Source organism: Mus caroli, chromosome 1 (assembly GCF_900094665.2).
Source record: "Mus caroli chromosome 1, CAROLI_EIJ_v1.1, whole genome shotgun sequence".
NCBI lineage: Eukaryota > Metazoa > Chordata > Mammalia > Rodentia > Muridae > Mus > Mus caroli.
In genome coordinates this window covers 65,151,873-65,276,099 of record NC_034570.1, presented here as the reverse complement: position 1 = coordinate 65,276,099, position 124,227 = coordinate 65,151,873, and the positions used below count along the sequence as shown (strand labels likewise).

At 43.2% G+C, this 124,227-nt stretch overlaps 2 protein-coding genes and 1 long non-coding RNA gene across 13 annotated transcripts; 1 reads left to right on the top strand and 2 right to left on the bottom strand.

Moving 5' to 3' along the window:
• Window positions 1–9,993: 9,993 nt before the first annotated feature.
• LOC110310922 lies at window positions 9,994–19,050 on the bottom strand. Of its 2 annotated transcripts, XR_002379930.1 has the most exons (4): window positions 18,999–19,050; window positions 15,271–15,392; window positions 11,783–11,976; window positions 9,994–10,811 (listed from the first exon to the last, which is right to left on the bottom strand). It is a non-coding gene; the product is annotated as an uncharacterized LOC110310922 (long non-coding RNA). The 2 variants fall into 2 exon arrangements; XR_003837220.1 differs by lacking the exons at window positions 9,994–10,811; window positions 11,783–11,976 and adding an exon at window positions 17,911–18,093 and having other exon boundaries at window positions 14,955–15,392; window positions 18,999–19,046.
• A 105-nt stretch (window positions 19,051–19,155) lies between these two features.
• Window positions 19,156–86,714, top strand: Fn1 (fibronectin 1). 10 transcript variants are annotated; one of them, XM_029481502.1, is made up of 46 exons: window positions 19,191–19,563; window positions 20,716–20,844; window positions 21,662–21,799; window positions 23,094–23,225; window positions 24,276–24,413; window positions 26,724–26,879; window positions 29,088–29,279; window positions 29,950–30,129; window positions 30,770–30,946; window positions 31,640–31,792; window positions 33,457–33,585; window positions 34,706–34,849; window positions 39,855–39,976; window positions 42,358–42,535; window positions 42,725–42,901; window positions 43,672–43,800; window positions 44,048–44,137; window positions 44,847–45,041; window positions 45,875–46,147; window positions 47,582–47,848; window positions 51,116–51,210; window positions 52,386–52,554; window positions 53,274–53,360; window positions 56,347–56,538; window positions 57,858–58,130; window positions 59,248–59,430; window positions 60,888–60,977; window positions 62,219–62,488; window positions 63,813–63,929; window positions 65,046–65,210; window positions 65,934–66,089; window positions 66,896–67,009; window positions 68,061–68,330; window positions 69,488–69,675; window positions 70,720–70,807; window positions 71,746–71,922; window positions 72,524–72,613; window positions 72,826–73,005; window positions 73,764–73,853; window positions 74,480–74,946; window positions 76,441–76,579; window positions 79,072–79,236; window positions 81,258–81,383; window positions 81,984–82,090; window positions 85,291–85,404; window positions 85,940–86,714. In XM_029481502.1, exons 1-46 carry the CDS (start codon window positions 19,413–19,415, stop codon window positions 86,009–86,011), a joined length of 7,434 nt encoding a protein of 2,477 aa, XP_029337362.1. In that variant the 5' UTR covers window positions 19,191–19,412; the 3' UTR covers window positions 86,012–86,714. The 10 variants fall into 10 exon arrangements, with proteins under 10 accessions (XP_021006537.1, XP_021005795.1, XP_021005078.1 ...); XM_029481525.1 differs by lacking the exon at window positions 57,858–58,130 and having other exon boundaries at window positions 74,840–74,946; XM_029481513.1 differs by lacking the exon at window positions 57,858–58,130 and having other exon boundaries at window positions 74,555–74,946.
• Window positions 86,715–93,001: 6,287 nt separating this feature from the next.
• Window positions 93,002–114,715, bottom strand: Atic (5-aminoimidazole-4-carboxamide ribonucleotide formyltransferase/IMP cyclohydrolase). Its single transcript, XM_021158001.2, has 16 exons — window positions 114,566–114,715; window positions 114,217–114,343; window positions 112,467–112,543; window positions 111,046–111,112; window positions 107,992–108,080; window positions 107,280–107,431; window positions 106,866–107,022; window positions 103,923–104,048; window positions 102,807–102,914; window positions 101,943–102,028; window positions 101,105–101,194; window positions 98,982–99,110; window positions 95,950–96,042; window positions 95,261–95,443; window positions 94,114–94,269; window positions 93,002–93,501 (listed from the first exon to the last, which is right to left on the bottom strand). The coding sequence occupies exons 1-16, from the start codon at window positions 114,582–114,584 to the stop codon at window positions 93,382–93,384; spliced, it is 1,779 nt and encodes a 592-aa protein (XP_021013660.1). The 5' UTR covers window positions 114,585–114,715; the 3' UTR covers window positions 93,002–93,381.
• Between the last annotated feature and the right edge of the window lie 9,512 nt (window positions 114,716–124,227).

Here is a 124,227-nt window from a genome sequence, read left to right as displayed (position 1 = left end):
TTCTCTCTCTCTCTGTCTCTCTCTGTCTCTCTCTCTCTCTTTCCCTCTCTCTCATCCTCTTATCTTTACTCCCTTCCCAACTCCCCTCCCCATACTCTAAATAAACTCTATTTCATATTATATGCTATGTGTCTATGGCTGGTCCCTGTGTCTATGGCTGGTCCCTCAGGGGGAAGGGATGCCTCAGCTTGGGCCAGCAGAGGCACCCCCTTCCCCTGCACCATACTGCATCTCTACCAAACATATCCCTGGATTCTTTCTTTCTCTCTCTCTCTCTCTCTCTCTCTCTCTCTCTTTTTTTTTTTTTATAAACCACAACACTTACAACTACCTTTGCTTATTAATAGGAGAGTCTATTCTTGGAGCAACTTTTGTTCACAGATTTCCTTCAGTAAGTTTTAGAATCAGCCAAATCCTTTTCCCAATTAAATCTGAACCTTATATTGTACTGTTTAAAGAACAGCCAGCAAAGGAATGCTAGCATGATATTCATTCGGAATGCATGCAAAGAGCTTTTAGAACTATGTATAGAAAAGAGATGGTTGTCAAGTACTTAACTGTAATAACGTACTCCAAGTGTGGGCCTCTCCTTCCAATACATCCTATCACAAGCAGATCCACGCTGTGTCGTTAGCTTCGTCTACTAAGAAGAGAAACGAAACCTTTTCAAAGGTTTTCTTTATTAAGAGATCCAGTACCTCTTATAGAGTATTAGACTTGGAATAGACATGGACATCACTCAAGGTAACTCAAGCATGAATACGTTCCCCTGAGGCACCATCACCAAACACTTTTATAGCTTTTGTTTAGCCACAATAGTATACATCAACCTGAATAGCTCTTGTGGTTAGAACGTTCACCCTTAAGCTGAAATAAGATGCCCATTTGTATAATTGCTATCTACTGTCATGGAAGTCAAACTGCACTAGAGAGCATAGCTGCTTTACTCTCGTCTTGCCAGTTATTATTTAGTTATAGGTCTCTAGTCACTGAAAACTCTCATCCTATACAATTACATTCTGTATTGCTCATCGGTTTGGATGTCCAGAGAAGCAGTTCCTAGGAACCAGATTTTAATTCTCAGATGGCTCAGTAGACTCCGCAACTACAGTGAAGGTTAAATTAACATCGATGGTCAACTTGTCAGGATCTAGAATCCTCCAGGAGACAAGTTTCAGAACAAGCCTGTGAGAGATTACCTAAATTAAGTTATTTTAATGAGGTGGGAAGGCTCACAGGGAGCGCGAGTGCATACTTGCATATGTGTGTGTGTGTGTGTGTGTGTGTGAGAGAGAGAGAGAGAGAGAGAGAGAGAGAGAGAGAGAGAGAGTGTGCATGACAGTATTCTCTAGGCTGAGGTCCCACACTACATACAATGAAAGAGCAAGCATCCATCTCCCTCTGCTTCCTGACTGTATGTGCACTAAGACCAGCTGCTGCACACTCCTGTTGCCATGGCTTCTCTTCAAGACAGACTACACCCTGAAACTGGGAGACAAAAGGCATCCTTCCTTAAGTGGCTTTTGTCCGGGTATTTTCTCACAACAAGACAACTTGTTAAGTCTCAAACAAATGGCTGAGAAGCCTATTTAACATACCAAAGCTGACATAGCCCCCAGGTTCTCCAGGAATCCCTCAGCCTCTGCCTGGCATTCCCCACCCCCCCTACCCTTAAACCCAGGGTCTGGGCTGCCCTTCCTCCAGCTGCCCATCCCTATATTATCCAGCCACTCTCTGGGTCAGCGTCTTGGTCCAGGCTGCCCTTCTTGATTGGCAGCTCCTCTCCCCTCCTATGTGCCCTCCCCTCCCCCTTCTCAGGACCCAGCTTAGTCTGATCCTGTCTACTCTAGACTCTCCCAGATGTATCTGCCTCTGGCTCTGCTCTCCCTTTTAGCCACAATAAGCTTTCTCCTCCACCACACCTAGGAGTAGTCACGTCTTTTCCTTTTTTCTTTCTTTTTTTTTTTTTTTCATTCACAAATAACTAGTACAGTTGTTTCTAAAGTTTCTTCTCAAACAACTACCATGGATTCAGATTACAGCAATGAGTTATACTTTTTTGGAAGTGCTTTTTGTTTTAAATTCCTCCAGATATAAATGTTAAAACTAAAATGTCAAAGTATGCAACAGTAATAGTAACATAGCAATCCTGGAGGTAAATGTTAAACACATGTACACACGTCTTTGCAAAGAGCACCTGCAGATGTAAAACCAAGAGTGGCTTTTGTTATAGACAAACCTACTTGAAAAGTAACATAAAATCACTTTATATGACATATCTTGGTATTTTTCTTTTTTAATTTGCAAAAACAAAAAACAAACAAACAAAAATACCCACCACCACCACCACCAACAACAACAAAAACAACAACAAACCAATGTATTTCTGGAGAGCACGGCTAGTAGTTGTTATGTCTGTGGACTTTGAGTGATCATATTTCTCTTGCTTCTGGTGATTTTCTGTGAGCAGGTCCTATACATCTCCTGGCCCATTTTCTCACACTGTCTGTTCTCTGGGAAAGTGAAGAGATGTATCAGATTTATAGATTTGGAAAGCACTAGGGAACAAGCCTGCTCAGTTGCACTGTCTTTCTCTACCTAGGTTGGAGGTATTGCTCACTGGGATCTTCGTTACCTTTCTCTTCATTCACAGAATTGGCCTTGCTTGCAGGACTATGTGTTCTGTGGGGCCACGACTACCCAACAAGCTATGCAACAGGCAGGTGGGACACCCAAGGTCATGCCCTCTACTCAGACTTGTTTTATTCCCTCAGGGAGCCACTTTCCCTGCCTTGGGCCCCACCCTTCCTTCTCTTGGAACTCCTCCCAGAATGTGCTGTTTTAGGTGGTACATCCTTCAACTCCCTGGATGCCAAAGTGGGAAAACAATGAAAATACGTTTCATTTACAGAGGTATGTGGTAGGGAGGAACAATCAAACCTCTTTCTGCTTGCTAAAGATAAAGTTTCAGCTGGAAACTAAAACAAATCTAGGCTAAGAAGCACATTTCTTGCTAAGGAGTATGCTCCAACCTCCCAGTTATGTTCAAAATGTGTGCATAACTTGCTAAACACATGTTTAGCAAGAACAAATGTACTATTATTCTATTTTGAAGATTTAAACACACGCACACAAAGAAGTTATAATGGTCAAGAGTTGGGGTGGTTGTTTTTGATTCTGAACTTTCAGGTTTTTGAGAAAAGGTCTCTCTACATAGCCCTGGCTATCCTGGAATTCACTATGGAGACCAGGTTAGCCATGAACTCACAGAGATCAGCCTGCCTCTATCTCTTGAATAATACTGTCATTAAAGGTGTGCACTACCATGCTCAGCTCTCCTGAATCTTTTTTTTTTTTTTTTTTTTTTTAAGACAGGGTTTCTCTGTATAGCCCTGGCTGTCCTGGAACTCACTTTGTAAACCAGGCTGGCCTCGAACTCAGAAATCCACTTGCCTCTGCCTCCCGAGTGCTGGGATTAAAGGCGTGCGCCACCACGCCCGGCATCTTTTTTTTTTTTAATTGTGTGAATTTTGAGCCCAAGGAATAAAATAATCTCATTCAGTACAGTTGGATGACAGATATACAGATGGAGGAACAAAGATTTAGAAATAATCAAATAAACACTGACAAATCCCAGCAGAGCATGGAACCAGAGTGCCAATTATGTAGGAATGTCAATTGATGAACTGATATCATCTAACCCGAACCACAGAGCTACTTAGGATCTCTGCAGTGTCCTAATGGTGTAGGTAGACCAGATGGAGTTTCATCCAGCTTTGACCAAAGCAAGTCCCTTCCTTACAAGGGATTTTTACTACAATTATAAGGCAAAGAAGGCAATTAATATGCAAAGTGCTTCCTGCCATGTCTTCCTAAACCAGGTCACACATCCTCAGCATATGGTGGTCATTATGCCCAGAAATGTTCCCAAATGTTGAGTTAATTTTCAGCCCCCTAACATTTTCCTCTTAGATTAACAAGGTAACTTAGACTGAACTGTTGCAACTTTGGGGCCGCTAACAAATGAGAATAAAGTGAGAATCACACAAGTTATATACAACATTGGACTGCAGAAGACAGGTCCTTGCTTTGTCAGTATTTTACTAAGTTTGAGGTAATGCTGTGTATATCTGTGCATTGCACATTTTTAATGTTTTGTGTGTGTGTGTGTGTGTGTGTGTGTGTGTGTGTGTGTGTGAAAGCATGTGGAGTGGGGAGTGTGGGTGACATGTGCATGTAAGGTTCAGAGAACTACTTATGGCAGTCTATTGGGGAATGCTTGAGGGCAGGGGTACGTGCCAGGATGCTCATGTGGCAGCCAGAGGACTACTTCTGGACAGCTCTTGTCTTGTTCTACCGTGTGGGTCCCAGGGATTGAACTCAAGTCTTGACAGCTAAAGCACCTTTACCCATTGTCTTAGGGTTTTATTGTTGTGAAGAGACACCATGACCAAGGTAACTCTTATAAAAGAAAACACTTAATTAGGGCTGACATTTCCTGTCTTCCCAGATCTTCCTTTGTCATCCCAGGCCTTACCCTTATGACCCCATAACTCTTGTTCCTTTCCATACTTGCAAAATTAGCATCATAAGAATTATGTTAATGTTGGCCACCATTTTCAAGTGGTAGCCAAGATCCTTCTGGACTGCAGTGGCATTTGCCTCTGCATGCCTCATGGCTGAGTTTGATGAAAATATCTTGGAGAATTCATCCCCTAGACATTCCTGGGCAATCTAGACACCTCAGAGATGCTCCCTTCATAGAAGAAAGTCTTTCCCCAAAAAATGAGCTAAACCTTGAGATGCCCTTAAGGTGTCATTCCCGTGGTCCTACCTACCTGCATTCTTTAAACCACCTCCATCTCTTTGAAACCACCTTTTCCTGAGATCCAGCTTTAAACATGCGTCTTTTGTAGGGAAAAAAAAATCACTTCCCCCCAGAATCCTTCTCTTCTGTTTTATCACTTTAAATTCTCACTGTATACTTGGCTAAAAGCAGCCAGCAAGATCTGTGCCACAGTGTGAATGCTAGGCTGTCCTGAAATTTCCAAATGAGTATGTCATCTTGTGACTCAGCCCCTCCCAGAGTCTCAAAAAGCCATTTACCCCAGTGTAGCAGGAAGCCTCATGGACAGTCAGTGTTGCTGGTGACATACTCATCTGATGAGCTTTCCACCAAGATTACCTGTTATGAACCTCTGCTTATGTTCAGGCTTCTAGCCCACGTCATAAAAATACTTCAGATTCCTCCCTGCAAACCTGTTCAAATGCTTTTGAAGGACCCTACCCACCTGCAAACAATTTCCTGTTAGTCAGCACTTCTGGGTGCTGTGACCAAACACAGGAGAGAAACAACTTATTCCTTTGCCACATTTTCTTCCATGTAAGATCCCGATCTATTGGACGGTCCAGCTCACAGCCAGGATGAATTTTATCTTCTTACTGAATCTGCCTGAAAATATGTCCCCTCTCCCTGCAGCCAGACTTGTGCTATACTACTCCTGTCAATGCTTCTCAGTCCAGTTAAGTTGGCGATCAAGACTGGCTTCAGGAATCTCTCTCTCTCTCTCTCTCTCTCTCTCTCTCTCTCTCTCTCTCTCTCTCTCTCTCTCTCCAAAACTGAGGATCAGGCTTCAACGTATACCATTGAGAAGATGGCAGAACACATTCAGTCCATAACAAATAGCTATGTAAAGTTTTGAATGTGTTACTAGGTGTACCTTTATAACATGGACACCTTCAAGAGATAACCATTAGCTATCCCTTCTGATTTCTGAACTAGTACCTAGAATTGCTTTGCTCCTTAAATGTTCTGATTATCTGGGCACATCGAGATATTTGAGCATTGAGGAATCAGTTTTGGTTATTTTCAATTTTCCAAGAAAGGGAACAATTCTTGTTTGCATGACTGCTTGTTACATCTTGGTAGCACAAGTTTCTCATCTGTCCTGGCCTCATGTTGTCCTTTTAACTCAGAGACATAACAAAAAAGAGAAAAGAAAAAAATCTATCTAAGCCAAAGCATAGTTAAAAATATTTAGTTTAAACAAGTGTCTTGGTAATTCTTGTTTCTCATTATTTGGGTTCTTAGATTTGACTGTTATAAAAATGTATGCTTTATATTTAGAAGTGACGATTATAAAATTCCTTCCTTAACTTAGATAAGGCATATCTTTTAATTCAAGAACTATGTCTTCAAAATAACCAAGAGAAAGCAGTTGTAAGATAGAGAAATCATGTTTGCTTTCTAAAAACTGCTTTGAATCCTGATGCAATGGCTTTACTTTAGGATATTATAAAGGATGGAGAATTCAAAGGCAATTGGAAGACATTCATTTGACAAGGTGAGTGCTCAGTTGGTGAGTGTCCTGCTCCAGTTACCTGTCCACAGGACCTCTACAGAAAGGACTCCAATCTTCTTCACTATATACACATCAGCATAGCTGAAGACTCCTGCTTCACCTCTCATTCCTGGGGAAAGGAGAGAGGCTCTCTGACAGGCAGGGCTCAATCAGCTAATGGTAACGTGTTCCTTTTAACTTGAAAGTTTCTAGACTGTAGTATGGTCATCTTGCTTGCTGGGTTGCGCGTAGTCCTAGAGTATCTACCATGAAATAAAAAGCCAACTTACAAGATTCGGAAATTCACATCTACACAGTTCAGAAGTAACTAAAGATGAGAATTAAAATTCAACTGTGAAAGGAGTTTGCCATCACCAAGTGACTTGGTTGGCTATTCATGAGTAGGACTAACATGAAAAGCCAATTGTATACATAGCAATTGGCAGAAAACACAATAGAACAAAACACATTAATTATTTTCTTTTGAGGATATAGATAATGAAGGAGAGCCTGAGGTTAGACTTCTTCTTCCAGGGTCTTTACTACTCAGTCATCTGGAGCTTGAAGGTCTATCCATGAACAAGTGGCTATGAGTTGCTTATGAGAAGAAATGTCCACTACTTTGATTCTTATAACCAGACTCAGTCGTCAGTGGAGAGTAGCTTACATTGGTCTGTATTGTGGATATGCTATCATAGGCACTACTGAGTAAGCACTTTCTTGATAGGCTCAAACTGGGCACAAGTCACTGAATTCTAATGGGCAGAGATGGTCCAGGGGCAGCATCAAGATCAAAGGACTCATCCTTTGCTGACATTGCCACCTCTGCCGTTTTGCAATGTGGTAGTCATCAGGGGAGAGATTTACTCCACAGAGTTCCTTCAGGTGGCCCTCTAGGAACCTGCTACAACATCCTGTGTGCAGCCTCAAAACTCATCCAAATGAATCCAGGCAACGAGTCATCTTGATATAAGGCAATGTCATCTATACTCATGTCTGGCCTTCCTTTGGAGCTGCCAAATCTCTTAAGTGCCATGAATGAGCAGTCGTTACAGGTGGTGCCTAAGAACCATCCTGATGAATGCCACATCACTTGGATGTCACAAACTGTTTAGCCTTCATTATCTTCTACTAGTTCCCATTATCAATACTCAAAAGGTCACAGAACTATCAACAGCACAAGTGGCAAGGGTTAATATCATTTTGGTTTACTATAGCAGTAGATTTGGACAGCAGAAAGTTACTCCTACATTTGTGTTATGGCCTCAAAGACTGTGGAGAGGTTGTAATTGAAATAGAACCAAGAACGCAAGATCTATGCCATCAAATTCTGCTCAGCATTTTAGACTTGAGACTCCAGAGACAGCAGAATAGAGGCTCGTTATTGTCACTTTGGCTTTAGAAATTACTCAAAGACCAGAATAAATCTGCCCAGCTCTGGCATCTGAGAGATCCTAGATGTCACAGGGGTCTCCTTATGGATAAGGGCTTCTTCCAAGTGCTTCATTACTTTGTCCAGTGAATAATAATCAATCCATATCAAGCCACCTTCAAACTGGTTCTTCATTGTACCAGGCTTACAGATACTCTTCTTTGGATTTATTAGATTTCTTGTGATCTTATTCTTTTCTTTGTTTTGTTTTATGTTTTTTTTTTATTTTTTTGTTTTTTCTTTTAAGGCATCAGTACTCACCACTGATCCTTTTCCTCCTTGAGCAGGATCCCCTCTTAAAAATATTGTGGAAGCTGGGTCTGGCTGTGAATGCTTTTTAATCTCAACACTGAGGCAGAGGCAGAGGCAGAGGCAGAGGCAGAGGCAGAGGCAGAGGCAGAGGCAGAGGCAGAGGCAGAGGCAGAGGCAGAGGCAGAGGCAGAGGCNGGCAGAGGCAGAGGCAGAGGCAGAGGCAGAGGCAGAGGCAGAGGCAGAGGCAGAGGCAGAGGCAGAGGCAGAGGCAGAGGCAAGTGGGTCTCTTTCTGAATTCTAGGTAAGCCAGAACTACAAAGTGAGTTCCAGGACAGCCAAGACTAAATAGTGAGAGTCTGTATTAAAAAAGAAAGTATTATGGGCTCCTCCAAGGTTCTAAGCAAGCATTGATCTCTGAGTCATCCGTGGAAACACTGACCCTTTCTTCTAAAGTCTGCCTGGACTCTATGTTACTCACTGATCCCCTATTTAAGTTTAAATATGTCTTCAGAGCTTGTATTACCATTTCTAACTTTTAAATCCTTCTTTTCCCTCAAATTCCAGACCCCCTTTGGCCAGACACTCTTTCTCCTTCTCCCCAGGTGGCATGACTAAGTCTCCAGGTGCTTTGGTTGCAGCTGTTGTGGAGGTTTGTGTAGTAGCCATGCTGGAGTCTGGAGTCTGGAGTCATGAGGCAACATCAAGACCAAGCTGCAGAGTTCAGACAGCTCACTGACAATTCTGCCCTTTTCATAAGGACAACAGTCACAGGGCTTGCCTTAAGAAACTTGTAACTTAATTGCTTCTTTAAAGACTCTGCTTCCCATTAAGGTCCCAATGTGAGGTTATGGCTGATAAGGGTTTCAACAAGTAGATTTGAGGGGAGGAAAATCCTTTGACTGTACTAGTATTCTTAGCAGGGACTCGGAAATATTTATTGGGCAGTCTACATTTACCACTCAGCAGAAAATAGCAAAACATTAGAGGAGTTTGGCATAGAAACTATAATTCTAGTGTATGTGTATATGGAAAGGGAGAAAGAGAGGGCTGTAGTACAGAGGTGTCAATATCAAGACAAAGCTAGCAACTGCAGAAAAGGGAAGCTAAGGGAGGCAAAGCCTCCTGTAAAAGCATGGCTCTATAACAGATGTGCCTACAGGGACTTCATGAATAAAAAGTATATTTCTGTTTCAGACAACAGTCCCAAACTGAATGATCCAGGCCACTGGTCAAGTTCTGCTCACCAGGGTGTTTCAGAGCCAAAATAGTTTCCAAAACATTTTCATCGTCTTTACGGTAAATGCTGGATGTCAGCCATGTCTGCATTTCTGCTGGTGAGAATGAACTAGAGGAGGCACAGTGTGGAATGACTTCCCCAACCCAGATCTGAAACATGTCACTTCTCACATTCCACTGATGCGGATGATGTCTACTGTGTATCTAACTACCAGGGAGGCCATAAAGGAAGTCAACTGTGCGTGAGAAGACTTGCCCAGAAGAGACTGCTCTAGGTAGACATCTGGGAGTCACTGACATCCCCTTAAAAATATGTTATGTGGGCTGGAGAGATGGCTCAGTAGTTAAGAGCGCCAACTGCTCTTCTGAAGGTCCTGAGTTCAAATTCCAAAAACCACATGGTGGCTCACAACCATCTGTAACGAAATCTGATGCCCTCTTCTGGAGTATCTGAGGACAGCTACAGTGTGCTTACATATAAAAAATAAATAAATCTTTAAAAAATATATGTAATGTGAGGAACAAAAGATTTCCTGGAAAGAATGAAGTCAGTGCCCTCCATTAAACACATGACAGTACTGTTTGGGAGAAAAGCATCAGTGAAAATTTTGAGAGGTGCAATAAGATACAGGTCTATATTGAGAAATGCTAAAGTAGGACCATGATGAGGAGGGCAAACATTAGAATGGCCAGAATGCTCAGAGCCATGAGTAGCAACTTCACATAGAAACTAATTGGTATCACTTTATTTACATACTAATCACATTAGACAATAACAGACACTATCATTACCTGCCAATTAGCTTGATAATCATTAAATTGAACACCTAGTCAAGCCATGGTTATAGCATTTATTTCCTGTAGTGTCTTTTCCCTCATTGGCTTTCAACTAAGCTTTTTTTCCAATTTCAATGTTTGACATCATGCCTCAAGAGGAATAGAATTTGTTTTCAAACAGTGGGCTGATAGAAAATGATGTAATACTGGATAAGCAAAACAGGGAATATTAAAATAACTTTATGTACTGAAAAACTGCCGAAAGTAACACGTTTTACTGGACTCCAAATGAAAGGACCACAAAATAGACTTTCTGAAAATGTAGAATCCATGGGTTATCAAAAGAGATCAATGGGTAAACAGGTGCCTGTAGTTAATTAGATCTTACAACCTGAATCTGATCCTGGGACCCATTTCGTAGGAAAGAAGTAATTCCTAAGGGTTGTCCTCTGATCTCCATAGGTGTGCCATGGCGTTCATACTCCCACACAGATACGGATACACACAATAAATGGTAAATTTTTTTAAAAATACATAATACAATCCCAAATTATAGCTGAAGTATGGTGCCAAAAAGGATAATATTTTTTTTCCAGTTGTTGACTAGTAAATTTAAACTGCTGGTAACACAGGAGCCCCCTTAGTAACTGCTCACAATTTGTTCCCTCACATGAAGCAACCATTCCGTGCAACAAGATGTTAAGAGCCTGGTGCCGTGCACTGATGGTGACCACCAGAGGAATACAACAAAGTGAGGACAATGTCTCAAAATGCTAGGAAAAAAATTCACATAGTAAATGATTTGAACAATTTCATTACTAGATATTTATCCAAGAAAAAAAAATCCATCCATACAAAGAATGATTTATTCATACAATAAACAGAGATAAATCACAAAATATTCATCCTTAGGGAAAGAGCCAGATGCCATGGGTACATAAAACTAGAAAATACAAACTAGGGCTGGAGAGATGGCTCAGTGGTTAAGAGCATATTGACTGCTCTTCTAGAGGTCCTGAGTTCAATTCCCAGCAATCACATGGTGGCTCACAACCATCTGTAATGGGATCTGATGCCCTCCCTCTTCTGGTGTGTCTGAACACAGCTATAATTGTACTCATATACATAAAATAAATAAATAATTCTTTTTTATTAAAAAAGAAGGAAAGTGCAAACTAACTTAAAGTGGCAGAGTTGACTCATGGTTGTTGGGACAGGACAGGAGGGAATGGTCACACCAAGGACCAGAGCATTTTTGGTCACTCTTATCAGAGGTAACCCACTTTGTGATGTACACATGACAACCCTTATCAAAGTGTATGTCTCAAAATTTGCCGAACTGAGCCAGGTGTTTAAGTGATAACTTTATCTAAGCACTTATAATTAGTTCAAACAAACAAAGACAAACAAAACAAAAAACCCACCATACTTTAAGTAAGAACACTTAAAAGAGAAAGATTTTTGTTTTCTGAAGGAAAATAGCTTCCCATTTATGATGTTGCAGGCCTGAACTCAAAATCTTTTGTCATGCCGGGCAGTGGTGGTGCACTCCTTTAATCCCAGCACTTGGGAGGCAGAGGCAGGCAGATTTCTGAGTTCGTGGCCAGCCTGGTCTACAAAGTGAGTTCCAGGACAGCCAGGGCTATACGGAGAAACCCTGTCTGAACGCCCCCCCCATCCCCCCAAAAAAACCCAATTTTTGTCACTTAGGACAAAATAGGGACAGAATTGGTGTGCTACCTACCCAAAATTCCACACTGTGTTCACTTTGTATTGCTCTCCTAAACTGAAGTGGTTTTAATCATTAGGGTCTTCAACATTTGCATTATTTTAGTCAAAGCTTGACTGCAAGAAGAAAATAGGCAGACAGGCTGGCTGTGTTTATTGATGAAGTCTCAGGAATCTTGCAGAACATGGCATCAGCTGACAGAAACAAGCCTGCTTTGCAAGAAAGGACAAATTACCAAGTATCTTTGAGATGGAATGCAGAGAAATTATGGCTCACAAAAAATTAAATAAATAAATAACAAAGACATCATAGTTGAAAAGTCTCCAGGACACTGTGAGAAGTGTCAAAGTACTAAAGAAAAGCTGTCTTCCTAAACATCACCTTGTGTTGTAACCACTGCATGATGCAAGCAAAACCATCCTTCACTTTTATGTACAGGGCATCTGCAGATATATGAAGCACATTTATTTGTTTGTTTATTGTCAGAGTTTTTCTGTAGAGCTCCAGCTGTCCTAGAACTCACTCTGTAGACCAGGCTGGTCTCGAACTCACAGATCTGCCTGCCTCTGCCTCCTCAGCGCTAAGATGAAAGGGGTGCATCATCTCACTTGCCTGCTGATTCCAACCTCTTTGCATGACTCAAATGATTTGGTGGACACATCACGATTTACGTTCTGTAGCTGTATGATCGCTGTATTAAAGCATTGTACTCTGGGAAAGCTATAGTGTTAGAGGACACAGGATCAGCAGCAGACTGGAGAGCTACAAGGGGAAACCCATACCCAGATACTAACTATTCAGTTTGGAAAAGAATTATGTACCTTAGCTGTATTGTTACCACATAAAATTAAACCACGAATAACTGTCACGATTAGAAACTGCTAGTATTTGGATTGTGTTTCACCAGAAAACAGAATTCAAGTGGTTTTTCGTGGGGAGACTTTGGGGGAAGGTATGTTCCCAAAGTTGCAATGATGGATACATAAGTAATGCTTTAAGCTTTCAAGAATTAGCAACTAAGAAATATTGTCTCACTTGGGCTGGAGAAACAGTTCAGATACGAGAACATACTGCTTTCCGAGGGGATCTGAGCTCAGCTCCCAGTATCTAGGGCCCCAATTTGGGCAGTTCACAATCACCTGTAACTCCAGCTCCATGGAGTCTCTTCTTCATGCACATACCTATGTCTGTCTATCTATCTATCTATCTATCTATCTATCTATCTATCTATCTATCTATCTATCTATCTATCTGATTTAAAAATCTTCTAAAAAGAAATGAGATTAGAGAGTTGGCTCAGTGGTTAAAAGTACCAACTGCTCTTCTCCAGAGGTCCTGAGTTCAATTCCCAGAAACCACATTGTGGCTCAGAGCCATCTGTAATGGGATCCAATGCCTTCTTCCCGTGTGGCTGAAGAAAGTGGCAGTCTACTCACATACATTAAATAAATAAATAAATAATCTTTAAAGAAAAAAATGAAATAAAGAAAAATTTTGCCACTCTAGGCCACTATTGGTAGGACAGAGCTCCTGAGAGCTGGAGCCTCCTCCTGAAGGAGTACCACAGGTCTGTTTATTTTCTGATGCACTATCTCTGACCCACCCTATCCCTAGAGATAAATTACATTTGATTAGAATTCTAATAGAATAAATTAACAATTAAAGAAGTTTATTTTTATTTTATTTTATTTTTTACCTTAGAAGAACTCATTCTGTATTCCCTCACCCACTTGCCCTACCCCAAATGCTGACCAATCTTGATCTATATTGCCCCCACTTTGAAAAGGCAAGTTCTAGAAGCAGGAAGCTGCTCTCCGAAGGGCAGCGGGGAGTGGAGTGGGCGTGGGGAAGACGTTTCCTGTCCCCTTTCCTCCTGTATTCCTGCAAGAGGGCAGATGGCTTGAATAGTTCTGGAGGCCAGGCCCCAGGGCGCAGAGCAAAGCAAGAGGATCTGGAGGAAGAGCTAAGGCAAAGCCACAGAGTTTCCCACACTGCTTGTAACTTATGTGGGGCAAAAATCACTTCAGAAAAAGCCGTGAATGTCTTGGTTTAGGACATGAATTTTATGTCAGGGACCTTAATTTAAATTCCAGCTTAGTCACATCTTTAAACTCTGAGCCTCAGAGAATAAAACGAGGCTGTTAATATCTATTTCTGGCAGTTACTTTGAGGACAAAGTTAAATAACACATGCAAAGTACTGAGTACTGCTCCCCCAACCCCTCACTCGGCCGTGGTCTCCGTGTGGCCAGAAAAGCAGTCCTTAGACTTTTTCTTCATTTACCAAGTGCTCGATCCCAGGTAGCACGGAGGATAGCGCTGAGCCTCGAGAAGCCAACTCTAAGACAGACCATTCTCACCAAACTTTCAGGCTAGGAGAGAGTCCCTAGTCTTTCACATTTGATGCAACATGCCCAAACTAGGCACAAGGGACTTGGGGCTCAGCAGAGCATGCTTGATGTGGTCAAAACCCTGATTCAATCCCCCTCCCCGACCCCCTACTTGTCCACCAAAAAACTAGTCAGATTGCCACTCGACTGAACAGTCCTAATCAGCAAGCAGGAGTCAGTAGCACTGCCGTGCATAGCTTTATGTGTGACGTCTCTTAGACGATTAGTCTCATGTTGGCGATGACATCTTCCCATATCCTGTAGTCAAGTGATATACCATTTCTATAAGACTGGTGACTTAGAAAATGCCATTCTAGAGATTTTCTGAGCCATAGATTCTCGTTTGTCAGGACGATGGGATGTTCCTGCGAATTCTCTGTGGGGGCTGGGGCTGGTTCCATAGCTTGGTGCTGAGACCACATGATTAGCACGCTTCAGGCCCTGGGTTCCATTCCTAACTCTGCTGCGAAAGGAGACAGCTATTGATAGGCGAGTGAGGAACTGCATATGCAGGTTGTTAGCAAGTCACACAGCTTAGATCAGTGTTTAAGAAAATCTACTTATTTATTTTTTCCTATCTAGCTATTGAAATGGTATGATTCTTTGCCTGGGAACAATGTGTTCCTTTTTCATGTTTTAAACAGTGATTTTTAAATGTCCATGTAAGTAAAATTTTCATAGCTAATAAAACAATATATTGCATTAACCTAGTTTGTGATTTGAGAGAACTATATTTTTGTTGTCATTTTTACAATTCAGTTGGATGTGACCTTAATTTGTCACCACTAATTAGGCGCAAAGAATGACTACTGATACCTCTATCACAATAGTCTACTATTGGTATACATCTTTACTTAAAGCATAATATTCATGGTTATTTTTTTGCATCTTCATGACCAATTGCATACGAGAAATCTGTAATACGTGGTGATTAAAAAATGAAAGTAATTTAAATATGAAAAACATTTTTCAAGTTTTTTTTTCTCCTTTTACGTCAACCTTCCAAAACAAATTGCCAACAGAACAAAATTGGGCTTAAAATCTTGTCGCCAACATAAGATAAAGCCAAACTGGAAAAAGTATCAACAATTAATATAAATAAAGATTTCCCAACCACATGCTGCCTGTCTTGGGAAGTAGATGCAGCCTGGTGAAGTGGTCCAGTTGCACAGAAGTTCTTTCCGTTTTACTAGATGAAGTGGACTCCTTCGCAAAGCCTTCGGGAGTAACGTCATTCTGATGAGAAAAGAGTATTCCCGTTAAGGAGCAAAAGGCATGGATTAAGGCTTTTTAAAGTGCTGATTTTTTTAAAAAGCATCTTCAAATATAAATAAAATGCTTATTAAGTTAAAATTAGCCAGCTTTCACAGCATAATTTAAAACCGTTATCAAACCTTTGCTCCCTAGTTGCCAGCTTCTTCCTGTCAAGTCTGTACAAACTGCTCAGACTCCCTCCATGTGGCCTACCCACGGGGCAGCTAAGGCTTTCTCTACACCTGTGCTAAATGAGCAGCAGTTTTGCAAATGTGGCTGCTTTAAGGAGAAAAGGAAGGAAGGATTTCATGCAAAGACAAAAAACAAAACAACAACAAACTATGTCCCTCCCCAAACCCTAAAAACCAAAATAAAGAAAACAACTGCAATCTATCTCCATCCAACTCAACGATAGAAAAACCAGGACATTTATAAACACGCTACAAGGTCCGGAGGCTGAAAGTTTTAAGGTCACCCAGCCAAAGACTTCCCCTGGCAGGACTCAGAGATTAATAGGAGGATAAAGGCCAAAGATTTTCAGAAACAAACAAACAAACAAACAAAACCAGCCACTGTCACCCAATTGTATTCTTTGAAGCCCAGATGTTCTTATCAGGAGTTCCCCTCCCCCAGTAGGCAAGCAATTTGGTCAGTAGGGATGTTGCCTATAATGTTTATTAGTCTTAAAAACAAACACCACCAAATGCTTAGAACATAAAAATTAACCCTTAAAACTTATTCCGTGAGCTGTTTCTATTTTAGTCCTGAGTGAGTGGGTCTAATAAATTATCTTTGCTCTTCACCTAACTACGACTTTAACTCAAAAGAAGTCAAGCCAACTCAAGATCTATACCACACACACTTGATCATCTCCCTCCAACAGCCAACATCTGAAGAACGTACCCCAGAAATGTATGTGTTCTCTTTTTCCCAGTGAAATTTTCAGTTGTCAGAAACTCACTGGTAAAATCCTGCCATCATGGCAATTACCGGGGGAAGCAAGGCAAGGCATGGCCCTTCATGGTTAGATGTGTCTTGGTCACATTTATACCGCCACACACAGACAGCTAGTGTCCCCAAGGAGCTGATGGGGAAAGAGAAGCCACCAGTATACTGAATTCAGGCCAACTTCCTCCTAGAAAAACTAAGAAATGAGGATGCTCTGTTGTTGCAACTTAGGATTAGTTCTTTGAAATAAAACCAGAGAATGCTAAAAGTACTAAAAACAAAAGAATCAAACAAAACAAAACAAAACAAAACAATCCCTCCAAAACAAACCAACAACAGTAGCAACAACAAAAACACCCAAAACAAAACCCCAAGTTTGGTGAGGTATAATTTCAACTGATTCCCTAGAATTAGAGTTACAGATGGTTGTGAGTGGTCATGGTCATGTGGTTGCTGGGAACAGAACCTGGGTCCCCTGGAAGAGCAGCCTGTGCTCTAACCATTGAGCCATCTCTCCAGCTCCCTGACCCCCAACTGTAGTCTTTAAGATTTCATTATCTCTGAGTTAGAGATAATCGACTTGAATTGGAAGAGATCTGGATGGGGGAAGGCTACTGTAGCAGGGCCAGTTTACCTTAATTAAGAAAATATCTCCATGCCCCAAATCAAAAACAAAACACAACTTTCAAGTCAAAGCATTCCTATAAAATTCAGCCAAATATGTCTGCTTGTGGGCCACCAGAGACATTTTCTATGGGACTGAAAGAGAAAACTTTCTTCTGAAATGTAAAGTGGGTTCCCCGCAAACCTTTCCAATAAGTATATTATTTTAAAGTATTTTGAGTACGGTAAATACACCAAACTATCATATTTTTGTGACGAAATTCTTTTCTAACCGCTTATTTCCTTCCTCCAGAATCTACCATACTTGTGGAAAGCCTTCCCTTCAGGTTTATCTAGCAAGCATCCTGATTTCCAGGTATCCTTCTCCCGCCCTGGAGAGAGCACTTCCCAGAAGTTCCACTGTTTTACAAGGAGCCCTTTTATATCTGAAAGAGAAAACCGTTTTGTCAAGGGATGATGAGAAATTCCAAAAAAACTAACTCAGACGGGAGTCTAAATTTGGGGGAATGTATGGCACTGGTTCAACCCTGAGTGTTGGTCACAAAGATTCTTGACTTATTTTACACTGCTTGTAAGAAACTGGTATTCGCTGTGGGTTTTTTTGTTTGTTTGTTTTGTTTTTAGTTCTTTACATCAATAAAAATAAATGTTAATTTTGTGTCTTTAATGTGTTGAGGAGTTTATAAAGCACACAAATTCAAATTATCCAAGAACCTGGTACAAACAACATATTTTGCTAGCTAGTAGCTTTAATATGTTCTCAAAGCAAACGAGACCACGTGCCTAACCGAGGGAGAAAGCCAAGTTTGGGGTTCGGATCTGCTACTTTGAAAATAGTGGGCTTCTTGAAGGTCTTTTTGAAGCCCTACCAAAGCAACGGGGCTTGTGTGTGTCTGAAAGGTTTAAAAAAAAAAAAAAAAAGACCAACGTGTTAGAGCTGTTGGCTTCAGGGGGACGTCTCCTATCCCCTTTTCAACCTCAGTAGTGTAGGAAGTCCGGAGAATTTTCAGTGGAACTTTATACATTCTTGGAGCAGATAACAATTGAAATATAAAAAATCTGGCAAGCGGGGGAGGGGGTGGATAGTGGAATTCTGCCATGACTGCGAAGTCTGAAAATAAAATAAACGCCCAGACACATGCAAGGGGACTCGGGGGAAGGCAAGACATTAAATCTTTGTACCCATCCTCACCCCAACTCCCCCTTCAGAGGCCACCTAGGTGCTTGTTTTGAGTGCAGATGGCCCAGTGAACGTGGCATGGACGGGAAGGTCCCCCCTTTCATCAGCCAGTTCAACTTTTCCCCTTCTCAAGCTGTTCACTACTGCCCTTCTAAAAGAAACGGGCACCCCATTCCCAGGAAAGGAAAACTGTGCTTCACGACTTAGAAAAGAAACTTTCTATTGCTTCCTCTTAGCCGAGAAACTTGGTCTTGTGAGTTTGTCTGGAATCTGCAGAGCGCCGCGCGGAACCCCGGGCTGTGGAAGTTCAGGGAAGGGGGTCACCTCTGCCACGCGCTCACTCTCTCCCAGGCTCCTCTTTGAAACCTGGCAGGTACTGCGTGGAGAAACCGGGGTCTGAGCCTATCTAAAACCTAAAGGCAAAGAAAGGAGACCCTAGGCGGCGCCCAGAACCCAGGAAAAGCACCCAGAAGGAGCCGCCCCGCCCCGGGGCTGCAAAAGTGAAGTTTGGATTCCTACTGGGACAAGGTGGTGGCCACTTTATGACTTTTTCCCTTCCCACAAAATACACTCCGGTGAGCACAGACTTTTCTCAGAGGTGACGCAATGTTCTCAAACACCACCACAGCCACCAATTTAAAAAAAAAAAAAAGTTAAGAGATGAGGGGGTAAGCCTTACCACCCCAGGCTTCCTTAGGCTCCAGCCCCTCCCTCCCTTTCCTTCGAGTCTACTTCACTTTACAGCCGTTTCCCATCCCTACCCCCAATCCTCCTCCCAAAAGTTTGACGACCGCAAAGGAAACCAGAAAGGGGAAAAAAGTTCTCTAGTCCCAGACCTGGCGGGAGATCAGCATCTCTTTTGTTCGGGGCGAACCCACCGTACCCCGTGACGTCACCCGGACTCTGGGCCAATAGGCGCGCGGTCGGCGGCGGCTGCGGCGGCAGGAGGGGCGGGAGGAGTCGGACCGGACCCTCCTCCCCGGCGCGCAGGGCCTCGTGGGGGGCGGGAAGGGACTGTCCCATATAAGCCTCTGCTCTTGGGGCTCAGCCGCTCGCACCCGCTGCGCTGCACAGGGGGAGAAAAGGAGCCCAGGGTGTGAGCCCGGCCTGCGGCCACAACTTCTGGTCCTCTCCTTCCATCTCCTTACTGGCGTCCCCACCTCAGGACTTTTCCTGCAGGCTGCGAGGGGACCCACAGTTCGTGGTCACTTGCCTCCTGGGGAGGGCGACTCTCCTCGCATCCATTCAAGATGCTCAGGGGTCCGGGACCCGGGCGGCTGCTGCTGCTGGCAGTCCTGTGCCTGGGGACCTCGGTGCGCTGCACCGAAGCCGGGAAGAGCAAGAGGCAGGCTCAGCAAATCGTGCAGCCTCAATCCCCGGTGGCTGTCAGTCAGAGCAAGCGTGAGTACCGACCGTCTGGTTCAAACCGGCCGGCGGCAGGGATGGGTTGGTCCTCAAGCGCCCGCTCAAGTTGTGGCTAAAGTTTTTGCGCGCGTGCGTGGCTGTGCGAACGTGTGTGAGTGCGCGCTTTATTGAGGGAAACCAGCTGTGGACACAAAAGGCTTAGATCTGAACAGGCTGGTTGCGGGTAAAGTGGAGGTAGGGACCGTCTGTTCTTCCCCTCAAGTGCGCTAACAAATTCTACACCTTCAGCTCGCCCTTCCAGGAACCAAAACGTGTGAAAGAGAAAAGAGACACGAACTTACAAATTTTACATCAGAGATTATTGTGGTTCCCCTGATCCTTATTTTCTTTATCAGCAAATAGCTGGTTAAATATTTAACACGGGGAGGTGGTGAGACTATTTAAATAGATAGTTTCTTACCAACTTGAAAGAGATGTTAGTTGGCTCAGTGCTTTGGGGGGTGGGGGGGCAGCCTAGGATTCTTCTCCAAGAGCAAGGATAGCCATTTCTCTTGCAGTTTTTCAGAGATACACTCTTCCTTTATCTTGGGCTAGAGGAAAATTTAAAAGTTCTCCCTCCTTTTTTTGTTTTTCTTTTAAAAATTTTTTTTTGCCATGATCTCACACTGTAGCCTAAGCTAGCCTGGCATTCTCCTGTGTTGTCCAGGCTTGTGTGTTCAACTTGGGAGCAATTCTTCTGCCTCAGTTTCTACAGAGCTGGGGTTATTGGCATAGTCATCAAGACACCCAACTTAAGTTTTCTTTCTTGTCGTTTTGTTGTTGTTGTTGTTAAGAGTATTGAAGCCCTCAGGATTTAAAAGTAATTTCTATTTCTGGCCTCTCAGAATGTTTCAATTCTGCTGAGGTAGTTCCCCGGCCCATATGGACATGACGTCATTGTCTAACTTTTACCCAAGTTAAAAGATAAGAAGGAAAAAAAAAAAAACCCTAAACATCCACCTACATAAACAATGCTTAAATCTTTGATTAGCTAGCTTCCACATCTGAACTTTAGTGGAATATTGCTTTTAAGAGTTTTTGTGTTTGTTCAGGCTCACCAAGTCAGTTGGCAAAATTCAGTAGTTTTGTAGGGGAAAAAGGGGGGGAGGGATGGAACTGTTAATAACTTTCCCCATCAATTCTTTGTAGCTGGCTGTTTTGACAATGGGAAGCACTATCAGATAAATCAGCAGTGGGAACGGACCTACCTAGGCAACGCCCTGGTTTGTACCTGCTATGGAGGAAGCCGGGGTTTTAACTGCGAGAGCAAGCCTGAGCGTAAGTGGAAGACAGTCTGGTCCCTGGCAGAAATGATGCTTTAAGTAAAACCACATTTGCCTTTTCCTCCTCCTGCTCCAGTCGCTTGTAATTCCCTCTCATTAGACTTCTTGCACTGGCTTTTCACATGCTCTTACCTCTAAAACAAATGTAATCCACAAAAGTCTCCAAAGCCGCCTTTTTATTCTCTTGGAGCTTTTGATTAGAAAATGAGAGGTTTTGCGTGTCTCCTTTCAAAAAGAAAACTTATAAAAGTTTGCTTATAAAAGTTTAATTTATTAGAAAGTGATTTCGGATCTTTTGGCTCCCGATTATGGGCCAGAAGCTGCTTTGAGGCACTGGGTTGTAAAGTGAGTTGTTAGCTGCAGTTCCGTGAAAACCAAAAACAACAACCCACTACCACTTCGGAGACTCCTGAAGCTTCTTGATACGCTTCCGGTGAACTACAGCAGTCCCTTCAGAGAGGCTGCTGAGGGAGGGGTACAAGACAAATGTTTCAGTGGGGCTGACAAAGGCCAGCCACTGCTGGGAGGCCGGCAACCTTCAAACTGACTGTGTCCCTTGTGACCCTTGAATTGATTTCCCTGGTTTGAGACTGGAATTTGGAATCTTTCCTCTGCAACTCAGCTGGTCACAGGGTGTGGCTTTTTCCTGGGAACTCTTTACATTATAAATAAGGGAACCTCTGAGAGCTGGCCAAAGGTCAAGAGCTCTGGTTTTATGAAAGCCTAATTTAAAAACTTGTCTCTCTTAAGTTTCAAAGTTGCCATGTATGTGTGTGAGACTCACATGGACTTTTTTTTTTCCCTTTCCACAGCTGAAGAGACTTGCTTTGACAAATATACTGGGAACACTTACAAAGTGGGTGACACTTATGAGCGCCCTAAAGATTCCATGATCTGGGACTGTACCTGCATCGGGGCTGGGAGAGGCAGGATCAGCTGTACCATTGCAAGTAAGAGAGGCCTTCTGTGAAGCGATGGAGGTCACATATACACACTTCCCTCTGGCCTGTCCTGGCCTTTTCCTGTTATCCCTGACTGAATAGTGAATACTTTTTACTTCAATGACCAAACCCCATGTTGTCACCCACCTAGCTCCTGTACATCTGGAAGATGGATGGAAGCAGAGATGGAATCTCTCTCTGTCTGTCTCTGTCTCTCTCTGTCTCTCTGTCTCTCTCTGTCTCTCTCTCTCTCTCTGTGTATGTGTGTGTGTGTGTGTGTGTGGACAGTGGAAGATCTCTAGGTTCTTTTCAATAGGATATGCCCAAGGGACCTACCTATTTTAAATTATCTGGGCCTCTTTAAGGCAGATTGATCATTTTATCCTCCGCAGCTATGAGCCAGAAGGGTTTTTGTTCTTTGTCATGGACTCTGGTTCTTTGTGATGAGTAGATTAGATTTGGGGAGAAGACCTTGCTGTTCTCAAATGCAACACAGGCTGATGAGCACAGTGCATCTCCAAGGAACTTTAGGTCCTGGGCTTTCTCTCAGGAAGTCTACAGCTACAGGAGTCTTTCTCGTGTGACTCATTGGGTTGCTAGTACGTTCTATTAATAAGGCTTTCTCTCTAAAAACCAACTTTTAAATATAAGTCCTCTGTCCAAAAGAACCAATTAGTCCCTCCTGAATAGACCAAATCAATATTTCCAACATATAACATGAGGGTTTTTCCAAGTTTCCTGGCAAAACCCAAGAGTCGGTGGTACACAGTACTTGTGACCCTGAGTACAATTCAGCCATTGGATTTAACAGCCTAAGAAAGTATCAGGGTTTCCAACCCTCATGAGTGTGTATGCTTGCTTTCTGCCAGAGTGCTATTTCCACCCTGGAGTAGAATGCAGGCTCTTCCTCCTCCAGGAGATCGGAATGCTATGCCCATGTAGCTCACCTTGCTGTCTAGGAGGAGGACAGTTCCCCCAGCTCTTCTCTGTCTAGGGAACAGATTACCTGTGATGTCTTTGGGGAACCACAATTTATGACTTCTTGCCATTCAGAGTTCTCCATGGCTTTCCCTTTGTGCTTTAACGATTGACCCAAAGTGAGCAGATATGGTGCTAGCCTTCTGCTTTTTTTTTTTTTTTTTTTTTTTTTTTTTGGCAGGAAAGCTGCCTGCCAAAAAATCCCTCAGGATTAGGGATTGCATTTTGGCCAACATACATACTTATATTTATCTCAGGCAGAACATGAGATGAGCACCCCTTGAATTCTCTGAATCCCCTAATGCTTGCCTTTGATCTGTAACAGATCGCTGCCATGAAGGGGGTCAGTCCTACAAGATTGGCGACAAGTGGAGGAGGCCACATGAGACTGGTGGCTACATGTTAGAGTGTCTGTGTCTGGGAAATGGAAAAGGGGAATGGACCTGCAAACCTATAGGTAAGTGGCTCGTGTGGGTGATAGAGGGGAACGGAGGCACAAGCAGATAGCCTAACCAAACCATTGGCCGGGAAAGCTGAATCACAGCATAAAAACGACTGAAATGTGCTGCGAGTCACCAGCCTTAAGGAAATCAGACCTGAACTATGGAACATAAAGAAATCTTAATTTTGTTTGAAAAGCACAAGGCGGAGTTAAAATCTTTAGGAAGAAGTGATTTCTTTCGTTTATATACTATGCTGTCCCTTTGGTGAAGAAGACATGTAATTTAAAGGAGGAAAAATTACACTATTGACACATTTCTTGTTGGAACACAGTTAGTTAAAGCACAGAATGCCACGTGGCTCCGGTCACACCTTGGTAATTTCCTTAAAAACAAACATTAAAGGTTGTGGGGGTTTTTGTTTGTTTGTTTTATTTATTTTTTCTGTTTTATTTGTCTCAGCCTTGGTTGTACTCTGTGAAGCCCAAAGTTTTGGGTTCTCTTTCTTAGATCTCCAAATCAGACGTGTGGTTTTTCAAATTTGTTTTGTTTTTGTTTTTTACATTAGTCTAAAATTTAAAGAGCGCTCCTCTCATTCTTTGTAAGTCGTTCATATTTTATAGTGGTTTAGTTTAGGGACACACAGATCAGTGGTAGAGAGCACTTGCTGAGGCTAACGTAAGGTTCTGAGTTCAATTCCCAGGACTGAATTAATGAGTTAAAAGAAAAAGGTTGGGATTTTTGCATAGGGTCGTCTCCCACAGGGTAGAGACATGCATTTCTTTCCACTTGAAATGTTAGTGGGAAGCTTGGGACTGGCAGAAAATAACGGTCTGTGTACTCATTAGGACAACAGAATTTACTTGCAGCAAGGCAGGGGCTTCCTCTTGCTCCAGCTTCTTGCTCCGTGCTTAGCTGCAGGGCGTGCCTGCTCATCTGAACAGAGTGCCACTTTAAGAAATGTGGCTGGGGTTTTGATTCCATGCTACACTGTAAATTATAGGGAGACGCTATCATTTTAAAATCGCTTTTCCTCCTTTCTTTTTGCTTTCCCATTTCTTCTCCAGCTGAGAAGTGTTTTGATCATGCTGCTGGGACGTCCTACGTCGTGGGGGAGACCTGGGAAAAGCCCTACCAAGGCTGGATGATGGTGGACTGTACCTGTCTAGGCGAAGGCAATGGACGCATCACCTGTACCTCCAGAAGTAGGTTTTAGCTCTTTTCTGTTGACACTGCAGCCCGCTGTTGCTTCTGGATCCCTAGAGAGAGTTGTGATGCTGGGGAATGCTTTGGCGACTCTGTGGTGTCATAAGATGTCCAGAAAAACTGTGTAACCATCCCCTTCTGCTTCTTCAGAGGACACTCAATAACTAGAAAAGGCAGTTCTTACTTCAACACTTCCTTAGGCAGTCAGCTAGTAAAAAACGAAAGGAGCCTTAGTGGTTATTCACCTGCTGGATGGGTCTTCCTTGATCTGGGGATTATCTCAGAGATATCTTTCTGGTACTGGGGACAATTAAATCCCTAAAGTAGCATGTAAATGAATCCTTTGACCTGGGGGAGCTATTGACTCCCCATAAAAGGCTCTACCCCATGTTCGGATTTCCTTCTATGTTTGAAGTTTAAATAAGGTTTACTGACTCTAAACAAGAACCTAGTGGAAATGAGTCCGTGCCCAGTATTATCCTTCTAATAGGAAAGTGGAATGAATTTCTGTGTGTTGTTTGTTCATCGATTGGGCAGAGAGGCTGTTAAATTATAACCCATCCTTGCTCTTACGCTACAGTGTGGGCAGTAAGGGACTAACTTTGTGACTTAAATATTGCTGCATTTGCAGTGTCAGGAAAAAAAAAATCAACCATTGATTCAGGCAAATGCATAGACACACAAGAACAGAGGTCCAAGACCCCAGCTAACAGTGTTGTCAAAACTGAACCTGTTTTCAGTATCTTTGAATTAGTATCTCTTGAAACTCCTAATGCTGAGCTTTGTAAGTGATTAATACATGAGCCTTCCTAAGTGTTCTCTGAGGGCTGTTGCCCAGTTCGTATTTCCCTCCCCATATCGCCACATACCAAGTAAGTACTTATAAAATGTTGTTGATCACATGCTATTTGTTTGAGAAACTTTGCACGCTGTCAGAGGGTTTTAAGCGATAGGTAAGAGTCTGAATTAGATTTCTTTCTACATTTGTTTATTTTGTGTGTGGAGGTGGGAGGCACACACGCCACAGTGTGCATGTGGAGGGCAAAGGACAGTTTGGATCACGCAGGGTGCAGTGACCTCAGGTTGTCAGGTTTGGTGGCAAGGGTCTTGATCACTAAGCCAGCTCAGTGGCTCAGAATTAGATGTCTAATTTGTCTTCAACAAAAATACTGCCACAAACGACTTGGAAGACTAAAGCTCATCACAGTTTTAAATCAAAAGATCTAAGGAGCCTATAAGTTTGGGGGAAGCATTTGATCTTTTTCCATGACTTATTTTTATGTAGCAAAGAATTTGAACTTGGGTGGTATTTTTAATTACTAGTTTAAGCTGGATAAACAAAACACATTCAAGATATCTAGATTTGACTTTTTTTTTTTGCATGCGTTTTAAAATTCATGCTTCAGCAAATTCCAAGGCTGTTGTTAGTTTGAAATTCTACAGATGGGACTTTGAAGGCAGAAGCAACAATTAAGACTTCAAGACAATCTAGAAGGGGGAGAGAAGAAGGATGCCTGAGGCCAGCTTTTTACAAGGATAATAAGAGACAGCATCCTTAACTCCAGATGAGACCTTTTAACTGTGGGATAAGCCATTTTGTTGTTGCTATTGTTTATTGTTACTGTTATTGTTACAATTACTATTATACAGGGAGGATTCTCATAAGCCCAGGCTGGCCTAGCACTTACTGTGCTGCTGAGAGAGACCTTGGGCTCTGAACCCTCCAGCTCCTACCTCCCAGGTGCTGGGGTTACCTTGTGGGTGACTTTGTAATTGTAAAACAGGTGGTTTTGGGTGGGGCAAGAAAAGAGAACCTTCTAGCCAGAGAAGTTGTTTTTCCACAGGAATACTTTTACATAACAAGTGGAGAGATTGGTGCGGTTAACTTTTATAGCTTCCCTGGGGCAGTTGGAAGAGACCTGCCTCCTTATTGTTTATTGAAAGGAGGGCCATAGGCTGTAATTACCAGGAAAAGGTCTGGAAGACACTGAGGAGTAAAAAGTAGATTGCCAGATAATGAATTGAGTCAAAGAACCAATGTAGAAAATCTTAATTTTTTTTTTAATCAATAAAAGACACTGAACAATATTTTTTCTTTTTTTTTCTTTGGCAAATGGAGAGGTAGGGCTGTACTGTAACAAACCGGGTATCTGAATTTTAATATCTGCATCACCAGCACTGGGTAGGATGTACTAACACCAACAAGAGCCACTCAGAAGCATTCAACTGCAACATTCCTGTCTTAGTGTGGATGGCTGCGTGTCGGTTACTAGATAACAAATATATTCAATGCTTCTCTCCTGAAACAGACAGATGCAACGATCAGGACACCCGGACATCCTATAGAATTGGAGACACGTGGAGCAAGAAGGACAACCGAGGAAACCTGCTTCAGTGCGTCTGCACAGGCAATGGCAGAGGGGAGTGGAAGTGTGAGCGACATGCTCTACAAAGTGCTTCAGCCGGTGAGACGCTGGGACTGGGGGACAGCTCCATACCAGGGTGATTTATAGAGTTTCAGCTAAGAAGCTGGAATCGTTCACATAACTGTTTAGAAATATTCATTCTATATTGTGAGTGAACAAAACTGAGTGGAATGAAGTTGAGACATGTCTATAGCACAGAGGACTGGGTTGAAAGCATAGTGTACTCTGGTCACGGCTCTATTAGTACAGGCTTTGGCTTATGAGCATGAGGCTCAGAGTTCAGCCTAGAACCAAAGGAAATATCCAAGTGTGATGGTGTTATCCCAGCACCAAGAAGGTGGAGGCAGGAGGATACCTGGGATTACAGACCCAGCCAGCTTACCTACTTTGGAAGTGTGGGGGTGGTTCCAGGTTAGTAAAATGGTGTGTCTGGCCAGCCCACTTTTCTTGGGGGAGTTGGGGGAAGTCGTGTTCTAGGTTTGTGAGAGATGGTGTCTTAGAAAACAAGATACATGGCTCTGGGCGTAATCCCTGCCTTCTGCATGCACCAGCTCTCCACACACATGCGCACATAGATAATGTGCACACACCCTCCCTCACATGGACAAGCAATAGTGAGTCAGTGTGTGGTATGCACTTGGAATCCTCAAGCCCTGGGTTCAATTCCCAGCACCCTCCCAAAACACCCCAATAATTATTATATAAATTTAAAAGAATAACTAAAACAAATAAAGGAATTTGTATGTATCTTGGATGCTTTGTCGGAGTCTGAGGAAGGGGTCGGAGTACTTGCCAACCATACGCAAAGCCCTGGTTTTGGTTCCCCATCACTAAATAAAAGGAGGGTGTGTTGTGCCTGTGATTCCAGAGATCAGGAAGTAGAGGAATGGAGGATCAGAAGTTCAGAGTCAGCCTTGGCTACGTAGTGAGACCTAGTCAAACCTGCTCAATGTAAGATGCTGTCTCTCATGCACACACACATCTGAAGAAGGAAGCGCAGCTCTTGTGGGTGGTACCTTCCCGCTATTGCACTCTGGGTTTCCATCTAGCTTTTACTGTGTGATATTCCAGCCTTGCTACTTAGCCTCTTAGCAGTCAGTCATTCAGGCAATAGTAATTAGATTTTTTCCCCTTTTGATGAGTTTATCTTGACCTAAGTAGTCCTTGTGAAAGCAAACAAGGTTACATTTGATGATCTCTACATTATCCAATTATCATCGATAAAAGCAGCTATTGGCCATAAGGCAGAGGAAAAACAGTTACGAATGTCAGTCTACTGAACTACGTTAAGGATTACTGAGCTAACTGGGATTAAACAATACATGTTAACTATTTTTATGGCATCACTAATATACTGAGGTGTTTCACTATTAAAAGGTTTGAGAAACACCATTAAATGAAACAACCTCTTCTAGGAGGGCCTTGCAGTCCTTCTGTATGGTGGGCTTTGACACCATTGGCGTCCTTTGTCTGAGTTCTCTTTGGGTATTTATGCTCGCCAGCGCTGGGGGAGAGGCTAGATTCACTCTAGAAGCTCTTCTGCTGCCAGCTCTGCTGCTGCTACGGACTCTGACCTTCAAAAGCCAGATTTCTAAAAGAGAAGCTAGCACAATCTGTTGTGTTAACTATCAGAGGAAACCTGTGAGGATTGGTTGGTTCTAGGAAAACAAACAGACATCCTAAGGAATTTTGCTGAGCACTGACACCCAGGAAGAGGGCTAACTTAGGAAATCCGTAGCTCTCCAGGGTGTCCTCCTGAGAGCCAAGTTTTAGAGAGGGCAGGATATCTCCTGTGGGTCTTCAGGGGTCTCTCAGGAAGAGGAAAGGCCACACACAGAGCATATGAAAGCTATGAGGGAAGACAGGCAAGGCAGACCATTTCAGGTCAGTGGGGAGCCATAGGGAGAAGGCAGGAGCATGGTACCCAGGAATGATGACTGATGTTCTAAGCTCAGTGACTGAAGCTTAGAACAGGGCAGGGAAGGCTAGCAGCCAGGCAGGAGGGGAAACAGATGGGTTTCCTAGCATGACTGAAGGTTTGTGGAAGATAACCTGTTGTGTTGTGCGGCAGGATAATGTTTGTCACTTAGATGTGCTGTTCAGGTGTGGCTCCTATGAGATTATCTGAGGAGTCTTGTGAACAACTTCTTGGTCTGAATGTGGAAGTTCCGGGTCAAGCCGAGAAGACTCTGGACTCATTGACTTCTCGCTTCCAGTTTTATAACTTTTTCATTCTCCTGCCCTTAGGATCTGGCTCCTTCACTGATGTCCGAACAGCTATTTACCAACCGCAGACTCACCCCCAGCCCGCTCCCTACGGCCACTGTGTCACCGACAGTGGTGTGGTGTATTCTGTGGGAATGCAGTGGCTGAAGTCGCAAGGAAACAAGCAAATGCTGTGCACGTGCCTGGGCAATGGAGTCAGCTGCCAGGAGACAGGTAGGCACCATCTGAGCAGGGATACCAGAGGACCTACATTCAGTGTCTGCAGTATCTTAGCTGTTCGTAAAAAAAAAATGTAAAACCATAAACCCAGAAAAGTTTATAATGCTGTGATAAAAATAACAGTAGTTGACATTTTCTTCTCTAGTTTTATAACTTGTATATTTTCTTCCTATCATGAGGATCAAACTGCTTAGTAGTATCTGTATTTGCCGAAAGGGATGCTGCAAGAACACCATTTTTTTTTCTTGTTTGTTTTTTTAAATTTATTTTTATTTTTATTTTATTATTACTTTTTTCTCAACTAGCCAATAATCTGTACTCTGAGTTCAATTTGGAATTATAGATGTCTTTCAGCAGCACACAGCCTCTTCTGGGTCAAACATGCTCTCTTTTATAATTGTTTTTCTAGAGCAGCCATATATACTGTTTCTTCTTCTGAGAATGTAAGCAAGCATGTATCTCTGTGCCATCTTCGAATCATAATAACTTGTATTAATAAAGCTTTACAAGCTGAGTCACGGTAGCAGAAGTGTCTCCCAGAGACATTAACAGGAGGCCCTATAGTAGCACGGTTTCCATTTAAATTAGAAATTTGTCACCACTGGGGCCAGGGGTGAGGGTGGGAAACAACTGTACTGACTGAGACTTTTTGTTATGCTTGTAGCCGTGACCCAGACTTATGGTGGCAATTCAAATGGGGAGCCCTGTGTCCTCCCGTTCACCTACAACGGTAGGACCTTCTATTCCTGCACCACCGAAGGGCGGCAAGACGGACATCTGTGGTGTAGCACAACTTCTAATTACGAACAAGACCAGAAGTATTCCTTCTGCACAGACCATGCGGGTGAGTGTCCTGGGAGGACCAGAGAGGGCAGTCGTCTGTCTGTCCTTGCCGTGCACACCCTTCTGTGTGCCAGCAGTCAGTCAGTCAGTCAGTCAGTCATTCGGAGGCTGCACGGGAACTACAGCTTTGATCTATTTGGACCCAAGAGGCACAGCTAATCCCTCAGCAGAGGCAGGCAGTTTCCATGTCCCTTAGCGCCCCTGGGGAAATGTCACTGAGGGAAAAGCCCTATGGTTTGATTATTTCGACACATGGGGATTATGATGTGATTAAAGACACTCAAGTATTGAAATCAGTGGATGATCCCACAGAGCCGATGAACACACAGGATAAATGTCAAGGGTGCTGGTACTTATCTTCTGTGTAGAGTCGAATTTTACACAAAGCTATCACTTAATCTTTTTTTCCCCCCTTGGCTGGGGAAATGAGAAAACATGAGTTTTAAATCTATTTTGAAAGTGAAGATGAAAATCCACTAAGAAGCTTAGGGCTGTATTATCAGATATCTTTTTATTTGTGGATAGGCCCTTTGGGACTTAGCAGCCGGAACCTGGCTCTGTCTAAGCCTGCGGTAGTCTCTCCTTGTCGTACACAACACAGCTCAGCTGTAATCTTTGTGTTTGTGTGTTGTCTTGGGCAGTTTTGGTTCAGACTCGAGGCGGAAATTCCAATGGTGCTCTGTGCCACTTCCCCTTCCTGTACAACAACCGGAATTACACCGACTGTACTTCTGAGGGTCGCAGGGACAACATGAAATGGTGTGGCACAACCCAGAACTACGATGCCGATCAAAAGTTTGGATTCTGCCCAATGGCTGGTAAGAGGAAGCCCTGTGAGTTATGGGTGTGGACTCGCTAGCAGCCTGTTGATGATCTGGGGGAGTACAATGCACATCTACCTATTATATCTTACATTTGCAAATTGAGAAAACTGTCAATGGCAATGTATTCTGGCAAATACAGAGCTGTCCTCAGTTTACCTGGATACAGAAAGAGGAATCAGGGATTGCTTATTGTTTTTAAGTTTTGAGAGTCCGGTAGAAGACATCTTTTCCAGTTGTAGAACCAAGAGCCTAGGGTCATGGAGAGTCATATGCTCAGATGCAAGGAAACTACACTTTGTTTTTCTCATTTCAACAGAAGATGACATTGGGTTTAAGAGGGACAGTTGCTTTTACCTGGGATTTTATGCTCATAGTTTTCCTTTGAACTTGAGTGAACTAGGTGAAGTCACAAGGCTATAGTTAAATCTAGTCCTCTAGACAATGAGAATCAATGAGTATATGAGATTTTCCTAGTCAGCCCTTCTGGTATTTCTCTCCAATTTCCTCTGGACCGGTTCTTTCCTGGAGAGTTCAAAACTCCACCTTCATCCAGCTACATGCATGCAAGTCTTCTTCCCAAAGGAGAGAGAATTGTCAGGATTATCAAACAAGACTGCTATCTTCACATGCCTATCCATTTGTATTCCATGACCGTTTACCAAGTGTTTCTCCTCCATTTCCAACCAGCCCATGAGGAGATCTGCACAACCAATGAAGGGGTCATGTATCGCATTGGGGACCAGTGGGATAAGCAGCATGACCTGGGCCACATGATGAGGTGCACGTGTGTAGGGAACGGTCGTGGAGAATGGGCCTGCATCCCCTACTCCCAGCTCCGAGGTATGCTGGTGTGTTGATGAAGAGAGTTTGTGTGAAAGCCTGTAGTTGCAAAAGCAGAGAGGGAAGCATGCAGTGCGTAGCTATCTACTCACCCGCTGTGCTGAAGAGGTCTCTTGGTTCCAGGAGCCCGCTGAGAAAAGCTGGTGAGCGAGTTGAATAGTTCTAGGGCTCTGGAAATATTCTCAGGATGTAAGCATTTAGGTTGAGCCAAAAGGATGGCTTTCCCAAAGAGAGATCAATATTTGAAATCCTTTTAGCTCAAGGTTCTGCCCGTGTTTATGTCTAGAGAAGATAGTATCATTTCTCCAAGGGTGGGGGGAGGAATGTTTTCTATTTGTCAAATTTAAGGAGATGAATACATCACATCCTCAGACTAATTTCTTTTGTTCAAATAAGCTTTTTTTCCCCTTTGGACTCAGATGTGTGATAGGAGGAGCTGCTAGTGTATTAAAGCAATTTCAGTTTTCTTTGATTGGAAAAGTAAGTAACATTTAGGTGGAACTCAGTGGGTAAACAGTTCCCATAGCCAGTCCATAGACAGTGCGCCCTGCATTGATTCCTTTAATGGTGTCCAATGGATAGAGATATCTGGGAGTCCTCTTTGTTATTTAGAACATTCCAGAGCAGGAGGAAAATTAATAAGACATGCAAAACAACCCTTAGTTTGACAGATGAGAAAATGGGGTCCCAAAGATTGAATGTGACTTTTTTCGGGATTTCTCAATGAGTGAGGAACAGCATTGACGTACATTCTAAAACTTTCTGAACATCACAGATGGCATTGTATTTCCCAGATCCAATTATCTTCTGTCTTAGGCTTCCATTGCTGTGGAACACCATGAGCAAAACCAAACCAAACCATCTTGGGGAGGAAAAGGTTAATTTTAGCTTACACCTTTCAGGCCACAGTCCATCACTGGGGAAAGTCAGGGCAGGAAGTCAAGGCAGGCATCTGGAGGTAGGAACTGAAGCAGCAGAGGCCACACAGACCGAGGAGCCCAGCTTACTGGCTTGCTCTCCCGTGACTTGTTCAACCTCCGTTGTTATATAGCTCAGAACTACCTGCCCAGGGGTAGCACTACCTGCCCGCCATGGAATGGGTCCTCCTCCAGTTAATCACTCATCAAATCAGTTCCTCCCAGACTGGCCTGCAGGCCAGTCTTATGCAGACAGTTTTTGCAATTGAGATTCTCTCATCTCAGATCTGTGTAGATTATGTCAAGTTGGTAAAACCCAACCAGCTCACACTGCTCTTCATTCCAGAAATGAGACTACCACATGATGGTGTATGCTATGTAAATTTCTCTGTTCGTCTTAGGGTAACAACCAAAAATTTAACTAAAATCATCAACTAAATGAGGATGTTAGAGGAACTAAGGCATGCCTTTGTTGAGAAATTAGTTTCTTCACAGGAAACTATATTTTACCATGGCTTTTAGTTTAATGGACTGTAATCCCTGACAATTATAAGTCTATTAGTCAGAATAAGAGGGGAGTAAAAATTAATATTATTAAGCTTTGAAAAAAAAGATTATTCTGTGCCAGTAGAAAATGTATTTTAGCAGGTGTTAAATCCAGCAGTAGAACTGAATGCCTTGAAAAATACAGTTTCTTTTGATTTCATTAGTCAAAGCTTATCACTCACCCAACTGTTCCCTCGACAGATCAGTGCATTGTCGATGACATTACTTACAATGTGAACGACACGTTCCACAAGCGTCACGAGGAGGGACATATGCTGAACTGTACCTGCTTTGGTCAGGGCCGGGGCAGATGGAAGTGTGACCCCATTGGTAAGTGGCTGCCTCTGCTTGGTTGGTTTTCACTGAGGATGTTGGCTGGTTGGTTGGTTGGTTGGTTGGCCACTTGCAGATAAGGAAAGCTATTTGGTATTGCCAGACTTCCTTCTCTCCAAACCTGCCTCATCCATCAGTCTGCAGAGAGCCTTGCAAATGAGTTCTCCTCGTGGGGCAGTATACAACCTGACACTGTCACTCATGTTTTTTTGTTGTCGCTCAGTTTAGTAACAAGGGTGACTTTACTGCAGTGAGTGGGGTTAGCTTTTTTGGTTCTGAGTCATGACAAAGGAAGTTTCTGTTACTGACTGCAGAAAAGAAACATGGGTATAGGACTCAGCCAGTAGATGCCTGCCTCCCGCCAAAACACTTCAGCTTTTGCCTCTCTGTACAATAAGTAGATAAATAGATAGGGCTGGGCCATCACTGAGCGATCAACATTAAAAGGAGCCTATTCCCCAAATCCAAAGTTTAAGATAATCAGTTCATACTCCTTTACTGAAGGAGGCAGACTGCTTACTGAGACAGCAAATTGATCCCAGCAGTTTGTTCGGCCTGCGCTTGTAAAACCGAGAGATCCCGGGAGGCTTGCTTAGAAAGCTGTTCATGCTTCAAATTTAGCTCATTAATGTAAAGCTACCTACTGAATTCCGAAGAAGTATACAAAATGAAATCATTGCAAAGTTCTTTTCTTATTTTACAGATGGCAAGTTTTAAAACTTTTAATTGGCATCTAGTTTTCTAAAATTAATTTTCAGATTTTGGCTATATGCTGAAATTTTAATTTTTATATTTTTTTAAATTTAGCAATGTTTCCCCTGTAGGACACCAAATATCCTTCCCAAAAGGTACATTTTAGTTTTAACGACTAATTTTCCCATAAGGTAAATGACTTGAATAAAATATTACTTTAGGACTGGGGAAATGGTTTCGCACAACATATGCACGTATCTCACACACATGCACATATCACACCCACAAACACATACACTTACAACTTACTTTAACTATATTTGTAAGAACTGGAATTTTTATATTCATACTTTAAGAATACACTTCATCACACTACAGTGATGTGTTTGAGGCTGTTTTAATCTTTTCTTTGTGTATGTTCTAGACCAGTGCCAAGATTCAGAGACCCGGACTTTTTACCAGATTGGTGACTCCTGGGAGAAGTTTGTGCATGGTGTCCGATACCAGTGTTACTGCTACGGCCGTGGCATCGGGGAGTGGCACTGTCAACCTCTGCAGACCTACCCAGGTAAGTAGCTCTGAGACAGAAGCAGACCCATGGATGCCAGTCTATGCTACTATTTGGAATCCCAATAGTGGCCTTGCTCTGTCCCATCCCTTTTCATATTACTGTCCAATACTTAATTACATTTTCATCTTAAATTGTTTTATTTCACCCTTCATCAGGGAAAAAAATCACCAAAGACTATGAAAAAGTGCATGCTACAATTTTGTATTTTACACAGTTGAGGACTCCATTAGGTGAAAACATTTCAATTCATTTTATCTCAGTTGAGTGAGTGTGTGTGTGTATCTGTGCTTGTGCAAACACATGTGTGAATGTGTGTATGTATGTGCACATGCATGTGTGTGCATGTGTGTACATGTGTGAGTGTGCGTGCCTGTGTGTGTCTGTGTTTGTGCATGTATCTTCTGCCATCTTAAGCCCTTCTTTGTGTCAGATTTCATTTGTTTAGTGAGATGTATGTAATGTGGAACAAAATCTGGAGCCAAGAAACTTGGTCAACTCCACCCACACCGTTCGAATACCTTAAAATATTTATTGTGGCTTTGTTGTTGATATTTATTGCTAGGTTCTCATTGTTTTGTTTGGTTGTTGTTTGTTCTCCCATAGAGACATCATGCCTAGCTGTAGGCATTAATTCATTTTGGGGAAAACGTTTAAAATTCACATGTTGAATTATGAGTGCCATTTTAGCAGACTCCTAGATTTCCGTTAATGATTTATTTATTTATCTGTATGTGTGTGGAGAGGGCACTGGGTCACAGCACATACATGAAGGTCAGAGTGGACTTTGAAGTTCTTTCTTCACACACGATTCTTTATGTGGGGATCAGACTCAGGTCTACAGGCTTGTGGGAGGCGAGCACCTTACCCTGAGCCATCTTGCTGGCCCAAATTTTAGACATGAAACACCACCAGTTTTCAGAAACAAAAAGATTTGGGGTGGGGGGAGATAATCCACAAGAATACAAAATATTATAATAATAAATTAACTCCATAAGTGTTAAGATTAAATACTAAGATTAAACTAATGTGTCCCATAGTGAACGATGAGAGCCCAAGGCAGTGTGAGTCCTCGCTCTGACTGTGCTATGAGAAAGACACTAGTTAACTTCTCCTGTGTACAAAGGGAGACTTGCTAACCACCTTTAAAATTGCTTCCAGTCCTTCACTAACAGTCAGAGACCCAGAGCACCCGTCCACCACTCATGCAATCATGTTTTGTTTGTTTTTCTTTTTTTTTTTTCTTTTTTTTCGAGACAGGGTTTCTCTGTGTAGCCCTGGCTGTCCTGGCACTCACTTTGTAGACCAGGCTGGCCTCGAACTCAGAAATCCACCTGCCTCTGCCTCCCGAGTACTGGGATTAGAGTTGCATGCCTCCCATATCCAGAATACGCTCATTGTTTTTATGTGCTGGGGACATCCTCTTCCACTCAGCCCTTAGACATTGTCAGGGTAGGATAGGTGATTGCTTCTGCAAGTATGTATCTCAGAGCAGCCTGCATTTCTTGCTGGACTTTGGTTTAAGAGTGAGTTACTTGCCGGGCGTGGTGGCGCATGCCTTTAATTCCAGCACTTGGGAGGCAGAAGCAGGCGGATTTCTGAGTTCAAGCTATACAAAGGAACCCTGTCTTGAACACCCCCCACCAAAAAAACCCAAAAAAACCAAAAAAACCCCAAAAAACTAAAAAAAAAACAAAAAAAAAAACCAAGAGTGAGTTACTTAACATTTTTAAAAACTTAATCCAGTTGCTTCGTTTTGCTTTTTGAGTCTCATCTAGCCCTGGATGGCCTCAAACTTACTATGTAGCCAATGATGACCTTGAACTTCTGACCTGTCTCTTGTTTCCAAAAAGCTGGGGTCACAGGTGTGCACATTACACCTGGTCAACTTAATACAGTTAAAAAATCTGATTACAAATAAGCCATAAATTCAGAAAACACATATTTAGGAGGATTGGATTTTCCAATGATACAAGCCAAGAATAGAAGTTTATTTTTGTGTTCACAGTCAGTTTTTGCAGGGCAATTTTTGAAATTTATTTTCTTTTAAGACCTTTTCTTTTTCTTTTAAAAATAAGCCTATCCACATAGTCTTGCTGCAAGCATTGAGGGTAGATCTGCTGATGGACAGGAAGAGTCAGATAGTGGGAGTTTTACCTGTTGACTTTGTTCCCTGTTTCTAAAAAGGGCAATGTCAAAAACCCATTGAACACAGAAGAGATTTCAGGGCAATCGGATGAGTGCTTGACCCCAGATAGCGGGCTCGGTGTTTATCTCAATGGAGGCTTTGCTCAAGGGCTCATACCTAGCCTTTGAGGCTCCAATGGCTAAAAGACCGTGTCTGAGCCTTGCCCTGTTTGTTCTTCTTACTGAGTTGGTAGAGATGTTCAAACTAACAAAAGGTAACAGGAATTTGGTTTGTCAATAAGCAACCAGGAAAGCACAGCTCTCAGCAAATTAGGTAGAGAAAGAACTGTTCAGGTCAAAAAAAAAAAATCATGAATGTTTAACTTCTCCAGGGTCACTATTATCGGAAATCACTCGTTCTGACCTTATTGTCAACTGATTTTGAAAGTGTATAATGTGGCATCCTACAAGAGAAGATCTCACAGTGGGCATTGCTACTAGAAGTGTAAAGGGTCCAGGGAGGTGGGTGGTGGGGATCACACCAACTAGCCAGCATCAAAGGGGTTATAAAAACACTTCAATTTAAATAGTATAAATGATAGCTAGCCTTTTAACTTTCCCATCTTTAAATCATGTGTTGTAGTGTAGAGTATAGTGGAGAGCTGGAATTTAATTGACCTAGAAAACAGATGAGGGGTTTTTCTTTTTTCTTTCTTTCTTCCTTCCTTCCTTCCTTCCTTCCTTCCTTCCTTCCTTCCTTCCTTCCTTCCTTCCTCCCTCCCTCCCTCCCTCCCTCCCTCCCTCCCTCCCTTCCTTCCTTTCTTTCTTTTTTTCCATTCCTGCACAGAAATGCTCTAAATCCCCTTTGCCAGTTAGGGCAGTCACTTGAAGGTGGACCCTGTCATCATCTTAGGGGCCTGGAGAGCTGAGAGCTCAGAGGTTGTAGACCCTAAGCAGTTTAATTCCCATCCCTCCCATTAGACAGCACAATTGCTGAACCTTCAGCTCAGGGGACCCATGCCTCTGTCTCCTGCCGGCACCCGTACTCTCTCATATGTAGGCATTTTAAAAATTAAATTAAAAACAATGGAATTTCAGACCTGCGCTGAAAGGCTGAGAAAGGAAGTGAAGTTCTGATTCACTTGGGTTAACCATTGCGGCCATCTTTCCCTCCCTCCCTTTCCCACGTCTTCTGTCACCCTTGTGAACACAGGGTCTGATGACTGGACAGACAGTAAATGTCATTTGTATTCTCTTAATAGATTTATCAAGGAGATTTAGTCATCACAAGTTTTCCAGCCTCAAATTCAGTAAATAAGATGCGTGTGACATGTCTATCTGAGAGATTATACTAGGATTTTTCTAAAACAGCAATACTTAACAGCCTTATGCAGATTGTCACTAGTAACATAAGGTCTGTTTTTACTGATTCATATGAAACCTCTTTAAATAGTGTTTGAAAGGAATGTTTTTAATGTATTTGTATTTGTGAGACTCTTCATCTATGGAAGGAGCTATTCCAGAGGGCTGTGCAATGGACTTGAGTTAATTAATGGGACAACCAACCTGTGTGGTGTGTGGGTCCTATGCCCCTTAGGATGCAAAGATGAGAATTTGACATTTCAGCTTGTAGCATTAAGTGAAATCAAGACTCAATGAATAGGTGTTAGTCTTCAACAAGCTGAATTATTCCCAGTGTAGAAGTTGAGTTCAAAATCTTTTGAGGTCACATAAATATGTAAGTTACATATTTATTCTGCTAAAGAAGATTTTGTTTTCAAAGACTTTAGTAGCGTAAGACCATAATTAAATCTGAAAGTCAATATATTTTTTCCAAGAGCATTCAGAAAATCGCAGGTAGTGTAGAGTCCTCCTTTATCAGCATTCAGAATTTTGTTCTGTCTCACAGAGCATCAGTGAGAACTTTGTGTCTTAGGTTTTTATAAGGACTTTGTACAAATGAATTTTGACTGACAAAGAATTAGAGAGAAGATAAATTTCCATTCTGTAAACAGGTTTTTCGATAAATTTTCATTATTATCCTAAATGGAATCTACTATATTAAAAACTTGATTCCCTTCTCTTATTTTGCTTTTTTTTTCCCCAAGGAAAAAAACTGAATCTATCTTAAACTTTGTTAATAACAGTCATATCAAGATCTGAAAATACTGAATTTTAAATATATGCTTTGAAATGTCATTTCATTTGGTGATTGCTTAAAAAGATTTTTTTTTTGAACAATTCGACCCACAGTGGCTTTAAGAGTATACGTAAGTAAAAGTAAAATGAACAAACAAACAAACAAAAAAACACTAAAGGAGAGAAGGCTTAGACTGATGGGGAAATAAACCTTGGGCTTTAATTATTACCTTTGTCTGTTTGTCCGGATTCAGCCCCATTTAGAAATGTTTGTTTTATGTCATGACATAAGGCCTTGGGAGCGTTGCTTCTGAACAGAGTCCTCTGTCCCGAAAGCCTCCATGATTGGGAATTTGTCTTACAAGAGCCTTCCTGTAATTAGCACATGAGGTCTGTATTCTGAGCTACATTCTTCGTGTTAAGGAAATTTCACAGTTGTCCCACGTCTTACATTGCCAGAGAAGAAGGCAAGCTATGAGACACTGGAGTGGTTTCTGTCGTATTTATTAGAAAAAGAATTCTAATTGCATTTCTTATGGGAAAAGCAATGATTACCAGGTCAAATCAGACTGTGTTTTTTCTTCAGCTAATGTCACAATGTAGAAGGTTTAACTAGACTCAATCATTTTTATTTTGCCCATATTTCCTGAGAAGCGAAAAGCCTTTAAGGATGGACATCCATGTTTAGTAAAACTTTAAGAACACACAAGCTAAAGAGATGGCATGTTTTCATTTTCAGGCACAACTGGACCTGTCCAAGTAATTATCACGGAGACCCCCAGCCAGCCCAATTCCCACCCCATCCAGTGGAATGCCCCAGAGCCTTCACACATCACCAAGTACATTCTCAGATGGAGACCTGTGAGTATTAGCTCAGCAGCCTTGGACTCTGACCCCTGACCTTACGGGACTAGGATGTGTTGCCCTCTGGGTTTGTTACTGCTTTTGAATCGACAGATCTGATGCCATGTCGAATAGTGCTGATATTTATTTTCTTAGTGTTTAGCCAATATGTAGTTAGTCGAATCAACATGTAGATTTAGGGTTTTTTGATTGTTTGTTTGTTTTCTTTTTTGTTTGTTTTGATATGTAGAAGAAATTAAATTAGGCCTTTGGCTTAGGAAAATCTTAGGAGCCATAATGCTAACAACAATTCTCATCCAATGTGGAAAGAAAATTTGAAATTTTGGTATCCATTTGCAATGTCATTAAAATTAAAATCACATTTTCAAGTGATTTCCAGAGTTTAAAACCAGCTAAATGAACATCATTCGTTTGACTCAACTCAGTTGTTCTGTAGTCCTCTTGAGTTATGTAGACAGAAGGGAATGAGGTATTGAGAGAAGGAGGAGCGGGGAAGGGTTTATAGTTGGTTTCTAAAGGGACCCCCAAACCGTAGCATTTTCTAACCATCCAGATGCCAAAACCATAGCAAGGAGTCTCTCATATTAGTCTATTAACCCTTGATGTCTCTTCCCTTCTCAGACTTGCCCTCTTCTGTCTTCAAAGTTTATGACATAATTTAAAACCACTATTTCAGAAAGGAGAAATGCACTTTTAAAAATCAAATCTACTCAATTGAACTATTATTAATCCTAGACTACAACAACCTGTCTGACTCACTTGGTCGAATTTAAACTCTTGGGGAATTCCATTCTGCTGAGCTCACTCTTTTCCTTCAGCCGTCCCATGTTGTCCCAGTCCTGAGCAGTCAGTCACCAGCTTAATAACACCTGGTGATGTCAGCCATCAGTGACTGACACCTTTTCCGCTTCTGGAGCTTCTGTCTCTCCTCATCTTTTCACTTTATCCCATCTTTACTGACTTGGAACTTAACTGGGGAGTGTTTTGCAAAGCCACTACAAAGGAGGCATTTATAAGTAGGTACGAGATACACATTGAGTTGAGGCGTCTTCACATTCGATTAAACTCTCAACAAAGATTTTAGCTTCGGTTTTGCTGTGTTTCATTTTGAGATGATGACCCATTAGGCCAAGACTGACTTCATATTCTTACATAGCTCAGGTTGATCTCCCTGCTGAGGGCTTGATTACAGGTGTGTGGTTCAGCTCCCCCTTGGCATGTGATGCTAGGGACTGAGCTCATGACTTTGGCCACCTTTAGGCAAGTGCTCTGTCAACCGAGCTGCATACATGGCTCTGAAAATTTAAAAAGAATTTCTGTTGCTTTGTTTTTTTTAAATGTAGGCCATCTGAGAGTTTATATTCTCATATTTTCTTCTGATAGCCAATTGCTAATTTTTAAGCTAACAAAATGGCTAACTTCAATTTCTTTCAGCATATTTGAGCTAAAACTAAAGATGAAAGAGAACTTGCTTGGATCACTTTTATTTATCTCCAAAATAAAAAACTGGGCATTAGAACATTTGAAGTATGTATAAACTTGATTAGATAACATTAAAAAAAATCACTGGGCATTAACCATGTATTTGATATTTAAACCGCTTTAGAATATTTACACTTAAAAGGATTTCTTGTTTGAAGTCTGGGTGTTTCTTTTCCACACAATCTATTGCAATGAGTTCTGTGGTCCATGACATATTAATGAAGCTGGACAGGATATAAAAATGTAAACTGGAGGGGAAAGATTAAACAAACCGAACTATATTCTTCTGCAGTCTTTCCCAGAGTTGGCTAACCACTCTTGATGGGTCGTTCATTTCCAAGGATGAGTCACACCACCAGACACGTTGAACCTTGTTTGTGATGGCCCCAGGATCTGAGTCCAGGCAATGTTATTATACTTTCCAGTGTCTTGCGAGGCAAGAAGCTTGAAATGTATCCCACCAAGTTGAAAGATAGAGCGGGAGGCCTTTTCTCACTTCAGAAGAGAAACGTGTCTCTGTTTACCAGAAAAGTCTAGAGGCTGAATTGAGGATGCTGGTGTTAAATGATTCAAGGTTTGGCCATAGGGAAGGTATTCAGGGCCTCAACTGTGTAACTTTGAAGACCTCATTTCTCCACCTGTATAGTGCAGTGAGGCTCTTCACTTCCGGCAGGAAGGTGAAGATTAGGGGGAGAAACAAACAAGCAAAACAGCCCTGAGTACCTGGTAAACCACTTGGACAAATAATTAATTAACATCGACAAACTGTAGAGGCCCTGTTCCCTGTCAGGTTTTCCACCATTTTTCTTCCAAAACAGAGCCTCGAGAATCCTATCTATCCTCCATTCTTCTTTGAAGCTGACTAACCACCATGGTTTTTCCTTTTACATTTTCAGAAAACCTCTGGGGGTCGCTGGAAGGAAGCTACCATTCCTGGCCACCTTAACTCCTATACCATCAAAGGCCTGACCCCAGGTGTGATCTATGAGGGACAGCTCATCAGCATCCAGCAGTATGGGCACAGAGAAGTGACTCGCTTTGACTTCACCACCAGCGCCAGCACCCCTGTGACCAGTACGTACCCAGCATCTGTTGGGGCTGTGCCGGCACTGCTCAGACGTGGGTTTCCCAGAGAAGATTCTGTCCTTAGCTGCTTCTTTCCTCGGATGGCACCTGCATTCCCCTTTTAACATCCTCTGAACACAGAGAGCGTGGGTATTCCAGATAATCAAAGGCTCTCGTCCCCCGCTCCCATTCCTCTAGGCAACACGGTGACCGGAGAGACTGCGCCCTATTCTCCTGTTGTGGCCACTTCTGAATCTGTAACTGAAATCACAGCCAGCAGCTTTGTGGTCTCATGGGTCTCAGCCTCCGACACCGTGTCAGGATTCCGGGTGGAGTATGAGCTGAGCGAGGAGGGAGATGAACCACAGTACCTTGGTGAGTAGAATGTCTGGCTTCCTCGGCTTGCGTTTCTAGATACTTACTTGGCTCGCAGGAATTTTGGTTCTGGAACGCCTCCACAGTTCAAACGGAGGACGGTCCCTTTCATCAGAGCCAGGAGAGAGGTGAATCCTCTCTGGCCAGGCTGGGATTCCCTGGGCCCCTTTGTGGTCTCTGGTGCTGTGTATTTCTCATAGCCATGGAAGGGACCAGAATGAGGCCTGTGGCTGACAATGTTATCCTTTAGGGGTGCAGTTACCTTCTTGTTTACTTTTAAAATAGCCCAGTGATGAGGGGTCTTTAAAAATGTTCGCTGGTGCCAGTGAGGCGGCTCAGTTGAGTAAAGGCCCTCACCCCTAAGCCTTATGACCCAAGTTCAACCTCCAGTCTGACCTCCATCCCCACATGTGTACGCCGCCCCCAACAAATGTAATAATGGGAAGATACTGAACATACTTGTGAATAGAACCCAGATCATAAAAATGAATCTCCTTCCAACCCCTGCCCTGCCATCCTTCCTTCCACCATGGCTACTACTCTGATATCTAATGACAGCTCTGTTTTTTAAAAAAAACAAAAAAAACAGGGAGGTTATTAAAAATTATACATCTTGGGGGGGGGGTGGAAAATGAAAGAACTTACATTGGAAATTGCAGGTTATTCACTAGAACGTTCCTCGTGGACTTTCACCCTCTGAGTATAGCGCTCTTAGAAGCCGTGGAAGATTGGTTTGCTCCGGCCACTAACCTTTGCCCTGTATTTTAAAGATCTCCCAAGCACGGCCACTTCTGTGAACATTCCTGACCTGCTCCCGGGCAGAAAGTACATTGTCAATGTCTATCAGATATCTGAGGAGGGAAAACAGAGCTTGATCCTGTCTACCTCGCAGACTACAGGTATGTGGGCACCCAGCCATAATAAAAGAAACTTTAGGTATGGGGTATGGTGGGTGATATGATACACACATACATCGTAATCACACATACGTACACTCACAGCTTTGGGATGCTGAGGGTAGAGATCCAGGCTAGTGTGTATTAAGAACCACTGTTTTAAAAAACAAATTTTTAAAGACTCTTTTTGTTTTTCTGTAACGCATGGGCTTGTAGCAACACTGACTGATTTCCGTTCTTCTTCTTTCAGCACCTGACGCTCCTCCAGACCCTACCGTGGACCAGGTTGATGATACTTCCATTGTTGTTCGGTGGAGTAGACCCCAGGCACCTATCACAGGTCATCTTTGGCTTCTGTGTTTGTTTTGATATATAGATGTGGAAGGGGAATATTCTGACTCAACTGGTACCACCTTTTAAATCTCCCATTTTAAGTGGTTGGAGGTGTGTGTGTATGTGTGAGTGTGTGCGTGAAGTGGGTGTGTCCACTTCAAATCTTCCAGGGATTCTTTGTTTTTGATTTGCTTTCCTTCAAGTCTGTTTACACACCCCCATTCGTAATATATGCATCTGCAACCTATAAGGCCAGCCCCGCTGTTCACTGCAGTGGGCAGTTCCCGGGCTGTAGAGGTGGATGATTCCTGCAGAGCTGCTGCTCACTGCTGAAGAGGGAGCTGAGTTGCTGCTCTAGCTTCACCAGTGAAAGGTGCAGACAGTGCTCAGGCTGATTCGATTCCTCTGCTCCGAGAAGAGAAAGCGGCTAGTACTATGAATGTCTCACTTCATGGCTTCACTTACTGACATTCATTAAGGATCTCTGGGTTCAAGGATGCTATTTGATTATTAAAAGATTCTTATCAACTGTTCTTATTTCTGTGCTAGTCAGGCATTATCAGAGGAAGTGGTAACATTGAAAGACCCAGAAAGAATCTTGCTGATTCTTAACAGTCAAACAAGATGCCAAGGGCCATGAGAAAGGAGAGTTATAATTTGTCTAGCCTCCGCTTCTGAAGACCATGTGTCTAAACGCTGTTCTCCTAAACCTGCAGGGTATAGAATTGTCTATTCGCCTTCAGTAGAAGGCAGTAGCACAGAGCTCAACCTCCCTGAAACGGCCAACTCCGTCACCCTCAGCGACCTGCAGCCCGGTGTTCAGTACAACATCACTATCTATGCTGTGGAGGAGAATCAGGAGAGCACACCCGTTTTCATCCAACAGGAGACCACTGGCACCCCAAGATCTGGTAACTTAAAAACAACCCATTCCCTGATGTCTGATCTCTTAGGACTAGACCAGAGAGCCGCTCTAACCTTCCAGGGGAAGATAAAGCCCACGTGGATTATACTCATTCTTTAGCCTTCAGGGAGGACTGAGGTGCAGGTCCCGTGAGTGACAGATCCCTGAGAGGGAGCTGTTTTAGTCTTTGCCAGCTCTTTCTATGTCCCCATCACCCAAATCAATGGCTCTCACCCTTCCTAATGCCGTGGTGACCCCAACTGTAAAATTAGTGCCATGCTGCTCTATAGCTGAGCTGTTGTGAATCATAATGTAAGTATCTGTGTTTCTGATGGTCTTAGGTGACCCCTGTGAAAGGGGGTCTCAACTCACAGGTTGAGAACTACTGAGTTAAATGCTAAAATGTCAGCACTTGGAAGGAATTTATCCAAGGCAACTATTGGGTTTTCTGGTTAAAAACTCACAACATCTCCTCTTTCTTTTCCTGGGATGCTTAAGAATTACTTAATCTGTTCTCTTAACTACCATAAAATGAGTCAGTTAAACAAACACACCAGCTGTTTCTTGTAAAGTGAAAACATTTATTTTTGTATATTATTTTAACTTCTTGGTTTTATGTTATAACATGCCTATCTATAGATACTAAATAGAGATTCCAATATCAGTTTGACTAACCATGAGTACACACACACACATCTATCTTTTGATTAAGAGGCAAAGCCCAGTATTGGCCTAGAATGAGTGGGTCTAAGAGATGGCGGAACTGTTCAGGGAGCTAACTTCTAGCATCAACCTTCAGTGGGAATTGTGACTGACTGACTCATTGCTCTTGTCTGCTAGATAACGTTCCCCCTCCGACGGACCTACAGTTTGTGGAACTGACGGATGTGAAAGTCACCATCATGTGGACCCCTCCTGATAGTGTGGTGTCTGGATACCGTGTGGAGGTCCTGCCTGTCAGCCTGCCTGGGGAACATGGGCAGAGGCTGCCTGTCAACAGAAATACCTTTGCTGAAATCACTGGGCTGTCCCCTGGGGTCACGTACCTCTTCAAAGTCTTTGCTGTGCACCAGGGCAGGGAAAGCAATCCTCTGACAGCACAACAGACCACCAGTACGTCCCGGGCCTGCCTGCCTGTCTTGTTGTCCCTCCTTCTAGCTCTGTACCCTCAGCTCTACTTGTGATAACTCCATAGCATGCCGCTCACTCCCAGGTTCACAGCTCAGCAGTAAGGCAACATCGAGTTGAAGGGAATGTTGAAGGTGGAATGAAACTGGGGCTCTGAGAATGCTGACTCCAACATACATGCTTCCAACAACACGCATGTCATGTCCAACATGCTCACTGCTGGAGTTAGAGTTTTCTTTGCTAACGGAGATGCAATTTCGGTGCTTCTGTCTCTCTGTTTCCCCTCCCTTCTTCCCTCTTTCTCTCTCTCTTCTTCCTTCCTTTCCTCCCTTCCTCCCTTCCCTTTACCTTCCTTTCTTTAAGCTGTGAATCAAAAGTGCTCTACCACTATACAACATCCCCAGCCCTTAAGTGCATTTAAAAAAATATATGTAGTTAGATATGGTAGAATTCATTTGAGACTAGCAGTTGCCAGGCAGCAGGGTGTGTAAAATGTATGTCTGGGATGTGTGAGGCCCTGGGTTCTCTCTCTAGCACCACACAGTGAGTTAATACCTTAAGTAATTCATCCTAAACATTTAGTGGCACTGGGCAGCGAGGTATCATCTATTTAGCTCTTTATCAGCAGAACCTGCCTGGCTCTTAAGTCTTTCGCTGACATGTGCAAAGGGAAATGCTACTTCTGTTGGATGTGGGAAGAGACCTAAGGTCTTCCCTGAGGAAGTGACAGTGGTTTGGACTCCAAAGCTCATGGATGTTCTCAATTACACTCGACCACCTCTGGAAGGTTCTTTCTATCAAAGATGTTCTAACTTCCTATGGGAGGCCCAGTTATCATCCTTAGAAAGAAAAATGTGATTCTTTCTGATACTCCATGGAACTGGGGTCCTGCCTATCTGTTTTAGTTATTGTAATTAGATCCATGTGAGGCAGCTTTTATTTCTCCAGCAGAGGTTAGGTCAGCCAATGAACATACACGTTAGCATATTGCCTGCAGGACCCATGGAGCTTTTCTTGCCCTAACTCTGTTGGACTTAGCCCCCTCCCTTAACCTTTCTGGCCCAAAACAAATTGTGGGGTTTGCAAAATGTTTGTTTTGCTTTAGAAAAAAAAAAGTAACACTGTTATTATAATGTGACTATAATTTCCAAGGGTGGTGGGTAAATCTTTACTGGGAAAAGTAGCCTTTCCGAAGGATGATAGACAAGTGAAAAGGGTCAACGAATTTTCATAACTGATAAAGTTTCGGCAAAATTCTATACTGTCCCCAGTCTTCCAGAGCCTCACAGTATCCAGGGCTGTGGCTCTGACTTTAGTTCCAACCTCGAGGAAGGGAAGCTTAATCAAGCGGGAGGATTTCAACATGGCTGTTATTGATCTAAACGTTTCTTGACACATTTCATCTTATTTTTTTCCCAGAACTCGACGCTCCCACCAACCTCCAGTTTGTCAATGAAACTGACAGAACAGTTCTGGTAACGTGGACTCCACCTCGAGCCCGTATAGCAGGCTACCGACTGACCGCGGGCCTGACCCGAGGAGGCCAGCCTAAGCAGTACAATGTGGGACCCTTGGCCTCCAAGTATCCCCTGAGAAATCTGCAGCCTGGGTCTGAGTACACCGTGACCTTGGTGGCTGTGAAAGGGAACCAGCAGAGTCCCAAAGCCACCGGAGTCTTTACTACCCGTAAGCTAAAATTCAAATGCCTTTCTTTCGTGAAGCTACATGTTCTCAATTATCTATTGGCTTTTTCTGTCCTTTTGCTTTTCAAAAGTGAACCTAAAAAGCCCTGGTGCATCATTTAAAGCTGTCCCATTGAAGGTATGCCCCATGGACAGGCTGGTGTTCTCTGAATATTTCTTGCTGGTCTGCTGTAACATAGACAGCTTTGCCAGCGTGGGCAGCACAGTTCGTGGCCTTTGCCCGGGCTGATAAGTGCTTGATGAAGATAACGGTGTGTTAATTTGCAGGTATTTCCAGGTTCTTTCTATCCTTCTGGGCTAACACTATGAGTCAGGAGGACTTGGGAGGTAGCTCAGTGGCTAAAACAAGTGCGGCTAACACATGAGGGCCAGAGTTCAGATCCCTGGCACGGACATAAAAGGCCAAGTGCTTTGGTGGATAATTGTAATCCTAGCACTGGGAGACAGAGACAAGAGCATCTGGAGGCTCACAGCCAGGGTTGCTGGTCAGTAGCTCCAGGTTCTCCAAAAATCCACTGCCGAGGCTGGTGTGTCGGTGTACGCTTTCATTCATTCATCCCAGCAATTGGGAGGCAAAAGCAGGTGGATCTCAGAGTTTGAGACCAGCCTGGTCTACATAGCGAGCTCCAGAACAGTCAGGACTATATAGAAAGACCCTGTCTCAAACAAACAAACAAAAATACACAAACAAGAAACAAAAAAGAAAGAAAGAAGGAAAAGGAAATATGGTGGAGACTGGTTAAGGAAGTCACACGAATCCATGAGCGCATAGACCGTATACAAAGTAGAAAAGGCTGACTAAATACTAGTAGACAGAATCTAACCCATATGCATAGCTCCATCACATCACTCTCTAGACATCAACTGATAGTCATATATGTTAAAAAAAAAAATCCACCCATGGACTGAACAGACATCAGCAAATGGAAAGAGAGGTTAAGTATGTGACTTCCTTGAGAGCCTGGACCGCCCGCCGAAGGCTACAGTCCTTCACAGCAGAGCCTGGTTTCCTCTTCCCTTAACTTTCACTTTCACACAGAGGAAAAAGACAAGGGTTTTTGGCTATGACTAGCCTTTGACTCAATATTTTAGAGGAAATGGCCTTAACTCCCTTATTTATCCACATCTCCATAAAGTCCTGTATTCACAAGCTGCTTTCCTCCTAAGTATACTCCATTTACATGACAGAGAGCTATGAGATTTATTTCTTGCTGAGCACTTGTTATTTTTGAATTATAGGAGGACCTAACAATAAGCATGCTTTGGGCATTTATGGCCGTCTACCCCTGGTTCCCAGCTTTCCAGGAGCTTTCAGCAAGTCTTGTTTGCATTAAAAAGTAATCTAAGCCCTGCATGGTAGCACATACATGCCTTTACCCTGCATGGTAGCACATACCTGCCTTTAGTGCTATCACTTGGTAGGTAGACTCAGGTGGATCTCTCTGAGTTCAAGGCCACTCTGGTCATTAGTGAGGTCTAGAACAGCTAGGGCTAAGCAAAGAGGCCCTGTCTCAAAAACAAACAAACAAACAAACAAGCAACAATCTAGAAAAACTGTCAACTTCCCCACAGGAATCTATTGTTTACCACAAACGTCTTTGCATGCACATTTGGTAATGTGAGGTTGAACACCGAAGGCCTGCTTTTTCCTACGAAACTGTTCACCAGCAAATGAAGTCTGCTTTCTAGTGTGCAGACTTCTTTTTAAATGTTTGGTATTTGACATTGCCCAGTTTTGAGATAGTCTAAGATCCACTCTTATAGAATTAGTATCTTTGTTTTTCTTGCAAAACCCGTTTCTTGTAGCTGTCCCTTAAATTAATGAGCATGGAGTTTCTGTGCACACAGCCTCTTACTTGGCCTCGTACTTGAAGCTTCTGGGTGTAACACTAAAACTGTATTTGCTGACCGTTAATTAACATACCTCATTGCACGGAGTATCCTTTCCAAACACGGTAGGGTAGGTGACTGAAAGACAAATGGTGAACAAGAACAGCTCACTGTGGCTCAGATTTAAATAAACCAGTGGAACCAAGGAGTTACGCAAATCCATTTGGACCTCAGATAGTCTCCGTATAAACATCAGCAGGGCCTAGGAACTTTAGTTTCTGAAGCTTTACCAAAATTAAGTTTTGGAAACAGCCAGTTTTCTGACGTTTATATCTCATGCTAAATTCTTAAGAGCAGCTGTGAGAAAAGTGGGGGGAATAAGTTATTTATAGAGGAGGAACCCAGCCTGCTCCTGTTTGAGGGCATATGTCATTTCTCAACAGCCAGGTTGTTCCTTACCTAACAAGCCCTGCCAGAACCCATAATTCATGCTTACAGGCGCATCCTTTGTTTGACAACACTTTGTGGGTTTGTGGCTTGGTGATTTTCCTGTAATGGTCTTGTCTAGGCAAGAGAATATTGTCTCAAACATGGGGCAAGATTTAGCTGCTTGGCTGACGCAATAGAAAATGCCTAGGTGTGAAAATGGACAGTTCTGAATTGCAGGAGCAGTATTTGGTCCTAATTGCTGAACATTATCTCCAGGCTGTTAAAAAGTTAGAATTTTCAGCCGGGCATTGGTGGCGCATGCCTTTAATACCAGCACTCGGGAGGCAGAGGCAGAGGCAGGCGGATTTCTGAGTTCGAGGCCAGCCTGGTCTATAGAGTGAGTTCCAGGACAGCCAGGGCTACACAGAGAAACCCTGTCTCGAAAACAAACAAACAAACAAACAAAAAAAGTTAGAATTTTCAGTAAAAGAAATGATGGTGGTGTCAGGATACTAGAATACCAAGTATACTAGTTAATAATTTCTATGTCTAGTGGTTAGGTATTAAGTGTCTGCAGCATTTTTGTTCTGAATGATCAACCACATGTTTGAGGGATGGATCTGATGTTGATGATAAGATCCCCAAATCATGAAAAGATACAGATCATAAGGCCCAAGAAATTAAAAGGGACTTCCATTGAGGTAAGCTAGCCCCTCTTTCTACTACCTGTGAGTGACAGGTCTCTGCCAGAAATTCAAGTCCCAGCCCAAAGCTGGACCTACAGAATCACCACCCTCAGCCCCCTTCCCAGGTCTCACCAGGTCCTGGGTGACTTGAAGCAGTTCAACTTCTTAGCCGATGAATGCACCTTGGCTACATTCTCTGTCTACTTACTGGCTAGACCAAAACTCTGTTTAAAATGCTCGTTAATCTGCAGTCCTGGCCTACACCTATGCGCCTAACGTTGAACCTCATGTTGATTAATTTGCAGTGCAGCCTCTGCGCTCCATTCCCCCTTACAACACCGAGGTGACAGAGACCACAATTGTGATCACCTGGACCCCCGCTCCAAGGATTGGCTTCAAGGTGAGTCTCAGATGCACCTCTCATGATCCAGCCCAGGGGTGTCTTCCCATTCCCACCACACTTTACAGACCTGGGATTTTAAAGCTCTATGCTCATACTCCAGGACCTTCTGAGAGCAAAGCCTGCATTGAGGCTTCTCTGTGTTGCAAGGGAAGAAAACCATGAGCATGGAACTGTAGTGTTGTTCTGTTTTCTGTCCTTCTCCCCAGGGAACTCCATTTTAAAATAAAAGTATAGCCAAACCTCATTTGATGTGTTGCTCTAAATGGGTGTCGCGAAGCTTATGAAAACCAATTTGGGAAGACCAATTAAACTGCGAGTCACTTAAAAATCACATTTTTATCCAATCAGTTTCATCTCAACTTGTTCAAAGCCCTGTGGGTGAATTTCTTAATAGAAGTTAAAATTGAGGTCTTCGCTTTAGATATCTGCAGTCATGTTCTTTAAAGCAATGATACTAGGGACGTGATAGATGCAAATGAATATGTTTTTTAAAAAGAATCCCATCCTTAGGCATCCAGAGGATAAAAAAAAAAAAAAAGAGATACTTATTATGTCTGGAATCAAAGCCTGATTGTTTAAAAGAGAGAAAAAAGAAATAGACCCAGGGTCACTCTGCTTTTTAGTATGCAAATAGCCATCTTGATGAGTGGGCTGCTCAGGTACAGAGGGGACCTTTATGAAGGCCGCCAATGCACCTTTTTAGTTTCCCTTAATAATGTCGTTCAGAGTTGTAGAAGCCACAGAGAATCGGAAGGGTTTCTCTGGAGCTGAGTACCTTTTGATAATGTCACCTAAGCTTTTGTAGTTAGGAACACACGGATGTCTTCGTGGGAATGTGTTTTTCATTTCCGTGTGTCAAAGTGGCTGCAGATAACTTAGAGAGAGAGCCTAGAGCATTTCTTCCCTGTGTACTGCTGGTATGCACCAGAAGGGTCTATGTCAAACAGTTATACTGACATTTCTCTAGAAAGTTTCTATTATAAAGGACCCGAGTACCAAAGGAAGATACCTCCAGCTAATTGCAAAATCACTAAAGTGAGCCCTCAATGTGTTATCCACCCAGTAAATGCACAGTATGGAGTTGTAAAGGACATCCCCCTGTGTAAATCTACAACCTCTTGGGATCTCTGGAATATTCATCCTTCATGCTGATTTTGCTGTCTTCCTTCCAGCTGGGTGTACGACCGAGCCAGGGAGGTGAGGCACCCCGAGAAGTGACTTCAGACTCAGGGAGCATTGTTGTGTCTGGCTTGACTCCAGGCGTGGAATACACTTACACCATCCAAGTCCTGCGAGATGGCCAGGAGAGAGATGCACCGATTGTCAACAGAGTAGTGACACGTGAGGAGAGCCTTCCTTCTTCTTTTAACTTGTAAACTATTTTAAAAGATTGCCAAAGCCAGGTGTGGTAGGGTGTGCCTTTAATCCTGGTGCTTGGGAAGTTAAGAATGATGATGGGAGTTCAAGACCAGCCAAAAACTGGAGGCAGAGCTGGGTTTATAGCACACACCTCTAATCCCAGTACTTAGGAAGCAGAGAGAGGCAGATATTGGAGAATTTATGGCTAGCCTGGTCTACATAGTAAGTTCTAGGCCAACCAACAGTGAGAGCCCATCCTCCCCTCAAAAGAAACATATTCCTCTAATTATTCAAATGCTAGCATCCCAGCTTACTTTTGAGACAGAACAAGGGAAGAACCTCTCTCTTATTTATATTAGCAGAGTCTTCAGAACTGAATGTAGTTTAGCTGGTGTCATGCAGGCCACAGAATTAGAAGTGTTCCTTCCATGTCAAAAGTCTTCCAAACTGGCAAGATGAAACAATTTCAGTAGTGAATTATAATAGCGTTAATCCTAGAGATCACCTATCAGGGGTTACTGTCGCCTGTATTTTTATAGAATACTTTATTTTTCCAATCCTGGAGGGAAGGGATAAAGAAAGGCAAAAAAGGAGGGAGGTGAGAGGAAAGAAGGGTGGAGAGAGGGCATAGAAGGAACATTCATTTCACAGGCCAAGTGTTTTGTGTTCAGTTTAACTTTTAAGTTTTCTTTTCTGTGTAGCGCTGTCTCCACCAACCAACTTGCACCTGGAGGCAAACCCTGACACTGGAGTGCTTACTGTCTCCTGGGAGAGGAGCACTACCCCAGGTAAAAAAGGGGAACACCACCCTAGGGAAGCGTGGGGCGGATCTGAGAGCACGTACACATGAGGCTTTCCCAAGACAGATTTGGATTCCATTCAGAGAAAGAGAGAAAGCAAGTGCTCGGCTCTCCATGAGTGACAGAGGAGAATGAGAGAGTTCATGAACTGTGTGTAAACACGGCTGCATCTTTTCTTAACTCACAGGAAAGAGAACAATCAAATGCTAGGCTGTGGGGGACGGGGAGACTAACATTTATACTACAGGGAATTTTGAGAGGATTAGATGGAAAGAAGATTTTGTTCAGCTTATTAAAAATGCCCAAACTGGGGCTGGAGGGATAGCTCAGCAGTTCAGAGCCCCAGCTGCCTTTTTCAGAGAACCCGGGTTCAATTCCCAGCACCCACATGGCAGCTCACAACTGTCTGAACTCCAGTTTCCAGGGGATCTGAAAACCTCACACATGTAGGCACAATACCCATGCACATAATAAATAAACAAACAAGCAAGTAACAAATAAATAACAAGTAAATAAGTGACAAATGAATAAATAAATTTCAAGCCCAATTTTAAAGGCTGAAACCATAGTGTGTAGTCCATAAACCTTAAGCTCTGTTTACTGAAGTTTGACAAGTCGCTTGGTATCTGGGTGGGGCTGGCTTCAGGGTTCCCAGTGACTTCAAACTCTGTAGCTTGCTCAGCCCGCCGCATAAAATGATGCTGTGCTTTCTTGCGTATGACCTATTCAACTATCTCTAGGTTACTTAGAGCCTAATAGATTGCAAATGCTGTGGAAGTCATTGTCCCGCTGGATTGTTTTGGGGACAGTAACAAGAAAGAGTGCATGCATAGCATAGATCCAAATTATCTTCAATCAGTATCTTTTTTAATCCATGTTGGTTCAGTATGCACACCTGTAACCTATGAACATGTAATGAATTGAACGGTAAAATGTAAGAGAGACAGGGATGGGCGGAGGCTCACGTGGGGGAGAGCATTTGATGTGCATTGCAAAAGGACATAGTTCATCCCCAGCCACTAGGCAAAAAGCTGGGCGTGGCTACACGAGCAGCTATGATTCCCCTGGGAGACCCGCTGCCACACCTTGCTACTTGAGAACATGGTCAATGGGAGCCAACTAGTTGGAGCAGTATATTTAGTTCATTATTTGATTGTTGCTAATTTTACTCATTGATAATTTTTTTGTTGTTGTTTTGTTTTGTTTTTCGAGACAGGGTTTCTCTGTATAGCCCTGGCTATCCTGGAACTCACTTTGTAGACCAGGCTGGCCTCAAATTCAGAAATACACCTGCCTTTGCCTCCCAAGTGTTGGGATTAAAGGTGTGCGCCGCCATCGCCCGGCGATAATGGTTTTCTAAAAGTAACGTCACCCCAACACTAGAGCTGAGGCAGGAGGATTAGCCTGGTATATATAGTGAGTCTTAATGCTAGCCTGGGGTCATAGTGTGGGCTATGTCTTGACAAAACTATATAAACTATATCTGCATCTATCTCTATATATTATATACATACACATATATATCATCTTAAAGTACCTTTGTATGATGGATGCATGCCTACATGCATTTTTCATGTGTCCAAGTTCAGGTGGTACAGTGTGTGTATGGAGGTCAGAGGATAACCTTCAGTATACGTGACTGCCTTCCATCTTCTTTAAGACAGTGAGGCCAGTAGCTTCTGGGAACTCTCCTGTCTTCACTTCCCAATGCTCTCTAGCAACATTGGGGATTTCAGACACGCTCTGGTGTCTGGCTTTATGTGGATTCTGCAGATAGGAACTCAGTCAGGTCCTCATGAGTACGTGGCCAACAGCTTATCCACCGAGCCAAATCTTTAGTCTATAATTTGTAGCTATAATCTCTTACACCGTTCTTACCCTTGCTCGGGCGTAGGTGTCAGGCAGTTATCTATAAATGTGTGTGATTATAGTCACACAAAATAAAACTAGTTTAAAATACTCCTTTTAATCTCCTTTTGAAATAGGCAGACTGAGTGATGTTTCCTTCTCTGTGGCAATGTGTTGTATAATGTGACAGCTACAGTGTTTCCAGATAAGTTTCTCTGGGTTTGAAACTTGAAGCTGACAAGTTCTTGCTTCTGGGCAGCTGGATCATCAATCTTTGGTTTCAGTGGCCTGCCCATTCAATGGTCAGGCGTAAAGCAAATGACCGAAATGTTATTGACTTCCCATCCCACTGGGTTTCCTAGCACATAACACGTTAATGTTCACCTTCTCCCCACTGACAGGATATACCCTCATTCCCTGTTCTCAGTGGGTCAATATTGTTCTGTCTTCTTCCAGCCTGGCCCTGCAGAGCTCTGGCCACTACTAGATTTATTGATAGCTCCTTTCCTTTAATACCTTCACTGCCCAATTTTCATGATTCTGAAGTCTTCTATGATTAATATTCGTTTTCGAGAATGAGCATCTACACTTCTGGGTTCTGTGCCCTCCAGCCCCTCCCCACACCCCTGGTTCCCATAGTTCAAACTTTTACACTCTTCGGAGAATGTTTAAGTGGAAAGCAATCTCAGAGCATTAAAAAAAAAAAAAAAGTAGATTTCCTAGCTCTCCCACAGGTCACCCATTAAGGAAAAACAGGATAAAATAGTAAAAAGAGGATGGAATTTGTAGACAGGAAACTCTCAGGTCTTCTCTAAGATTTCCTTATCTTTGTTAACGGTCCCATGATTTTACTTTGTAGTTAACACATTTATATGGGTTGTAAGCTTGCCCAGTGGATGCAATGTAGAATGATCAAGTTAGCATTTCCATCTCAAACATTCATGTCTAAGTGCTGGAGACTCTCAGACTCTAGTTATTATGAAATTATCATAAGTTGCTATGGACTAGTCACCCGGCAGAGTAATTCCTACTTTCTGACTGTTGGTATATTACAGCCTTGTACAGTTTAATATACCCTGAGTTACATAGGTTCTGTATGGTAACTTCCTCTCTGCATTTACTCCAGATATCACTGGCTACAGAATAACGACGACCCCCACGAACGGGCAGCAGGGGACCTCTCTGGAAGAAGTGGTCCATGCTGATCAGAGTTCCTGCACTTTTGAGAACCTGAATCCTGGCCTGGAGTACAATGTCAGTGTTTACACTGTCAAAGATGACAAGGAAAGTGCCCCTATCTCTGATACCGTTGTCCCAGGTAATAGAAAAATAAGCTGTTATCCTTAGAGTGGCAGTTTTGAGTAGCAGTGGGGATTAGCATCTTAATCCGAGATAGCTGAGTGTGTCAGATACAGTTGGGATTTAATGCCAACCTCCCAGGGCGCTCTCCAAAACCACAAAGCCAAAAAGCAACTGTTTGGATGAAGGCTTTCCTGTTCCCTCTGCTTCACTATCTGTGCTTCCCTGGGATGCTGTCTGTTGCCATGGGTACCTGATGAGTGCAGCCACGGCATTAACTCTGTACTGTTTGCTCACACGGAAAGATTACTAAACAGTGTCGCGTGTCTGTATCCAGTGCTGATGGGCTAAAAGTAATGTGGTAAATGCATCCCATTGGGGCATTTGTGCCCGGGGTTTAACAATCCATCTCCACCTCCAACGGTTATCTAGAAAACAGTCTTTGTCTCCATATGTGAGCACTGAAACACACTTGGTTGACAATCCAAATCTTTATCTTGCAGCTTCAAATCCTTTTTAAAATTGCAAGTGGGATGAAAAACCACAGAAAGGAAAGAAGTAAAGGCCAGGCTCCCCATGGCTTGCTTTCTTCTGAATTGAAAGACAGCGTCACAAAGGCCTGTCTAGGGATAGGTTCATTGTGTGTCCCCAGTCTTCTGTAGATTGAAAGCGCTGGTCAGACTCTCTTACCCTCTGCAGTATTTTGTTATGCATTTATGAATACTAATTAAATTACACGAATTAAAATGTTGGCAGTGGAGTGGGCTCAGGGCTCAGTGCTGGCTGGCCTTGGCCTGACTGTGTATTTGAGTGGCACATTCACAACATAGATTAATACCATGGTCATGATGCCATCATGGCTTTTGAACATGGAAAATAAGTCAATTAGCCAGCCAATTTTTTTTTAAACCTTTGTAAGATTTTATTTTCTTACTAAAGGTTTTGTGTTCTACCCCCTCCCCTCCACCCCGCCAACATTGCTAGTGTATTTTATAAATCAGTTCAGGCTCTGAGAATGATTTTGACATTGTAAATGTGTTTATGATTAATTTTTTTTAGCACTTGAGAAGTTAAAACTGTACCATTCAGGGACATTTTCTAAATGGGAGAAAGCCCCTGAAAGAATGTGGTAACCTGCATTAGTCTCCCAGGGGAGCAAATTACTCATGATGCTTGGGACGTCTTTTCAGATAATTTGGGACACATTGCATATACCATCATTGCTTGAGCATTCCGTCAATTTCACTACCGGTCACCTGATGTACACTGCTTTATTTTTTCCCTTTTTTTTTTGCCTCTACTTTTCTTTTGCCTCCTCTTTGCTTCGTAACTCAATAGAGGTGCCCCAGCTCACTGACCTAAGCTTTGTTGATATAACTGATTCAAGCATCGGCCTGAGGTGGACCCCGCTAAACTCTTCCACCATTATCGGGTACCGAATCACAGTAGTTGCGGCAGGAGAAGGGATCCCTATTTTTGAAGATTTTGTGGACTCCTCAGTAGGATACTACACAGTTACAGGGCTGGAGCCTGGCATTGACTATGACATCAGCGTTATCACTCTCATTAATGGCGGAGAGAGTGCCCCTACTACACTGACACAGCAAACGGGTGAATCTTGAAGTCTTCTGTGTTTGAGACATGGATGGTGTTGCATGCTGCTCAGTCGCTGTGGTTAAATCTGGATGTTTCCAAGCCAGTGATTGGCTACGGAGATGAAGACGGGGCCCGCTCAGAGAAAAGGGATATATTAGTCTGGTTGCATGAAAGTATGCGTAAATAGTCTCATGCACTTTCAGTCAAAGCACAAACAGATGTGAAGGTGAAGAACTCTAGATCTCTGATTTATGAAATGCAAAGGAGGTTACATTTACAGATCTTGAGTATTTCTTTTTTTAAAGTATGACTATCAAACTGAATGACGAGCACCCATTTACACTAGGTCAGGCCTCCAAAGTGTGCTGCTGTGTGCTTCCTCTTACCTTTTGATAAGTTCCTACGCTCCTTTTGTAGCTAATAAAACACCCATCAAAAATGAGTGTGGAACAGAAGGGGAGATCTCAGGGTAGGATGATGACGAGCCGTAGGGCCTTCTGGATAGTGCTGCTCGACAGGGTAAAGAAACTCCTCTTTAACCACAGTCTAGAGACAAGCATGCAACATCTTAAAAGGTTCTCTGCCCTGCATGGTAAGAAACATTGCTGAGAACCACTGTGCATGAATCCCCTCACTTGTAAGTAGAGTTCACTGAATGGAATTATGGCAATGCAGTAGTGTGTAGATATCTCACTCCGGGGAAACTGAGGACCCCTTGTCTTTTTTGTCTGTGTGCATGTGTTTCTTCAGAAAGTACTGCTATGTGTCTTTGCTGTGTGGCAACTTAAGCCTCTTCAGCCTGGGAGAAACATCTTCCGTGGTATCGATGTACTAAAACGGCAATAACAGTCACAAAAAAAGCCTACCTATTTGAAAAGTAGACTAAAATTCTTTTAAAATGCATTGATCATGGCAGAAAGGTTAAAGGGGCCTAACAGTGTTCTCTATAGTGTTTTGTTTATTTTTTTAACAGTATCGTGTCATGATTTAGATTAGATTAGATTAGACTGTTTGCATGGTTGTAACTGTTTCTTTTCTGCATGAAATACTGGTTTTTACCTTTTCAGCTATTCGTTTTTTTTAGCTTTGACTTTAAATTCGCATTAACTCAATCCTCCTTATTTGATATCAGCTGTCCCTCCTCCCACGGATCTGCGATTCACCAATATTGGTCCAGACACTATGCGGGTCACTTGGGCCCCACCTCCGTCCATCGAGCTGACCAACCTCTTGGTGCGCTACTCACCCGTGAAGAATGAAGAGGACGTTGCAGAGTTATCCATTTCACCTTCAGACAATGCTGTGGTCCTAACAAGTAAGCCCTCATACATAGCTTTTCCGTAGATTCTTATCTGGAGCACAAGGAATGGATTCTGAATTTTTCTGGAGGACCACCTAAGAGAAAAGGGAACCATGACAGAGAGACACACTCTCCAAGTTCAATAGGCGGCTCTGTAAACTGTGAAAGATGTAATGATTCTGCTGGAGTGGCAAACCTTTGATTGCTACAAATCGTAGCGGAAGGCACGGTCTGTGAAGCGCCAAGGTGTCAAACATTCTCTAATAAGTGCACAAAAGATAAGTGACTCCCAAGTGAATTCCGTAACTAAGGAAAGAGTGAGAAACATGGAGATCAGCGCATCTAGTTTATTGTCCTTTCTTGTGTGAGACCTACCGCTACCAGGGGATCTATTTAGCACTAGAAAACTTAGAATGGGTTTTGCGTGGAGACAGGCAGACGTTTAGTTCATATTTCAGAAAGCATGTGTTTGCACCATTTCCCTGAAGCCTGAGAGTTTAGAAAGCAACTGACATGTATTAGACAAGTTATAGAAATTGTTTCTTCCCAAGTCCTACTGGAAGAGGATATTTTGAATTAAAGAGAACAAGAGGTTGCAACATTGTAGGAAATTGTATAAGTACAGGGGTTCTACAGGAGAGGACAGTAGTTACATTCAGGCCCATTTCCAAATAGGATCAGAAAACATCCTCTTCTCCTCAGATATGTCTCAGAAAGCGAACTACAAAGAGGCAGCAGCATGCCTGATCTCTGTCCTGTCCTCACTTGGTGGCTAAGGACCAGAATATCCAGATACTTAACCTGATTGTGGCCACAAGGAAATGTCTGTCCAGTCAGTAGGAACCACATTGTCCAATATACTAGACCCCGCCACCTGTTGGCACCAGTTTAGCCAAACCGTGTCACATGTTAATTATGTATCTTAAAGAGTCCTAATGCTATGACCCCAAAGAAACTCCCCCTTAGAGAAGTCATTATTACCCTATTTTAAAAATTAAGCAGTTTGAGGGCAGTGTAGTGAATCCAGGGGCACTAGATATGTTCATTGTCTTGAATACATTGATGGCCCCAACAAGGACACATGTCAAATTTTGTCCAACTGTACATCTTGACATTGCATAGCACGGAAGCTGCTGACCACCTCATATGGTTGTTGTGATGGGTAGATGGTAATGTAGACTCCCACAAAAGTTACATCAGTGGCCCTCACAGATGCCCTTTCAAATGGACGGGAGAGATAGTAACACCCTGTGTTTACACTTGACTGAGTTCCATTTATACCTGTGGAGCTGGGGCTTACAGACAGGACAGAGTGGCCCTTATTTACAGATTATGTCCAGACATACTCACTTAGCCACAGGTAGGCTATGGGACTGAACGCTTGGATGTTTTATCAGATGAAGGAGTCCCAGGGAGTGCTGTGTGCTTTCTCATACTCTCAAGTTTAAAGCAAATCCCACTTGCCTCTTCAGATCTCCTGCCTGGGACTGAATACTTAGTCAGTGTCTCCAGTGTCTACGAACAACACGAGAGCATCCCTCTCCGGGGAAGGCAGAAAACAGGTGAGCCACGATAGCTACCAACGTTAAGCAACAAAACTATAGGTTGAGTCTATAGTTGCATCTCCATCTTTCGTGGCATTAGTATATTACTTTTTATTAATTAATGACGACAATAATTACTACAATTAATTAATAATTATTTAGTTATTGTAGAGTAGTGGTTTTTGCCATGGTATTTTCACATGCTCTGTTGATCTTCCTCTTCCGTTCCTCTCCTTGCCCCCAGTCACTCTTCCTGGTCCCCTTCCTCCCTGTAGTAATGTACAGCCCCTTTTTCACTATCATGTCATCTTGTCACCTCTATCCTATGATCCTTTTCACTTTCCACCCTCTCTCCCTTAAAGCATCTTCTTTTTTCCCCACATTTCTTTTTCTAGTTTCAGGACCTTTGCTTTGCACATACATGTAGATGCTCTATACACACATATGAAAAATTAAAGCTAGGATCCAGGTACCAGAAAACTCCACTTTGTCTTTCTGAGACTGGATTGCTTTGTTTAACATAATAATGTTACTTTGTTTAACATAACAATAGAGTTCCCTGGTTTCCTTGTGAATTTCACTGGGTTCTTGTCTTAGTTAAGGTTGTTGTGATGTTTGTGAGGAAACACCATGATCAATAGCATGATCATGGGGAGGGAAGGGTTTATTCCGCTTACACTTCCACACTGTAGTCCATCACTGAGGGAAGCCAGGACAGGAACTCAAGCAGGGCAGGAACTTGGAGGCAGGAGCTCACACCCGGGGGCCATGGAGGAGTGCTGCTTACTGGCTGGCTTCTCCCATGACCTGCTCAGCCTGGTTTCTTATAGAATCCAGGACCATGAGCCCAGAGAAGGCACTGCCCTGCCCACAGTGGGCTGGGCCCTGCCCTGTCAATCACTAATAAAGAGAAAGCCCTACAAGCTTGCCTAGATCTTACAGAGGCATTTTCTTAATTAACGATTCCTTCCTCTTAGATGACTTTAGCTTGGGTCAAGTTGATGATATAAAGCTACCCAGAACAACGCTGAAGCCCTCGGAAGTATCAGTGTTTCGGTATAATGTAGAAATCGGCTATAATTTTACATATTGTTTCAATTACTTTTAAAAAGGAAAAAAAAGAAAGAAATGCTTGTGTAAGCTGATTGCGGTCAGCTCTCAGTCCCGTATAACAGGGTCAGTTGCGTTCCCCACATCGTCCTCGATGTCTAAGCTCGTGGTTGTTGTCTTTTGCTCCCCTCCTTGGGTGGGAAAAACAGGTCTCGATTCCCCAACTGGTTTTGATTCTTCTGATATCACCGCCAACTCATTCACTGTTCACTGGGTGGCTCCTCGGGCCCCCATCACCGGCTACATCATCCGCCATCACCCTGAGCATTCTGTGGGAAGACCCAGGCAGGATCGAGTGCCGCCCTCGCGGAATTCCATCACCCTCACCAACCTTAATCCGGGCACCGAGTACGTTGTCAGCATCATTGCTGTTAATGGCAGAGAGGAGAGCCCACCACTGATTGGCCAGCAAGCCACAGGTAATTTTGTTTTTTTAATCCGCAAAGAAATCCCTTGGTGTGGACTTTATAGGTTTGGTGTAGACTGTGAAAAAGCTTCATGCCATCCGAGTCAGCACCACTGGTGGCGGGAGACACAAAGAGCAGTGATGGAGCCAGGCGCAGCGGTGCACGCACGCACGCACGCACGCACGCATGCAGGCCTTTGATCCCAGCACTCGGAGGCAGGTGGATTTCTGGATAGGAGGTCAGCTTGGTCTACAGAGTGAGTTCCAGACTAGCCAGAGCTACACAACAAGACCTTATCTCAATAAAAAGGGAAAGAGGACAGTGATAGACTGTGTGGCAAACATTTCTCCCTCTAAAAACATATTTTTTTTCTCTGAGAGATTGTCACCTGGTTCAGCTATGTTCTGGTGTTTTTGCTGGTCAGTCTTATTTATAATGTTTTGAGAGAGCGTCATAGCCCAGACTGACCCAGAACTGGCTCTGTAGCCCAAGCTTATCTAAGATACTTCACCTTGACTTGTGAGATATTCATGGATATTTACTGGTTTTTAAGAAGGTTTCATACAAAACCATAATATGGTACCAAAGTTACTGTAAACCTATGATTTTTGTTTTGTTAGCTGGGCTTGGTAGCACAGATGTGTAATCCCAGTTACTTGGGAGGCTGGAGCAAGAAGGCCATCCTGGGCTACTGTGAGTTCAAAGTTAGCCTGTGCAATTCAGTGAGGCTCATCTGTTTCTTAAAGGGGTGCAGTGGATGTAGTGTAGTGGTGGAGTGCTTTGTGTGGCGTGAGTCAAGCCCTAGATTTTGACTTTAAGCACAGATAGATATATTTTCAGTGACAATGATTGGGAGACCTGTTATCAGAACAGTCTGTAGCTTAGCTGTGAATAGGGACGTGTGTGACCTCTATTTCCAAATAGCACACAGTTAAGGGTGCATGGGGTGGGATCTCTGTGAGTTCCAGGCCAGCCTGGTCTACAAAGCGAGTTCCAGGACAGACAGGGCTGTTAACACAGAGAAACCCTGTGTTCAAAAACCAAAAGAAAAAAGAAAAGTGCACGGGTGAGTGCTGCTGTAGTTTTTATAACTTCTGTGATTTAAATTATTTTCCAAAGAGAGTGTTGAGGAAAAAAGAATTCACAATTGGGATGGTCTCCATAGCCCCTTCCCTTGACCTCCCCATAAAATTTAACTCTGCTAATTCAGTGTTGCATTTAGATTTTTGTTTGAAGAGGATGTGTGTAATCGTTATCTGGGAAAGGACAAAGGGAACCTGAGCTTTCTTTGGAAGTTATAGATGTGAAATTTTCCTGTGATTTTTTTTTTTCCTAGTTTCTGATATTCCGAGAGATCTGGAGGTCATTGCCTCCACCCCCACCAGCCTGCTAATCAGTTGGGAACCCCCTGCCGTCTCTGTGCGCTATTACAGGATCACCTACGGAGAGACAGGTCTGTTCATTTTGGGCCATTTCACCCTTAGAGGATCAGGGTTCGGGTGGGTAACTTGGAAATCTGACAGTGGGAACAGGATTAAATGCAAACAGGCCCATTTAGAAAACCAACCACCCCCCCCCTCTCTCTCTCTTTCTTTCTTTCTTTCTTTCTTTCTTTCTTTCTTTCTCTCTCTCTCTCTCTCTCTTTCTTTCTTTCTTTCTTTCTTTCTTTCTTTCTTTCTTTNTCTCTCTCTCTCTCTCTCTCTTTCTTTCTTTCTTTCTTTCTTTCTTTCTTTCTTTCTTTCTTTCTTTCCTCTGTCCAAAAATGCATGGGAGCTACATTTAATTGATTGTAATGAAGTTCAAAGGTGGTTTATAGAATACAGCTAGGGTGGGAAGCAGCGCTGAGAGAAAAAAGTTTATATATTCACAAATATTACCATTGGTAATCCTTACTATTCTTTCTTTTCAGTGTTCTCTAAATTTAACAAATATTCTGTTAACGCTTTCGTAAAGACTTCATTCCATTTTAGGTTGAGTGAGCCACATTCTTGTCCCCCTTTTCTATTTAATTTAAACAATTAATTAAATATAATTACATGATTTCCTCCTTCCCTTTCCTCTTCCAAACCATCCCACACCCCTCTCGCTCCAGTCCCTCTCAGTTTTTTGGCTTCTTTGTCTTACTGTTACACACACACACACACACACACACACACACACACACACAGAGTGCATGTGCATCCAACAAATAAGTATAAATACAACCTACCGAGTCTGCTTACTGTTGCTTCTATGGACATGGTTTCAGAGCTGACTGCTTGGTATTTATTATCAGCCAGGGAGCTCATTTCTGGGGATTTCTTCACCTTTTGCCTGTTAATCTGCAACTCAGTGACATTTTAACCCAGGGATGTTAAAATGACATTAGCTTGAGAGTTCTCCTGGTTTTTATATACTTCTCAGGGCTTCCTACCCACGTAAATACACTTGTCTGTCAGGTTGGGTTAAAGCGGCCACTCCTTATGACGGAACCAGCAAGCTGCAGTGACTTACACACCGCTTTCGATGTGTTAATAATATTGGAGTAACTCCTAGCTCCTCAAATTCTATGCTAACTCCTTTCGTACAGGAGGAAATAGCCCTGTCCAGGAGTTCACTGTGCCCGGAAGCAAGTCCACAGCCACCATCAACAACATTAAACCAGGAGCAGACTACACCATCACCCTGTATGCTGTCACTGGCCGTGGGGACAGTCCAGCCAGCAGCAAGCCAGTTTCCATCAATTATAAAACAGGTACAAATTTCTCTTCTGGGGTAACACGGCGTTATTTATGACGATGGTTATCCCTGTATTCGTCCAAGGTATTGTCTTCACTGCACAGTTGATTTTCCTTTAGTTTTGTGTGGTGCTGGGGACCAAACCCAGCATCTCACACACACACACACACACACACACACACACACACACACACACACATATATATGCTGTACCACTGAACTACACCCTTGACCCTGATTTCTTTTTCTTTTTTTTTTGTTTTGTTTTTTTTTTTTGAGACAGGGTTTCTCTGTGTACAAAAGCCTGTAGCTAACAACACCTTCAAGTAATAGAGTCTTGAGAGACAAATGTACAAAGAAGACCCCAAGAGCAGACATTTTTATCTGTGTTTTTAACCGCTACAGCTATGTATCTACATTAGACATAAGGCAGAGAGTGTTTGTTCATAAATACCTGCAGAAAATGAATGGATGGGTTGACTATTAGGAGACAAAGGCCTGCCTGAGATGTAGGATTTTGTTTGTGGAATGAAAGAATCAGGTTGTAAATAGTTGTAATAGTGTCTGGATGCATGGCTTCCCTTCTTCAAGCTAACACCCTTTATTCTTGTCAAAAGAAACATTTGCAATACATTAATAGAAGCAAAAGATCATTTGCATACACACTAGAACTAAAGGCCAGGGCTTGTCCAGGCCTGCCCCCACACTGGGACATCACTGCTTTCCTTTGTACTTACAGAAATTGACAAGCCGTCCCAGATGCAGGTGACAGATGTCCAGGACAACAGCATCAGTGTCAGGTGGCTGCCTTCAACTTCTCCTGTGACGGGCTACAGAGTGACCACCACTCCCAAAAATGGCCTAGGACCATCAAAAACTAAAACTGCCAGTCCAGGTAAGGATAACCAGAAGTCCACACCTAGCAAGAGAAACACGGTAGGATCTCAGAAGTTGCCATTTGAAGTGAGTGTCCTATGTGATGTGTGTATGCTGCTCCCATTCATAGACTGGTGCCAGCTCAGTATTGGTATCCGTGTATCTCAGGTTTTATTTTTTTTATACTGTCTTGTGTAGTAATAGGGACTATTTAAATCCTTAGTCACTCACTAGGAAGAGAAGGATATACTGATGTTACAGATCCTTGTAGATCTGATGTTCTTATATGAAATGGCTTGTAAGATCTCAAGCCAGTTTCTTAAGACCAATTTTCATTTCTTTCTTTTTTTTTCAAGAATAAAAAGGGCATCATGTGAAGCTGTAAAGCTTATCCTTGAATATGATTTTACTGCAGTATGCTAAATTTTGTTTTGAGATGGGATCTCATGAAGTCTGTGCTGGCCTTGACGGCATTACATAGGCAAGGATGACGTTAAACTTCTGATCTTGTTGTCTGTATCTCCTGAGTGCTAGAACTATAGATAGGCACACAGTGTACTGTGCCGCTTGGCTATCTAAGCCTGGGTTTGTTCATGGGAACAGCATTCTACCAACTAAGCCGTGCTTCCCAGCCCCAGTTTTGTTACCAGTGAACAAGTTTTTCCGAGAGGAAACAGGCACCTGACTTTCCCAAGTGAAATGGGTGTTTGTTTCATGGTTATTCTGCAAATGAAAAGGGTAGGCTCAGCATCTGCTTCTCATTGCGCTCTTAGGAGTGGCTTGGGTGGCTCTATAGACCTGCAATTGCTTCTCCCTCCTTTTCAGATCAAACAGAGATGACCATTGAAGGTTTGCAACCCACCGTGGAGTACGTGGTTAGTGTTTATGCTCAGAACCGGAACGGAGAAAGCCAGCCCCTGGTTCAAACTGCAGTGACCAGTACGTAACCAATGCTTGGTTTTCTACTTCCAAAGTCATGTTGTCCTCAGGTGTCTCGATGCCCACCGCACATCTTGTGCCATTGTATACAGACAGGGAAAGGCGATGTGTCAGCTGGTTCATATCTTGAGATGAGCCCTTGGCCAACATTTTTTTCTTCTCGGCGCCAAAGCGAGCTTGCAGGAAAAATCACTGTAGTGTTGCCATCAATGGCTGCTGTGCTTTGAATCTCCTTCGCTTAAACAGCCTCAGCAAAATCTTATTTGCTTTTAGCAAATCTATGAAATATCTCTCCAGGACCTACTTTTTCTATGACTGGATGGTAATGTTGACTGTAGTATGCCCCAAGAAGTGATTATGGTTGAAGGACTGTGGCTGGGTCAGCCTTGTTTTTTTTTTTTTTTTTCTTTTTTAAAGATTTTATTTATTTCATCTATATGAGTACACTGTCACTGTCTTCAGACACACCAGAAGAGGGCATCGGATCCCATTACAGATGATTGTGAGCCACCATGTGGTTGCTAGGAATTGAACTGAGGACCTCTGGAAGAGCAGTCAGTGCTCGTAACCACTGAGCCATCTCTCCAGCCCAGGGTCAGCCTTTTTAAATATAAAGACTTAAGAGAGGGGGAAAAGAAGAACCTAAGACAAATTATGACTTGAGGAAAAAAAATCAACTTTACCATTTCCAAGATATAGAGAATCCAGGTCCTTGAGACTAACATCACATTGCAGAATCAAATCTAGAATATCTTTAAATTGATATAAATAAATTTCCTTGGTGGAGATTTTTTTCTTCAGGGTGTCTACATACCTCACACCCACTTGTGTCTTAATAAGCAACGTGACACTGCATACGCTAAACCTCAAAAAAAAAAAAAAAAGCCTTTTAAGCAGATGTCAAGTAACTTTCTGTTTTAATAGTGTGATAATTGGAACTTAATTCATCAAAGACAATGGTTATCAGCAGAACTGCTTTGCATGGTATGGAAATATGCTTGTTTCACAACTTGCTTTTCACATAACCTCTTACCATTAATTTGCCTAACAGACATTGATCGCCCTAAAGGACTGGCATTCACTGATGTGGATGTCGATTCCATCAAAATTGCTTGGGAAAGCCCACAGGGGCAAGTTTCCAGGTACAGGGTGACCTACTCGAGCCCTGAGGATGGAATCCGGGAGCTTTTCCCTGCACCTGATGGTGAAGACGACACTGCAGAGCTGCAGGGCCTCAGGCCGGGGTCTGAGTACACAGTCAGTGTGGTTGCCTTGCACGATGATATGGAGAGCCAGCCCCTGATTGGAATCCAGTCCACAGGTATATCGTTAACCGCACCCACCGCCCGGGTGCTTCTGGGAACAGTGGCTTTATGCCTTGCTGGCGTTATATTTTACTGGGCTATTGAATCCCATGTAAGGGAGAGTAGAAAAATGCCCTCAAACTCTTAGGAAAGAAAGGCCCTCTTCAACAAGGAATGGTAGTGAACAATGAAAGTCAGGTAATGCTTAGGTAACTAAGTCTAGGAAAGAGAAATTTAAAGTAGCTAAGCATAGATGTGCAAACATATTAAATATATAAATATTTAAAGATTATAAAGTAAGACATTTGAAGATACTAAATTATGGATTGTTTCCTAAGTAAGACACCTCTGTGGTGACCCTCCCTCTCCACACATGGAGGAAAGAAGTCTAGAATCATAGAGCTTACTCTGAGAATTGACCCTCTAAGCCAGGCATTTCCTTGCAACATGATCAAAGAACACATGGGTAAGACCTCCCCTGGCTAGCTCTCCTGTGCTGGGCCTTCATTTGCTTAAAGGATGACGATGCAGACGCACAGGACAGAGTCATTAGGACCAGTGCTTCTTACCATCCTCTTATGCTTTTACTTCTGGAGCAAGATTGGAATGCTCAAAGCATACAGAGGTGACAGTCTGTGGAACTGCTCTCTGCTTCTCTCTCCTGCCTCTGTTGTAAACCAATTTTCTTCTTATGCTGCGCCGCAGAGAATACTTCAAATTTAGCAGTGCTATCTGCCGTGGGGTCCAAATGAAAGAGACAAATAAAAACAATTCTATCTCTAGGATGGAATAGTCTGTGAAATTGTTTCCTGTGCAAAGATAATTTATATAGAAAAAGGGGCCATTGCTCATCTTTTTCATACAAATGAAAAAAAAATCAATTCTAATGACTAATAAGGGAATTCAACTCTTGGCTTCTAAAGGGGTAGGGTAGGGAGATAAGACCCAAAGTCTCTCGGAAGCCTGCCGTTTATGCAGATGTTTCCAGTGGTTCTGAGAGTTGCTGGTATAAAATACTCCTCTCGTTTTTATTACTTGTTTGCGCTGACTCTCCTGGGCCAGGGAGTCCACCAGTCCCTACGAGGACCATCCATCCTCCTTCTTAAAGTTTGCTTTCTTTCCCCGTTCCTCGTTCCCTATAAGATAACCTTTTAACCAATGACCATCCTGACAGCCATTCCTGCGCCCACCAACCTGAAGTTCAGTCAGGTGACACCCACCAGCTTTACTGCCCAGTGGATAGCACCCAATGTTCAGCTCACTGGCTACCGGGTGCGGGTGAACCCGAAAGAGAAGACAGGACCAATGAAAGAAATCAACCTTTCTCCAGACAGCTCATCGGTGATTGTGTCAGGACTCATGGTAAGAACTGCGCTTCCCTCTACAGAGTAAGGCAGTGAGTTATTTCATAGAGTTCATAGGTGCAATCTCATGATAAACCTAATGCTCTTTGCTTCTACCATCAAATAGGTTTGTCACAAACGTGTACAATAGAATTCTTTTATGTAGACCTAGGATTGTCTAGATACCCTAAGATGACTATTGAATTAGAATGGTGTAAATAGCTTTGGATTTTGTGCAGGTCTTTGACAGAAGTATTCCACTTATTTAAAAGAAGTAGTATTCTGTAGGGGAGCAATATATATATATATATATATATATATATATATATATATATATATATATATCTCCACTCTGGCTGAGTTTTTGGCTTTTATGAGTGATGCTTCCCTGGCAAGACGCATTCTCCAGTTACTACCAGCCTAACTTGACACTACCCCCATTAAAACATTTGACAATCAGCCAGCTGTGCTTTAATCTTGGGAGGCAGAATAAGCAGGCGGATTTCTGAGTTCGAGCCCAGCCTGGCCTACAGAATGAGTTCCAGGACAGCCAGAGATACACAAAGAGACCCTGCCTCAAACAAGCAAGCAAATAATATTTAAAACTTTTTCTAGCCATGCAGAAATTAGCTAGGATCCAATAAGGGCTTAATGCATATCTTAACACAGGACCAATTCCTAGGGAAGTAGCAGAAGATAGGTCATAGAATAGAAGCTTTCTCTTGCTTTTTTTGTGATCAGGAAAAAGCAAAACCTGATTTATACCTGTCAGATCATAAAGGCGAAAAAAAGGCTAATACTGATTTCTTTCTTATTCTTTTTTTGCTGCTACTTGTGGATTGTGGACTTAACCCCTGAGAACATTTTAAAATTCACTTAATTTAAATGTAAATGTATTACCTATCATAGGTAACAGTGAAGTTGCTCTGGGAACCTGGAGGATTGGGGTTTGCTGGGCTATGCAGATGGTCTTTTATAATCACCGCATTTCTCTAATGCTTTGGTAAGAACTCCAGGCATCACGCAACACTATTGCCAAAGTTTCTGGTACCTTTGTTTCCAGGTGGCCACCAAATACGAAGTCAGTGTCTATGCTCTCAAGGACACATTGACAAGCAGACCAGCTCAGGGTGTCATCACAACACTGGAGAGTGAGTAATCCGATGAGTAACATGTTTTAATACTGACCGACCCTGAGTGGAAGTCAAAAGAAAAGATCTTTACATTTAAACCACTGACTTAGCAATAGAATTTGGAAGTTGATAGAATAGCTTGTTGTTTCGGGAATCCATCCAGGAAATGACCTGCTGAAACAAAATGGAATCACTTCACTGTGTTGTGTTGGTGCTGTTGGGTTAAAACTCACAGCTGGCTTATGCGGTACTGGTGAGGGTCTGTATTCGTAGGGTTCAGTGTGGGGAAGATGAACTGTCTTCCACCATAGGGAATGTGGGGCTAAATTAGATCTGTGGTCTAGTCTGTGGATGTTTCATCACCTATGGAATGATTAACACATGAAGCCTTATAGAAATGACCGAAGATTAGTCCCCCAGACAGACGTTATTACTAATTGTCTGTGTTATAATTCCTACCAGACATTCTTTTTTTTTTTTTAAAGATTTATTTATTTATTATATGTAAGTACACTGTAGCTGTCTTCAGACACTCCAGAAGAGGGCGCCAGATCTCGTTACGGATGGTTGTGAGCCACCATGTGGTTGCTGGGATTTGAACTCTGGACCTTCGGAAGAGCAGTCGGGTGCTCTTACCCACTGAGCCATCTCACCAGCCCCCTACCATACATTCTTACATATTAGTAAAGTAATCATTGTCACACTTGTTTGACATGGCTCTAGACACTAGAGAGTCAACCCTGGGCACCACTGTAGTATTTAGAAAGCTTTTCTGTTTAGTGAACATTTCCATATTTCCTCAATACCGTTAACCCATCTTTCTGTAACCTTCACATTACTTTTCAGTGTATTTCCTGAAGTGGATGTATTTGCATAATGAGGACTCTTTTTAAAATATCCAAACCTTACCTGTATGAGCCAAGCGGGCTTTAATCTCTGGCTCTGCTCCTACACAGATGTTAGCCCTCCAAGAAGGGCCCGTGTGACGGACGCTACAGAGACCACCATCACTATTAGCTGGAGAACGAAGACAGAGACAATCACTGGCTTCCAAGTCGATGCCATCCCAGCTAATGGCCAGACCCCAGTCCAGAGGACCATCAGCCCGGATGTCAGAAGCTACACCATTACAGGTCAGTGCACTCGTGGTCTGCCTGTATGCGCCCCTGCAGGATAACCTGGCTCGTTAGATAGTCTGGTCTAGTATTGAGAATGTGAGCGCCATTCCATGATCTGTTGACTTCCTGATGTTTGCTGACCTATAAATCTCATTCATTGAATTTGTTGTTTTATAAACGCTGATTTATTATTGTCTAATGAAAATCTGCACACTGTAGTCATAGGCAGGAGTCTGAGGCAGGAGGATGTGATTTTGAGAGTAGACATAGTGAAACCCTATTTTTTTTTAAAGTTAATATAGAGAACATAAAGATATAAAATAGTAAAATTAGCATGTCTAGATTTTAAAAGGCAAAATGAAATTTATAATTACAAACAGCATTATGTATAATAAAAACGGAAACTGTAATCAGAGACGATTCAGTATTGGGACATAAGTGAGGTGCTTTTGAGATGTGTTTTTCATTAGTAGTGACCTGTCCACCCCGTGAAGCCCTTTACTCTTCCCTGTAACTGCTTCTGCCATGGTATAGGAGTCAAGGAAACTGTAGGCAAGCACGAGAACTCGCCTAGTAAAGTAAGAGTGGATTAAACAGGTGTCTTTTTAACTTCCAGGTTTACAGCCAGGCACTGACTACAAGATCCACCTGTACACTCTGAACGACAATGCCCGGAGCTCGCCCGTGATCATCGATGCCTCCACCGGTAACTATGCTTTCTATGGAGGAAGGAAGTGTCAGCTGCTGCCTATTGTAATCAGCCGCGTCAACTTTAGAAACAGTTAGGGAGCTGGAATTTCCATGTTCTGACTCCCGGGACTCTCCGATTCTCTCTCTCCTCCTCTGTTCGCTAGGGCTGGGCTCAACTGTGAGAATGGCCATTCATTTTTCTAAGGTGTCACTTTGCTTGCCTTTCAGCCATCGATGCACCATCCAACCTGCGGTTCCTGACCACCACACCCAACTCCTTGCTGGTGTCATGGCAGGCGCCCCGTGCCAGGATTACTGGCTACATTATCAAGTATGAGAAGCCTGGATCCCCTCCCAGAGAAGTGGTCCCTCGGCCCCGCCCTGGTATCACGGAGGCCACCATTACTGGTATTGCTTCCACACTGTGATTTTTTTTCCCCCCTTAATCATAGATGCCCCAAATCCATAATACTCCCCAGTTGTGTCTTTGATGCTATGAGAATGAGGGGCCCAGCACTTTAGATGTTCTTCTCTTTAGGGACAGTAGTCTTCTCAAGTGGTATGAATGACTGAGCATGCAATTTCTGTGCTGTCCTATGACACAGCTATGATGTATTACACTCTGGTGTAAATTCTTCATTATTTCCTCCCATCCCCCCCCCCAGATAAATTGTATGTATAGATTCTCCTGGATGTTGAAGTCTCTAAAACACACAGATATCAGGAGATCACGGCTTCTTTGTTGCATTTATTGAAGAAGAAAATAAGAGTCTGATATGGGAAGACTTAAGCAGAAGACATCCTCATTTTTGCTCTGTCACTGACAGCTGTCCGAGATTAGACCTAAATAGAAGTCTGAAGTCTCTGATGATCTCTCCCAAATATATATCTCATTGCCGGCCCACAGTATAGATAGTTTATCTACAGGCTGAAAGAATCCTCTAGAAAGGTTACCATGAAACTGCTCATTCAAGTATCAGCTGTGGCTGTAAGATGATTAACTAGCCAAGGGGCTCTGGGGTGCGCAGAGTAGATAAACAAGGAGCGAAGCTGACCTTAAGACTTCACAGGCAGCTGGCAGGAATGCCTGCTCCCCAGCCGCCTCTGCTGAGCCAATCACTGGCCGTGCCTGCCAACGTAAGTGAAACGGCCGTGTTTCCCATCAGGTCTGGAGCCAGGAACCGAGTACACCATCTATGTCATTGCCCTGAAGAACAATCAGAAGAGTGAGCCCCTGATTGGGAGGAAAAAGACAGGTAAAAGACTCATAACCAGTGGTTGCTTTGCAGGGTGAAGTTCTCTACATTTCCACACATCACACATCTCTCACGGATTTTTTTATTTTCCTAGCAGAATGGCTTATATATTGTACTCTTTGACAGGAATCACCTAACATGCTCTAAAAATGTCTGATTTATTTCTTTTTCTACAACCTTAAGCTTCGTTTACCTTGCAGCGAGTCAAACTAGATAGTTTGAATTAGAAGGGGGAGGGGAAGCTTTTTAATGGTGGGAGTAAAACCTTTCTGATTTGGGTTGATTTATTTATTATTTGATTTCTGAACTTCAAACATTTCAGTTCGTTGCAAAGCCTTAATTGGAGCAGAGATGGCTTTCTGTGGGACTCAGCGGTTCAAAGCTTTGTCTGTATGAGAATTCATACTAACTTTTTTTTTTCCTGTCTGAACTATAAAGAAATCTGTGAAAAAAAAAATCACGATTTCTTTCTCTAAGAGTGTTTTGTGATCTGAGAACCGCTGGTTGTGTGGGAGCACTGATCGGGTTGATATACAGTTGTTGCCTGGGTTGACAGTGATTGGTTGCTTCTTCTTCGAGCTTAACTTTTGCGCTTTGCTTTTTTGGCTCTAACCTCTCTTGGCTAGACGAGCTTCCCCAACTGGTTACCCTTCCACACCCCAATCTTCATGGACCAGAGATCTTGGATGTTCCCTCCACAGTTCAAAAGACCCCCTTCATCACCAACCCTGGGTATGACACCGAAAATGGTATTCAGCTTCCTGGCACAACCCACCAGCAACCCAGTGTTGGGCAACAAATGATCTTTGAGGAACATGGCTTTAGGCGGACAACGCCACCCACTGCGGCCACCCCCGTCAGGCTTAGGCCAAGACCATACCTGCCGAATGTAGATGAGGAGGTCCAAATCGGTCATGTTCCCAGGGGAGACGTAGACTACCACCTCTATCCTCATGTTCCGGGGCTCAATCCAAATGCCTCTACAGGACAGGAAGCTCTCTCTCAGACAACCATCTCTTGGACGCCGTTCCAGGAGAGTTCTGAGTACATCATTTCATGCCAACCTGTTGGCACCGACGAAGAGCCCTTACAGGTACATGACAGCCCTTGCAAATTGTCTCTCTATGTAACTGTGTCTTCAGAAACAACCACAGCTTCATGTCTGATGGCCACTGTCTTAGTCAGGGTTTCTACTCCTGCACAAACATTGACCAAGAAGCAAATTGGAGAGGAAAGGGTTTATTCAGCTTACACTTCCATACTGCTGTTCATCACCAAAGGAAGTCAGGACTGGAACTCAAGCAGGTCAGGAAGCAGGAGCTGATGCAGAAGCCACGGAGGGATGTTCTTACTGGCTGGCTTCCCCTGGCTTGCTCGGCCTGCTCTCTTATAGAACCCAAGACTACCAGCCCAGAGATGGTTCCACCCACAAGGGGCCTTTCCCCCTTGATCACTCACTAATTGAGAAAATGCCCCACAGCTGGATCTCGTGGAGGCATCTCCCCAACTGAAGCTCCTTTCTCTGTGATAACCCCAGCCTGTGTCAAGTTGGCACATAACACCAGCCAGTACACCCACCTTCCCAGGGCAGAAGCTACGACTCTGACTAGAGGTTGTTTGACTCAGAGAGCATCACTGAGCGTCACGCAGTAGAGAAAACGAAATTCTTTTTATTATTCTCATACACTGGAGACTACTTAGTGAGACGGATAAAACAATTATCTTAGGAAGTAGAGGAAAAGTCATTTATATGAAGTTTGAAATGCCACCTTTGGCATCTGTCCTTGAAGAGGCACGCTGTTACGTGTCTAGGAAGACGAGGTGAACCGTTGGGGACCAGCTGTTATGAGAGATCGATTCTCCAAAACTCTCTTCTTTAATTTGTCCCACAGGTGCTAGAATCAATTTTTATTGTGTTATTTTTAGAAAGTGGCAGAAATCTTAAAATTGACTGTACCCTAGGACATTTATTAGCTTAGAAACTTTAGTCTGGGGATGTGCCAGTATTTTAGGAAAACCCAAGTTCTACTGTGTTGGCACCTTGCATGGCACATGCTGTCTGTCTGTGGCACTCAGGTTTATGAAGAGGGCTTTTTTTCCAGGAGTTCTAGTGGCCACAGGATTCAGAGGAGGCTGGGATAGCTGAGGGTTTCTGGGAATTGTGGAACACCTAGGTAGAAAAATCTAGCAGAAATGATGGTTCTTTTTTTTTTTTTTAAGTTACTCTTTTAATATTTTTTTATGTACATTGGTGTTTTGTCTGCATGTATGTCAGGGTGAGGATGTCAGAAGCTCTGGAACTGGAGTTACAGATAGATAATTGTGAGCTGCCATGTGGGTGCTGGGAATTGAACCCAGGTCCTCTGGCAGAGCATTTAGTGCTCTTAACCACTGAGCCATCTCCCCAGTCTTGAAACGATGGTTCTTTGCACTCATTTACTATCTCATCTTGACTGGGTGGGAGTCCTGTTCAACCCTGTTCTCTCCCTTCGTCTGTTTTTAAATGGGAGTGGGGGATTGCTCATAGACTAAGGAAGCTCATGCCGATTTATCATTGAAATGCTTTCTCCCTGCTTTGGATGTATAGTTCCAAGTTCCTGGAACTTCTACCAGTGCAACTCTGACTGGCCTTACCAGAGGGGTCACCTACAACATCATAGTGGAGGCACTGCAGAACCAGAGGAGGCACAAGGTTCGGGAAGAGGTTGTGACTGTGGGCAACGCTGGTAGGTACACTGCTGGCCTGTTCAGGCACATGCTTCTTGCTGGATCAGCCCAGAGAAGACTTGGTCTGTCGTCCTTTGTTGGCTTTAAACTTAGGAAAATAAGATTGCACAACAGTCAGAGATGTCCCCTTATGTAACCCATATGTTCACCAACACATATGTATGGTTGACAGGATGCCAGGCCTGGGAGGGACATGAATATTATTTACTCTAATACATTTTACCCCTCCTGTTGAGGATCCAGTTAACAGAGGCAATGGTTTTTTGGTACCTTTTACTATTCTCTCATCCCATACTGTGGTCCACTTAAGTGTTCCTAATCCGAACCGAAAACCTATAAACAGTCCTCCTTGGCAATCTTAAGTGATGACTTAGGTTTTGTACCTAATGTAAAATGTTACCAATATTGCCCTTTGCTTTCCTAAGAGCTTCCCATTCCAAATTTCAACTTTATATACTTCTTTGTTTACTTCTTCTTTAGATTTACTTAGTTTAATGTTATGTGTATGGGTGTTTTGCCTGCATGTATGTGTGCAACATGTATTCAGCACCCGTGGAGGCCAGAAGAGGACACCAGGTCCTCTGGAACTGGAGTTATAGAGGGTTGTTAGTTACTGTGTGGGTGTTAGAACCTATGTAATGTCCTGTGGAAGAGTAGCCAGTGACATAACTACTGAGCCATCTCTCCAGCCCCTTTATATGTGTCTTAATACATAAATTATATATGTCATGTTATATACATGCAAGCTCTTAAAGGTTAAATGGCCATCATACAAACGTAATAAAGATGAAATGACCCCCATGCAAAATCCTAATAAAGATGAAACGACCCCCATGGAGCCTTTTAATAAAGGTTAAATGACCAGCATGCAACATCTTAATAAAGGTTAAATAAATTTAATCCTGAAAATTTTTGATAAAGGTTGAATGACCCTTGACTCTGAGAAGTCTTTTGAAGCCAGCGGTGTGTCATTTGGCTTAAGTTGCAATAGCTAAAGATTCACCAAGGAGCATGAGTTAGGGGCTAACTGAGACTGTGGATCCCGAGTCCTCTTACCCTGTAAGGGCTAACTCCCACTTTTTCCAGGGAGCAGGACTTCTGGGTAGGACCACTGACTTCTTTTCAGTCTTCTTCCTCTGAGAGAAGACTGCTATTTGACTCTTCAGTTAAGCAGTTGCATGTCTGGCAATGCAGAAGTGGGCAGATCTTCTGTGTTCCATCCACAGTAATTAGCATTTGCCTTTTGTGGTTTCACTAGTAAAACGCCACTTGAAAGGGATTTTTTTCAAAAGCATAAGGGTTTTGTGGTTTTCCACATCGTTTTCTTGAAGGTGTGTGTGTGTGTGTGCGCGCGCGCGTGTGGGGGGGGTGTGTGTGTTTCAGACAGTCCTACTGTATAGTATGCTGTTTGTATATAGTGTGCTAGACTGAACTGTTATGTAGCTCAGGCTCCCAATGTTAGGGCAGACCTCCTAGATATTTTAAAATAGTGAACTTGAGAGTTTTAGCCCCTTTGTTTTCTTTCCGACTCCTGATTCTATCCGTGTTTTTACCAGGTCCTCTTGGTTTCAAAACATTTTGGATAGATTTTTTAGTTCTTCCAGAATGATGGCTTTTGAAATATTAGGCATTTAAAATATTGATTTCATTTGCACTTTTGATTTTTACACTATTAAAAGATTCCCCCCCACCCCCCAGACAAGGTTTCTCTGTGTAGCCCTGGCTGTCCTGGAACTCACTCTGTAGACCAGGCTGGCCTCGAACTCAGAAATCCGCCTGCCTTTGCCTCCCAAGTGCTGGGATGAAATCTTGGGAAATCCACTGCAGCTTTTCTACTTATTCCTAACTGCACCGTGGTGATTTCTCTTACTTGAAAATCTGGTCTTATCTAGTTTTACAGTAACCATAAGCATCTAGGTTTTCAAACTATTTAGCAAAAGAAATGCTACAATGTAAGTAAAGATTGTGTTATAATGCTATGCAAAGATGCTAAGACTTTGACTACAGCAAAGACGTATCTAACAATAATTGTTAATTATTGAGTAACAGTAGTTAGTAAGTCATCTCTGCATAGTGATACTGGGCCAGAGCTTTGATTCCTTAGTTTCACGTAGCCTTTACAAAATCCGAAAAAGTGGGGCTAGTTATATTATTATCCCGTAACAGATGAGAGAAGAGAGACAGACAAATGTTAATTGGCTCGATGTACTCAGGTGTCTTGGAGAAGCACCACTGCCCATATTCTCAGCTAGTTAAAATGTCTGACGATCTGCTTCATGTCATGAGAAACAGAAGACGGGAATGAAGGAAGACGTCCTTTGACCCTGCTGTGACAAGTGCCTACTGACTACATCAAAGTGTTGCCGATGAGAACGTCTGTGTTGTTAGTGCTGCTGATTAGGTCACGATATACAGTATGGCCGTTTCTCCATCAATAACTGTCAATAAAATGTCTTTTCCTTTTTTTCCTTTCTCCTTCTTTTCTTCATAGTCAGCGAAGGCCTGAACCAGCCTACAGATGACTCATGCTTTGACCCTTACACGGTTTCCCATTACGCCATTGGAGAGGAATGGGAGCGGCTGTCTGATGCTGGCTTTAAGCTCACATGCCAGTGCTTGGGCTTTGGCAGTGGTCATTTCAGATGCGATTCATCTAGTGAGTAGCTTGCCTTCTCCACCCTCTCACTCCTCCATCTCTTCTGGTCTCATGCGTTCGCACTTAGGTGGCCACGGAAGCATGTTTGGCAGATGCGGGCTCTTCCAAACATGATGCAAACAGAAGTAGACTGTTTGACTCCAAGTAACATTTTGCATCATAGAAGGATGATGGGAAATTTTACTTGTGCAATATGACTGCATTTCAAGAGTTGTGTACTAATCTAACTATTCCTTACAAACATGTCTGTAGTGTTGATATGCTCCTTGCAGTGTTTAGCTCTGTGTAAATTGAAGTTAAAAAATATCCCATTAGAGTTTGGTCTAATTGAGACAGGCAGAGACTCCAAATTCTTTTCAGTCTTTAGTATTGAGTAAGGACAGAGGTGAACATTTATACTCACAGACACCACTTTCTCAGCATAACCAGATATACATGCACACATCACACACACACACACATCTCACAACCCAGATATCCCAAACATTGCTCGTATAGAGGAAAATGTCTCTCTGTATAGCCCTGGCTGTCCTGGAACTCAATTTGTAGACCAGGTTGGCCTCGAACTCAGAAATCTGCCTGCCTCTGCCTTCCGAGTTCTGGGATTAAAGGCGTGTGCCACCACGCCTGGCTTGCATTCTACATTTAAGGATCAAGTTCAGGGCTGGTGAGCTAGGCTAGGCATCCTATCCCTGGAACCCAGGTGGTGCCAGTCCCCACAAATTGTCCTTTGACCTTCACATATTCATGGGGGGGGCACTAAGGCCCATATGTACATACATATGTACACACACATGCAAATCAATAAATGTAATAAATGTTAAGATCAACTTTGACTGAAAAATAATTTGATTTTCAAATCTTAAAGAGGTTAAAATTTCAAATTATTAGTGAAAACGATCCTATGAGTTATCTATGTGTCGAGAGATTTATTATTGGAGTATATAACCATTCATTCTTTGTTTTTAGAGGTATAATTATTATTGGCTTTTTAATGTGCTTTTTTAATGTCTTTTTATGTGTTCATCATATATCATAGATAGCCAGAGGCCTATGGACAATTATAGGTCCCATATTCCATGGAATGACATTTAATAGATCTCTAAAGTTTTTTGTGTAACATTTTCCTTTCCTTTACATGAAATAGCAAAATCCAGACTGGTTTCAATGTGTGTTGTTGGGTAGAGCCCAGTGGGCAGTAAACCATGCTGGGGTCAGGAGGGACACCATGTGGCCTTGACCAGGTGCTTTTTCAGCTAAGAGAGTGAACTGCATTGAAGTTTGCATGTTTTCCATAAGTCAGTACAAATGTGGAAGTATACAATGGTTTTTATCCGTGAACCAGGGCATTTTTACATCTGCCATTAGACACAGCTCGTGGTGACTAGATACTTCTTAGGACTTGTCTATTTGTACAACAAGCCTGATTCATTTCATTTGTCATTATTTTGTTGGTTGTTATATTTGTTCGTTCTTCACTTATATGAATCAGGTGACACCAGCTGTTTTTCTCTTTAATCTTTTTGTTTGTTTTTGTCATTGTTTCATGAGACAGGGTTTCTCTGTGTGTCCCTGGCTGTGCTGCACTCAGTCTGTAGACAGGGCTGTCCTCAAACTCAGAGGTCTGCCTGCCTCTGCCTCCCTAATGCTGGGAGCAAAGGCGTGCACAACCATGCCTGACCTCTCTTTAATGTTTAATTAAACTATTTTGTATCTAGGATCTCTGCGAACCTAAAATATATTTTAATTCTCCAGTCCCATTTTAATTTTCCATAATTGTAAAATTTAAAAGGAGCTGAATGAATCACTGGTTGGTCCTCTGAAATGATCTTGGTGGTAGTGTTAAGTCTTAACACTGGCCTGGAAAATATTAAATGCTATGATGAAGAAATGCTTCATCATTGGAAATGTGATCTTGGACTTCCTGCTCTGTATGGATTTGCATCCTGTTCCGGTGTTCTGCCCATCCTGTTAGTCAGAACACACAGTAACTCTCTGCCTGCGATGCCCCTACCTTCCAGAATGGTGCCATGACAACGGTGTCAACTACAAGATCGGAGAGAAGTGGGATCGCCAGGGAGAAAATGGCCAGCGGATGAGCTGCACATGCCTCGGGAATGGAAAGGGAGAATTCAAGTGTGATCCCCGTACGTCATCCTAAAAATGCTTTCTAGACGTTAAATACTCCCATGTTCCTAACTGAACTGAAACACCCATTTACAGGCTGGGCTGGACATGGTGGGCTTGCCAGTCTGTGGCTGGTAAGTCAGTAGCTTGCTTCAGAAAGTGAATCATGACTGAATAGCATGTCTAAGCACTTTAGCACTTTCACAACCTGAGCACTTTGGTCATCTGCAGTGAAGTGCTATGTAGACTCAGTTTTTAAAACATAACTTCAAAGCTAAGCAGTGGTGGTGCACGCCTTTAATCCCAGCACTTGGGAGGCAGAGGCAGGAGGATTTGAGTTGGAGGACAGTTTGGTCTACACAGAGAACCTGTCTCTAAAAAAAAAAAAAAAAAAAAAAAAAAAAAAAAAAAAACTCAAACAAAAAAAAAAGGCTTCAATCTTTCCATCTGGCCTAGTCTACCAAGGCTTTGGAACATCTCCTTGTGATTCACCTAAGTTGATGAGATTTGGCCTGTGCTCATTCAGGTCGAGGGCAGATGCATCAACTTGAGTGTACCTGATTGTCCTTGGTCTTACAACTGTTTTTTTTTTTTTTTTCCTGCTTTGTGCCCACGTGCAGATGAAGCAACGTGCTATGACGACGGGAAGACCTACCACGTAGGAGAACAGTGGCAGAAAGAATATCTCGGAGCCATTTGCTCCTGCACATGTTTCGGAGGCCAGCGGGTAAGACTGGTTGGCGTTTAGATAAAGCACATAGGAGGTTGCAGCATGGATATGCTGTGTGCACAGGAGCCTTGCCTTTTAGGAAGAGTCCCTAAGATGGGGGTCTCAGTTAGGGTTTGCGTTGCTTTGAAGAGACACCATGACCAAGGTAACTTTTATAAGGGACAATATTTAATTGGGGCTGGCTTACAATTTCAGAGGTTCAGTCCATTAGCATCATGGCAGGAAGCATGGCAGTGTGCAGGCAGACATGGTACTCTAGAAAGAGCTGAGTGTTCTGCATCTTGAGCTGAAGGCAGCCAGGAGAAGGCTGTCTTCCATAGGCAGCTAGAAGAAAGCTTTCTTCTTCATTGGGCAGAGCTTGAACATAGGGCCTCAAAGCCCACCCCCACAGTGACTCACTTCCTCCAACAAAGAGTGCCACTTCCCATGGATCAAGCATATTCAAACCACCACAATGGGTCTGTCCCTCCCCAGTTGATAATAGCTTCAGCACCTTCTCCCATGACTAAAATTCTCAGGCTGCCCTGTTTGTCCTCGCCTGGAGTGTAGTACTAAGTAAGGCCCCAGCTCTGAGCTGGTGGACTAGCATCTCAGTATTGTTCACATTTTTAATAATACTGTGATCTAAGAAAATTTCACTATTTTTGAGCCTTTGTTCAATCTAAAAATAGTTCCCTTATTATCACTCTAATACTGAGCTAAGTAACAATAGACACACAGGGAAGGGTGGCCGTTGCTCCTGAGGATATACTTGGAGGCAGCAAATTAGCATACCCTGCCAAGCCAAGCTAATCACAGGAGATTTTGACGAATACAGTTCTGGATGGCCTGCAAGCAGCAAGAAGGCTTCCTAGAAAAGAGAAACATAAAGCAGCCGCCTGGGGTTTAGCTATCATTAAGTGGGGAGGGAAGGAAGCAGAGACTACATACTTCCTGGCCTAGGGAGAGCTGGCCCAGCGAGGCAGTCCTTCCGCTGGAATCTTTTGGTAAGAAATTAGATTTAAGGAGAAGAATTATGGAAAGCTGGGAAAACCATTATTTAAGCTGGTAATTCTCAGTCATTTCTAACGTGGACCCTTCTTCAATATAACAACAATTTCCACTCCATCTTTTAATAATTGAAATATCAAAATGACTTTTAACTTAAATGTAATAGGGGGCTGGAGATGGTGGCACATGCCTTTAATCCCAGCACTCTGAGTTCAAGGCCAGCCTGGTCCACAAAGCAAGTTCCAGGACAGCCAGGGCTACACAGAGAAACCCTGATTCATAAAAACCAAACAAACAAAAAGAGAAAAAGATCGGGCAGGTCCCACAAGTTTCCCTTTGACCTCCACACATTTTGTGGCACATGTGTCTACATACACTTATGTAAATAAATGTGCTTAATTTTTTAGAAATTAAATTGTTATGTAAAGGGCTTGACCTTAAAGGGTCCCAGAAATCTGGGGCACAAGGAATAATGCCCCTCACCCCCAGAGTGAAGTTCACCCATTAATGCTATTGGCATTCTTCAATGATTAAAAGTAGCATAATGGAAAATAACCTTTAAAAAAATGAATCTGGGAGCTGGAGAAATGGCTCAGTGCTTAAGGGGACTCATTGTTCTCCTGGGGACCTGGGCTTGGTTTCTCTCCTCACATGGTCCATAACCACCATTCCCAGAAGAACTGACGTCCTCATCTGGCTTCCTTGAGCATCATGCACACATGGTGCACAGACATACACGCAGGCAAGCACTTATCACATAAAATAAAAACATACGATAAATCTTTTTTAAAAGAGAAGAAGGGCAGTTAATGTGGCCACAAGGAAGACTCTGTCTATCATCACAACCTTCTTAGGTCTGGGGCAGCCGACGGGATTGACAATCTCGTTTTATCCATTATTCATGGAGTGGACTGTCTGTCCCTTTGTCTCTCTGTCTCTGTCTCTTTCTCAGACACTCAGAAGCAGATCATATGACTCAGTCATCATGGTCTGAATGAGCGGCTTTGTTGGGAAGCAGATTTTAGTCTCTCTTCACTCCATCCTTGTTCCCTGTGAACAGGAATCTCTTTGGGTAACGCCTGTCCTTAAAGTTCTGAAACATGATGGTGGCGGTTGCTATGGTTTTATACGAAAGGGTCTTTATTGATTCTGCAAGCAGGCCTTCTGGGAAATAGGCTCCTAAATGGAGAAATACGTCAAAGATGTTTAAATGATTCTATAAGAAAATGATTGTAGAATTTATTTATTTTTGAGACAGAGTCTCTCTGATAGGTAGCCCTGACTATCCTGGAACTTGCTATGTAGACCAGGCTGGCCTTCAACTCACAGAGATCTACCTGCCTCTGGGTGTGTGCCACCACTCTCCAGCCTGGCCTTATTTCTTCATTTTGTTGTTGTTGTTGTTGTTTTTGTTTTTTCAACTCTAAATGTAAAGTCTTGCTAGTTAGGCAAAAGATGGCTACCAACATGAACTCTGTGAACTTCAAGGGCTACTTTGCCCCAGGAGTGCACCTCTCTCTGTGTCCTCCCTAGTATCCATTTCTGTTTCCCCTGGGGCTTCTGCTAATGATGCCATCATTCGCCCCATCAGCTCCAGATTTTCTTCCTCCCAGCTCAGGAGTGATGAGAAAGTAAATGTGTGTCCAGCAAAACTCAGGAAGAAGCACAGGCCCACTGTGGTATCTTTCTGTACCCAACCCCACCTCTGGCCAGAGCTAAGGCTATATAGTATAGGTTAGGGAGGTTTTAGAAGGGACTGGAAAGAGAATGTGGCCAGGTACCCAGTTCTACCTGGGACCCACGGTGTCCTTTCTGGTTCCTTCCAAGTCATTCCTCTCCTTCACCAGAAAGTGATGGCATTTGTCCCCACACTCTCAAGTCACTGTGACTGATTTTACAGCCCTAGGGGTCTGTGAGAAATCTTCCACCTAGAGCAGAAAGCCTACCAAGGAGGAAGGTGGGACCAAAGATGAGAAGAGCAAAAGAAGTGAGGAGGATATTTCAGCGGAAAGGAAAGCATATGTAGACAGATGAATAAGCCAAGACCTAGTCTAAGAGTTACGACTGCACACAGGCGTCATTGCAGTCTCCTGATTAACTGCTTGTACTGCTAATGGGCAAGAGCTGAAATTCTTTAACTCAAGCTCTCAGTTATGATACCCTCAGGTTATCCTAAACCCCATTTAACTTCGAGTCTCTCCTCTCAGGGTTGGCGCTGTGACAACTGCCGCAGACCGGGGGCTGCTGAACCCAGTCCTGATGGCACCACCGGCCACACCTACAACCAGTATACACAGAGATACCATCAGAGAACAAATACTGTAAGTGTACACATATTCCCACCCACCCCCACCACCGTGCATGCAGCCAGGGGCAGGTGGATAGATGCTTTTCTTGAGTGAACCAAATGAGTTTTATTTGGAGATAAGTCTTTTGCTCCTGAGTTCAGTCCTCAGAACCCATCCATGTAAAAGAGCTAGGCGCTACAGCAAGTGCTTATAATCTCCTCACTGAGGAGGTAGAAATGGGGTGTGGGTGGTGTCCCTGGGGCTGTCTGGCCAGCCACTGTAGCCTCGTTAATGAGCTTCAGGCTCATGAACAAAACAGATAGCATTTGCATGATTAAAGTTAACTCTTGGCTCCTTATACACACAAAGTCATGAATTAATTATAACTCCTTATAATTTACTAAATCCCTAAGCATTGTCTATTGCTCAGTACATTGCTAGTCTTTCGAAACTAGTTTCCTTCCTATAAAACACCTATGACACAAATCTCCACTCAACCCTTCCCCCAACACACACACTTTGGGTTTTCCGAGTATTTGCTACTAATGTTTTTCTTCTATTTTGACAGAACGTAAATTGCCCCATTGAATGCTTCATGCCGTTAGATGTGCAAGCTGACAGAGATGATTCCCGAGAGTAATCTTTCCAGCCCCAACCAACAAGTGTCTCTCTACCAAGGTCAATCCACACCCCAGTGATGTTAGCAGACCCTCCATCTTTGAGTGGTCCTTTCACCCTTAAGCCTTTTGCTCTGGAGCCATGTTCTCAGCTTCAGCACAATTTACAGCTTCTCCAAGCATCGCCCTGTGGGATGTTTTGAGACTTGTCTCCTAAATGGCTCTCCTAAATGGTGACAGTTGGTCGCCCTGTTCTGCTTCAGGGTTTCAGTACTGCTCAGTATTGTTTAAGAGATTCAAAAGTTCTTATGGTTTGGTCTGGGATCAATAGGGAAACACAGGTAGCCAACTAAGAGGAAATGTACTGAATGCTTGTACCCAAGACCTTGAGCAGGAAAGTCACCCAGACACCTCTGCTTTCTTTTGCCATCTGACCTGCAGCACTGTCAGGACATGTCCTGTGGCTGTGTGTTCAAACACCCCTCCCACAGGACTCACTTTGTCCAAACAATTCAGATTGCCTAGAAATACCTTTCTCTTACCTGTTTGTTATTTATCAATTTTTCCCAGTATTTTTATACGGAAAAAATTGTATTGAAGACACTTTGTATGCAGTTGATAAGAGGAATTCAGTATAATTATGGTTGGTGATTATTTTTATAAGTACACACCAACGCTTTACTACTGTGGAAAGACAAGGGTTTTAATAAAAAGATTTACATTCCATGATGTGGATGCCATTTCTTTTTTTTTTTAACATCGTGTGTGTGGAGAGAAAAATCGTCTTCATGCATGTCCTTTTTCTTTTTGATGCCACAAGCATGTGAAGAGGCACTGCGTTGGGCTGGGGTGGTTTCTGCACGTGAGCGCCTGCCTGGCTTTACAGAAGCACTGATACTTTGTAATTTTGTGTCCTCATTTGTGGTTCTGCCTTATCAATTTAAATGGATTCAAATGTGGGCTAAGCTTGCTAGCTAGCACGTTAGGAGTATAAAGGAAATAAGATTCGTGTGTGTGTGTGTGTGTACATACATACAAGTGTGTGTAGCTGCCCATGAAGATCAGGAGGCCAGAAGGGGATGCTGGGTCACTTAGAACTGGATACAGATACTGGGATTTGAACTCCTGACAGAGCTGCAAATGCCCTCACCTCTTGAGCCCTATAGTTCTGTTTAATCGTCACAGGCCTTTGCTTCTTTGAATGAACACCTATTCAGGTTTGCAAGGAAAACAGGATTCTGAGCTGTTCCAATGACTTGAATGGCGTGGTATAGAGGCGTTCTGCTCTAGCCCATCCTGATTCAGGTTAGCTGACACTTGGAGGAGTGTGAGTTGAACTCCCAGCTCATTTTTCTTACATACAGTTGGTCTGCAAAAGTAATTTCCTTTTCAATGAACAAGATTTAGAAAATTGAATTTTTATAATGAACACGGGGTATGTAGTGTGGAATCTATGGTTCAATGACAGAGTACTTAGCTAGAATGGTGGAGCTTTTAGGTTCACTCCTACCTAAAAATATCGGTCATTTGGAATAGTAAATAGTAGCACAGAAAAAAACGGTAGAAAGTTCATTATTGACTTAGTTACTATTCTGTTGCTGTGAAAAGACACAATGGCCAATGGAACTTTTCTAAAAGAAAGTAAGTGGAGGCTTGCTTATAGTTTCAGGGGGTGAGTCCATGATGTGGCAGGCACAGTAGCAGTGGCCTATCTCCTCCAACAAGGCTCCACCGCCAACGAAGATGCCTAATGCTTCCCAAACAGTTAACCAGCTGGGGCCAAGCATGTGAACGTATGAGCCTATGGGGGTGGGGGACAGCGTTCTCATTCAAACTACCACAATTATTAATTAGCAAAAAAATTAAAAAAATACTTTAAAATACACTAATATTCAGTGAAGAGCACTTTTGTAAATACTTGGCGAGGAACACATTCAGAACAATGTCTTTCCTGGTTCATTTGCTGGAAGAACACACTAGGTCACCTGAATTGATTGGACTTTAGTTCTCATTTGGAGGAGGTTTCAAGCCTTAATTTTGCAGAGTCCAGCTGATAGGAGCTTTCCTTACAGACAGTAGGCCCAGCCCCCAAGCTGTCGCTTGTTCAACTTCTCCAACCCAATAGTTAGCAAGCTAGCTGCAGTGTATCCATCAAAACGACAGAAGAGCGGGGCTGTCAGCTTACATTCAATCCCATTGCTTAGGAGGTCGAAGCAGGAATATCGTCATGAATCTGGACTGTTCTAGGCTAAGCCTGGGCTTTGGCATGTGAGATCTTGTCTTTAAAAAAAACAAGAAGCCGGGCACCAGCGGTAGTAGTGCATGCCTTTAATCCCAGCACTTGGGAGGCAGAGGCAGGCGAATTTCTGAGCTCAAGGCCAGCATGGTCTACAAAGTGAGTTCTAGGACAACCAGGGCTATACAGAGAAACCCTGTCTTGAAAAACAAACAAACAAAAACACAACAAAAGAAAAATATGACAGAATACTAGGTATGATGGCACACAACTGTAATCCTAAATCTTAGGAAGTCTGGGTAGGAGACTGTTGAGTTGGAGGCCGGCCTGAACTTGGGCTACATGGCCAAACTAGGCTACATGACAGTTTAAAGAACAGGACTGGAGATGGGGTCGAGTTGGCAGAGCGCTTGTGTGTATGTGGAGACACCCTGTGCTCAATCATTACTGCATGCATGTGGTGTTGCATGCTTGCACTCCTAGCACTGGGGAGGTGAGGTAGGGTCAGAAGTTCAAGGTAACCATCAACTACATAGGGAGCTACAGGCCACCCTGGGGTACATGAGACCCAGGTCCCCCACTACCATACAACCCATAGAAGTCCACAGATCCAGGTGCCATTAAATAGCTCTCTGACATGGTGTGTGCGTGTATGTGTCTGTCTGTCTGTCCTAACTTCATTGAAGGGAGGATTTGACACATGCCAGTCTTCATCTGAAATTCCTTGAAAGAAGGCAGCAGAGCTGGCAGGGTGGGAATCACATTCATAAGCGAAGTGGTCAACAAAGCAAGTCAGCTTGATTTTGCTTCATCGTTAAGAACATAAAGCTCAGCAGAGTGTAGAAGCCCTGACCTGTCATCCCAGCCCTGGGGAAGGAGAGGCAGGAAGAGCCCCAGAAGGTTGACAGTGAACCTGATCAAATGTAGTAGCATTTGATCCTGGCATAAAAAGCTACAAAGCAAACAAATGCAAAGAGCGGGTTCTGGTTGTAATGGTCAAGCCTGCCCAACTACAGGACAAAGCAGAAAGTCCCTGAAATGTAACAGTGAAACTGAATCCAGTCAGTCGGACTGAGTTGAATAGTCAGTCACTCCCTTTGACTATTATGTGGAAAGGTAAAAATAACAACCTTTGTGGTTAAGATTAAAAAAAATAAGCAGTTGGAGTGAAGGCTCAGCTGGGAAGGGCTCACTCAGTACCGCTCGTGATGATGATCCAAGTTCAGTTTCCAGCACCGTTATCCAGTGGCTGTCAACTGCCTGTAACTCCAGCTCCGGTGGATACAAACCTGTAACCTCCAAAGATCCCTGCATTCGAATGCACACACTCACACACACACACACACACACACACACCAGCACACCGAGGATTGAACCTAGGTCCTCTGCAAGAGCAGCAGTGCTCTTAATCACTAAGCCACCCCTCCAGCCCCTAAAAATAAATCTAAAACAAACAAACAAACAAACAAACAAACAAAACAGCCCAACAACAGCGAAACCTGGTTTCTCCTATGGTACTCTATTGGTTTTTCAAACTTATAAGATGGAATCTCACTGTGTAGCCCAACCTGGCCTTAGACTCACTGTAATTCTCCTTCAGATTCCCAAGTGCCAGGAAGAGAGATGTGGGCCACATAGCATACTGCTGGATTTCAAAGCAATACATTAAACTGATAGCTCTACTTGGGAATATATGCATCAAATTTCTAAGGGCCTTCTCTGGGCATTAGAAATGTAGAACTCTTTCCCCTGGTTCTCTCGAAGTGGGAACATTCATCAGTGTTTCCAAAGATCCTTAAGTCTTCACAGACTCACGTTGTCCCCTGAGAACTGCCTTCAGCAAGCCAGATTGTCAAGGCATAAATTAAAAGATGTGGCTGGATATAGGCTAGAGACAGACAATTCAGGATAGCTCTGTTAAAACTAGTAAATGTTATCAGACTTTAAAAAGAAACTAACAGTTTTGAAGTTTTAACTGTGCCTGGCCAAAGTTGATTTGTAATGAAATAATGTTGTTTGGTATTTGTATTTTCAGCTCTAATGACCTAAGTGAAATATGTATGTTAGCCCACTATAATGTCACCATAAGTCTGTAAGGCACACATTTTAGGGAGGTGAATGAAGAAATGGGGAGGTAGAAATCTTAAGTATAGGAGATGGCTTCTCCTAGTTAATTATATTTCCATGGAAAATTCTGTTCCATTTCTAGTTGTTTGAAACTCATTAAGGTGGTTAAGAAACTTCACAGCAGCACACTTAAGTGCTGTAATTACCTCCTGTTCAGTAAGTTCCCGTTACTGCAGCAGGGAACGTGGCAGGCTACAATTTTTAAGTCTCTCTCAGGAATGCAATTCAACTGTTAACCAAAAAAAAAAAAAAAAAAAAAAAAGGCATTGTTGGGACCCCTCATGTTTGCAAAGATCTAAAGATTCCCAGAAGATGGCTTAGCAGGAAGATGATGACCTTGCAGACTCACCAAGTTCTTGAAGACTCTAGGGCAAGGGCCCCAAGACTACTCAGTTGGAAAGGAGGCTGTTGCCAAGTCTGATGACCTGAGTTCTATCCTTGGGACCCTCAGTGAAAGAGAGAACTGACTCCAGCAGGCATCCTTCAACACCACACACATGTCATAGTGCACACACGGAAACATATACATACATACACACACACACAAAAACCTTAAACATTCATTGGCATTTTCCTTTGAAATGTGAGTTATGTTTATTTTCAGCACTGTCCTACTCTATCTTCATTAAATGATTCTACTTGAATTGAAAAAAAAAAATCCTCCGTAAATTACAAAGGAAGAGAATCTCAGTAATGAAAGCAGAGAAAGCATTCTTGGCTAAATCGCCCCACGGGAAGATCCCACCACTCAGTGGAGTCGCTCGTCAGACAGGAAGGCATGTTTGACATTCCTTCTCATCCTCACTTCAGTGGTTCACACCCCTAGGAGCCACATTTATTTCTAAAGTAGCTCTTGTGAGAGAGGCTGCAGCCTGGGGCCCCGGACAGCAGGCTGCACTGGTGTGGGTAGGTTAGCAGCCACCTGCCTGCAGGCTGCAAGCTCCATCAGCACCAGTGAGCACTTTGCACAGTGCTTGATAAACTGTGTATGGTATTTGCTGGTGTAGAAATTCTGTGTGTGCATCCACACCAGTGAGCAGTTTGCACAGTGTACAGTATGTGCTTGTGGAGAAATCCTGCGTGTGCTGGGGATCCCTTTCAGAGTCTGACGTGATCCAGATGAAGCTCTATCTCCACATCCCCTGCCCTAGCTTTCGAGTGCTAGAATTTGTGGCCTATGTCACCAGGGCGGGCAGGTATTCTACGGACCAACTGCACCCATACACTGTACAAAATGGTTCTCTAAAATATCTTGTTAAAATTTGAACTATTCCACCCCCCCATCTTTATCTGTAACAAGATTATGAGAAAGCTGGAATCTCACCATCGCTTCCTAGGTCTGAGGACACAATAGTCTAAATACTCCAAAGGGCAGTGGTTAGAATTATATATGTAAGCTCAATGAGGCAGTATAGGGTTAAGCAGATAAATGGTTCCAATTACAGTTTTATGTTCACCTTCAGCCAAGCTAAATAACTTGAGAAAGACAGCACATTTAATAATTTATGAGCCAAAAATCTGCATTTGCTATTTATTGCTACTAAAAATAAATGAAGAAATGCTGTGGCCACCAGTATGTATGTGTGTCTGGGAGTTGGGAATTAAGGAGTTTCTTTGAGATAAGATAGTAGAGGGCTTGAGTTTGGATTCCTAGTGCAGCTACTGAGCATCATCCATGAAGCCTCTCTGCATAGGTTAAGACTCAGGTGCCTCAGGAGATGAAAGCCAGAGACAGGAACAGAAAGTCCCATTGCCAGGGCATCTCATTCACAAGGCTGGCAGTTAGCGTGAGGAAGATGTCTGTGTCCTCAAAGAGGCAGGGAATGTTGCTATAGCAGCAAGCAATCCAAGAATCCAAGGCGGAGGGATCTGTGCCCTGTGAAGCCACACAGTTTACTGATTATGTAAGTCCACTTTGTTTCAACGGGCCACTCCAAGAGTTGAAAGATGAGCCAGCACAGAAACAACTCAAAAGATGAACTGTTTATTATAAAATTTTCTGTGCTGGGTGTGGTGTGCTAACCTTTACCTCCAGCACTATGAGGCAGAGGGGACAGGTGGAACTCTGTGAGTTCCAGATCAGCCTCAGTTACAAGTTCCAGGACAGCAGGAGCTACAGAGAAACCTTATGTCAAAAAAACAAAACAAAGTAACCACAAAACCAAAAAGTTTTAAATTTTATTTAGAGGATTGGAAAGAAGGCAAAACTAACCTAAGGCTAAGTGACCACAGGCATCGTCTGGGTAAACAGTGAGGACTGTAACCACAGGGACATAGATCCAGTTATGTCCTGCCTGGCAGAGGGAACCCCCCCCCCCAAGTTCATAGCTGCTTACTTTGAGTGAAAAGCTCTATGCAGAACACCAGCCCCTTTATAGGTTTATAGCAAACAGACAGGAATACTAAGTAGCCAACAGAGGTTTTAAGCAGTTCTGGAGAAAGAAAGAGCAGTACCAACATTATTTAGATCTAGCTAAGGATCCAGTTCCCAGGGGATGATGGGAAGCAAACAGATAAGCTTCTGAGAGGCAGGAAGAAAGGAGCCTGAGGAGAGCCCTCTGCAGGGTGGTAGTGGTGGGGTGAAGAAAGGAGCCTGGGGAGAGCCCTCTGCAGGGTGGTAGTGGTGGGGTGAAGAAAGGAGCCNAAAGGAGCCTGGGGAGAGCCCTCTGCAGGGTGGTAGTGGTGGGGTGAAGAAAGGAGCCTGGGGAGAGCCCTCTGCAGGGTGGTAGTGGTGGGGTGGGGTGGGGGTGGCTTGTCATCATAAGGCAGCGTGGCTTCTGGTTACCTGCACTTAGGTGTCTCACAGGCTCACAGGGACTTTTCCTGAAAGCTGCCTCCAGGAGGGAGAGGTGCTTTCAGGTTTTGCAAAAACAAGCCTCACACGTGGTGTCTTAGGCTAGAAAGCTGTACCTTTCAAATAAGTAAGACCCAACTACACACCCAAATATTAAGATACACATGACTCTTCTAGAGGTACTTCCAAGACTCCACACATGATTATCTATGACCGGGAAACAATGTCAGCTAAGATCAGTGGTGGAAGAGCCGGAGATCCGTATGAGACAAGACGATCCCCAGCTCGTCGCACGCCTCAATCACAACCTTGTCAGCAGTAGATCCAGATGGAGCGACAATGTAGGCCACACCACTCTGTGGAGGAAAACCCCCAAAACCAATGTTGACTTTCAAGGCATTATAGCATGCATACCTAGAAAAACCCAAAATTCCCCTCGAGAATGCAGCAGTGGGAGAGAGGACTCAATGATTTAGAGCACTGGCTGCTTTCCCAAAGAACCCAAGATTGGTTCTCAGCACCCATATAACAACACACTCACAACCATCTGTAATTCCAGTTCTAGGGCCCCTGACGCCCTCTTCTGGCCTCCATGAGCACCAGGAAGGTACACATAATACATACATAAGTACATGCATGTAGATAAAATATAAAAATAAATAAAAATAAATCTTTAAAAAAGCATAAGCTAACGATGAAATATTCAGACAAAGCAAGAGAATTTGGATTATGCCTACATCACACAGGGAAGGAAAATAACTCATTTATATCAAATCGGCATAGCTTTCCGATGTAACCCTAGGAAGTTAAAACTCAGGAAGTACACTTTCGTTTTGTGAAGCTAGGAACTGAAACTGAGGCCAGGCATCGACTGGTCGAGTGGCCTGTGCACATCCCCAGACTCTAAGGGGCGATCTGAAATCATCCTTACAATTCTATGTCCCCAGCACACCCCAGTTCTCGCTTACCCTTTTAGCTCGGTCCACATTATCCCTGAAAGGAAAGAAGGCGTCAGAGCTGACAGACACGCCGCTCAGCTTGTCCACCCATTCCTTCTTCTCCGCCTCGGTGAGTAACTCAGGAACCTCTTCGAACAGTGCTTCCCATTTCACCAGGTCTTCACCCTAGGGAGCCAGGGACGCAAAGGGAGCCCAGCATCACTGTTAGTGCAATCCAATGAGAGCACAAGGCCAGCAACCACTAGGGCATTCTCCTGTCTGCTCACTAAACAACACGCTGAGATTCCTATTTCCAAAAGTTCTTTGATGTTTAAAAAACATGTTCATTAAGGAAAGGTCATTCTTAGATTGCCAAAGAGAATAGATTGTACTTTTGTTTATCCCCAAACCTGCCATAGTCCTGACTCTCAAAATCTGTAATTTTTATATACCTTCACCAAACCATTTAAGACAATGCTTCATGTCTAACCTAGGACCTGGATAATAACTGATGTCTGTGTACCTGAACTACATATACAACTGTTTCAGGTATAAAGTCAGCTGCAGGCAAATCAAAGCAATGCAAGGCATTTACTACTATCTGATGTTTGTCACCTCACAAGCTGACCCTGAAGTGTAATCCCAGTGCAGAGGTGGTAAGTAATAAGGCCTTCTGCAGACGGCAATGGAGCATGCCGACAATCCCGCACTCACAGCTGCAGTGCAGCTCAGCCTACACTAGAGCCACCATCTTACATGAAACCAAACAAAACCAGAAATAGTACCAAAACTACACGGAGCTGCTAAGGGCTTTTGTATAAGTGTGGTAGGAGAAGGCCCCTGGTGACCAGCTATCAGATCACGTGTGGCTCAAGTCTAAGACCTCTGCTGACACTAGGGGATGCTGGCAGATGGAGAAAAACAGCCCTGCAGTGACAATATTATAACCCATAGGGAAGTACGGGCCTACAAAATTAATCCAAATTCATTACCCAGGAAGCAGAGGTTTGTGGTTTCAGAAAGGACGCAGCAGTGAGGTTGACAGGGATTAGGAAGATATTTTAAGCATTTCAGACTACTGAGGGTTTTGAGAAGCCTCTCTGTGGTAGGATGGTGGAAGACTGTCATACATGAGATGACTGCAACACGTTCCACTGGGAAGCCAGTCAGTCCGTACCTCACCGATGGTGCCGGTCACATACTGATCAATCGCATTGGAGATCTCTGCTCTCTTCACCCCGGCTTTAAACTTCATGGACAGCACTCGTGGGTGGTGCCGAAGCCACCAAGAGTTTGCCTTATCACCTGCAAGGCGTGTGCAGTGTATCCGAGACTGCTGTCCTGCTCCGATGCCTATAACCTAAGGAACACAGACGTTAGCAATCAATGACATTTCTCCCGCAACACTGTCTTTTCAAAGAATGACCGTAGTGAAGCTTCCACTCTGAGTGGCTTTGCTGGCTCTGGAGATCCTGCCCAAGGACCAGAGACCACAGTCTGTCAGGATTTAGTGACTAAAACTGGCAATCTTCATAGCTAGCAACCATGAAAATCCTGAAAGCCTGAAAGGCTCTTCTGATGTGAGCTAGGGTGTGTGTGTGTGGGGTGTGTGTGTGTGTGTGTGTGTGTGGGGGGGGTGTAAACCAGTCTTACTAACCCTACCCCCGAGGCAGCTTCCTCTAAGCAGGAACCAGTGTACCCAAGTGCAGTACTTGGCTCTGGCTAGTTTTCAAGTCTACTAAGGTGCTGAGTAAATCCTGAGTGACACAGCAGGAAGAGAAACTTGGCAAATCTCCCTTTCCCGGCACCAAGGCTTTTGCCTACAGTTCTGTTCTGCTTACTGTTCTGTCCCAACAGCTTGGTTACCTGCCCATCCTTGGCATAGCACACAGAATTAGACTGAGTATACTTGACAGCGATGGTGGCGACAATGAGGTCTCTGAGTGCAGACTCCGGCAGCTGAAACAAACAGGACAGCTAAGTCTCACCAGGCTTTAGAAATCTCTTGATTTTAAGCTACAGATACAATGTAACAGACCTAATACAGTTAGGTCCCCCAGTGACAGCCAGATGAACGAATTATGCTGCACACTGTCATACTTTACTCAATGATAACAACCATTCAGCAACACGATGAGAAACACTCTTCATTTGAAAATGACAATACTTTTTGGTTGGAATTTCTTTAACTGAGGATATGAGATTCAGGATCAGAACTAACATGAAGATTATTTTTCATATACATTGTGCACTGCTATGATGTACATATAACCACTGCTATTCTGGAAAAGTCAAATTATAGTATTTCTTGCTTTGCTGAAAACATTTTAAGAAGCTATTTAAAAATATTTTGCACCTTGTGGCAATGGTGCACTTTTAATTCCAGTACCTGGCAGGTGGAGGCAAGTGGATGGATGTCTGTGAGTTCAAGGCCAGCCTGGTGTACACAAAGAAATAGTTTTGGAAACAAATAATTTTTTTTTTTTTGCAAACTCTAAAGCCAACATTCAGCATTAAGTCTGTAAGAGCCCCAAAACGTCACCTTTGGTACAAATTAGCAAGGAGAACAATGAAGCAAGTGTGCACTCTAAGCAGGTGAAGGGTGTCAGCTACAGAGAGCTACACTAGCTACAAAAAGGTAAGATCCAAGAGGCCTGCAGTCCCAGCAATCAGCACTCAGAGGTCAATGAAAGATGACCTGGGGTTCAAGGCCAGCCCACACTACACACACACACAGAAGAATGAAGTTATGTTGCTTGTGAAAAAAATGTGTGTAACTGAGGATAATCATATTAAGTAAATAATTTAACCACTCTCAGAAACACAAATATTCTATTTTTCTTATGCTCCCTAGATCTATAGATATATAAAATCATGAATCCACAGTATGTACAATATGAAAGAAGAAAAAACTGTCTATGAGAAGAAAAAGAAGAGAGTGGGGAGGACTAAAAGGGGAGAGGGAGAGAGAATGTATGGTTAAATACAATACCCACTGTATGCATGAAAATATCCTTATGTTACATAGTATCATATATATTGAGTACATGCAATGAAAATTTAAAATAAAGAAAAAGATAAGCTTGGCTTCATCCAAATGAAGCTTCTACTCTGCAAAAGGGAAACAGGATAAAGAATGTAGGAGAGAGAACTCAACAACTGCACGTGAAGCCACACTTCTTACATCTCAACATCTGAAGCTTAGTTTTAAAAGATTTTTAGGGGAACGAGCAGGGTTGTGGAAGGGGGATGACCAGGAGGGGGGCAGTGAGTGGGGATGTAAAGTAAATAAGTAAAATAAAAAAATTGTTTTATATATATATATATCTATATATATATGTATATATATTCTAACATTATATATTAATATCACTAATATACCCTTCATCTTTTGTTTGAGCCATCCAGTACACATGGCTCTATAGAAAACAGCCTCTCAGAAGTCCACTTCAAATATACCCCTGGCACTCTGAGTTAGATCAAAGACTATGAGAAATGCCTGTGGGGTGGATGGAAGCAAACTCCCAACTGAAGCACGATCTTATTTTTAAAGGGGGAAGACTTCAGATCTCTTTTATCTTTTACTCTAGCTACAATGGCCTGTTGTAAGTAGACCAGTGCCCCTCCAGAAGCACAGAAAAGCCAGACGCACAACAAAGATCCAGAGAAAAAAACCTAGGAAGGAAACAATGAGCTCAACAATCTGAACATTTCCCAAGAGGAGAGGGTGAGAGAGCCCCGCTGGATTTCAGAAGCCTTACACGATGCTGGGGTAATGCAAGATCAGAGGACACAAGAGCAGGATCTGAGCTGGCTTCTGCAGAGCTGAGCCACAGACAGACAGACAGACAGACAGACCATCCCTCACAAACATCAAAGCCTAAGTTTCAAATCAACTCAGTCCTTCACAAGGTATGAGCCATGTTGCTTCACCTGCCTGCTGGGAGCATAATCAATTTTCTGGGGGAAAAAACATCACACAGACTCTCAAAATACCTGCACATCCAGTGCCCAGCACTGAATAAGAAGTCCAGGCACGACAGCAGGTAAGCCAGGAAACAATCCTTCAAAACTGAAGGCTCAATACCTCAGGGACTAAGGCCTGGCTCAGGCTCTGTGTTCAGTCCCAAAACACACACACACACACACACACACACACACACACACACACACACACCCCTACCCTCTTATTCATTTCCCTATCTTGTAACTTTAGACAGATGTAACTATTCTCTGTCCCAGTTCTATAATCTGTACAGTACAGAGGATGGTTCTCTCCCATAATGCACTGTGACTGAATGGAAGACTGCATGTAAGCAATTCTCCCCATATCATCAGTGTCTCAAGAATAGACTCTTGAACAGGGTGACAAAGGACACGACCTGAATATCTGAGTGCACAGATCATACTCAGGTTGTCAGGCGGCTTTTCACTGAAGCAGAGCATCACTTATCAGTACAGAAAAACATCCGTGCCGGGCAGTGGCGGCGCACGCCTTTAATCCCAGCACTCAGGAGGCAGAGGCAGGTGGATTTCTGAGTTTGAGGCCAGCCTGGTTTACAGAGTGAGTTCCAGGACAGCCAGGGCTACACAGAGGAACCCTGTCTTGAAAAATCTGGAAAAAAACAAAACAAAACAAAACATCCATGACCTAACGCATGCATACAGTTGCAGAAGACACGAGCTTACTTAGGTATGACTAAAGATACTTATTTCTATTTAAGTACATAAACACATAAGCTTCTAATGTGTCAGGCATACCTGACAATTCAAAGAAGAGCTAGCTGCTTGCATATCTACCAATTGACAAATATGGTTGGACCCTAGTAAAGCATAAGCTTACATATACTGAAGACAGACATGCTATTAACTTTTAGTTTGGATACTTCCAAACTTACATCTTTATTCTTGGTGACAATATTGCTAAATAATGACTTGTCAACGACACCATTATTTCTCTTCTGGCTTAAACGAAGACCAAAGAGTGTTCGAACTTCATTTTCATCCGGTTTGTAGGACTGGTCCATCTGAGACACAAATTTTAAAAATTGTAAGTATTATATCTACAATCCCAAATTTTACACACACAAAAATTCATTCTTGCGGATATGAAGGTGCATTTATGTGGCCCCAGAACCTGGAAGGATGAAGCAGGAGGACTGCAGGTTAGACACCAGGCTAAGGCACAGTTAAGTTCCAGGCCAGCCTGAGATACACAGCCACACTGTGTCTCAGAAATCAAAGACTTCACTGTTTATTTACACCTCTATTCCTAACACGAACATGTGTATTGACATCACTTAGTATGGGCACAATACAACAGCCAGGCACTGCAATCCCTGACCATCACGGCACACTGCTAGGTTAATGCCTTCAGTCCTTTTCTACAGTTGGCAGATAGAACCGACTTACTCAGACAGGCTATGGCACAACGTTTACATTCTATTTTCCCTTTCTTCCTAAAATTCCTTTAAAGAAATTTGGCCAATATTTGAAGTACAGTTAAAAATGGGTTTGGGGGGCTGGTGAGATGGCTTGGTGGGTAAGGGCACTGACTGATCTTCCGAAGGTCCTGAGTTCAAATCCCAGCAACCACATGGTGGCTCACAACCACCCGTAATGAGACCTGACACCCTCTTCTGGTATGTCTGAAGACAGCTACAGTGTACTTATTTATAATAATAATAATAAATAAATATATGTTTAAAAAAAAGGTTTTTGGCCTGACACTCCAGCTAATTTGGGAAGGCTGATGTGGGAGAACTGGAAGGCCAAGACCTGTGTTGGCTACAGAGTGAGTGAGCTCAAGGCTAGCCTAGGCAACTCAGTGGTCGTTTCTGTCTAACATTCACAAGGACCCCAGGTTCAAATCTCAGCACACTCTTGGTGACAATATTACTAAATGAATGAAAAAAGTAAAATAACATCATATGGGAAAAATAAGAATTATAGCGTATATCTCCCAAGTGTGAGAATGTGTTGGTGAATCTGAGATGTTCATATAATTGCAAAGATGAAACAATTAAAAACAGCAAGTCCACAAGGACATCCACTCTCAAAAGAGGCAGAATAAAGTTACCAACATACACAGCCTATGGCCCAGCTCTGTCTCTCTCAGAATGTGTACGTTATATAAAGACTTGGGGCAGGTTTGCAAGGGTGTGAAGCAGGGTGAGTAAGTGGAAGAAACAAAAGAAGTGCAGATGAACGCCCTGCCCTGGTGGATGCAGTGTGTCCTGACTATTTCTGGAAGGACAAGGAAGACATTTAGAGCAGCCACTCTAAAGGGTAACAGTGGCAGCGGAACAGGCAGGAGGGTTTCTCCAACATCTGAACAAGAAAGCATGTAAATAAAAATGAAAAATAAACAGTTAACAGCTAGGCTCTAAAGGCCTCAAACCACCTATATAAAAAGGGTAGGACTAAGAATAAAGGTGTCTGGCAGGCCGAGGCGGTGCTCATGCCTTCAATTGTAGCCCTGAGATTAACAGAGGCAGGTGTACCTGAGTTCTTGGCCAGCCAAAGGCTCCATAGTGAGACCTGTCTCGTAAACAGGAAGAACAGAAGAGTCTGATGCGCTGTTATAAGCATCTAACTGCAGCATTCGCAGAGCTGTGAGCTTGAGGCCACCTTGAGCTACAACAGTGTACAACCCTATCTTAAGAAAGACAGGGCCAATGCAACGGTAAACTTTGGGGCTGGAGAGATGGCTCAGTAGTTATGAGCACCAACTGCTCTTCCAGAGGTCCTGAGTGGCTCACAACCATCTCTAATGGGATCTGATGCCCTTTCCTGGTGTGTCTGAAGACAGCTACAGTGTACTCATATCCATAAAATAAACAAATAATTCTTAAAAGTTTTTTTAAAGAAGAAAGACAAGACCAGGGGGAAAGGGACAGAGACAACTACAATAAAAAGGCATAAATTTGAAAACTATCTTGGTAAGAAAGAGCTACAAGGGGAAAGAACACAAAATAAACCCAAAGACTAAATTACCACCCAACCTTGGAACTGCACCGACCTGAAGAACACAGTAGTTTCCATTTTTCTTTTTAGAAAGTATTTTCAAGGCTTCTTCTTCATATCCCGGGGCAACGATACCATCCGACACCTGTAAATACATTAAATTAAATTCTTATTTTTAGAAATCAGAGAACAACTCTGTAAGATATAGCAATATTTAGCTGTCCTAAGAACAGAACTGTTCCACAACTATCAACAGAAAATGCTAGCATTAAAACTCAAAACACTAGTAGGTAGACTGAGAATTAATCTTTAGGGCTGATTATTTTGCAAGCCATCCTATCATAATTTTCTGTGGTTCATCTTCGTGTTAACTAAGAACAAATGGAAGATTCACTGCAGTAAACGAGCCTCTTATTCTTACGCTGTTCCACTCATCACGTGGGGCTGAGGCCTGGACCAGACAGCACACAAACACAAAGCGAGGAATAAGATCCCAGAGACCTGTGGTCTCGCAACTAGAGATGTCACATGTCTCAGTGACAGCCGCCGGTGAGTGGCATGCCAGTGGCATGGTTGGGATGGCTTAAGACCACAGAGAGAATCACTAAGCAACCCGACAGCACCCAGCCGCAGAGCTCCTTCCTCTGAGGTACTGGGTCTCCTGCCTCCCAGCACTACGGTGCTGGTGCTAACCGGGGAGGGTTAGTGCACGGAACCTCGGGGCTCATTATCATCCCCTCAGCACGCCTTGAACAACAGTAACTTGGGCATTAAGCACACCCAGCAGAGGACTTAAAGAATTAAACATAGAACACCCCCCTCCCCCATTAAGACAAACACCCATCTGAAACCTTCAATCTTAAAATGAACAAAAAGTCTGAACCTCTACTCACTTCTCTGGAGATAATTTTTGCAGTTGGGACATCACAAATGTCAGATAATGCAACAAAATCACCAAATGAAGACATCCTATCAGCTCCTATGAATGAAAGTTAAAGGGATTTGTCACAAAGCAAGCTTGCACAGAGAAACCCATGTGATCAAATCTAGCATTTCCTTTCGGATCCTTTCAGGTTCATAGACATGATGGCGTGTGGCATGCACCTCCCCACACTCTGTTACTACAATGTGGGCGGGTATATTATAAACGTAATGTGGAAAACAAAACATACTTTCTCTACAGCTAACCTTATTACACAGTTAGCCCTATCAGCCAAATAATCGTTAAGAAAGTATTTCTTTTACCTTCTAAATTAGCACTTAGCTATAGGCCAGCATCAGCTACTGAGAATAAGCAAGCCACGTGGCCTCGATCCAGTCTGTATTCATAGACACAGGCAGGACTCAGCACAAGGCTACAGTAGCTGCTGCGTATGTCTGTAACTAGTAAACTGTAGCAGTTTTCCCAAAACTTTTCATGAACTAGTCTCTGCTGGTCATTATACAAGAATCTTGTATTTCTGAGTATATAAAATGTAATCAAATCAAACTTAGTGGTTAGAATAACTATGTGATTTTCCTCATAATAAAAATATATTCAAAATAAATAAATAAACATCCAAAATAAAATGTAACAATCTCATTTGTTTTCCCATATTACATTAAATACTAACATCATTTTTGTGAATATACTCACCTTAAGTATTAATTTAAAACAATGAAAGACAAATTTAAATGCTAAAGTCTAAAGTACTATTTTATTCTACTCAGTATAAAGCTTTGCTTTTCTCTCTAAATGACAAAATCCCTTATCTGACCTCTTGCTCTTGCATATGCAACGGCCAGGGGCGTGAGGGTCGGGTAGAGGTCGTAGACCATGCAGACTCTGGCCTCGTCCTCACTGAGTGGAACCCCAACAGCAGCACCTGGCAAAGAAAATGAGAAAGTAATGGTGGGCAGGAAAAGCCGTGGCCAAGCACCCCTCACCAAGGCACTGCACTGACTGGGCGCCTCCTCGCCACCACGCACACACGCAACTGTTTAAAAGCACAAACAATAAACCTAAAACCTCAGATTGCTACTTTTCAATATTCACACCAAAATATTTTGTTAAAGGGCAGTGGTAAAACATGCACACTGGGTTCAATTCTCAGCACCACAAAATAAACAGAGAAAGCAAAACGACTTTTACAATACACATCTTTAAAGACCTAGCCTGCATTTTTCAAACAAATGTGGAATATTTTCTAGTACTTATGCCAAATTAAACGAAAACTACTCAGTGAGGTAATTCAACACCCAAACCACAACATGGGGGGGTGGGGGGCAGAGGCCTCCGGCTTGTGCCGTGGAAGCAGAGCCCCTGCATCCCGACCACGCTGCTGTGCGCAGGCAGGCAGCCAGGCACCGCATTACCAACTCTGCTCAGCTTGGCATCACATGCCATTCACTTCTACTCACTCACTGCACTTTAGCACCCAATAAATATTAACAATGGTGTGTGAGACTGCAGGCAGCCCTTGTGACATTATGGATCATGGAATTGTGTATGGACTTAAGGACTTGAGAGTATACACAAAAGAATGGCTCAGTCAATAGCAACAGGAGCAGAAGGCTGTATGAACAACCTCTGCACGCTTACTAAGGTACAATTCCAAAACGGAGCAGCAGTTCTCTGGTTTTATGAGATTATGTCACTTCACTTCCATTCCTAAACTTTCAGAAAGATACCGCAAGAGCCAACAGTGCAATTGCTGTCTCCTGACACTGTCACATAATTATGTGTATATGGATTATGTTACCAAGGTTTCTATGACTACATTGACACTATCACTGGACTTGCCAAGTGGCCTAGGATGCCTAGGGCTGTATAACTGGCATCAGAGCTCCTTAAGTGTGGAGCATTCTAGAGCACTCTAGAAGGCATTACTCACCTGCTGGGCTGACGTGCTTGAAAGAAGCAGCCGCTGGGATGTCTACTGCTCCTCTCAGCTCTGTCACCAGCTGCCAGGCGTTCAAAGCATCACACAAGTTTATGAATCCTGGGGCTCCATTGAGAACTACACACGAAAACACACATACAATTAACACGCAGGTTAAGAAAGGCCACATATATGTCCTTAAAAAGTAACACCTATAAGTTATACAACTTCCATGTGATTTTAGGCAAAAGTCACAAAAGTAATGGTGTACACCTTTAGTCCCAGCAATGGGAAGGCAGAAGCAGGTGGATCTCTAGGAGTTCAAGGCCAGTCTGGTCTACAGATCGGGTTCTAGAATAGCCAGGGCTACATAATGAGTTCTTCAAGAACCATTCTCCGATACCCTCCTCTCCCCAAAGAAAAACGAATCAAGACGTAAACAGGTATCTACAAACACTTCACAAGGAGCAGAACACTTGGGTCATCTTCAAAGAAGTCCACCCCACCTCACCCCACCCCTGCAGAGCAGAAATACAACTGTAAGACTCAGCAACAGTGACAAGACCAGGTATCAGCTGTGTCCATGTGAATAGCTTAAATAGTTATGAAAATGACAGTGACCGGATGTCATAAATCATAAACCTTCTCAACTTAAAACAACAAGCCGACCAACCCTATCAGCTGTGGGACAAGCTCAGGTGCCATGGACAGGAGGAATGACAGAAACAGTGTGTTTTCATCCTTTAGAAGCTGCAGGCTGGGCATGGTGGTGCTTCCATTTAATCCCAGCAGTCAGGAGGCAGGCGAGTCTCTCCAAGTTCTAAGCCAGTCTGGACTGCAGAGTTCCATGACAACACAGGAAAACCATTATCCAAAGGACAGACAGACTGCAAGTGAAGCAGAGCTGAATGGTGTGTGCTGGTCATCTCAACACTCGGGGATGAGAGAGAACCTGAGATCCTGCCCAAAACAGGTTCTCCAACAGAAAGAAAACCACAGCAGACCCCACAGAACTTAGATGTACAGGTTCAGAAGAACGGACAGAAGTCGGTGGGAAGCATTAAACTGGGATACCTTACAAGGCACCCAGCAAGCAAAGCAGAGCAGAGATCATCAGCTCTGCTCTCTTCTCCAGCTCCTGCCTTTGTGGGTAGCTTGTCCAATCGTGAGTGGGAAGGTGAGCAGAGGAACGGTTGTCTAAACACCTCCCAGAATACTGGTTCCCCTCACATCATATTCTCAAGAGGGGCCAGGAACTGGTCAGACATAACAGAAAGAACTACAGTGAATGCCTTGTCTATTAGACAAACCAAACAGGCACCATCTCACTTCCAGTCGCAAGAAGGCAAAAGACAAAACAAAGACAGGAATCAAACACACACACATGATTCCATCTTTATTCTTTGCTTCAGCTTTGTCCCAGACAAACAGGCATGCTACCAAGCCTTCAAACCACATAAAAACGCAAAACACTTTTTCTGTTGTTAAAAATTATTGTCAGGAGACATCCTGAATGAAGCTCTTCTAAGAAGCTGCTGTTTACATGCTCAGGACTCCTCTGCCCGAGCACAAGTAACACTTTTTTACCTTTTATAAGAGTGTGCCTACGGCAGAGCAGTGAACTGCAAATCCCTGGATGGGAGGGGTAAGAGGAGACTGTAATCCTCACACTTCCTGCCCTGCTCTCCCCAGCCCTCTGGGCTGAGACAGGAAGGAAAGAAGCCAACAGGGGAACAGCTGCTTCCCAATGGACCAGGGTAGCCTGCCTTGGGAGTGAATGAAGCTGTCCTGGCTCTCAGCATGTGCTGACCCCATGTCAGTTCTAGGGCTCCACACCCAGAGCCCTTCCCTGACTCCTCTCAGGGGAACAAAACAGGGCAAAACACCAAAAATACCTGTATTATAGTTACAAAGTGTCATGTATCAATTCCCTTGAGGTAAAACTCTATTTTGGACACAGAACTTTAAAAGTGATGTGAAACAGTTGACCCTGCGGTTAAGCCCAGGAAGTCCCTGAAATTGACTAGATTCACTGGGTCACTATAGAAGCTGTGCAGACTGCTCAGACATTCTCAGACTAGCTGAGCTGGAAAGGACAGGAGCTGCCTGCAGGCTGTGCAGTGTGCTCCAGGGTTGTCCCAGCTTTGTGAGCTATGTCATTTCTGCCCCTATAAATAAGCTCTCACCAATATTCCTGTAAACAATCACAACAAACCACACTGGATCACCAGGTTTGACTTTGGTGGTATCTGTACCCTGGCCTGTCCCTGGTCCCTTCTCTGAAGTAGAGTAGTTATGTTCCAATTTCCCCAGGAACAGTATCACACAGCGTAAGCACAGTTTTAATTCTCAATACTCATCACTGTCACTTCTTTAAAAAAAGGTTATACTGTGTGCATGTGTGGGGAATAGAGATGAATATGGACAACTCTGGCCTGGGGTTGAACTCCAGTCACCAGGCTAGCACAGCAAGAACCTCTGCCCCTTCAGTGTTATTTAACTTCACACTTCTATGTTGGCCCACAGCAACTGGCCTTTTAGGCCCAACAAGGAAATCACTTCTTGTAACATCTGTCAAACAGAGAGTGGCTCTCAACCCACCGAAACACACAACAGCTTCCTCGGCTGCTTTCTTCACAGATTCCCGTTTTATTATTATAGACGCACCACAGGCTCCGTCTGCTCCTCCTCTGGAAACCTCAGCAGCTCCACCCTGAAGGCTTCCAAAACAGCCTTAAGATTTGTCATCTCTAACTCGGGCTTGGCCTGCCACCCAGGGCCTGGGGTTTGCCAGACACCGAAGCTGCTGTACCACTCTGACACTTTCCATGCACCTCAATTCTGGATGGTTCTGAGGCCTCCTAAGTAATTTACTCTTACATTCTGAATGAGAGCAACTTCAGATACAACAGAGAAAGCCAGGTGTCTACACAGCAGGTACTTCTCATACTTTACCTGTGATGGGAAGTTTGGGCTTCAGCGTATACAACTGGGCAGGAGTCTGATGGGGGTTCATCCCATACCGCAAGGGCATCTGAGAAATCCCCTTACTGTACTGTTTCCTGAAGTAATCGGAAATTGCTTCATCATATTGAGCAGTATGCGTGAATGCCTACAAAAAGTTGCATTTTGTGAGATACCAGGAACATCTCCCAAGAACGCCTTTAGGTACAGCCTCAGCCGCCACCCCCAACACATCCCAATGAACACTTTTCCTAATATTTGATTTCTCTGTATTCAATGAAAGGAAGAAGGCCCCAGCAGAGTGTGGGAAGCTGACAGACATATTTAGCAGAACTGAGTGGGGCTTAGACTGACACACTTAGACTACATGGACACTGCTTTACAGTGTGACAGAAGTGTACTCACCTTCAAGGCCAAGTGGCGCCTGGTCTCTAGGGAGGTGTCCTTACTATCAGAGCCCTGCATCTCTGCAGCTACCCCCGCATAGTCCTCTGGTTCACAGACGACTGTCACTCGAGCGTGGTTTTTGGCTGCAGCTCTCAGTAATGTCACGCCACCTTTGAAGGACAAAATATGTTATTTTTCTTTGGCATTTTCCTATCAGTTGAAGAACATTCTTTCAAATAAAGTAACTGTGAATAGCACTTCTACCTTAATTTTTACCTTAAAAAAAATAAGGAGAAAAATAGATCATCTGAATTCCCCTCATACACAAAGGTAGCTTATAAAATATTTTCTTTTTTCTTTTGGTTTTTTGAGACAGGGTTTCTCTGAATAGCCATGGCTGTCCTGGATCTCACTGTAGACCAGGCTGGCCTTGAACTCAGAAATCTGCCTGCCTCTGCCTTCCAAGTGCTGGGATTAAAGGTGTGTGCCACCACTGCCTGGCATAAAATATTTTCTAAGCTGGCAGTGGTAACACACAATCAAATTTGTGAACCTTGGAGACTAAGGCAGGAAGATTACTACAAGTGGAGTTCAAGGCCAGTCTGGGCAATGTAGCAAACCCCTGTCTCCAAGACATGAAACAATACCAGAAACACTCAGTAATAAAAACAAAGCAAAAACAAGAGACGACTGTAATTCCGCCTGTTTTGAAGTGTTTCTTTTACCTTACCAATATCAATTTGTTCAACAGCTGCCTCAACAGTTACATCTGGAGAAGCCACAGTCTTCACGAAGGGGTACAGGTTACAGACCACAACCCTGACAATGGAAGAAAATTAGCTGTCATTACAACACTGCAGCTTCATCACTTACAGCTATCTGGGACAGAAGTCACTAGAGATGTGCTCAAGACCTGGGAAGATCTAGACCACAAACTGTAAGCCTGACGATTTCAGATTCTTGTCTTACAGACTGCTTTTATGTGTATGAGGATTTGCCTGCATGTGTGTGTGACCTGCACATAGTGCCCATAGAAGCCAGAAGAGAATACATCAAAGTCATAAATAGACGGCTGTGAGCTGCTGGAACCTAAACCTGGGTCCTCTACAGAAAGAACAGCAAGTGCTCCTGACTGCTGAGCCGCTTGTCCAGCCCCACCATTTTTAAATTCTTAGCAGTTATATTAAAAAGGTCCAGAGGCTCTTAGCATAGAGTCAGCACACGCTCTGGAGATGGTACACATACATCCTCCTCCCAGGCCCTCCTACAAGGCTGATGCTTGGCTAGTCTTAGCTATTACTCCCCAGACCACCCTTCAAGCATGATGGCTGATTAGCCTTAGCTAACTATAACTATTAAATCATTAAAATTTCAATTTTTTTTTTTTTTTGGCTGAGAACAGTAGTAACCCAACATTCAGAGAATTTGGAGTTTGAGGTTAACTTGGGCTACATTAGTTAGACCCCCAACTCAGAACAAAATATTTTAAGAATAAATAAAAATTATAAGAGTACAGAAAAATCTCATTTTAGACTGTGCTGTTTACCTAGGACATACGAATTTCCACTATTTCCCCAAGAGATTGTATGCATAATAGGAACACTCAGCATTTTAAAGGTAAGTACTTGTTCTGCTTTCAGAGAGGTCAGGAACACCCACCCCAGGACCATGTATAAGCCCGCTGGTGAAACCAGCACAGCAGGAGGAGAGGTGAGGACCTCTCGGGATTAAGCTCAGTATCCTGATTCAACACTGGACAAACACATCCCAAGAAAACTGCCAGGCTGCTGCTTCTAATGTAACTGAACACAAAAGCTAACTTGTAAGTCTAAGCCAGAAAATAAAAAAATTACATACCACAGCCAAATAGGACATCGTCCCAGCAAGGTCAGGTTAACTCGGCTCCTAAAAGCTAGGGGCTGGCAAGATGGCTCAGGAAATTCGGGTGCTTGCTGCAAGACCCAGACCCCACATGGTGGAAAGAAAGAACAAAGTCCTGTGGGCTGTCCTCCCACCGCCAAGCCACCACGTTTGCCTCATAAAGATCTTTGAAAAACTAATTGTGATATTAACAGAAGATAAAAGCCACAGGATTACTTGATGCACAAAGTGTGAAAAATTCCATATTTATCTATAATTTTAAAAAAAGACAGCAATAAATTCAGAATTGTAAAGTACCTCAACATGATAAAAACCAGTATTTTCTTAAGATTTAGAAATTAGAGTATTCGCTAGTCACCATTTCTAGTCAATAGTTTGCTGTGTTTCAGCCAGAGAAATATATAAAGAAACTAATGGAAAGGCATCAAGGTTGGATACACGGTGTTCATCTTGAGACAGTCCCTAGCTGTTAAGAACACCTATTAATGAATGAGGCCAGCATGGCTGCAGGATGTATGATCAATACATGAAATCAATTGCAATAATACACATTAGCAATCAACAATCAGACAGGAAATTAAGAAAACAATGCAGACATGACAGTATTAAGGCCAATCAAAGACTGAAGAGCAAAATTACAAGTGTCAAACTGACACACTGAAAAATATAAAAATAATGTCAAGAGGAACTAATAAAAATTAATGTTTCTTAAAAACAGGAAGCATCTCACATCTATGAGTTGGAAGACCTTCCCTGTTGAGATGACAATTATTCCCCATGCATATACAGACTCTTTAAAAGTCCCACTGTCTTTCCCAAGAGTTGTACCAGGATCCTAAAAGCAAGTGTCCCTGAATGAATCAACAATCTTGCATAAGAAAACAGACTGGGAAGACCAGGGCCTTCTACTTCAGGTGGTACTCCAAATCTACCTTAGTGGTATACAGAGACTAAGGATACCTGGACCACAATGGAAGAACGAGCAGCCTCTGACAGATGATGCTGGGACAGGGGGACAGCCCCATACCTAGACCTCTGCCCCACCCACACCTCTGCAAACGTAAACCTTGACTTAGTCAACAGAGCTGGGTGTAAAATGGTACGGTCCAGTAATCCCAGCACCTGGGGAGGTTAAGATGGAGAACCAGAGGCTCGTTCAGCCACACACTAAGAGTCTGTCTAAATACAAACAAGCAAGTCTAATTACAAACAACAAAATCACTGGCAAAAACCCCCTTCACCACGAGGTGCTTTAGATATGACGTCAAAAGCTCAAGCTATAAAAGAAACTAGACATCAACAAAATCATCAAAACTTGAGATGGTCGAATGACCACTGAGAAGGAAACAACCACTCAACACAAGAGTCAGGAGGAATCAGTAACCAGGTAAGACTGAGCAGTGCTGAGTACAGGGGCTTCTGGTGGGAGGTGCAGATGGGAGACCAGAGTGTTCTAACAATGAGTGTAGTGATGTTTTCACAACCTCTTTTGAATATAAGCATCAAATCTCAGCTTTTTTCGCAGCTTTTTAATAGGCTGAATTATACAATACATAAACCACACCTCAATAAAGCTGCTGTGTATGTTTAAAGGACACAGTATATTTCTTGGTTGTATGCAGTGAAATTTAAATCTTAACTTTTGAAAAACAAAGGTTGTGCCAAGGGTCTAACTCAGTGGTGGGAAGTTCGCTCTAAACAATTAGCAAAGCCAAGGTTGTTTTTAACCTAAGTTACACAGTTTGAAAATACAAATCTGGGCAAATTAAAATGTTCACACATAACACATATTACACAGGAGATGCAGAAAAGTGTTTCTATAGAGAGGGCAGGAGAGGACATCAGGTTTTAGCATCACTCATTGGTGTTTAACTCTTTCAGAATTCAGCTTCAAACTTGTTACCTTACAAGGTTGAAATCAAGCCTGGCCATGTCAGCAGCATCTTCTGGAATGTTGCGTGCCAAGATCCCTAATGTAACAAAGTGAAAGGACATGCTAGGGTCAGAAATGCAGGGAGTTCACACTGTAGAGTCCCATCACTCACAAGGCAGATCCTCTAGCATTCTTTTTTTTTTCTTTCTGAGACAGGGTCTCACTGTGAAGTGCTGGCTGGCCTCCAACTGGGACAAAAGACACACACCACCATAAAGGACAATGCCTTACACATTGACCAGGACGGTCTTAAACTCCTGAGCTCAAACAACCCTCCGGTCACAGCCTTCTAACTATTAGGCCTTTAGTCCTAGCACTCAGGAGGCAGAGGCAGGCAGATCTCTGTGAGTTCCAGGACAGCCAAGGCTACACAGAGAAACCCTATTTCCATAAACAAACAAAGAGCAACAACAAAAGCACTCTTTCCCTCAATACTTAATTCTCACTGAGCCTCGTGCCCCATACTTCTGATCCCAGCATTAAGAGGCTAAGAGCTCCAGAGTTCCAGACTAGCATACACTACACAGTGGATTCTAGGCTAGTCTGCCCTCAGAGTGAGACTCTCAAAAAACCAAAATGACCCAATTCCCTTTACTTATGCAAAGCAAAACCCCAAACCCAAAAAACCTTAAAAGGAATGTTTACAGAACCTCTGCCAGCTTTCCAGTCTACATTTTCATAAGCTATATCTCATAACTTGATTGATAATCCTTAGCTTTTCAGTCTTTTCCCTTTCTTTTCCTGTTCTCTTCATTTATGTGCCTGATTGACTGACAAGTACACTCGTATGTGTACCGCTCATGCCTAGTGCCCAAGGAGGCCAAAAGAATTTGATCCCCGCAAGTGGAGTTACAGAGGGTTTTGAATAGGAATGTAGGTGCCAGGAACTGAACCTGGGTCCTCTGCAACAGCAGCTGATCTCTCAATTGCTAAGGCCCAGCCATCTCTCCAGCACTAGCTTTCTGGCCTTTCTTTACAAGTTTTATTGCAACCTGAGATGCAGACATACACTTCTGTGGCTATTACTGCTTAGAGGATTTGCTATGCTAGGCAATTAAACAGAAGTCACATTTTTTTTTTTTTTTGAGAAACAGTTACAGGGTAGCACTGTATTTCAAGTGTGAACTACAGAAGTGTATAGTCACACAGTACATAGCAACAACACAATCTAGATTAGCTAAACTAGTTAGTAGGTCAAGATCAAAAGCAATGGAGGAAAACAATCTGAACTTATCCTGTAGTGAGGAGTTAATTATAAAGGGATCAATGGGAAAAGTAGACTCTTTTAAAATCTTTTTTTTGGGGCTTACGATTTATTTCTTCCTGTATCTTTTGAAACTATGAACTAAAATCTGTTATAAACTAAAGGATTACAACCTTCAGCCACTTACCAGCATGGACCGCAGGGTGCAAGGTTTTCACACGTCCCCCTAACATTTCAGGGAACCCTGTTAGCTCAGACACATCTCTGAAAACAGAGTAATAAAACAGTTACCGAATTATCACTTTCCAGGATTCAAAGCATCTCCCACCAAGTCTACAAGAGGTTTTTTTCAAGTCCAACTTAAGCAAAACTTTAAAAATTTTCACTATGCTGGATTTCCTAAATGTTATTCATATACTGCAAAATGTTATATTTCCTAAATGATATGTTTTAGAAAATCAATTAGGTATTAAAGCACTGGCTTTACAATGTCCAGACACTTAACAACCTTTAATTATGAAATTCAAGGGCAGTGGTGGCACATGTCTTTAATCCCATCACTCAGGAGGCAGGGGCAGGTGGATCTCTGTGAGTTCAAGGCCAGTCTGGTCTACAGATAAAGTTCCAGGACAACATAGGGAAACCATTGCCTGAAAAACCAAAAGCAAACAAACAAAACAAAGAAATAAATTCTACTGAGAATCATTTATAGTGGATTTAACAACAACAAAAACATTAAAACTATGTTTGGACTGGAAATATGGCTCAGGTGTACAAAGTTTGTCTCCCCTGCACCAGGACCCACATAAACAAACAAAAACACTCACTCTTTAACAGGACATAGTTCTAATTTCTAAAAGATATCCATACTCCAACTCGCTCAAGGAGGAAGAGGCAGGAGGATCACAAGTTCAAGGCCAGCCTGGGCAACCTACAGAGACCCTGGCTCTAAGTTTTAAAAGTTTCTGAAGCAAAGCATAAAAAATGAGCTAGGGATATGGCTCAGGAGTGGACTGGACATTGGGGTCAGTCTGTCTTCCATACCACCAAAAGAATACGGGAAGTCGTAAGGGGGGGGGGCAAGCAAATACTGGGCAGTGGCGTGGAACTATGAATGATCATCTGAGAAACATTTAAACTAGGCGATACACAATGCAAGAACTCCTCGTACTTCATCGGAAATGCCACAGCAACACAGCAACAATGGCCGACCCTAACCAGTCCCACAATAACTCAACTGCACCTCACAGTAGCCTACTTGTCCGCTGTCCCAGATGCTCCGGACTCCCATAAGTCACAAGAGAATCCACTGAAGACATTTACTCAGTAAGTAAAGGCATTCTTGCTGTCTGAAGCTGTCAGATGTACAGGGGTTATGTACTGCTTACACAGACAAGAGCTATGAAGAGGTGAATAATTTACCTCTATAGGGATTCTCCACAAACCAAGAGTTATAATGGCAATGAAGACAGCCAGGTCTTTTATTAGGTGTGTGAACTACTATCCTGAGGTCTTTTTCCTTTTCTACCTTCCAGACCTTCAGGGTCATCTCCTGACATCTCTTGTCAAACCCTTCCCACTGCTAGCCAGGAGAGGAGTGTGTGACTGAGCCACTGACTGGTACTTAAGAGGGAGATATAGATCTTCAAAGATGTTACAGTCTAACTGTGCATCCAGTCAAAGCCAGGCCATGGAACCTGAACATTCCTGTTTATTCTGCATAACACATGGCCCGCCGAAGTTAATTTGCTTGCAAACAGTGGCTGGGTGCTAGGATTCTAAAACTCAAGGCTCCCTAGTTCTAACCTAACTTCTACCTGTGAGTTTCCTTTTCCACGGCGTTACTGGGAGGTGTTTTGTCAGTGCCTGGATTGCATGGCTTTCTGGTGAATATGGTCACAAAGTTTTTCTCCCTTGAACGCTACCTACTGCCTTACCTGACTGCCAGGCCAGCATCCCTGATCGCTTTTGCCGTGCCTCCGGAAGCGACCAGACTCAAACCAAGAGACGCGAGACTTCTGGCAAATTCCACGAGGCCAGTTTTGTCAGACACACTGAACAGGGCTGAAAGAGAAGGCAGTTCTCATTACTCGCGGCTTCTGGCACCGCAATCTCCCGGGGAGAACTCCTGGGAAGGGGACTCATGCGACTGCAGGCCCAGGGCCCTGCACTGGGGACACCCAGCCTGCAGGCCGGGCCCGGGGCCTCCCCAGCTCGGCCAGCGGCATGAGTGGGTGGCGGGGATGGTGCAGGCAGGACCCCTGTGATGCATCGCGAGGGCCTCACCAAGCTGAGACGGAGCCATGCTGCGCTGGGTCGCGGAGTCAAGGGACGGACAGGCCACGTGCGTAGGCAGGCAGGCTGGACCCCGCGGTTCAGGAAGCAGTGGGCGGGGCGTGTCGACCCCACGTGACCCCGAGGTCCCGCCCCTCCTCCAGTGAGCTGCAGCCTAGGGCGGAAGGCGCCGCTGGGCGGGGCGGCTGCTAACTCCCGAGCCTGGGATCTGTAGCCGCGGGCTTCCTCTTTCCGAACCCAGATCTGGGCGTGGGGACTCGCGTTTCGCCGGTATCTGGGGTGCTGCCGAGGTCCGGGGAGGTGGGGCCGCGGCGGCTGGAGCACTGATTGGGGGAAACTAGCGAGAGGAATAAACAGACCCTGTCTGACGATGTCAGAAAGGATTAGAGAAACCTTCTGCTATGGTCTCCCTTTTACAGGTCTGGGAGACCTACGCATGAAGTCATTGCCTCCACAATTGAGAGCCCCAAAGAAGTAAAATGACCGTCATTTGAAGTTTTTCATACCACATTATAAAATGGCCTGGAATTTACATCAAGATCACCATGTGTAAAATGCTCTTTTCCTTCAAGCCCAGGTGGCAGGAGCAAGCCCAGATGGCAGGAGTAAAGGTTGAATAAGCAAAGGTTGCAAGACTTCAGTTATTAAAAATAGGAATAGCAAAATTGAGCTCATCTGCTTATTTTTAATAAAAGTGACATCTTTGGCACAAAATAAACACATCTTGCTGTATACACAGCCCTATTTTTTTTTTTTTTCCGAGACAGGGTTTCTCTATGTATTCCTGGCTATCCTGGAACTCACTCTGTAACCAGGCTGGCTTCGAACGCAGAAATCAGCCTGCCTCTGCCCTCCCAAGTGCTGGGATTAAAGGCATGTGCCACCACTGCCCGGCTAACAGCCCTATTTTTAACATTAATGTTTAGCATTAATTTTTTGATTGCTTTCTTTTGTAATGTTCTTTAATACAATTCCAAAAAAGAATTTAAAAATTCTATAAAGGAGCCTAAAATTGTACAATTCTATAGAAAGCCTAGCTTTTTATTTCCAGTCTAGTCTCCCAATCTGTGCAAAATCCATTTTCCTATTATTTGGATGCTAGTCTGCTTCTCGTCTTTCCTCTCTAATAGTCCAATCTCTTTTTCCTCCTCCAAATATCTATTGATCAAATATCTATCTCATTTTTCTGACCTCAGAACGTGTTAACTCCTTGCTCTGAACACCTCTCATGTTTCTAAGGAAGATATATTAGGATCATGATAGTGTCTTCAGGATGTGTTCACAACTTTCAATGTACAGAGGTGAACAAGGTTCAGAAAGATCACTGCAAGCTTGGAGCTAGTTTGGTCCACACTTTAAGTCCCATACCCGCCAAAGAAACAGCAAGACCTTGTCTCAAAAATGTTAAACAACAACAACAACAAAACAAACAAAAAAAACCAGGTGACAGTTATTAGAATAATTAGTTCCACTCATATAAGATTGAAATCAGGCCAGGCGTGGTGGCGCACACCTCTAATCCCAGCACTCGGGAGGCAGAGGCAGGCGGATTTCTGAGTTCGAGGCCAGCCTGGTCTACAGAGTGAGTTCCAGGACAGCCAGGGATACACAGAGAAACCCTGTCTCAAAAACAAACAAACAAACAAACAAAAAGATTGTAATCAGCCTTTAGTTACCTACTATAAAAGAGTATGAAATAGTCAAAATTCAGGAAGAACAAGTGAGTGGCTCAGGGGGCAAAGGTGTTTCCAAGAAATATTTCTCTTTATCTTATCTTTAAATTATTATTTTATTTTATGCATATGGGCGTTTTGCCTGCATGAAGGTCTGTTTACATGTGTGAGCCTGGTGCTCCTGGACTTCCAGAGGACTTCCCTGGCCAACCACATTAGATTTCTACAGGAACTAGAAAGCAGAGAAAGCAATAAACAATAAAAGGAAATAAACAGCGCTTAGACATTAGACATTTTCCACATTGAAAAAATAACACATAGGCAAATATTTAGCCCTTTCTACCGGACATAAAGAAGGAAAGCTATGACCTCCTCACCTGCCCAGGAGCTCAACTTGGGGAGAAAGTGCAGACACATACCCTGGGGCAGTAAGAAAACACCAGTTAAAAACAAACAAACAAACAAAAAACAAGGTATTAAACTGAATTAACTAGGGTTTCTGGTAACAGGGCAAGACACATTCCTTTCTTTTATTTAAAGCTATTTACAGTGATTAGCCTTGATTCCATTCTCTCACAGTTTTAGAATACAGACTTGGTGCTTGTTTCATACGTTAGTAACAGGAAGACAAAATGAGTTCTGGTTTTAGTTGTGTGACCACCTTGGACAAAGTCACTTCCTTAGGGCAATCTTCCTCGCCTTTCTTATAACACTGGTACAGTAATTGTTCCATAGTCCTGACCAGCCTGTAAGACGCCAATCGAGTAATCTATTAAAAGAACAAATTGTGAACTGACTGGCAAACAATAGCATACAAGTATACCTCCCCCATTCATTCTCTTGAAATAGTTGACCTCTCGGATATGTTTCTGAGCTTCTGATCACATCCTTGAAGATGCCGATGGAAAGCAAGCTAGAATCTTAGAAGTGAGAGATCCAGCCTCGAGGACGAGCTGATCAATCACTAGCTGCTATTCCAGACATACCGACAATGAAAGTAGGTCTATCATACAATGATGACATTGCCATAGCTTCTTATTCCATACCCATCCAAAGGAAGCTTGAGAGCCCTGGGTCACAGGAGCACATCTGAAAAGTCTATATGTGTTTGCTCAACGTTGAATGCACTACGGTTTGGTTTTGCTTTATGTTTGTTCCTTGTAGCAATTCCCTACTTCCCATCCCATTCCAAATCTAGGCTTTTCTCCTGGCCACTAAGGCCTAATAAAGCCCATTCACATTGGGCTGACTCCCACTAAGGATTTGGGATTTTGTTGTTGTTGTTGTTGTTGTTTTGTTTTGGTTTTGGTTTTTTGAGACAGGGTTTCTCTGTGTAGCCCTGGCTGTCCTGGAACTCACTTTGTAGACCAGGCTGGCCTCAAACTCAGAAATCCATCTGCCTCTGCCTCCGATGGGAACATCTGTCATAAGAAGGAGTTCCCAGGAGGTTAAGTTACTGAATTAATATACCAAGTATTTGTCACAAAAATCACTGTTGGTAGAGAAAATTGATTGAGAAGTTTAACCTACTAATACGTATTAAGAAATGGCGAGCCTTTTTCCTTGAAGTCGAGGAACTGAAGAGGAAATTGGCAATAATATGATCTTCAGTTAAAATGGTTGGAAGCAGAGAAACCAGTTTGGAAGGTTCTGGAATGAGCCCATCATGTCTACCTTGGTTATATGACTATATAATGAGGTAGATAACTTGTACATTACTATATACCTATGCAAACAAGAAGATACGGTCTGGGTATGTGTATATTTTGTGCAAAGTCAATGTGAGTAGCTGTACAAATCATTTGAGTTTCTAAATATTGATTTTAAAGAACAGATAACCAATAAAGTTTAAAATCATATGGGAGGTGTCTTAGTTAGGGTTCCTATTGCTGTGACAGAACACCATGACCAAAAAGCAATTTGGGTTGGAATGGGTTTACTGTGCTTAGACTGCTACCTTGTAGTTCACCACTGAACTGCAGGGCAGGAACTAAACAGGACAGGAATCTGGAAGCAAACATTGATGTAGAGGCCATGCTGCTTACTGGCACGGTCCAATAGTTTACTCAGCTACTTTCTTATGGAACCCAGGACCATCAGCCCAAGGGCAGTCCCTCCCACATGAGCTACCTACTCCCATCAACCACTATGCTCTACAGGTGGCCCACAGCCTGATTTTATAGGGGTAAGAGCATTTTCCTAATTGAGGTTCCCTCCTCCCAGCTGTAGTTTGTGTCAAGTTGGCATAGATCTAGCCAGCACAGAGGGTTTGCAATTTTGAATGCAAATTAGCAATGGAAGAGAGAGGCTAAAGGTAAACAAATTTGTAAAGTTAATGACATTGAAAGCCTAGAAGTTGATAAGCCTAGAAAAAGATAAGCGTGCTTCATCAGGTTGAACAAATAGACTAAGCAAGAAGGCAGTCCAAATGTGGAAAATGTATTCAAAGAGGTACTTAATGTTCTAGGAGTGTATGTGGATGTGACCAGTAGAATTTATACCATGGACACAGGGAGTCATGGAGCAATAAGATAATATTAAAGCAAGTGCTTCTCTTTTAAGTGTTTATTGAGAGTGCTGTACATACGCATATATACAAAGTGTTAGGTGTTATGCCACATACTTAGAATCCCAATACTTGGAGGGAGAGAAGGAGGAGAATTATGAAGCCTAAGGCCAGCCTGGACAACACTGTAAGATCTTCTCTAATAAACAAACAAACAAGCAAGCAAGTAAGCAAAGCAAAAACAAGCACCAAACAAATTCCAACCAAACAATCATAATCTCTTTTGAGAGTTGTTTGTGGTTTTCGTGAGAAATGTGCTTATAGTGTATGGCATTGGAATACTTGGTCTCCAGTTTGAGGCACTGTTTGGAGAAACATAGGAGGTGTGGCCTTGGTGGAGTAAGGAAGAAATTTGGGATAGGCTTTGAGAGTAAAGACCAGCACCATTTGTAGTTCATTCTCTCTGTTTTGTGCTTACAGTTCAAGATGTAAGCTCTGAGCCTCATGCTCCTTCCATCGTGGGCTCTTATCCCTCTGGAACATAAGCCCAATTAAAATGGAAAATTTCTTGTTTCTTTGGGAAGTCAGTTGTATCTCAGGATGTTTTTCTGGAAGCTGTCTTGTGAGAGGATGTTTTGCTGAAGCAGATGCATGGGAGGATGTTTTGCTGAAGCAGATGCTTGAGAGGGCACATGGCGTTTGGGAAGAGCAGAACCTCACAGACAGTGCAAGGATGCTCTTGCATTGCTGGCTCTGTAAGCTTTGCTGTCTTCTCTGGCCTTTGCTGGTTTTCACTTCATAGAGAAAAATGCGTCAACGAACTTCTTGTGGTATCCTGACTTATTCTTGCTATTTTCACTGACTCATGCTGATTCGGCTGAGTCTTGCAGTTTCTGCTGGATCAAGCCACTGATGCTGACTTGTGCTTGTTATTTGACTGGATTGCTGGTATCCTGACAACAAAGAGTGCAATAACCCCCAAATAACTACTTCTAAACAGGTCCATAACTCCCTTGTCCTATGAACCTTTATCTTCCCCTACCTCTGGTTGGTGGGCTAGAAGGGCAGTTGAAGCGATCTAGACCCTAAATCTAATCCTACATCCAAATCACCTTTCTCTATGTAGCCTTGGCTATGTTGTCTTATCATAGCAATAGAAAGATAACAAGATCCTACTCTGTGGTGATAATCAAAGATAAAGGGGGAATTTTTGCCCTTAGAGTCTTCATCTACAGTAATGATCTACCTGCGAGATAGATCACTCAGGTGCAATAGTGGCACAAAAGTTGTGGGGGTAATCAACCACTCTCTGATTGGACTCGAGGCCTACTCCATGGAACTCACAGAAACTATGGCAGCATGCACAGGGCTCGCACAAGTTTAAACCAGAGGGGATTGCAGTGCTCAGAGAAGTAAACACAAGCCCCAGTGTCTAATCCAGAAGCTCGCAAGGTAAAGTTAGTTTTCTCCAGCCGAGTCTCACAGGATATACAAGTCACATTTTAGAGAGGCCTCAAGCCTAGTACTAGCTGGTCAAGACAAAATGAACTTGATGGCATTTTTGGAGATTTTGGGGTGTCACTGTTGCTTTTGTTTGTTTATTTGTTGTTGTTGTCAGTTTTACCTTATAAATAGTTTTCTTATATATTATGGGTATTAATTTTGTTTTTATGGATTTTCTGTGTGTGGGAGTGTGTGTGTGTGTGTGTCCTTGCCTGTTTGTTTTTTAAAGAGAGGGAGAGAAAAAGAAAGGGTGTAGATCTGGGTGGGTGGGGAAACCTGGAAGGGGTTGGAGAAAGGGAAACCATAATCAGAACATTTTATATGAAAAAAAAATCTTGAATTGAAAAAAAAAATAGAGCTGGCAGTCTCAGAGAAGAAAAAGTTATTTTAAGAAGGAATAAATAAAACGTACAGGGTGTGAGGTGACAATACCTTCCCCTCATCAAAGACACTAGCAGGCCAGGAGAGAGCCATGATTGTTCACAGGCCCAGCGCAGGAAACTGCAACTTCATGCAGTTTTGTCAGAAAAAATTTCCACTGATCACAGTTGAGTGAAGAGCTGAACACTGAACAGTGAGGGATAGCCAGCTCCAGGAAACTTGAAGGACTGTGTTCCAGGGTGAGAAAAAAACGAGCAAGTGCAAAGGCCCTGCACAGGGAGTGGCTGGTAGGGTTTTCGACAACAGGGAGCAAAGAAGGATTCCAACACACAGAACAAAAGGAGGACAGGGAGTGACCACGTGGAATGAGGAACCATGAACCTCTGTGTACTCTAAATAGGAAGGAAGCTTTGGGAACCTTTGGGCAGAGTGGCTTTTAATCTGTGTTGGGTTACTCCAGTTGTGGAGAGCAAAGATGAATGAAGCAGAAAGATCCCAGAGGAGACTTGAGGTGAATGCCCAGGGCAATAGGAGAATGCTAAATCTCTGAGCTTCTGCAGTGGGTGGACTAAGGAGGAGGGTATGTGGTGGAGACTCTTCACAACTCGCATCCCTTCCCCCCTTTCATGTTCTGGTGCTCCCATTGTGACAGCTGGCGAGAAAAGAGAAACGAGGCAAGTCTAGGTCAACCCCGCAGTACAGTCCTGGGCAAAATACTTCTCAAATAGTCAACATATCCACAGATATACAGAATTGAGAGGAATCTGTCCCCAACGTCAAGGTGACAAAGCAAATAAATGTACTGTGAGCAAAGAGATGTCAGGCCTTCTCAGCTTGTTCAGGTCACCCACTGGACATCTGCAAACCCAGCTGAAGAGTCAGTGTTTTCATCAAAAGTGGCCTTTATGCCCCTAAAAACTAACTAGACAACTGTTACCACAACCTACATGACAGGCATTATCTACGACAAAGTCAGTGGGAACTAATCATGCTTCCCCCAGCTGTGTAACCTCCAGGTTTAGCCATTTTTAAGTCACCCAAAAGCTTGTGAAGTTAGAAGTGTGTTTCGACTATTTTTTTTTTTTTACCCTCAGAGACATGAAGGGAGAGAGATGAACTATAAAGTGGTTAGAGACACAAGAGAGAAAGACAAGAAAACCTGAGGGGACCCAGAAAGGAGAGACACCTACACCTGCCCTTGAGGATGTACTGTCCTTTTCTTCATCACTTTCCTTTCTACAAACCCCAGCCTTAAATCTTCTTTAAGACCTCTTCTTAAGAACTCCAGTTCTGTGCGGCGGCCAACGGCGGCCACGCGGGCGGCGCCTCCCGGAGCGGCCCGCCCCACGCGAGAGATAACAAGTTGTGCTAGTACATCTGTATAAATAATTCCTGAAGTCTCAGTGTAACATGGACATTAACAGTGATGGCATAGAAATACAGATGCTTGGAAATTAAGTACTAGTNGAAACACTTCAAAAGAGAGGCGTTTAAGAGGTTCTAGTATTCTCCGAGGCTGAAGCTGAGAGTCTGAAAGCCTGAAGCTGAAACTCAATTGTAGATCATAGCTCCATCTCCTTCAGAATATAAAGAAAAGAAATAATATTTCCACAATGATAGATCTTTGGTTGTACAGGTTTCCCCATGAGTGGATCATGATGACCGTATGGTAGGGACTTGCCATAGTATGGCTGCTTCCCGATCTACTCGTGTTACAAGATCAACAGTGGGGTTAAACGGCTTGGATGAATCTTTTTGTGGTAGAACTTTAAGGAATCGTAGCATTGCTCACCCAGAAGAAATCTCTTCTCATTCTCAAATACGATCAAGATCACCAAAGAAGAGAGCNGAGCCTGGGCCAACTCAGAAAGGAACCAATAATGGAAGAACCTCTGATGTAAAACAGCAGAGTGCTCGAGACTCATGGGTAAGCCCTAGGAAAAGAAGACTTTCTTCTTCGGAAAAGGATGACCTGGAAAGGCAGGCCCTAGAGAGTTGTGAGAGAAGGCAGACAGAGCCAGCACTGCCAGTCTTTAAGAACATTAAACGCTGTCTTAGAGCTGAAGCCACAAATAGTTCAGAAGAAGATTCGCCTGTAAAACCAGACAAGGAGCCAGTAGAACACAGGAGGATAGTAGTGGACCATGATGCAGACTTTCAAGGGGCTAAACGAGCTTGTCGATGTCTTATATTGGATGATTGTGAGAAAAGGGAAGTTAAAAAGGTGAATGTCAGTGAGGAAGGGCCACTTAATGCTGCAGTAGTAGAAGAAATGACAGGCTATTTGACTGTCAATGGTGTTGATGACAGTGACTCAGCTGTTATAAACTGTGATGACTGTCAGCCTGACGGGAACACTAAACAAAATACCCCTGGTTCCTGTGCGCTGCAGGAAGAATCAGTAGCTGGAGATGGGGATTCGGAGACCCAGACCTCAGTGTTCTGTGGTAGTAGGAAGGAGGACAGTTGTATAGACCATTTCGTGCCTTGCACAAAGTCTGATGTGCAGGTCAAGTTGGAGGACCACAAACTAGTAACTGCCTGCCTACCTGTGGAACGACGAAATCAGCTGACTGCTGAGTCAGCTTCAGGCCCTGTTTCTGAAATTCAGTCATCCTTAAGAGATTCTGAGGAAGAAGTAGATGTGGTGGGAGATAGCAGTGCCTCCAAAGAGCAGTGTAATGAGAACAGCAGTAACCCCCTGGACACGGGTTCTGAACGCATGCCAGTCTCTGGAGAGTCAGAGCTGTCCTCTATCCTAGACTATGTTTCAGCTCAGATGACATCTTTATCAGAACCTCAGGAACATCGGTACACCCTGAGAACTTCACCTCGGAGGGTGGCCCTGGCCAGAGGTAGTCCCACTAAAACCACATCTCCTTACAGAGAAAATGGACAATTGGAGGAGACTAACCTCAGTCCCCAGGAAACAAACACGACCGTTAGTGATAATGTGAGTGAGTCTCCCACAGATCCTGCCGAAGTTCCTCAAGACGGAAAGGTTCTATGTTGTGACTCTGAAAACTATGGAAGTGAAGGACTAAGTAAGCCACCCTCAGAGGCCAGAGTGAATATTGGACATTTGCCATCTGCCAAAGAGTGCCAGTCAGCACACTGCTGAAGAGGAAGATGATGACCCTGATGTTTATTACTTTGAATCAGATCATGTGGCACTGAAACACAACAAAGATTACCAGAGGCTGCTACAGACCATTGCTGTACTTGAGGCCCAGCGCTCTCAAGCTGTGCAAGACCTGGAAAGCTTAGGCCGACACCAGAGAGAAGCACTAAAAAACCCTATTGGATTTGTGGAGAAACTTCAGAAGGCTGACATAGGGCTTCCATACCCACAGAGAGTTGTTCAGTTACCTGAGATCATGTGGAACCAGTACACCAATAGCCTTGGGAACTTTGAAAGAGAATTTAAACACCGCAAAAGACACACTAGGAGCGTTAAGTTAGTTTTTGATAGAGTAGGGTTGCCTGCTAGACCAAAAAGTCCTTTAGATCCTAAGAAGGATGGAGAATCCCTTTCATACTCCATGTTGCCTTTGAGTGATGGTCCAGAAGGCTCCCATAATCGTCCTCAG

What these genes read in the sequence shown, in the direction of transcription:
- Fn1 (XM_029481502.1), top strand. Translation starts at nt 19,413, where the DNA reads ATGCTCAGGGGTCCGGGACCCGGGCGGCTGCTGCTGCTGGCAGTCCTG. An exon ending in CACTGGCACCCCAAGATCTG is followed by an intron (nt 45,042 to 45,874) that starts GTAACTTAAAAA and finishes CTTGTCTGCTAG; the next exon opens with ATAACGTTCCCCCTCCGACG. An exon ending in CAGAAGCTACACCATTACAG is followed by an intron (nt 71,923 to 72,523) that starts GTCAGTGCACTC and finishes TTTAACTTCCAG; the next exon opens with GTTTACAGCCAGGCACTGAC.
- Atic (XM_021158001.2), bottom strand. An exon ending in TGTTGAACAAATTGATATTG is followed by an intron (nt 107,432 to 107,991) that starts GTAAGGTAAAAG and finishes TGTCCTTCAAAG; the next exon opens with GTGGCGTGACATTACTGAGA. An exon ending in TGCATATGCAAGAGCAAGAG is followed by an intron (nt 102,029 to 102,806) that starts GTCAGATAAGGG and finishes TTTCATTCATAG; the next exon opens with GAGCTGATAGGATGTCTTCA.